The 104,940-nt window shown below is 36.9% G+C and overlaps 4 protein-coding genes and 6 long non-coding RNA genes across 21 annotated transcripts; 5 read left to right on the top strand and 5 right to left on the bottom strand.

Annotated features, from left to right (window-relative positions):
- Nucleotides 1–8,149: 8,149 nt before the first annotated feature.
- Nucleotides 8,150–8,557, top strand: LOC147487610 (uncharacterized). The gene has a single exon (XM_086574076.1). It carries the CDS (start codon nucleotides 8,150–8,152, stop codon nucleotides 8,555–8,557), a length of 408 nt encoding a protein of 135 aa, XP_086430202.1.
- A 5,465-nt stretch (nucleotides 8,558–14,022) lies between these two features.
- LOC147487607 (uncharacterized) lies at nucleotides 14,023–40,909 on the bottom strand. Of its 2 annotated transcripts, XM_086574994.1 has the most exons (7): nucleotides 40,173–40,270; nucleotides 39,996–40,092; nucleotides 33,045–33,245; nucleotides 32,796–32,891; nucleotides 32,296–32,728; nucleotides 31,999–32,055; nucleotides 14,023–14,227 (listed from the first exon to the last, which is right to left on the bottom strand). In XM_086574994.1, exons 3-5 carry the CDS (start codon nucleotides 33,121–33,123, stop codon nucleotides 32,352–32,354), a joined length of 552 nt encoding a protein of 183 aa, XP_086431120.1. In that variant the 5' UTR covers nucleotides 33,124–33,245; nucleotides 39,996–40,092; nucleotides 40,173–40,270; the 3' UTR covers nucleotides 14,023–14,227; nucleotides 31,999–32,055; nucleotides 32,296–32,351. The 2 variants fall into 2 exon arrangements, with proteins under 2 accessions (XP_086431120.1, XP_086431121.1); XM_086574995.1 differs by lacking the exons at nucleotides 33,045–33,245; nucleotides 39,996–40,092; nucleotides 40,173–40,270 and adding an exon at nucleotides 40,493–40,909.
- Nucleotides 27,371–28,361, top strand: LOC147487609 (uncharacterized). Its single transcript, XM_086574993.1, has 2 exons — nucleotides 27,371–27,960; nucleotides 28,048–28,361. The coding sequence occupies exons 1-2, from the start codon at nucleotides 27,405–27,407 to the stop codon at nucleotides 28,359–28,361; spliced, it is 870 nt and encodes a 289-aa protein (XP_086431119.1). The 5' UTR covers nucleotides 27,371–27,404.
- Nucleotides 29,762–30,619, top strand: LOC147487608 (uncharacterized). Its single transcript, XM_086574075.1, has one exon. The coding sequence runs from the start codon at nucleotides 29,762–29,764 to the stop codon at nucleotides 30,617–30,619; it is 858 nt and encodes a 285-aa protein (XP_086430201.1).
- Nucleotides 40,910–53,021: 12,112 nt separating the features above from the next.
- LOC147487606 (uncharacterized) lies at nucleotides 53,022–56,320 on the bottom strand. 3 transcript variants are annotated; one of them, XR_015202034.1, is made up of 4 exons: nucleotides 56,092–56,320; nucleotides 55,057–55,688; nucleotides 53,725–53,889; nucleotides 53,022–53,561 (listed from the first exon to the last, which is right to left on the bottom strand). It is a non-coding gene; the product is annotated as an uncharacterized LOC147487606 (long non-coding RNA). The 3 variants fall into 3 exon arrangements; XR_015202035.1 differs by having other exon boundaries at nucleotides 55,057–55,250; XR_015202033.1 differs by having other exon boundaries at nucleotides 55,057–56,320.
- Nucleotides 56,321–56,520: 200 nt separating this feature from the next.
- LOC147487605 (uncharacterized) lies at nucleotides 56,521–67,679 on the top strand. 3 transcript variants are annotated; one of them, XR_015202032.1, is made up of 7 exons: nucleotides 56,530–56,696; nucleotides 56,815–56,922; nucleotides 58,114–58,191; nucleotides 58,377–58,456; nucleotides 58,655–58,862; nucleotides 59,544–59,605; nucleotides 67,459–67,679. It is a non-coding gene; the product is annotated as an uncharacterized LOC147487605 (long non-coding RNA). The 3 variants fall into 3 exon arrangements; XR_015202031.1 differs by having other exon boundaries at nucleotides 59,541–59,605; XR_015202030.1 differs by lacking the exons at nucleotides 59,544–59,605; nucleotides 67,459–67,679 and having other exon boundaries at nucleotides 56,521–56,696; nucleotides 58,655–58,953.
- A 14,841-nt stretch (nucleotides 67,680–82,520) lies between these two features.
- LOC147487604 (uncharacterized) lies at nucleotides 82,521–87,023 on the top strand. Of its 7 annotated transcripts, none has more exons than XR_015202955.1 (6): nucleotides 82,521–82,722; nucleotides 82,825–82,896; nucleotides 83,571–83,628; nucleotides 85,107–85,158; nucleotides 86,276–86,361; nucleotides 86,809–87,023. It is a non-coding gene; the product is annotated as an uncharacterized LOC147487604 (long non-coding RNA). The 7 variants fall into 7 exon arrangements; XR_015202951.1 differs by having other exon boundaries at nucleotides 82,527–82,722; nucleotides 85,107–85,207; nucleotides 86,276–86,414; XR_015202949.1 differs by having other exon boundaries at nucleotides 82,532–82,722; nucleotides 85,107–85,207.
- Nucleotides 87,024–87,805: 782 nt separating this feature from the next.
- LOC147487603 (uncharacterized) lies at nucleotides 87,806–88,801 on the bottom strand. Its single transcript, XR_015203205.1, has 2 exons — nucleotides 88,164–88,801; nucleotides 87,806–88,035 (listed from the first exon to the last, which is right to left on the bottom strand). It is a non-coding gene; the product is annotated as an uncharacterized LOC147487603 (long non-coding RNA).
- Nucleotides 88,802–92,318: 3,517 nt separating this feature from the next.
- Nucleotides 92,319–93,430, bottom strand: LOC147487602 (uncharacterized). The gene is made up of 2 exons (XR_015202155.1): nucleotides 93,301–93,430; nucleotides 92,319–92,514 (listed from the first exon to the last, which is right to left on the bottom strand). It is a non-coding gene; the product is annotated as an uncharacterized LOC147487602 (long non-coding RNA).
- Nucleotides 93,431–93,629: 199 nt separating this feature from the next.
- LOC147487601 (uncharacterized) lies at nucleotides 93,630–94,076 on the bottom strand. Its single transcript, XR_015200736.1, has 3 exons — nucleotides 94,043–94,076; nucleotides 93,799–93,971; nucleotides 93,630–93,707 (listed from the first exon to the last, which is right to left on the bottom strand). It is a non-coding gene; the product is annotated as an uncharacterized LOC147487601 (long non-coding RNA).
- Between the last annotated feature and the right edge of the window lie 10,864 nt (nucleotides 94,077–104,940).

Below are 104,940 nucleotides of genomic sequence, written 5' to 3'. Positions count from 1 at the left end.
GAAATCCTTGGTTTGACATCAAATTCTTCAGTCCCCATCACCACTACATCCAAATTCTTCCCTTCCACTCGTTTATGAGATGTTTCAATGGTTTATAACAAAAGCCCTTTAACAATCATAGTAACATATATTGATAAAAAAAAAATGAATCATTCATCCCTTATAATTCCAATCAACTGAACCAACTAAAACTCCTCATAACTATTCTCCGGAGTCTTGTTGTCACGTGGAAAAGCCACACGAAGTAATTCGAGAAGTCCCGTAAAACTCTTGTCTGTCCACCCATGTGTAACCTTTAACCGAAAGAACTTGACAACAAATTTCAAAACTGTAAAGTCCTCATAATTAGGATATAAGGGACTCAAAGGCTCACGAAAATTATACTATATATAATTTTAGTTTGTTAATTATAGATCTGCAGTTGGCGAAGTTGAATAAAACAATTGTTGTCTACAACAATGGCTGTGTTTCTTCTCTTCTTTGTCGTTTCCCACTTGTACTATGATAAGAGCCCAAAATTGTAGTTTTAACCCTGTAACAGTCATACTTTTAGACCAATTATGTGAATAATAATTAAGAGTTAACACTAATTACGTGTTTTTATGCATTTCAGGCTTCAAAGTCCATTATGTGCAGAAATGTGCCACTTTAGTGAGATAAAGAAGCAAAGATCGGTTGCTAAGGAATTCTGTGATTAAAGGCCAAGATTGAAGAAGACAAAGCCTTTCTAAAGCCCGGTCAAAAGCTGAAAAGTCGACGCGAGCAGAAACAGCACACAAAGTCAGCAGAACTTCCGAAGGTTGTATCTTTGGACTCAGACTTCGGAATTGGGCCTACCTTATGTCAAAACGACCGGCTCGGAAAGATCTTTCCAATGGTCTAAGCCTTGACCCAATCAGAGGAGCAGAAATAGACGAAAAGTCTGTTGAAGCCAACTGCAGCTGAAGAGGCCTTTTTGGACTGAAAGAATTGGGTTTTGGGCCTGATTCTCTGGCCCAAAACATGGCTCCAAGCCCATGCACGATTTTTGGATCTAAATGTATAAAAACAAAAGCTTAGCTCTTTGTTAAGGGTAGATAGGGTAGATAGTTAATGGTAGCTAGTTAGACCTAAAACTATAGATAATTATAGATCTAGTTTTCAGTAGATGAATTAAGTTTAGTTCCATTTCAATTCTTGTTTTAGATTAAACTCTTAGAATCATTATTCTTAATTAGTTTGATTAATAAATTAGATAGTTTGTCAATTTCGATTCTTGTCATTTACAATTGTGTAGATCTAATTTCCCTTATTACGTAGATAGCTAGACTTAGATTAGTTAGATTATTAATTTAGTATTTGAATCATTGTTTTATTATTCATTAGATTGATAAAATAGTGTTCTCCATAAGTTAGTTTCATTTCCATTAATTGTTTAATTTCAATTCGCAGATTTAAGTAATTGTCATTATTAGTTTAATTCAAATTATTGCATTAGTAGTTTTGAATTGGGTTTAAACAAGCAAAGTTTCAATCTTTATATCATGTCTTGTGTGAATTCCATTGGGAATGATAGCGTGATGATTCTCGGCTAAACCTCCATTGAGGGGTTGAGAAACCTTGATGAAAGCTTGATTCGATTATCGTAGAAGTCGCCGTAATTTCCTTTCCACTCTAGAAATGATTAGTTCACCATGAGAATGAGTTTAATCGCTCACATACTAGTTATGAATTGGTATAAATGCCATGTGTAATTAGGGGATTAGGAGTAATCATATTGTTCTCGTGAAGCAGTTCAATTCGGATTACTGACGATTATTCGTTAGTTAGTAGGATTAAGTCGAAGTTAAGGTGGAATCAATCCCCTCTAACTCCTTATCATAGAATCAACGTAGTATTCCCATAGTTGTTCTAATAGTCGACTAGTTGCATCTTGTGGGTAGTTGCATCGTAGTCTAGTTGCCACTTCAGAAATCTCTCATTAGACTTTAGAGTTAAGAATACTTATAATGTAGAGAACACAAAGATGCGTAAGGACTAGGAGTGGAACGAATCACTCTACTCCACTATATCTCATAGGATTGAGAGTAGAAATCTTTGATAAAATATAGGCACATAATCTAGTTTTAGTTTACTTACATTTTGAGTTTCATCGTTCATTTCATAGGTAAACTATTCATTTTATCGTTTATCATACTACATTTTTTTACTACTTCCACAGTTCCACTATGACGCTATCTTATGCATCTGAGACCTGCATGCATCTTTTTTACTACTTCCACAATTCCATGTCCACAATTACTTGGAAGAAAGGAACTGTCTTGTGACTCAGCTTATTACCAGCAATCATAAACAAAGTGTTCGATGTTGATGATAAGGTTCAGTTTACTGAAAGTGATAAACAACAATATCACCATTCTGGTTTTTGACTCCCATCAGCTCCTAAATATTTTTACTTGATTCTTCGTCGCCAACCAATTCAAACTTTTGAACATGTTCTTTAGGTCTTAATATTTTTGTCCTGCTAATAATATACCCTTCTATTTGTTTCTTTGGCAAACCTATACTAGCAGTCTCATTAGGTACAATCAAGTAGCATTGTGTGAGGGTGAACGATGGGAAGTCCCTCACTTTGCATAGAGTTGAGAATTTTTTTAATTTGGTGTTATGTTAATGAAATATTCACAAAACTTTTTTTTAATACACGCATATCAGAAACAAACACTTTGCATCGCCAATAAATTTCATACGAAAAATGCAATAACCAATATACTAATTAAATGAAAGAAGCATCTTTTTTTTTATGGAAGATATAAACCTGTGAAATTGAAGCTTGTTCCGGCCAATAACAACCTGTATAGGGCATATCCATGACATGAGAGGTTAGTGGGGCAAGTGGGCCGATACGATATAGGAGAGACAAGACCTGCAGCAGGGGATCAGATCTGTGGAAACCTAACTGCATGGAAACCCGCCGCGACATGTGGGAAGACAGGGGACGCTAGATAGAAAAGAAATCAACGGACCACAAGAGGAGGTTAGAGAAAGAGAAAGATATATCAAGAAATAGAGGGGTGGAGAAAAAAGAAAATAAAAAGAAAAACGAGATAGAAAATAAAAAGAGAGAAGAGTAAGAACTTAAGACAAGTGATTTCATAGGTTGTAATAAGAGTAGATACATTTGGCGCCGTCTGTGGGGACTGAGAGAGAAAATGGCCACCGTAGTGAAAAGAGGAGTGGGAAGACCAAAGAAGGCAGCAGTTAGAGAGGTTGCAGAGGAAACAAGAGTGTTGAGGTTGAAGGGCTGGGGGAGGAAGAGGTGTCAGATGTGGCGGCAGACGCCACCGGGCTTCTTTAAGAGGAGATTGTTAGGTTGAAAAATGAGAATGACGAGCTAAGAAAGGAAAGGGAGACCACACAGGGGGAAATGGACAAAGCATATCACCAAGGCAGTGAAATGGAAGGGGATACTGAGGAACACCCACCACCGGGCGCGGAACAAACTACCGGTATCACACTGGAAATGGTACAGGCGATGATTGAGACGGATAGAGAAGTGAACCGTGTAGCAGAGAAAGCGAACCAGAGCGCTGCGCAGAAGGAGGTTGCAAGCCTCAGTAAGAATCCGCTGGCAGATTCGATATGGAACTCGGAAGTGCCTAAGAGGTTCTTCCAACCTAGATTTGAGAGGTATGATGGGAAAGGAGACCCGACTGATCACTTGCACCATTTTCGATAACAGATGTCGTTATGGTAGGAGAATAAGTATGATGGCCTTCGCTGCATGATGTTCCTCGCCAGTCTTAAGGGGGGAGCCTTAGATTGGTATTACAGGTTGGCTTCGCAGAGCATCAAAAGGTACGAAGAGTTGGAGCGCGCATTTGTTGACCACTTCATACATCAGAAAAGAAGGGTGGTTGATATCGCGGCTCTGTTCAACATAAAACAAAGGTCCGCGGAATCATTGAGAGAGTTTTTGTGTAGGTTCAAAGAGGAGACACTGCGAGTGGAAAACTTGGATGAACATACAGCGGTCATCACTTTCCAGCATAGCTTGAGGTCGGGAACTAGAGTTCACAAGTCGGTTTCCAAAATCGAAATCATTTCTTTGCATGTTTTGTATCAAAAAGTAGAAAAATATATACGATACGAGGATATAATGTAGAGGAATGCGAAGGAACAGAAGAAATCAAGGAAGGCAGTGTAGGTTGTTGACAGAGATGACTGAAAGGGAAAAAGTAGGGTAGAAGAAAGAGAGAGAGGAGTGTATAGAAGGGAGAGCCGAGGTCCGGAGAGGACGGGGGACCGAGGCAGAAGGGATATCTGAGAAAGGAAGTCATATCGCAAAATCGAACAGACTCCTCTCAATAGGCCCTTAGAGGAAATCTTGCCTCTAATTAAGGGGCAACAATATTTTGAGGGTCCACGGAGTACACCCGTGGAAGTAGAAGGGAAACCATTCTGCGCATATCATCAAATCAGGAATCATGCCACTAATGAATGTTACGCCTTGAAGTGGTTGGTGGAGAGAATGATCGAAAAGGGGATGCTCAGGGAGTTTGTCGTGGAGGTTTGTCAAGCTGAGAGGGTGCCAGCTCCAGCTAGAATTCTAGGTACCATCAATGTAATCTTCAGCGGAGAAACCCTGGGAAGAAATGCACACAAAGAAAAGATGAGAAAGACAGCGAGCCTACAACAGGTGAATGGGTGGTGAGCATACCGCGGTTAGTTCTCGAAACCGCAATAGATGAGGAAAGCATAATGTTCACCCCAAAAGACTTGGAGTCAGTAATTTCCCCGCACGAGGATGCATTGGTGATTACTATAGCGATGAGCAATTATTTGGTAAAGAGGGTGTTGATAGACTGCGGAAGTTTAGTGGACTTGTTGTTTAAGGGGGCCATGGAGGAGATGAACATCGGTAGAGATCAATTGAAAACTCTTCAATGGCAGTATGACAGAGCCCATGGGAGAATTGGTGTTACCAGTTACAGCAGGCCTGACAACGGTATTCACTAGATTTATGGTGGTGGATTCTAGTTCTCAGTATAATGCCATTCTAGGGAGAAGATGGATCCATGAAATGAAGGCCATTCCATCGACCTTTTACCAAGTGATCCGCTTCCCTATAAATTGGGGGACGTATGAGATAAGGGGGGATCAAGTGGCAGCACAAAACATTCATCAGGTTACGGTAAAGGGTATGGTCCGCGACACTAAAGGGGAGGGGTCGTCACACGAACCAGGATCAGCATAGCAATTACAAGAGGCGGTGGCAACAGAAGTGTACGAACCTTCGCCGGGACCTAAAACTTTGGATAAGCTGGAGGTAGTGAACCTTGAGGTAGGAGATGAGGAAAAGTGTACATCGGTTGGAGCTGACTTGCCAAAGGAATGGAAGTGTAAGCTGGTGCAGTTTTTAACATAAAATGCCGATATATTTGCCTGGGTAATTGATGATATCACGGGTTTGGACCCAGAGGATGCCTATCATCACTTGCATATGAATGAAGATGCTAAGCCGGTAAGACAAAGGATGAGAAGCATAAGGCCCAAATACGATGAAGGGATTCGCGAAGAGGTGATACGACTGAAGAGGGCGGGGATAATAAGGGAAGTTAAGTTCACGGAATGGTTGTCAAATGTGGTCGCGGTACCGAAAAAGAATGGCAAGGTTAGAATGTGTGTCGACTTCACAGATGTAAACAAGAAATGCCCGAAAGATTGTTACCCTATGCCCCGGGTGGATGAGTTAGTAGATAGAACGACATGTTTCAAGGTGTTTTCCTTCATGGATGCATCGATGGGATACAATCAGGTCGCAATGTTCGGGCCAGATCAGGAGAAAACTACCTTTGTGGTAAAGGGTGGTACCTATTGTTACACCAGGATGCCCTTCGGCTTAAAAAATGCGGGGGCTGCCTTTCAGCAGTTGGGAGAAAAGATGTTTGAAGGCAAGATTTGAAAGGGGATCAAAATATATATTGACAACATGGTGGAAAAAAGTATGACGGAAAAAGAACACTTAGAAGGCCTCCTTGAGACTTTTGGCATACTGCGCAAGCATAAGCTGAAACTCAACCCCGAGAAATGCTCATTTGGGGTAACGTCAGGGAAGTTTCTGGGCTACATAGTCACCCACCGCGGAATAGAGGCGAATCCGGAGAAGATTCGATCGTTGATTGCAATGTCGTCCCCGCAGAACGTAAAGGAAGTACAAAGGTAGCGGGAAGAGTCGCAACACTTAATAGGTTCATTTCCAAGTCGTCGGATAAATGTCGACCTATATATCGCTTGCTGAGAAAAACACCTGATTTCCATTGGACTGCGGAATGTGAGGGAGCCTTCCAGGAGTTGACAGATTATATAGGGAAAGCACCCTTGCTATCACGGCCGGAGCAGGGAGAAAAGTTGCACTTGTATCTGGGTGTTAGCGAGTACGCGATAAGTTAAGTTCTGGTGAGGGTGATCGACAAGATAGAAAAAGCCAGTTTACTTTCAAAGCAAAACCCTACTGGACGCAGAGACCCGGTACAGTAGGATTGAAAAGTATGCTTTGGCCTTGATATTTTTAGCTCTTAAGTTGAAGCCTTACTTTGAAGCTCATTCTGTGGTGGTAGTAACAAATTTGCCACTCAAGCAAGCGTTGAAGGCCGAGAAGTCAGGTAGGATGCTGATATGAGCGGTATTACTCAGTTCTTATTAGATTACATACCAAATAAGGACAGCAGAAAAGGCACAAGCCATGGCGGAGTTTCTGGCCAAATTTCCAGCAGAGGACCCCACTTGGGGAGAGGAAATGGTAATGGAATCTGAAGGGGAGGTTAGTCGCGATCCTTTGGATCCTTGGGATATTCGCAATGGGTGGAGAGTGTTCGCGGACGGTTCAGCTACTGATACAGGAAATGGAATTGGGGTCGTACTAGTGACTCCTGAGAACACTCGGATTGAGCTATCTATTAAACTGGGGTTCACGGCTTCAAATAATGAGTCTGAGTATAAAGAGCGGTGATAGCTGGATTATACTTGGCCAAAGATCTGGGGGTGAATGAGTTGTCTGTTTTCTCAGATTCCAATTTGGTAATTTGTCAGGTGAATGGAGGGTTTGCAGCTCGCTGCTCAAGGATGGCGAGATACCTTGAGGTTCTACAGCGAAAAGCAAGCAAGTTCGACAAAATAACTTTTGCCTACTTAGGCCGCGGAGAGAATAGACGCACCGATGCTTTGGCTTATGTGGCGGCAGTTTTTCCTGGTTCTGAGGGTCGGACTATTGAAGTTAGGGTTTTGAGCAAGCCAAGTACATCAGAGGAGGGTGGGGTTTGGCTCACCACTGAGAGGGATCAGGGTTGGATGGAACCAATAAAGACTTTCTTGAGGGGAGTAGAGATAGAAAATAAGCAGGAGAGGTGCAGAATAGAACAGCTGAGTCAGAGGTACACAATGCTGGGGGATGACCTATACAGGAGAAATTTTAGCGGACCATTGCTAAAATGTATAGGTCCGCAGTAGGCAAGAAGTTCTGGCTGAGGTACACGAAGGTGATTGCGGGAGTCATTCCGCTGGGCGAACAACTACCCACAGGTTGATATCATAGGGGTATTTCTGGCCCAATATGAAGAGAGATGCCATAGAGTACGCCAAGAAATGTGAGAAATGCCAAAGGTTTGCACCATTCATACATTCACTAGTTGAGCCCTTACATAATATGTTCAACCCTTGGCCGTTTGCCATGTGGGGACTGGATATTGTAGGGCTTCTACCCATGGCAAGTGGAAAAAGGAGATTTATGTTGGCCGCGACTGACTATTTTACCAAATGGGTGGAGGGTGTGGCTTTGCAACAGGTAAAGGAATAGAACGTGAAGAAGTTCTTATGGGAGAATATCATCTGTAGGTTTGGGCTGCCGCATACAGTCATCGTAGATAATGGAACTCAATTTACAGGGGGAAAAGTGCGAGAGTTTCTTTAGGCGTTTAGGGTGAAGCAGGGGTTCTCAACCCCCTACAATCTAGAGGGAAATGGACAAGCTGAGGCATCGAACAAAATCATAATGGATAATTTAAAGAGAAAATTGGAGGAGCGAAAAGGCGCGTGAGCGGATGAGTTGAATCATGTGTTATGGGCTTATCGTACTACATCGCGAACATCCACTAAGGAATCACCATTCGCAATGACATATGGAGTAGAGGCAGTCATACCAGTTGAGATGATAGTGTCCATGACTATGACACAGGCTGTGGAAACCGGAGTGAATGAGAGAATATTAGCTACTAATTTGCATTTGATTGAAGAAAGAAGAGAAATAACCCGCATTCAGTTGGAAGAGTACCATAGAACTTTACAGAGACAGTATAATAAACGGGTAAAGCCGCGATCTTTCAAGGTGGGTGGCTACGTGCTGAGGCGAGTTACCCCGGCCACCAAGAAGGAAAATGAAGGAAAGTTAGGTCCAAACTGGGAAGGACCTTACGTCATCAGGGAGAAAGGTAATTCTGGAACATATGGATTGCAGACTGCGACAGGGAACAAGATAGAGAAGCCGTGGAACATTAGGCTGTTGAAAAAGTTCCATGAGTAGTGTATGTTATCTAATCTTTCAAATATAGAGTATCGTAGTAACAGTTATGTGGATAGAGAAATGATGTTTCATGTTAAAGCTTATAGTGTGATAGCCACTCGGGTTGTAATACTAATTGTATCAGAAAAGAAAGTTGAGAAAATCAAACTTAAGGGCAAATTGAGTTGCCCCACCAGGCTTCACAGCCGCCCAAATAAAGTGGAGGGCGTTAGCCCTTTCGCGGACCACAGGTCCGAATCAAACATGGGGGGCAAATTAAGTTGTCCCATCAGGCTTCACAGCCGCCCAAACACAGTGGGGGGGACGAGCCCTTCGTGAACCACATGTCTGAATCAAACATGGGGGCAAATTGAGTTGCCCCATCAGGCTTCACAACTGCCCAAAGACAGCGGGGGGGACGAGCCCTTCGCGGACAACAGGTCCGAATCAAACATGGGGGCAAATTGAGTTGCCCCATTAGGCTTCACAGCCGCCCAAAGGCAGCGGGGGGGACTATCCCTTCACTGACCACAGGTCCGAATCAAACATTGGGGCAAATTAAGTTGCCCCATTAGGCTTCACAGCCGCCCAAAGGCAGCGGGGACGAGCCCTTCATGACCACGATCCGAATCAAACATGGGGCAAATTGAGTTGCCTCATCAGGCTTCACAGCCGCCCAAAGACAGCGGGGGGGACGAGCCCTTCGCGGACCACAGGTCCGAATCAAGCATGGGGGCGAATTGAGTTGCCCCATCAGGCTTTGCCGCCGCCCAAACATAGTGGGGGAAACGAGCCCTTCGCGGACAACAGGTCCGAATCAAACATGGGGGCAAATTGAGTTGCCCCATCAGGCTTCATAGCTGCCCAAAGACAGCGAGGGGGACAAGCCCTTCGCAGACCACAAGTCCGAATCAAGCATGGGGGCAAATTGAGTTGCCCCATCAGGCTTCACAGCCGCACAAAGATAGCGGAGTAGATAAGACCTTCGCGGACGGATCATTCAAATTGGGGGACAAATTGAACTGCACTAAACCTACTTCAAAGCTCAACATAAACCTCATAAGTAAATTCAATTGAAATTAGACCTGCTAAAGAAGTTATAATTGCACATTATGTGAAAATGGAACCAGGACAAACGAGTTTGATTGAGGACCTGCTGGGCATAACTAGAAATCCAGGCAAAAAAAAAATATACACAAATACAAAAGTACCATCATACAGAGTATGTGGGTTGCAAAAGTACAAAAATACAAAGGCACAAATACATTAAAACGATTTAGCAGCGTCACTGTTGTTCTTCGGTCGCGTCTTGTTGAGAGAAAACTTTATCCACATCCACAGCGGAAGCAGGATCATCATCCACAGAAATAGGTGAGGTAACCGCACTGGGAGTGGGTAGGGGTAGCACTGGTGTAGCAGCCTCAATTGGGGAGGTGACCGGAGTGGGAGCTGAGATTTGAGTTTCAAGTACTGGAGTCGGAGTTGGAAGAAGACGGCCGGCCGCAGTGAGTTCTTCAAGCTATTATTTAAGTTCACAGACAATCTTTTTCTCAGCTAGGCTTCAGAAGCGATCTGCAGCATCCTTCACAGCCTGGTCCACAGCATCCTGGATGGCGAGCTTATCCGCCTCCTTTTGGCTCTCCATTTTGGAAGCGACCCCTGCTACATAATCACGGTGCTTGTCTTCAGCTTGCTGGAGAGCTTTTTGGGCCTTCACAGCTACAATTCGAAGATCGTCCTGATCCTTCTCCAGTTTGGCATACCTGGCTTTCCAGCCGTTAGGCCCATGAATTTCCTGCTTCGCGACCTCCAGAGATTCTAGGGTGCTGGTGAGACCGCGCAACACATAGCCGACGTCCAAACTCAGCTGAAAATATAACTTGTTAAAAAGGTATATAAAAGAACGGATAGAGAAGATGGAAAGAGGCAACCCTTTTCCCAGCCATGGTAGATAGATGCTCTATGAGAGGCCAGTGAGCCAGAGTCACCGTAGGCTTGATCCTTGGGAAAATGAGAGTTGAAGAAAAGGGATGCTGCGACTGCAAGGTTCTCCAAGGCCGAGTCACGAATAGTAATATCGCGATCTCTAGCCTTGAACTAAGGTTGCCAGACGTCAGCCGCACCGGAAGATAGGGGCCCTGATGGGCGGGGGTCTTTCCCATGATGGCGCGTGGGAGCTAAGGGTCGCGCCTGTACAGCAGGGGGTTCAACGGGGTTTGGTGGCGTGGTCAGAGCCTTCTTTGCCGGGGGGCTCGTAGGCGCAACTTCGGTGGGCTCATCACTCTCTGAGCCACTGTCCCACAATTTTAGCTTGTTGGGGGCCATGGTAGCGGCAGGAGTAATAGAGGGATGATGAGCAAAATCGTCTTCGCAGTCCGCTAAAGCGGAATACGAAGAGGGGGTGGCGGTATCTGGGATAGCTAGGTGGGATTGAGCGGCGGATCGCCGAGCAACGGATTGGGAGTGGTATATTTTGGTGGTGTATTTGAAGGACTTGTGGGCCTTTCTCTTAGGGAGTGGGGAGGATTTGGGATGTCTTTCTTTGGGAGGTGGCGGGCGATATAGGGTCCTTGGTATTTACCAATGTTTTTCAACGAGGGATCGAGAAGAAGAGGGTTGTCTTTCTCTAGATCGATGCCGAGAACTTCACACTGGGCACTTCCCAAATCGTGGATTCTTTGAAAGATTTTGGATGAGATGCCGGTGTAAATTTGGGATCGCGAGTCGGGTCTCCAACTTGAATCAGAAAAGAAAGACAAATTAAAATCAAAGTTAGAAAGTAGCACTGCGAATCAAAAGATTTTATGTACCACGTTTAAGGAAACTGAGATTCCTTAGAGAAACTTTAGATGGAAGGTCCGTGGAGATAAAACTACCCGACACATACAAAGGATAGTAATGCCAGACCTTATCAGAAGTTGTGATGTGGAGGACAAAAGACTTCTTCTGCAGATGCGTACAGAAAGACTGGTACCCTATACTACCAAGTTTGGTGCTCTTTTTTATATAATAGTGAGCTATCATATCATGGAGTTGGATTTTTAGAGAATGGGTTTCATTGTAATGATTCACAGCATATAGGATACGCCAGAAGTTACCTATGCCTTGGCATGGTGGAATATTGAAGTGGTTGCATACCTCGACATCAAGAAGGGTTAATGGAAAGCGCAAGCCAGCCGCTATCTGGCCTACTTTAGCGATAAGACAACCTGGCCGCGACTTTACCAAATGAGGGAACTGGGTGACGCCAGGCACGTGCTCAAGTACCACGTCGGCCAAGATACCATAAGCAGCTTTAACTATATCTAAGTTAGGTCTACAGTGGTATGACGGTGGGGGAGGAAGAGTTGTTTTCCTTCCTGAAGTAGACGGTTCAGCGACAGGGCTGGCAGTGCCCGAGGCCAGGGATTCAGATCTAGCCGCAGTATAACCGCTAGATCTGGGAGTAGAGGACTCCGACCCAGTGGATCTAGTGGCTGAGGTGCTCACCGATTCAGACTCCGACATGACGGAATAAAATAAAGGGAGGAACACAACTGAAGTAACAATGGAGAGAACAAGATAAGAAGGGAAAAAGGGGGGAATAGTAACGCAAATGACTATAACCAAACAACAATTGATCGGGATAGAAAGGAGGGAGACAAACCTGAGATGCAAGGCAGCAAGGGGCAACAAAGCGAGGTGGAAGGAAGACTTGAACGAAGCTGGAAGATCCCATGAAAATGGAGAACAGTAAAGGGAAGTGGAAGAGGCTAGAAGATGAAATGAGAAATGAAATGTTAGAGTGGGGGTTTTGAGGGAAGAGAGAGGTTTGAGCGGGATTCTAAGAGACAGGGGCAAAAGGGTCATCTCCAGAGAAAAAGGACCAGGGGGAAGGTGACGCGTGGGTCCTCGAAAATCGGAAAGATAGGGTCGATACGCGTGCGCTTTGAACACGTGGGAATAATGACAGAGCATGTGCCAAGAAGGGAAATGGGATAAAAGAGTGGTTCTCGGTCCCGTTGCATGTCCGCTGACCATAAAAGGGGCCGCCGAATGTCAATAGAACCGAGAAGGACATCTGTATAGGGCATATCCATGACATGAGAGGTTAGTGGGGAAAGTGGGCCGATGTGATATAGGAGAGACAAGACCTGCAGCAGGGGATCGGATCTGCGAAAACCTAATTGCATGGAAACCACTGCGACATGTGGGAAGACAGGGGACGCTAGATAGAAAAGAAATCAACAGACCACAAGAGGAGGTTAGAGAAAGAGAAAGATATATAAAGAAATATAGGGGTGGATAAAAAAGAAAAAAAAGAAAAACGAGAGAGAAAATAAAAAGGGAGAAGAGTAAGAACTTAAGACAAGTGATTTCATAGGTTGTAATAAGAGTAGATACACAACCTCTAGCTACTAAAGAAAACAGAAGCATGAAATTGAAGATTGTTTCGGCCATTGATAACATTAGAGAGAGAAAGAGAGATGATTAAAAATTTGAACGCCTAGAACTGATAACAGAGAATTTGAGGGAGAAAATTTTATTTGAAGAGAGAGAGAGTACCTGATTTAGGAACAAAATTTCTTCAAAGTTCGTTCTTTTTCTCTAGATCTTCAGAGTTCGTTTTCTGATTCGATTAGAGAATGAAATGGGATTAGTGGGAGCGAGAGAGAGAGAGATACTTGGAAGGAATGAATCACCTCTTGGGTTCCGGTGCAACAGTGATTGGATGATTCATCCTTTAGCTAGGTTTTTTTTTTTTTTTTTTGGTAAAGGTCGGGGTGGGGTTTTGAGTTTTGACGAAAGGTTTTTTATTTCCTTGGTAATTAAGGTTTTGATGCGAACTGTTCCCAAAACTGGGCGTGACTTTGTTTTTTTTTTGTGTCGAATCTAAATCTATTATTGCACAGTGGGCAAAAATGCTCATATGTGTTTTCAGGAGGCCACATCAGCAGTATTTTCAAGTTGGTACACAAAATTAATTACAAATCAGAACAGTATTTTGATTTATTACAAATTGATCCTTGCTCTGAATTTCATTGGACGCAGGATGTTCTCGAGATTGTTTGGATGTTCTTGAGATACATATATTAAGAACAAACCAATTAGACGCCAATCACAATTTTGATTCGTGATAGAACTACGGAACATTAAAACAGATAAATTGATTCTAAAAACGAAACCCTTCACCTAATAAACTATGAATCCTAATAAAACAAAAACCTTCCGACCCTAACAATCAAACTTCCTAAATACCAACTTCAAGGACTTCAAACTTTAAGAACCCTCAACTCTTCAAACTTGAAAAGGCCTTAAACTCTTAGACTTAAAGAACTCTTTGAAAGAGCCTCATGCGTCTATCATCAAACTTGAAGCTTCAATTAGTTAATCAACAACTTCAATTACTCTTTCAGAGGTAAGGTACTTTATTCCTGTTGAAAAATAATACAGAAAAAATAGTTAAATTTACTAATTGACAGGTACAACATAGTTAGATTTACTAATTGACAAAAATAGTTAAATTTACTAATTGACAGGTACAACATAGTTAGATTTACTAATTGACAGGTACAACAGTATGCTTATTTTATTTATTTTCGATATTCTTTCATTCTTTTTGCAATATCTATTTGACAGCTACATAAAACTTACCTTTATAATGAATTCCATGATTGTTCTTTTCCACAAGCAACATAGTTCCATAAACTCCTGCACATAGGCAAAAAAAAAAAAAAAAAAAAAAAAAAAACCATTGTCATGTTGTACTCTGATTAAGTTAAGTGGGTTGGGTTGGGAATAACCCTTCCTAGAAAAATAACCAAAAAGAAAATACAAAAGAAGAACCCCAGACAGAAGACGAAGAATTGGAACAAAAAAACACTAAAAAAAAATAAGAAGAAGAAGAAAAGAAGAATAACAGAAGAATAAGAAGAAATAGTGAGGGTATGTTGGAAAATAAGTTAGGTGGGTTGGGTTGGGAATAACCCTTCCTAGAAAAATAACCAAAAAGAAAATACAGAAGAAGAACCCCAGACAGAAGACGAAGAATTAGAACAAAAAAAACACTAAAAAAAATAAAAAGAAGAGGAAACGAAGAATAACATAAGAAATAGTGAGGGTATGTTGGAAAATAACGGAACAAAAAAACACTAGAAAAAAAAATAAGAAGAAGAAGAAGAAAATAAGAAGAAAAGAAAAATAAGAAGAAATAGTGAGGGTAGTGATAAAATGTTGGAACCAACCTTTACTTTCAAGATGTTGGAAAATAACAATGATGATGTTGATTGTTGATTGTTGTTTATTGCTTCAGCTTCCCTTTCAACTTCAATGACTTCAAACTCTTTAACAGTCTCCAGACATATGTACTAAGTGATTCAACTTGCTTTTTCTCCCCGGATTCTCTAGCAACAACCAATGATAAAGCATTTTCCTTCTGCTGAATAATTACTTGAAGCCTTTTCATTTCTTTATTTGCTCCCACCAAATCTTCTATGTTTAGCTTAAGTGTCTTCTCTAATTTGGCTATTTTGTCCTCATATAAATGTGTTTGTCCCAATGTCTCCTCAAACTTATTCTTATCACAGAAACTAATTTCTCCTGCTGAATTGCTTGGTCTTTAAACGAGCTCAAATCCTGATAAATTTGATCAGCACGCTCTTTCTCTTCCAGCAAAGCTGATATCTTCCAAAGCTGATAAATAATAGTAGTTATTACCAAATAAAACCAAAAGACTGAAGACAGATAATACAATACGTACTTGAACAATCACTAATGTTTGCTTTACCAAGTTACAATTAGTAGAATTTGTGAAGATGCCCATGTCAGGGGAATTGGGAGCTAGGTTTAGAAGCTCTGTAAAAACAAGAAGAAGAACAGAAGTTAGAATGTGTAGTTATGCACAATACGTACTTGAACAATCACTAATGTTTGCTTTACCAAGTTACAATTAGTAGAATTTGTGAAGATGCCCATGTCAGGGGAATTGGGAGCTAGGTTTAGAAGCTCTATAAAAACAACAAGAAGAACAAAAGTTAGAATGTGTAGTTACGCAACAACAACAATAAGAGTAGTTAACAGCTGAAACTTTCCTAAAGTCATAGTGGTTATTACCAAGCAAAACCAAAAGACTGAAGACAGATAATGCAATACGTACTTGGACAATCACTGATGTTTGCATTAACCAAGTTACAAGCAGTAGGAAGTTGAAGGAGCTTAGCTTCCTGAAGGCCCATCTGCTTGAACGAACTGGCTCCATCATGAGCCTAATGGATTATAAAGCACAGACAAATTGGATTTTTTTTCCTTTATATCTTTCACAGTAGTGCAACACTCTTTTTCTCCTCAAAAGCACATGCAAATCAACAAAATAAACCTGTCAATACCTCCTCCTGAGGCGAAGGCATAGACTTATCAGGCTGCTCGAGAAAGTCTCCATCAGCCTGTCTTTCTTCCTTGCCACCCACCATGCCTATCAAAACCTTATTGGGATACTTTCCAATATAGCACCTGCATTAGCATAAACACTGATTCAATGAGCTCTTCTTTTATGTCGAGTTATATCTAGAAAGTTGAGTTGAGTGCAGTTCAGATGATATCGTGGGAATGAATATATAGCAGCCATATGCATCGCATAAAAAAGGGAATCAGAGGTAATTAAGAGTACAAAAAAAAAGTATTTCCCTTTTGATATACTCAAATGACTAGTTTTACCTACGAGATAAATCGATGAAACTTACCAACGCAAGTAAAACTAAACTTGATCTAATACTTGGTTTATCAAAGATTATTCTACTCTCAATTCTATGAGATATAGGGGAGTAGATAGAGTTCGCTCCACTCCTAGTGCTCTAAAGACGGATGTTTTCTAATCTAACTAGTCGCTTTTAAGTCTATGAGAGTTTTAATTAAGCGGAATTATACTACGATGCAACTACCCACAAGATGCAACTAGTCGGTTATCAGAATACTAAGGGAATGCTACGTTGATTCTATGATAAGGAGTTAGAGGGGGATTGATTCCACCATAACTCAACTTAATCCACTAACGACGAATCGTCGTAATCCGAATTGAACTGCATCGCAGAACAATTGGTTATTCCTAATCCCTAATTATACATGGCATTTCTACCAATTATAACTAGCATGTGAACAATTAAACCCATTCTCATGGTGAACTAATCATTTCTAGAGTGGAATAGAAAATACGAATAATCGAATCAAGCTTTCATCAAGGCTTCACAACCCCCTCTAATGGAGGTTTAGCCTTGAATCATTCCGCAATCATTTCCATTTATATTAAAACTAAACATAATATAAAGCATTGAAATTTATTTAATTTAACAATAATGAAATCTAATTAACAACTAAGCATTGAATAACAAGTAGTAAATGAAATTAGATCTAACAATTGTAATTGACAAATCGAAATTGAATCAAGAACAACTATTTTATTATCTAATTCAAGGGAGAACAATCATTCAATACTAAATTTAAAACAAGAATAAAACTAATTACTTTAATATAAAAACTAGATCTAGAACTAAGGTTTAATGGAGGCTAACTAATCTAATTTATTTTCTAACCTAACTATCTACCATTAACAATGAACTAAGCTTTTGTTCTTATACATTCAGATCCAAAAATCGTGCATGGGCTTGAGCCATGTTTTGGGCCGAGAATCGGGCCCAAAACCCAATTCTTTCAAATCGAAGGCCTTCAGCTTCAGCAGTTGACTTCCACAGACTTTTCGTCCACTTCTGCTCCTCTGATTGGGTCAAGGCTTGGACCATTGCAAAGCTCTTTCCGAGCCGGTCGTTTTGACATAAGGTAGGCCTCAATCCGAGGTCTGAGTCCAAAGATATGGCATTCGGAAGTTCTCACGACTTTTGCTCCTTTATCTCGCTAAAGTGGCACATTTCAAGCACATAATGGACTTTGAAGCCCTCTAAATGCATAAAACGCGCGTGTCGGTGTTAACTCTTACTTATTATTCACATAATTGGTCTAACAAAGATGATTATTAAGGGGTTAAAACTACAGTTTTGGGCTCTTATCAAACCACCCCCCAACAAAGATTTTGCTTGTCCTCAAGCAAAGATGAGAAATTAGAATAAGTGACCAAAAATGGAGTTCTACCTAATCTCGCTTTTTATTGAGTGCGATTGCATTGACCATATGCAACAGTAGGCTTAAACCACTAGGAATTCCTAGTGGACGAAGTTATAGCCTCGAGAGTTTTCCAAAGAAGGTACTCACAAACTTCATCTATACTTACAACGACTAAGAAAATAAAACTATTGTTTCCTTTATTCATGCTCAACTATCTATACATCTCTCTAGCAATTACATAAGAATAACCAGTCAAAACCCTAAGTTAATATATGCATAATAATCAATCATCTAAAATAAACATATATACAATGAGTAGTACTATCAAATGTTTAGCGGGGTTTGTTTCTCGAGAACTCGGAATAGCTGGCCCTTAAGTAGGTTCTCACAATAATAGTCAAGAAACAACACTCTGATTTTTCCACTCAAGTTTCGCTTACTCCAAAGGTACAGTGGGCACACTTTACCTTACAATCTCAATGACAACAAGGAAGCCTGGGTCGATCAAACACATCTCGCCACTTTACTATCACACTAACCTATTCCTAATTGAGCTAGAGGTCTTTATTAGGTGTTACGGAGATTAGAGATGGTTTAAGAAGGAAGGAAATGGATATTCAAAAGGACAAGTCCGAGATAATAGAGTCTTCAGATTATGTAACTTAGAGAAAACCTTGTTATTTTCTTTGCTTCTATACTTTGTTTCCATCCTTAGCCATATTTTTTTTTTTCTTTTCTTTGGCTTTTGACTCCTTTTTATTCTATTTTTTTGAGTTTTTATTTTATTTCTATTTTTCTTTTCTTTGGATGGAAACTTCTTTTCTTTATTTTCCAAGAACTAACAATTTTTGTTTACACAATGTGTTTTCTCTTCTTCTTTCTTCACTCATTCTATTCTCGGACTTATTCTAAATCGGGTAGGTTGATTTATTCTCTTTTTTTTTTTTTTTTTATTTTGTTTGTTTTGTAATGTAAAGGAATTGTGGTTTATGGAAGGCTAAAGAAAAGGCTCAGAGTGGCTTAATTAGCTGAAAATAATTCATAGGTTTGAATTTCTCGCTATATCGATCCAAAGAGCGGCCTAAATTCTCACTTAGGATATGGTTTAGTGATCAAGCAAGTGGACGCAGATTTTCTCTATCCGATTTTTACTTCTCCCTTGTGTCATTTCTCAAATGTTTCATTTCATATAAGGCTTTTAGGCTATATTCTCACAGATTTGTAGAATAAGTACTCTAGCCTAGATTTCAAAAATCGCTAACAATCATAGATACTCATGTAATATATTTATAGATAGATGTAAAGATTATTACCTATATATTAACCTAAGTTTCTAACAATTATTCTAATGCAAAAGCTACGTGAGACTTCTAGATTATTAAGAGCATAGAGAAAGAAAACAATACCAATATTCCTAAGTGTATAGCATAAACTTTTTATTTTTATTTTTAAGACAAATAATACGTAATGTACAACCTAATATGTGCTTAACATTTACATCGTGTTTCTATACCACCCCCAAACAATTTGGGAGAAGGGGGTTCATGAAACAATTCAATAGCACAATTAAATTATGTAACTAACTAATTTTTATAATTTTTAACATTTTATAAATAAAAGTGCGTAATTTACATCCTAAAAGTGTCTAATTTTTGCAAATGTTTCTATCCCACCCCCAAACAATCGAACGCTTTATCCTCAAAGTGTAAAGAGATAAGAAAAGAATTTACCATAGAAACGCGGCAAAATTGGCAGACTGCAATGTAAAATATTGTAACGATGATATGATAATATGAAGCACAATTAAACTCAAGCGTACTAACTAACACAAACTCTACCGAGTAAACATGACAGGCTTAGGGTGGCAACATGATTTGAAATGAATACTAAAATATGCCACCCCAAACAAAATTGGAAAACTCTTTTTAAGTTTGAAAATTTTGTTTGGCCTAAACTCCGTAAAAGTTGTTATTGTATCGAAAAAAATTGGGTCTTTTAAAGTCGATTCCCAAGACTTGCTAGATTACTATTTTTATAGCTTTAAACTTTTTACTTTTTATGAATTAGGTTTAATATAAAGGAAAACAATAAGCAAGAAAGACATAATTCACACCATAGAGAAACATGACTCAAAACCAAGAAAACATGCAAGAGTGGAAAACGTGAATTATGAGAAACGTGGACTCGGGATCCGGTACTTACAGCCCACACACTCCATAGGGAGGGCCGGTTACCTAAATGGTGCATTCACCAATATATGGAAATGAAAGGAAATGCACCAAACACAAAAATTGAGTCGTTTATAGTCATATACTCGAGACTTTATCTAAACATATGTATGAATATGCAGTTTATCATATACCAACAACCGAAATAGTTGTGGATCGTTCCATAAATAAATATCACAGAAAACATATCCAAACACAATCAAGCACCAAGATTTCCTACGACGCAGCCTAGTGGAATGAAAGCGAAGTCGGATAGACCTATAACATAACCGAGTAGGCACCTTATGTTTCATCTTTGAATGAGAGGGTGTCCTAGTGAATAAGTGTGGAAAAGTGAATGGTTGTGGAAGATATGGTGGATTGGAATAAGTTTTAGAGGGAAAGCATGGAAAAAATGAGGATGTGGGTTTAGCACAAAACTCATTCATGGTGTAGTTAGGGACTGTCTCAAGTCTAAAAATGAAGGTGTCTAGTGGTTTATCCTTGGGAAGTATTTGTTTAATAGGTGGATTTAAAAAATCATGAAGCACAGGAGAAACTAAAGGATCGAGTGCAAACTCGAGGTTCCTTTGAAAAGGTGGAGGGTGGGGAATATTGGTGAGGGAAGGTGAATGATTCTCAGCTAGAGCTCTCAAGTCCATATCATCGTAAATCTTGATATGTGCAAGACATTCCTCAATAGTTGGGTCAAAAGGATCACCGGATAGAGATTGAAAAATTCATCTTCCGGCCATAGCATCAAGGGATGAATGGTTGTTGGCAAGGGGACTCGCTGGTGGTAAAGAAGCGTCTGCAAAAGAGTTGCGTGAATTCTTCTTCGATTTCGCCTACTACCGTGGAGTCATTGTTAAAGTCGGAATTTCCGGCGAAAGGAATTTGTTAACTGTTTCTCCGAAACATGTTTTTGAAGTAATCTTGAGCTAAGCTCTCGATCATGCTAACCTCTCCATTTGCAGTGAATCGATATCGTGGTCCTCGCTTTGAAAACATTTACCTCAACGTAAAGATGGCCAAAGGACAAGGACATCGAACCATCGCGGGCAGTTTATAAAGCGCATTGGCAGAGCCAAGAAAGGACGCCCTAAAATGATAGGTACAGAGTCGTTAGTGACTTCGTGGTCGAGGATAACGGGTCGGTCGGGTAGTAAAATTTTGGACTTTAACCAAAGACGCTCTCAACCACACCCTTAGGATACTTAATAGACCCGGTCACTAATTGCAACGCCATTTTAGTAGGTTGCATCTCCTCTAGACCTATTTGTTTATACAAATAAAATGGGAGTAAGTTAACACTAGCCCCCGTGTCTAATAAATCGGGTCGTGTGAGAATCTCCTAAGGTGCATTGTACAATAGGGATCGACCGTGGTCCTTGACTTAACAATTCCATTATTTTCGATAAGCGTTGGGAATTGTTCCGCTTAAAAAAGCGTCTTTTGGTATATTGGTCTTACGCCTAGTAGTACACAACTCCTTAAGAAACTTAGCATGGTGTGGTAGCTTTTAATAGCTTCGAAAAGGGAAGGTTTATAGTTAGATTTTTGAAAACGTTCCTAATCTCCTCATAATTTGTATCCCTAGTTAACATGGCTAATTTTTGGGGAAACGGTGTTTTCTCTCTATAATTAGCATATGGATCAACAGGATGTTTAACCTTGGCTTTTTGTTTCTTAGGTTGTGGTTTAACTGGTACCTCTACAGTTGTAGGCTCTTCAGTTTCTATTTCGGTATCTAGTTCGATATCCGTTGTAGGGAGTACTGATGGGGTAACTATAGGCATAGTTACTTTGTTATCAACCACTCTTCCAGAACGGAGAGTGGTGATGGCATTTAGCTCACCTACGGTTGTAGTTTCCGTACTAGTATTACCGTTTATCTCAAAGGCTGTGTTTGCTGTTTTAGGATTAGGTATCGCTTGACCTGGAAACACACCTTTGGGTTGGGCTTTCTCTTGGGCTAACTGTTGGTTTAAATTATTAACGGATTGTAGAATGTGTTGGTTAGATTGAGCCATGGTTTGGAAAAGTTGTTGGCTCACTTGTATGAAGGTGTCAAGACGATCCGGTTGTGTGGGTGTAGTGGTCATGGGTGGTGTGACTTGTTGGTTATTTATGGGCGGATTGTGGTAGTTATTATTTACCGGAACGATACCTCTATTAGCATTATAATTATTATAACTATATTGACCTTGTGCTTGACCTTGTCGAGGTTGTGCTTGGTTGTTATAATTATTATAATTACCCTGACCCTGTCCTTGTTGTGGTGGAGCTTGGTTATAACTGTGTGTTGGCCTAACATATTGATTATTGTACCACGGGTGTGACTTGTTGGTTATTTCTCCAACCGAAGTTGGGATTTTGTCTCCAAGGGCTTAGGTTCACTATTAATGGAACAAGAATGTTCATAGGCTATAGACAGATTAAGTCGATGCTCAGGACTCCAACAGAAACTACATGGATTTGAATTTACATTCATGACGGGGATAGGCTTTTGTTGCACAGAAATAGCCTCTACCTTTTTTGTGAGGGATTCAATTAGAGTTTTAAGCTCAGGATCTGATTTAACCTCAAACATACTGGTAGCCTTAACTGTGGAGGAAGAACTAGCGAGCGGGAGTAATCGTCACTACCCCCCAATTATTATTACGCTTTTAGTCTGATCTTCCAAAAATTTGTAAGCCTCAGTAGGCTCCTTTACTTAGAAACTACCCCCATTCATTATGTCAAGGACTTCTTTATGGTGATGTTGAAGTCCTTTGAAAAGGCACGAACTAACGGTCTTTTGCTAGGTTATGGTGTGGACACTCTATAAGGAGATCGGTGAACGATTCCATGCCTCGAGAAAATGATTCATGAGGGTTCTGCCGGAAGAAATGAATCTTGGAAAGCATTTCATCCGTCTTTAGGGGTGGGTAAAATGTTCCATAAACAAATTGAACAAGTTTAGCCCACGAGTCCATTGCATTAGCGCCAAGCGCTTAACCAAGACGCCGCCTTTATCAGCTAAGGTGAAGGGGAATACCCTCGGTTTAATCTGTTCCGCACCAACGGTAGGATGATGGAATGTTGTAAGGACTTGTTCAATCCTACGCATGTGTTGGTAAGGTTTTTCATGGTCTAGACCATGGAAAACGGGTAACAAAAATATGTTTGGGGAATTCAAAAATCCCCGTTGGTCCGCTAGAACGATGCAAGATTTAGGGCTATCGCCAAAGCTTTATAAAAGTCGAGAGAGAGAGTCTCTCTTTTCACCATAATATCGGGTGTAGTGTGTGAAATTCTAGATAGGCGTGTTGTATTTATTTCTACGAAAAACAAGCCTGATTATACTAGAATTAAAACTCCTCTGACAGAAGATGCGAGGAGTGGAAGGAGTACCTGAATGCCTCCTTGCTACGCGTTTGAATAGCGTCTTGTTTACGCGTGTTCGGTGTATATAAGAGATTAGAACACTGAAAAACTTAACAACTCGGGTTCGAATCAAACCTGTGGAAATCCGGAAATTTCAGCTAAAGGCGCTCTATCTTGAAGCGCTGGCGCCAAGTAAATTCGAAGTTCCAAGAACTTAGCTGGTCGCCTCTCCTAGGCTGCGGCTGCGTAGTAGAAAAAGTTACAAGAAACTTAGCTGGTCGCGCTCTTCTTTGATGTGGCCAAAGATATTGATGAAATTCCAAGAACATAGCTGGTCGCGCTCTCATGGCCTTGCTGCCCCGCGGTATTTTTTTCGAATTTTTCGAAAAAACGAATAACCACGTATGAATCAAACAAGGGTGGGTGGGTGAAATGGGACTTAAAAATTACTAATTCTATTATGAAAACAATGCTAAAGTGCAACTAAGATGGCAGCGGCGCCATTTGATATACTCAAATGACTAGTTTTACCTACGAGATAAATCGATGAAACTTACCAACACAAGTAAAACTAAACTTGATCTAATACTTGGTTTATCAAAGATTATTCTACTCTCAATTCTATGAGATATAGGGGAGTAGATAGAGTTCGTTCCACTCCTAGTGCTCTAGCACGGATGTTTTCTAATCTAACTAGTCGTTTTTAAGTCTATGAGAGTTTTACGAAGGGAATTATACTACGATGCAACTACCCACAAGATGCAACTAGTCGGTTATCAGAATACTAAGGGAATGCTACGTTGATTCTATGATAAGGAGTTAGAGGGGGATTGATTCCACCATAACTCAACTTAATCCACTAACGATTTAATCGTCAGAATCCGAATTGAACGCATCGCAGAACAATTGGTTATTCCTAATCCCTAATTATACATGGCATTTCTACCAATTATAACTAGCATGTGAACAATTAAACCCATTCTCATGGTGAACTAATCATTTCTAGAGTGGAATAGAAAATACTGCGAATCTAATTCGATAATCGAATCAAGCTTTCATCAAGGCTTCACAACCCCTCTAATGGAGGTTTAGCCTTGAATCATTCCGCAATCATTTCCATTTATATTAAAACTAAACATAATATAAAGCATTGAAATTTATTTAATTTAACAATAATGAAATCTAATTAACAACTAAGCATTGAATAACAAGTAGTAAATGAAATTAGATCTAACAATTGTAATTGACAAATCGAAATTGAATCAAGAACAACTATTTTATTATCTAATTCAAGGGAGAACAATCATTCAATACTAAATTTAAAACAAGAATAAAACTAATTACTTTAATATAAAAAACTAGATCTAGAACTAAGGTTTAATGGAGGCTAACTAATCTAATTTATTTTCTAACCTAACTATCTACCATTAACAATGAACTAAGCTTTTGTTCTTATACATTCAGATCCAAAAATCGTGCATGGGCTTGGAGCCATGTTTTGGGCCAGAGAATCAGGCCCAAAACCCAATTCTTTCAGTCCAAAAAGGCCTCTTCAGCTGCAGTTGACTTCCCCAGACTTTTCGTCCACTTCTGCTCCTCTGATTGGGTCAAGGCTTAGACCATTGCAAAGCTCTTTCCGAGCCGGTCGTTTTGACATAAGGTAGGCCTCAATCCGAGGTCTGAGTCCAAAGATATGGCATTCGAAGTTCTCACGACTTTTGCTCCTTTATCTCGCTAAAGTGGCACATTTACGCACATAATGGACTTTGAAGCCCTAAATGCATAAAAACGCGTAATCGGTGTTAACTCTTACTTATTATTCACATAATTGGTCTAACAGTATGATTATTAAGGGGTTAAAACTACAGTTTTGGGCTCTTATCACCTTTCATAAACTAGATGCATTAACCCAAGGAAAGGAAAATAGCGAGCCAGAGAAGACCCATGAAAGTTTCAAGAGACACCATGAAATCTACACAGGTTCAATACTTCACTCAGATATGACGATCACACAAGGAATATAAACATGAAGAGGTAATGCGGTAGAGATGCACAACCTAATTAACAGTTCCAGTCACTCCAAGGGGATCAACAACATTAAAGACCTAGGAAAGAGTCGAGATATGAGTTGGGTGGTATGGTTTATTGAATATTAAATGTATACCCGCTATAATTCTTTCTATGTACAAGTAATGATCCATTCCTCAGAAATAAGATGCAAATGTTTTAATATAGGTGTTGAAAATGTCCCCATTCAACCAGATTATGTTTCCCAATGCAGGCATATCTCAAAAGACTGAAGACAGATAATACAATACGTACTTGAACAATCACTAATGTTTGCTTTAACCAAGTTACAATTAGTAGAATTTTGAAGATGCCCATGTCAGGGGAATTGGGAGCTAGGTTTAGAAGCTCTGTAAAAACAACAAGAAGAATAGAAGTTAGAATGTGTAGTTACGCAATAACAACAACAATAAGAGTAGTTAACAGCTGAAACTTTCCTAAAGTCATAGTGGTTATTACCAAGCAAAACCAAAAGACTGAAGACATATAATACAATACGTACTTGGACAATCACTGATGTTTGCATTAACTAAGTTACAAGCAGTAGGAAGTTGAAGGAGCTTAGCTTCCTAAAGGCCCATCTGCTTGAACGAACTGGCTCTATCATGAGCCTAATGGATTATCAAGCATAGACAAACTGGATTTTTGTCCTTTATATCTTTCACAATAGTGCAACACTCACCTATTTTGGAAAACTCACTTTTGCACTGTTCTGTTACTGAAGGTGAAGCATAGAATACTACTGACCCATGCATATAACAAAAAAGGAAAATAGCACTGACGTATTTTTTTCTATAGTCTCTGGAGGGATTAATAAGTTAGAAAATGCTAGGATTGCTCGCTATAACAGATGGAGAATTTTAGCATGAACAATAAATAACGCTAGATTTTTTTACGAAACCATTATTGTTAAATTAATATGTATTTCCAATAAAAACTAATCTAAATCATTTTCTATTAGTTGATTCACACTTTTTTATTATCTTGAAACCTATTTCTCACCAACATATACTTTTTTTTATGATGGTAGCACAATGTATGTTCAGCGAGGGACTGACACAACCGACAGATATAGAGATGACATTCTACAAAAGCTAATAAAAAATGTTTATTGTGGAGGTAAGATCAAGTTTTAACTTTCTGTGGTTTTTTCTTTCAACACTTTTTTTTCCACATATCTGACGACACTTTTTTTTCCCACATATCTGACGTATTTTTTTCTATACAGTCCCTGGAGAGATTAATAAGTTAGAAAATGCTAGGATTGCTCGCTATAACAGATGGAGAATTTTGGCACGAAAAAGAAATAACGGTAGATTTTTTTACATAACCATTATTGTTAAATTATTATGTATTTCCAATAAAAACTAATCTAAATCATTTTCTATTAGTTGATTCAATACGTCATAAAAGGATATCTACATCTAAAAGTACAACCGCTACTCGTAGACAAGAAGAGATCTGAAAGCATAGAAACATTGATAAAGAGCTAAATGCATATATTGATAGTAGAGGTAACAATATTATAAGCTAATTGTGAAACCTTTTCTATATTGGTATATATCTGTTAAACTTTTAATATTAAATATTTTAAAGTTTACTATTTTTTTTTAGGTGTGCATAACTTTGGACCACCTACTAGAGAGTGTTCTTATTGTGGAGAAATTGCGTGGGAGGGTGAAAGAAACAATAAGGGAAAATCAGCTTTTCCAACATTTTCCATTTGTTGTCAGAATGGAAAAGTTCAGCTACCACTTTTGGAGAAGGTGCCTACATTTTTAAGACAGCTTATGGACTTACAAGGAGGAAGGAGATCTTCACATTTTCGAAGGTGTATACGAACGCACAACTGCATGTTCCAATTTACTTTTGCAGGTGGAGAGATAGACAAAACATTAAACAATGGTGGGGGCCTTATGCCTTGAATTAGCGCCAGAATCATCATAAAATTGGTTCACTTCTACCAATTGAAACCACCCACCTAAGTTTGCTCAATTATATATCTATGACACTGAGAATGAAAGATGCAATAGAATGAAAGCTATACCTCCAGAAGAGGAAAGTGCAGATCCAACAATTGTTGTGGGTTAATCTGGATGTTTGATAAATACAATAAAGTTGTACAATCATTTAGAATGGCAAGAGACAGATTTAAAGAGGATGATATGGTACCAGTTCGTCTAAGACTTATTAATAATCGACAAAGTGATGGCAGACAATATAATTTGCCTACTTCAACTGAAGTAGCGACTTTGATTATGGGAGATGGATTTGATGTTACTGATTATAGAGATATAATTGTTGAAACACAAGGTGGTGGACTTGAAAGAATAAATGAGTTACATCCCAAATTTATGACCTTGCAGTATCCTATATTATTCCCACGTGGTGAAGATGGCTATAGACCTGGGATCCTATATAGGAGTAAAAGTCAAAGTGAAACTGAAGGGAATACAAGGAATACGGATACGAAAACAAGGAATATGGTTACCATGAGGGAATATTATGCATTCAGACTGCACAAAAGAATTAAAGAAGGTCCTACATTGTGGATTGGTGGGCGTCTTCGTCTATCGTTCATCGTAGACGGTTATACAAGTATGGAAGATCAGCGACTACATTGGTACCGTATGAACCAAGCAACAATCAGATCTGAATTGTACAGCAATTTGATGGATGCAGTAACAGCAGGTATTATAGTAAGAACAAATAAATAGCATTTACCTTAATTAATTTAAAACATTATAAAATTTTACCTAACTTCACTTCGAATTGCAGGTGATACATCAGCAGCATCAATTGGGAAGCATTTGATCCTTCCATCATCGTTTACAGGAGGTCCCAGATACATGGTGCAGACATATCAGGATGCCATTGCCATTTGTAGATGGGCTGGGCCACCTGATCTTTTTATAACAGCCACTTGCCATCCCAATTGGGATGAAATTAAAAGCTTTCTAGAACTAAACCCTGGCCTAAATCCGCATTACGTTCCAGACGTTGGTTGTAGAGCATTCAAGTTAAAATTGGAATGTATAATGAAAAAATTGCGCAAGGGAGAACATTTTGGTAGAGTAATTGCAGGTATGTAACCAAACACTGTAATCATAGTAATGTCTAAGAAAGTGTACCTGTTTAGATCAACTCATATTACTTGGATAGATTCTGTATAAAATGTTTTGAAAGTCAGCGTAGTCCTGAACAAAAAAGTAATCATGAATGATATGTTTATAAAAAAAAATCAATGTTTATTACTATAGACCTTATAAATATTGTATAACAAATTCCATGTTTTTGTTTTTGCTACATAACCATTGTTTACTAACAAATTCTATGTTTTATTCTTTTGTTAATATTGTATGTCATAGAATTTCAAAAGAGAGGATTGCCACATTCCCACATTTTGCTTTTTCTACATCCGGATGACAAGCCAAAAAATGGAACAGATATAGACAAACTAATATCAGCAGAATTGCCAGACAAAGAAGCAGACCCCTTGCTATATGAAACTATAGTCTGTACAATGATTCATGGACCGTGTGGAAACAAGAAAAGGGGTTCTTCGTGCATGAATGATAAGAAAAAAAATGTTCAAGACATTATCCAAAGGGTTTTCGCAAAGAAACAACATTTGATGAAAAAGGTTTTCTTTGTGTATCAAAGGAGAAACAACAAGCTTAACTGCCATGGTAGGTGATAAAACCCCGTTGAAATCGACAATGGATGGGTTGTTCCTTACAACCCAGCGCTTAGCAAAGAATTTCAGTGCCACATCAACGTTGAATATTGCAACCGCACACGAATGGTTAAATATTTGTTTAAGTATATAGCAAAAGGACAAGATAGGGCTACAGGCATCATTGAAGAAAATTTGAAATATGATGAGGATAAAAGAAAAACTATTCATGAAGTTGATGAAATCAAGCACTATCTAGATTGTCGTTATGTGTCTGGTTCAGAAGGAAGCTGGAGAATCTTCGAATTTGACATTCAATTCCGATATCCATCTGTTGAAAGGATGAGTTTCCATCTTGAGAATGATCAAAATATTATATTTCATGAAGGAAGCTAGAGAATCTTCAAATTTGAGATTCAATTCCAATATCCATCTGTTGAAAGGATGAGTTTCCATCTTGAGAATGATCAAAATATTATATTTCATGATAATGAAGATACCTTTGAAATTGTTGAAAAAGACAAATCAAAGAGGACTATGTTCACAGAGTGGATGCGCACTAATCAAGTTAATGAGAAAGGAAGACATTTGACGTATGTTGACTTTACATTATTATTTGTGTGGCACAAAGATGATAAGGTTTGTACAAAACTGTTTTCTAGCTTCTAAAATAGTTTTTTTTTTTATATTTGAACTATATTTTAGGCCTGATTTATTACAATCTGTTACTTTCTACAAGTCTGGACAGAAAGAGAACAGGGACTAAAGATTGGTAGAATATACTATGCACATCCAACACAAGGTGAAAGATTTTACATGCGTATGCTTCTAAATATAGTCAAGGGTGCCAAAAATTTTGAAGACATTAGAACAGTGAATGGTAAAACTCATCCAGATTACAAATCAGCATGTAGTGCACTAGGCCTACTACAAGATGACGGTGAATGGCATAAAGCAATTCAAGATGCAGAAAAGTGGTCTAATAGTAACTCATTGCGACAATTGTTTGTGACGCTTCTATTATTTTGTGAGGTATCAGATTCAGTTGAATTGTGGAATAAGAATTGGGACCTACTTTCAGACGATATACTTGGATTACAGCAAGTAAAACAAGGTAATGATAACCTGACCTTATCTCAAGAAGAGCTAAAAAAATTTACACTTTGTGAAGTTGAGATTCTAATGAATGAAAACGGTCGAACTCTAAAAGAATTTAGTTTTGATATTCCAAAACCAAATGCACTTGAGAACATACTGATACAAGAGGAGTTAAATTATGATTGTGCTACTCTCTCCACACAATTTGAGCAGCTTCATCTTGGATTGAATGTTGAACAGAGAGAAGTTTTTAATGTTGTCATGAATGTAGTTCAGGAAAATACTGGAGGTCTTTACTTTGTATATGGAAGTGGTGGTACAGGAAAGACTTATCTATGGAATACACTAATTGCAAGGCTGCGATCACAGAGGAAGATAGTACTTGTTGTGGCTTCATCAGGTGTAGCAGCACTTCTTTTACCAGGTGGACGGACTGCTCACTCAAGGTTTAAAATTCCAATTGAACAAGACCACTTCAGCACTTGCAATATTAGTAGAAACACCCACTTGGCATATTTGATTCAGAAAACTGATCTAATCATATGGGATGAAGCACCAATGAGTAAAAAAAAATGACTTTGAAGCTGTTGATGCCACTTTCAGAGACATAATGTCAGAGATCGATATAAGATTAAAGGACAAACCATTTGGAGGGGAAAACAATGGTTTTGGAGGTGACTTCAGACAAACATTGCCTGTTGTAGAGAAAGGATCAAGAGAAACAATTGTGTCTACTTCAATTAACAGGTCGTATTTATGGCGCCACTTCAGGATTTTTCGACTTACCATAAATATGCGTTTGCAAAACAAAGACTCTAGCAAATCAGATGCTGAATTCAACAAATGGATACTAGATATTGGTGATGGGAAACTTCCAAGTTGATCATTGTGTGAAGGTGAAGAACCTAACTGGGTGAAAATCCCAAAAGACCTTATAATTCATTCAGCAGGAGACGGTATAAATGAAATTGTGGAAACTATCTACACAGATTTTTCCAAAAAATATTCTGAAGCTTGCTACTTGAGAGATAGGTGCATTCTAACTCCTACAAATGAATCAGCTGACGAAATAAATTCATATGTTCTCTCTTTTGTTCCCGGCGAAATACATGAGTTCTTAAGTGCAGACACGTTATGTGTAGCAGATGCTGGGGTTGGAAATCAACACATTTTGTATCCGACTGAATTCCTAAACACTTTACAACTGGCCGGTATGGCCAATCATTCTTTACAACTAAAAGAAGGTGCTCCTATAATGCTTCTCAGAAACATAAACCAAAGCAAGGGACTATGCAATGGAACAAGACTTATTATCACTACATTGTCAGATATTGTGCTTGAAGCTATGATCATTACTGGAAGTAACATAGGAGATCGACACACCATCCCTCAAATTGTGATGAATTCTGATAAAAAAAAATGGCATTTTGTATTGCGACGTGTACAGTACCCAATAAAGCTTTGTTATTGCATGACAATTAACAAAAGCCAAGGACAGACGCTGACAAGTGTTGTAGTTTACCTAAGAAATTAGGTATTCTCACACGGACAACTATATGTGGCTATTTCACATGTAACTTCACGTGAAGGACTAAAGATACTATTAGACAATAGAGACAGTGATTTGTACGAGCATACAAAAAACATAGTCTATCCAGAAGTATTCAACAATCTCCCATGACAAAGAGAAACAGGTAAACAGTACAAACATAAAAGTTTTTATCGTATATTTAAAACTACGTACATGGATATAAATGACAAAAAATTTCTACATGCAAGTGCCTTCATGGATTTCAGGGCGAAGATGTTACCTATAGCATGCGGTCGTCAAGAATATATGAAGCATAGTTCTTATTTATTTGTTTTTAACGGTACAACAGTATGCTTATTTTATTTATTTTCGATATTCTTTCATTCTTTTTGCAATGTCTATTTGACAAGTACATAAAACTAACCTTTATAATGAATTCCATGATTGTTCTTTTCCACCAGCAACATAGTTCCATAAACGCCTGCACATAGGCAAAAAAAAAAAAAATCACCATTGTCGTGTTGTACTTTGATTAAGTTAGGTGGGTTGGGTTGGGAATAACCCTTCCTAGAAAAATAACTAAAAAGAAAATACAGAAGAAGAACCCCAGATAGAAGACGAAGAATTGGAACAAAAAAACACTGCAAAAAAAAAATAAGAAGAAGAAGAAAAGAAGAATAAGAAGAAATAGTGAGGGTAGTGATAAAATGTTGGAACCAACCTTTACTTTCAAGATGTTGGAAAATAACAATGATGATGTTGATTGTTGATTGTTGTTTATTGATTCAGCTTCCCTTTCAACTTCAATGACTTCAAACTCTTTAACAGTCTCCAGACATATGTACTAAGTGATTCAACTTGCTTTTTCTCCCCGGATTCTCTAGCAACAACCAATGATAAAGCATTTTCCTTCTGCTGAATAATTACTTGAAGCATTTTCATTTCTTTATTTGCTCCCTCCAAATCTTCTATGTTCAGCTTAAGTGTCTTCTCTAATTTGGCTATTTTGTCCTCATATAAATGTGTTTGCCCCAATGTCTCCTCAAACTTACTCTTTATCACAGAAACTAATTTCTCCTGCTGAATTGCTTGGTCTTTAAACGAGCTCAAATCCTGATAAATTTGATCAACACGCTCCTTCTCTTCCAGCAAAGCTGATAAATAATAGTAATTATTACCAAGCAAAACCAAAAGACTGAAGACAAATAATACAATACGTACTTGAACAATCATTGATGTTTGCTTTAACCAAGTTACAATTAGTAGAATTTGTGAAGATGCCCATGTCAGGGGAATTGGGAGCTAGGTTTAGAAGCTCTGTAAAAACAAGAAGAAGAACAAAAGTTAGAATGTGTAGTTACGCCAACAACAACAACAATAAGAGTAGTTAATAGCGGAAACTTTCCTAAAGTCATAGTGGTTATTACCAAGCAAACCCAAAAGACTGAAGACAGATAATACAATACGTACTTGGACAATCACTGATGTTTGCATTAATCAAGTTACAAGCAGTAGGAAGTTGAAGGAGCTTAGCTTCCTGAAGGCCCATCTACTTGAACGAATTGGCTCCATCATGAGCCTAATGGATTATCAAGCACAGACAAACTGGATTTTTGTCCTTTATATCTTTCACAGTAGTGCAACACTCTTTAGTAGGTGAATTTGCCTTCCCTGTAGCATAGCTTAAACAGTCACCTATTTTGGAAAACTCACTTTTGCACTGTTCTGTTACTAAAGGTGAAGCACAGAATACTACTAACCCATGCATATAATAAAAGGAAAATAGCACTAACGTATTTTTTTCTATAGTCTCTGGAGAGATTAATAAGTTAGAAAATGCTAGGACACGTGTTTCTATTCTGTTCTATTTCAGATAATGTGTCCACACTTGGCAATTTAACCAATCCTTTGGACCAAGGCCTAAATCCCAAATTCATAAAGGACCATAACATGGACCTTAACTCTAATATAATTCATTCATGGATGAAACAATCCCAGCTATGGGCTGGACTAAACACACAGTTTACCTAAGACTTTACACCGTATAAAACACTAAAGAGTCCCAGCCACCTAAATTTATTATTTGGATAAACCATGATTTGGATCCAATCCTATAACCAATAAAGAAGTACACTAAAACAATAACTTTACATCTTATAAAACACTCAAAGTAGCAATTATAAATATATCTATCAATCTTCATAATCGAGCAAAGAAAACAAAAATCTCATCTCAATACAACATCTTGGCCTCCATCAAGGTAATATTCAATTCATATATTGTATTTATTTTTTAGACAAAAAAATTTATTGATTCAACTACATATGCAATGGTTATGTAAATCTGTATAGAATAATTTATTTATACCTTCACTATAACTATTGACGTGTTTTCAATATTCTAATCTTTTATAAAATTTGTGACAAGGTTACAAACATGGCAATTCAGTACCATATGTTGAACACCATCAACCGTTCAAAAACTACTTGGAAATTAAAAGTTAGGGTCGTGTGTAAGTGGGATGATCTTTATTCTAAAAACCTAGCTATCAAACACAGAGAAGTCCTTCTTATGGACGAACAGGTTTGTGTTTAATTAGTACTAAATTTACTGTTTATTATTTAATTGTTGTTTATAAAAAAAATTTATATTGTATGTATTATACAGGGCAACCAAATTCAAGCTAAATATGGGTGAAATTAACAAAGACGTTTGAAAAGCATATGCAACCAGATGCACTATTACTTATTGAAAATTTTGACATTGGTGACAATTCACCTAAATACCGTGTTGCACCGAATGATTACAAACTCGAGTTCAATGACACTACTATAATCAAAGTTGTCACCAATCACGATGTGCAGATTCCTCAAAACCTATTTTCATTCACTTCTTTAGATGATATTGACTCAAACAAGGACAACATAGTCCTTACAGGTAATACGTTACATTAATCCTATATATTTTTTTTAACCAAAACAACTACGACAATAACTTTGTATACACTGCAGATGTCGTAGGACTACTACTGAAGGTTAAAGCAGTTGAAACATCAACCATAAGAGGAGGCAATACAAGGAAAAGACGAGATATAATCATGGCAGACACAACGTATAACAAATATATTATATATATTATGTTTCACAAGTTCAATTTTATTTTTATTTACACAGATTCTTACTCTTCATACTATTCAATGCAAAAACACTGTACTTAGAATCACATTGTGGGGTAGTATAATGGATCAGATTCCAACTGACTTCATTCATTCACCGGACAAAAATTATGTGTTAATAGTAACATCAACTTCAGTACAGAACTGGAAAGGTAATCATCTTCTTCTTTGTTTTCAAAATACTATTTCTTTGCATTCATGATAGTTAACTTTACCAAAATCGCAGGATATTTTCTCCAATCAACATTTGGAACAAAAATATATACAAACTTGCAAATAATTGAAGTTGAATCAATCATGGAAAAGTAACAAAATTTCATATTAATTGTATTCAATTTATTCAATTGTCTTTTTCTAAAAGTAATAACAATTTCCAAACATGCAGAGCGCAACAAATAAAAGAAGAAGCACAGGAAGAAGAAAAAAATGATTTAGAACAAATAAAAACAGGGGACGAGATACAAAGCTTAACTGACATCATAAATCAAGATAACCCTGTAAAGGTAATAACAACTACTTATCATCCTTCGCTAAACAATTTATATTATATAATATTGTTAATACAATTTATTTTGATTTTTCATAAATAGGAAAAGTCGTTCCTGTGCAGAGCAAAGGTTTCTAAGATTTTAAATGACGACATATTACCATGGTACTATAAAGCTTGCGAAAATTGTGTCAGTAAGCTTGAAGAAATCAACTCCAGGCTTTGGTGTCATAGATGTGAGAAATATCCAAAACATTCTAGAAGGTATGACTATGTAGGAAAATTATAAAACATGCCTATTCTAATCAATTAGGTGCTATTTTTATTTTTATTATTATTTTCTAATTTTTCACTTTTGAAAAATAGGTACAAATTAAAACTTGAGATCACAGATGATGAAAGTTACACAACCACAATTGCATTTGGAAATATAGGAAAAGTCATGATCAAACATTCGGAGGATGAACTCTATAAAATTGAAAAATAGGTAAAACATCTTTAATTAAAACAATATATTACAATTCTTTAAACAAACCACTAATTTATTTTTTGAATTATTTTAGAAAAATGGAAAAGAAATGGTTGAGAAGATATTGAAAAGCATTGTTGGAAAAAAAAAAAAAAAATTCGATTTTAGCATGAAAAAGAATCCAATAACAAAGAAACAATTATAACACAAAATCGTTTGTTCTTTTGTACGCATGTCCTGTGAGCAATGATAAAAAGGTATGTATATACATTAAATGTCGTTTCAAAATTTATACAAATGATTATTGCATAACAATTTTTGTTTTCAACACAACTGCAGGTATCAAATAAAATAGATCTTACAGATAAGGTACTAATCAGCATATCTAACGTCAATTAATTAAAAAATAAACATCAAAATTTCTAACACAATTGGAACATTTCTCTATGAATACAGGAAACAAACTCAGAGGTAGCTGCTATTGAAAAACCAACAACGGAAAACCGAAAAAAAATCTATGACAGAACCTCGGAAGAAACCCCTTATCCAAAAAAAAAAAAAAAGCGCAAGACTTTAGATCTCAAGGTAACCATTTATATATATTAAATGTCTTAGTAAATTTAATCTTTCAAAATAAAACAAATGGAAATCTAATTACTTTTTCTGTATTATTTTTCAACCGGACAATCACTTGGAATGAAGATAGTTTCTACTCAAAGAAGGAATATAACTAAATAGCCGAGTAGACATTAGGAATTAGTTACCATTGGATCATAAGTTATGTTAAGAGTTCATTTTGGTTGAATTAGTTATCATTGGATCATAAGCTACAATTTATTATTGTGTTTGTGTTGTTCATGCACGATGAACAAAAATAGGAATTCATTTTGAATGTATAATAAGTGATGCTACAATTTATTACTGTGTTTGTGACTTGGACTAGAATATGTATACACAGACCCTGTTGAAATCGACAATGGATGGGTTGTTCCTTACAACCCAATGCTTAAGAGTAAGAATTGGGGGAACAAAATCTATGAATAAGGCAAATCAGCACCTAAAAAGATTATTGGATCACCTCAACTTTAATATTTGTCTTGGTAACTTCTAACTCCAGTAATAACTCAATCTCATAGTTTTTCTAATAACTCAAACTTAAGACTCATAGTTTTTCTAATAACAATTAATAACAAGCATATTCTGACTAAGTATCTCAATGCAGAGAAATCTTACAATACAATTCTACGACTTTTAGGACGAATTGATTGAGCTCGAGAGAAAATGGAATAGGTTGTGCCACGGCTGCACCATTCAAGGCCTAGCCGGATACACTTTCGCCTCCATTATCATTCGATAACCAAAGCTGAAGCAACAAGAGCTAGAACTTCGCTTCACCTTACTCATGGTGGCCTCTTTGGATCACGTAACGAAAGACCTTCCCTCATCAAATTCAATCTCCTTTACATAATCCACACCAAGACGACCCGAAGTACGATTTTTGTGCTTAAATTTGGAAATCAACAAGCTCGCTCCAATGGATTCGGTTTTGGTAATGGAACTTCCAAAGACCACCTTAATGGCCCGACCACTGATTCCCTATTAAACAAAGAAAACAGGGGATGAAAACATCACCCTTGCTCTTGGCACTTCTCGTTTTTGGACAAAACAGGACTCAAGAGTCTTGAACAATCAATTGCAAGAGAATGTGCCTTGGCAATCGAGGCCACTCCTTTAATCATAGAAGCCTTACACAATTCAAAATAACTAAGAACACCGAGATCCGGTTCTTGATTGAGGGAGACGATTGGGTTGGAAAAAGGAGAACAAAGACAAGTAATTCGCGAGTCAATTTATGGGTCTATTGCCAATCACGTTGTCCATATGAACATGAGAAGAGGCAATCAGATCACACCATGGACTGAAATCCTTCTGACAGCATTAAGAAAGCAAGAAAGAAGTGTGGTTTTCATTGAAGAAATTGACAAGGATGATTCTATTCGCTGTGAGGGAAGGAAAAAACTATGCGACGTCAATGTAGTCCAAATGAAGCTCTTGGTGAAAGAGTCAGTAGATGCAAGAGTCCTTGAATATGATCATAAGAGAAAAGCCAATAGGATACTTCAAACACGGTTAAGAATCAAAGAACATGTGACAAAGGGGACACTTCAACCAAAAAGGTATTCTCTAGGCAATCAAGCTCCAACACCCTCGACTTGAACATATTAGCCGAGGAAGAGTACAATGAAGACGAAGAATTCAAATCAGTCCCATGATCTTCTTCAAGAAACCGTAACCCGATAGCAAATCCTTAAATGGTTTTCTATGCTTGATCAAACACCGATTTGTTTTCAACCAAAAGTCCACTCAGTTAAGCCAAATGACTGAGGACTTCATGTCTAAACTGAAACGTTCGTTCAAAGAGGTGTTTAGGAGTGAGAGCAAGGGTTGGTTTTCTATTGATCAGTTGGTATTAGAAGAGATTGTAAATGGGTGGGGGTTTTTTCTTGCAAGCTTCCTTGAAAACTGGCTGAAAGACATTTTTCAAACTAGCTTACAAATGGTTAAAAGAGGCGGGAAAGAGGGAAGTGTTAGACTCTCTCTTGGAGGTAAAGAAGATAGTGGTTTGGATACTGGGTATATGCGTACAAATCTCTTGGGGCAGAAATACACATCATTTTCATATAAACCCAGAAAATGATAAGTAGCAATTATATGGTTTAGACCCAACCACCTAAATTTATTATTTGGATAAACCAAAAAAAAACACAATCAATAACACACGCCCAAAAAAAGAAAGCACTGTGAGTAGAATGTTTCTAAATAACAAACACTGCAGACTTATGATTTGGATAAATTTATTCTATAGATATATAACCAATAAAGAAACACACTAAAACAATAACTTTACACCGTATAAAACACTCAAAGTAACAAGATTCTAAATAAACAAAAGACTTTAAGTTATAAATACTACATAATCAATCAATAACACAAACAACCTACAGACTTACATCTCTCATCTTCAACACCAAGGTACACTACTAATACACTTTTAAAGTTACATATAAATCTATTATTCTATGAATTCATGATTATTACTCTGTTCTAAATCTATTTATCACATACACATATTTAGTACTCTGAAATTTTTGTTCATATGTCAAATGAAAATATGAATTTTAAAATATAATATCACTTATTTGAATTGAACTACACCACTATCACATAGATTGATATCAATCATCATTAAACCTACAAACAATTACATGAGCATGATTTATCATCTTAATTCATAAGATAACATACTAATTTTCTTAAATTTTATATGCAACAATATGGATCACAATACAATCTTTCATATTTCAAGGAAAGCAATATTGAATCAAATTCTCATGGAAATCAATATTTATAAACCACCAATTTACACAACAAAAGTGAAGGGTGACAAATTTGGATCTACCGTAACAATAGATGTTCCTATTCTTAAAGGAATATTTAAAGAAAAATGTGACGAATATGATGAAGATGAAGATTCAACCCTACAAACATCCTATGGAACTCTTGAAGAAACACAAAATAAAGCCGAAAATGAAGCTGCACAAGCCGCTCTCACATCACTACATGAATGGTACAAATTCGAAGTCAAAGATTTCAACTTCATAGAACTTAAAGAAGCAAGGAGCAAAATCAATCATCTACGTCAGATTCATGAAGAAGCTACAAAGGAAATCAAACAACTTGAAGAAGCCAATGAACAATTTCATGAAATAAATCAAGGCCTACATGTTGATATCATGCACATTGGACAAGAAAATAGGGAATTGCGAACAACACTTGCTAATGTTGAAACAGAGAACAGAGAATTGCGAACATCAACATAAGTGATGATGAAGGCAAACAAATGGACGTGACAACTGGTGAAGATTCTGACATAATCAACATTAGTGATGATGAATAGAATAGAGTTACATGGAATTATCAGTTTTTTTAGGAGCTATCATTGGATTATAAATTGTGCAAAGTTTTATTAGGAATGTTCATGCATTTTCATTTGTTTAGAAGTTTTAGAACTTTCGATTAGTAGACTACTTATTGCCTTGATTTTGAATGATAAATGATAAAGTACAATTTATTTTACATAGACGCACTAACTATCTAGGTTACATTTGTTACATTAAAACTCAAGGTTCATTATTACCTCATTTCCATTAACAAACCTAGGTACAATTTCTTCATGCAGCCAAAGCCAATGTAAACAAATAATATCTCCAAAAAAAATGGACAACTTACCGTAAATTTGAGCGCCTTCTTTCCCTTAAAATGTGATGTCAACATTTGAAGAAAGCTCATTCTTATCAATACTTCCAACTGGCTCATCAATAATCATCTAAGAATGGAAAAATCCACTTTGGATTAAAAAACAAACATAATAGCTAGGCTATTAGGATACCATAGTTTCATTATTACCTCCTTTAAGCCTAGGTTCAGTTTCTTCATGCATCCAAGCCAATGGAATATACATATGTAGTAATAGTTTTCATATGAAAGAAGTGAAGGATGTTAACCGGGCTACTTTTGTTGAATTTGTGTAGATGCCCATGTCAGGGGAATTGGGAGCTAGGTTTAGAAGCTCTGTAAAAACAAGAAGAATAATAGAAGTTAGAATGTGTAGTTACGCAACAACAACAACAACAATAAGAGTAGTTAACAGCTAAAACTTTCCTAAAGTCATAGTGGTTATTACCAAGCAAAACCAAAAGACTGAAGACAGATAATACAATATGTACTTGGACAATCACTGATGTTTGCATTAACCAAGTTACAAGCAGTAGAATTTGTGAAGATGCCCATGTCAGGAGAATTGGGAGCTAGGTTTAGAAACTCTGTAAAAACAAGAAGAAGAACAGAAGTTAGAATGTGTAGTTATGCAACAACAACAACAACAATAAGAGTATTTAATAGCTGAAACTTTCCTAAAGTCATAGTGGTTATTTCTCCTTCATTGAGCACCTGATGTGGAAATCTTTCACAAAATCCCACCAGACCCAAGACCGGTTGCTCTCATTGCCAACTCTGTGCACACACAGCGGCCTTAAGTTCTCAACAACCACGTCCTTCCCTTCGTACCCCTGTCCAAAATCTTGCTCTGGATCAAGTGCACAGTACCTCCCATGGTTTATGCACTAAGGCCTCAGGACAATATCAAGTTATGTAGTATGGTGTGAACTGAGCGTAGCCATCTTTCTCAAGAATCTTTGCATGACCCTTGAAATTCTTAATGAAACTCATCTGCTCATCACAGCGAATGCCACACTCATCATTACAATTGGTCCAAAGTTAAAACTCAACCCCTTCATCTAGGTTGGGTACAGACTCCCCCCAATCCAATTTGATCATGACATCTTCACCTTTTTGCAATGCTTTTTTCAAACTATCTCCAAAGGAATGATCAATTAAAGCTGACGAGATCCCAATCTTCTCTATGTATCCTGCCACTGCGTCATTATTCTCCTCAAGTAGCCCAACCTAAGATATTATACAGCTGAGTCCTCCAACAAAATAACAAAGAAAAAGAAACAGAAAATCAAATCAAAACTGGAAACGACTTCGGAAAATCTGAAGGTTAGCCCATAACTTAATTCAAACCGTAAAGTATACCTCATTTTAGGCCGAGTAATTGAGTGAGAGAGCAACACATAACAAAGACACAAACAAAACAGTGACAAAGACTAACATCAAATGGAAAGATACCACTAAAGAACTGGAAAAAAAAAAAAAAAGAAGGGAAAAATCATTAACAAAAACTATTTAACAGATCCGATTAAATAAAATATAATTTGTGTACTGTAAAAGAAAAATATGAAAAGCAATATTTTAAAAATAAAATATATACAACAATTCAATAATAAAAAATAGAACAAAGAATAACTAAGAGTACTTAACTGGAATAAATCTTAAATGACTTCATAGTGAATAAGTTTGTCTTAACATTGATATCATTGATGAAGTGATGTATCTTTCGCTTTAAAATTTTGGAAAAATCAGCTGGAAACAGATTGAAATCAACAATATCTTTAGATATATATTATAGCTATACCCTCTTGGCTCTATTTTTCAAGACTTCATAGAGTTTCCAATTTTTTATAAACTCTAACACTAATTACCAAAAAAAAGGAATTCCAAATCATTAGATATATATTATAGCTATACCGTCACTAATCTATTTTTTGGAGCACTCACAGATCCAGACTCCAGTTTTTTCTAAATTCTATTATTAATTTCGAAAAAGTAAGATATAAATAAAGAAACAATTTCATCTAAAGTTTCAGAGAGTCTCCAACTTTTCCTAAATAATATAGCTAATTACGGAAAAAAATTGAGACAGACAACTAAATTGCTAAAAACAGTAGTTTCAACAAAAAACGGTTTTTCTAAAACTCTTACGCTACAAAAAATAGTTTCCACACTAATCTCAGATGAAGTTTAACATAACAAAGTTTCTTTCTAGAAAATGACAATGAATCTATGAAAGAACAAAGAAAAAAATAAATTGAGTTGCTTGAACATTTACCATACATGTGACTGAAAAAAAAGAAAAAAGTCAACGAATTATAAAATAAGTAACAGTATACACCCAAAACAAATAAAATTGTATTGTATGCACTATATATATGGGCCTAAAAAATAAATTTTGATCAATTTAATGTGTCATCCACTGTGGGATTTAGACATTTAGTCGTAGTTAAGAATTTCAAAAACCACAATTTCGGCCACAATAATTACAACATATTCCAATTACATTTATGAATTTTATAATTTCCAATTTTAGTGGAATAACGAGATTTAGTTAAAGCAGACGTTGACTTAAATAAATTATATAACTATGGATTTAGTTAAAGTGGAAGTTGGGCTTAAATAAATTATATATCAAACCAAAACAAATTACTATACATGTGGAAAATTAAATTATACAAAAAATAACATCACAAAATATATAATAGAAAATAAAATAAATAAATAAATAAATAACGGCAAACCAATAATGACAAATATTTTAAAATATATATAATACTACATGAAACTACCGTCAAAGAACAATTAACTGAAAACAGAAAACTAGATGCAAATACATCGAACGAACCTCAAATAATATTTAACGGGAAATCGAAAATTGGATGCACATGCAAGCATTAAACTAATCTTAAAAAGTAATTAATGCACAGTCAAAATATTGATAGAACTGCATTAAACTACCCTCAAAGAATAATTAACGTTGGATTATCGAAAAAATAATAATAATAATTAACATGAAATCAAAACTTGGATGCAAATACATCGAACTGACATCAAAAAATAATTGTGGGGAAATCAAAAACTGGATGCAAATGCATTCAATTAACCCTCAGAGATTAAATTAATGGAAAATCGGAAACTGAATGCAATTGTATTGAACTAACCTAAAAAAATTAACTATAAATTAAAAACATGATGCAAATGCAAGCGTAGAACTAATCTTAAAAAATAATTAACTGGAAATCGGAAACCATATGCAACTATAATACTACACTAAACTAATCTAAAAAAAATGCATATGCATTGAACTAACCTTAAGAAATAATTAATGGAAAATCGGAAATTGGATACAAATTCATTGAACTAACCTCAAACAATAATTAATGTGAAATCAGAAACTAGATGCAAATGCAACCTTATCAAATAATAAATGAGAAATCATAAACTGGATGCAAATGTATTAAACTAATCTCAAAGAATAATTAACGAAAAATTAGATGTTTGATGCAAATGCATTGAACTGATCTCAAAGAATAATTAACATAAAATTGGAAATTGGAATGCATTGAACTAATTGCAAAAAATAATTAACAAGAAATCAGAAACTGGATGCAATTGCATTGAAATAACTTCAAAAAATAAATAACATAAAATCAGAAATTGGATGCAAATGCATTGAACTAATCTCAAAATATAGTTGTGTTATATGTTGTGAGAATGTCTCGATAAGTATAGTTTTACATTTAAAACGGTGTTTTTATTATTATTTTTCGTATGATTGGAAACATCTTACTATTCAAGTAACTTCAAGTAGCTTATTAGATAATCTCACAAAACTTCAATCAAACATCCATTATTAAACAACAAAATGAAGTTGAAGGGTTTTATCAATGGTGAGTTTTTTTTTTTAGTGGAGAGTGATCAATATAAAATTTGTATATAATAGTTTTGCATATATAGTTGCATATATTTTTCAGAATAATTAATATGAGAGGACCTGTTCGTAGATAATCTTTGAAGATCCCACATAGTGAGTCAGATATAATTTAAAGAATAACTAACGGAAAATCGAGAACTGGATAATCTTTGATAATCCCATATAGTAAATCAAGCATAATTTATTTTTATGTCATGTTTGCAAGAACACTACAAGTGGATTAGTAGAAAGTTAGTATTACACACCACATTGGATAATTAAAAGAAAGTTGAAAACTAGATTCAAATACATTGAACTGAGCTCAAAGAGTAATTAACAGAAAATCGTAAACTTTATGCAAATGCAATAAACTAAACTCAAAAAGTAATTAATTAGAAATCAGAATCTAGATGCAACTGCATTAAGCTAACGTCAATAACTAACGGGAAATTAGAAATTGGATGCAAATCCTTGAAAAATATTTAACGAAAAATCGAAAACGGTATGCAAATACATCAAACAAACCTCGAATAATAATTAACGGGAAATCGAAAACTAGATACAAATGCATTAAACTAACCTAAAAAAATAATTAACATAAAATCAAAAACTGGATGCAACTGCATTGAACTAACCTCATAGAATAAATGGTGGGAAATCAGAAACTAGATGCAAATGCATTGAAATAACTTCAAATAATAGTTAACGGAAAATCAGAAACCGGGTGAAATTGCATCGAACTAACCTCAAAACATAAATAATTAAAAATCATAAACTAGATGCAGATGTATTGAACTAACCTCAAATAATTATTAATGACAAATTGGAACTGGATACAAATGCAATGAAATAATCTTAAAGACTAATTAACAAAACATCGAAGACTGGATGCAACTGCACTGAACTAACCTCAATGAATAATTAACGGAAAATTAAAAACTTGCTGCAAATGCATTGAACTAACCTAAAAGAACAATTAATGGGAAATCGAAAATTGGATATAACTGCATTGAACTAACCTCAAAGAATAATTAACTAGAAAATCGTAAACTGAATGCAACTGTATTAAACTAAAATCATAGATTAACTAACATGCTAGGAAATCATAAATTGGAAGCAATATCCTTGAAGAATGTTTAACGAAAAATCGGAAACTAGATGTTATGCATTGAAATAACCTAAAAAAATAATTAATTGGAAATCGAAAACCGGATGTAAGTGCATCGAACTACCCTCAAAGCATAAATAACCGGAAATTGGAAACTATATGTAAATGCATTAAACTAACCTCAAAAAATAATTAACGGGAAATCAGAAACTGGATGCAGATGTATTGAACTAACCTCAAAGAGTAATTATCAGGAAATTAAAATCTGGATGCAAATGCAATGAACTAATCTCAATAAATAATTAACAAAACATTGAAAACTATATGCAACTGCACTGAATTAACCTTAATGAATAACTAACGGGAAATCGTAAATTTGGTGCAACTGCACTAAACTAACCTCAAAAAATAATTAACGGAAATCAGAAACTTAATACAACTACATTGAATTAACCTCAAAGAATAATTAATGAGAAATCGGAAACTAGATGCAACTACATTGAACTAGCCTCAAAGAATAATTAACGTAAAATCGGAAACTTGATACAAATGCATTGAACTAACCCCGAAACATAGTTTTACATTAAATCGGAAAGTATAGTTTTACATTTTAAGTAGTATTTATTGTAATTCTTTTATTATGATTGGGAATGTTTTGCTATTCAAGTAGCTTCAATATCATCTTCGCCACATTGGGCATTCTCACAAAACTTCAATCAAACTTCAATTATTAAATCTAACAACAAAATTATGTTGATGGGTTTTATCAAGGTTTGGTGCTTTCTTTTTATAGAGAGTGGTGATATAAATTTGAATGAGTGATTAATATAATTTTCATATCTCATAGCTATGCATAGTCGCTAATATTTTTTAGAATAATTTAATATAACGACACCCGTTCGTAGGACGGGTTCGAAAGCTAGTATTATGCCAATATGCGAAACTAACCGATCTCAATCATAGAATTACACAAAATGAAGCAATAAGGAAACATTTCATCAAGTCAATCAAGTCAATTGAGCTTATCATAACATGTGTCAAGTGTCAACAAAAAGGACACGTAGTGTGTTCTAGAAATAAATTGGGCTTTTAAAAAATAAACAATGAAACCAAAAGGGCCGGGCTTTTGCAATTATCAACAAAAACTAGGATTTGGGCTTTCGTATCTAACAAACTACATTCAGGAGGCCACATTTGATAACAAATTGGGTTAAGACCAAGGCCCAAAATATCGATATCGATGAATATATCGGTGTACCCAAAAACCGATATATATCGGATATATCCATTTTTTTGGTGACCAGTCCAAACTATTTAAAATATCAAAAATATCGGAAATATAATATCGGAAATATCATAAATATATCGAAAATATATTGGAAATATCAGATTTATATTAAAAAATTGTCAAAAAGTCAACCGATATATATCGTATATATCGATTATATCGGCGATATAAAGTTTTATATCGAAAATTCATATATATATCGGGAAAAAAAGGGTTCTATATTCGGTGGATATATGTTGGAAATATCGATGTCGGTATACCAAAATACCAATATATATCAGCGATGTATCGAATATATCGGCGATATTTTGGTCCTTGGTTAAGACCACTATAGGCTTCAGTTGTAGAAATGGACGTTGGCTTTCACAAATTTATAGACCAAACCAAGTAAATTTATAGACTATGGTCATTTGGTTGTTCCTAAATGTCTTACATGGAAACTAATTGACTTAGTTGATATGGTTTTACAGCTTATGACAAGTGCACCTATACAACCTGGTCTAATGGAGGTTGTGCATTACTATAGGTATAATTTAATATGTATTGAAGTAATGAGTATGTTTCTTTGATGTTGGTAGATGTCTAGGACTACCTCGATCAACACAAGGTAGTAAGTGCACACAAGGACAAAGCATATTGGAGGTTTGCTTGGTGGTTGGATTGTTGAGTTATGCACATTGGTATGCTACTGTACTAAGCCAGAATGAGTCTTTGCTAGTGTATGATGAACACATTGCTACACAAAGCCCCAATTGATTGATGAGGCAGATAAAAAAAAAATATAAGAGAAGGTATCATCAATTTTGCTTCAGTAAAGTGGCATAGTGATATGAATCTTTTAACCATTTTGTTTGGTGATATACAACACACGGAAGCGTAATGTGCTTTAAACCCAAACGTTTAAAGCATACAATGAAACAATCCCGGCATGGCCGGGTGAAATGCTAGTTATTATAAAAGTTGGGGTGTCCATTTAAGAGAAAAAAAGGGGCTGAGGTGGCTTCCTAGGAGCATTCTACTGTTCAGTATTAATGGTCTTTGATTTGGAAACTACCCGACATAGCAATGTTCTTATAGGTTTTTTTTTTAAAAGATAAGTTAGGGTTAGGCTGACCCTCACCTGTATAAATCAACCAAGTCTTACATAGATCGTACCTATAGCATCCTCCTCTATGAGTCTATACAATTCTCTATCTAGGGGAGGAGTAAACTTTACTAAGTCATTACAGTCAGAAATCTTAAGCCCTGCAAGCAAATCTGCCGGCTTGTTAGCTTCCCTGAAAACATGCGCAAAAGAGCAGTAGCTGAATGTGGCAGCTAACTTTGATATCATGGCTTCCAAATTCGAACAAGTCCATGGTGGTTTTGCAATTTTTGTGATGATATTCACTGCTGTAAGGGAGTCAATTTCAACTTCCACCTTTTTATATCCTAATTCAGTGCATAGCTCGAGTCCAATCGCGATTGCTTTCAGCTCCTAATAGAGAACAGCTTGTACATCACCGCTTCCCGTATAGGCTGCTACCACCTCTCCTTGACTGTTCCTGATTATACCTCCATGGCCGGACCCCTCCGCCGTCAAAGCACCATCTGCGTTTAGCTTTACCCTGCCTTCCTCCGGAGGAAGCCACTTGCACTCTCGCCTCTTCCTTTCTCTGAACTTTACCCGAATTCCTAATGCCTAGCAAAGCTGTCTAGCTTCCAGCAAATCTTCAATCTCAGCTGCTTGCGTCTGAACATACCTCTTTGTTTCTCTGCTGATTTTCCTCAGGACTATTTTCGCTGGTCTCTCCCTACTCTTGAACCTTCTCCCATTCCTTTCTTTCCATATCCCATCAACTGCCGCACATATATAGACCTTATAAGTATTTGCCACGAAGCTGGATCCTCTACATAACCTCAGCAGCGATGACCACTCCCTATTTGAACTTCTAACATCCGTTATTGTGCCCGGGACTGATTTTATACCATCAAAGATCTCTCCATGAATATATCGCGATTCAAAGAAGAGATGATTTGAATATTCTCGACTTTGGTTGCACAAGCGGCGATGGGAGGAATTGAGGATTTTTGTGCACCAGCCTATCTTTGCGTTGATAAGCTATTAGAAAACAAATTTGCCGTCGTAAAGGAGTGTCTTGGGATAACCCATCCGCCCCACACAAGTCTCTGCCATCTAACTTTTACATCTTTTACCCTCGGGGCTTCATATGCACTTCTCGGCGTGAATTTCCCACTCGATGAGGTTTCCACACCACTTTCGATCTTGAACTAGATGCTTGTTGATTCGTGTACTCAAGATATCCTCTCGTAGTCTATTACATTGATATTCGTACCACTTCGTTCCAATCACCTTCGGTAAGAGTTGATCCACTGTGGCATTTAGTGGGAGCTGTATTTCAAAGAATCGTCGCTGCGCATTGAACAAAAGAGGGGCTACTATGACACCATAGATCGTGCCATACTAATGTATCTCTACCATTAGTGATCGAAGTAATGAATGAGCTCTCTCGCTTCTTTTTTTACGCTTTCTGTAAAATGTTCCGCCATGACCATGAGCAGCCTTATGGATCACATCGTCCACAAGTATTTATGGGCCAAAAGGTTCTTCCATACCCAAATAACCCAGATGCTACTTTCCTTCGCGCTACTTTGAAGACCAAACCACAAGAGGCTCCTTTGTTCCATACTTCCATATTCATGATCCCCGGACCCCTTCTTCCTTTGTCTTGCATGTGGTTCTTCGCTCGCTTGGTGCACACATCTCTTTGTATCGGTACCACTCCACGTAAAGGTCGCGACAAACTTTTTCAACTTGTTCAAGAACTGTTTTTGGCGTAATGAATGAATGTTGAAGCCCAATAAACATGTAGTGAGCCAAGCAATCGATAGTATGAGTTACAATCTACCGCATGAGATAGCGGTTTTGCTTTCCAATCCTTGATTCTCGCTTGTGACCTTATCTATCGCTGGTTGACATTCTCGATTCCAAGTCTAGCGATATATGAGAGGAAGTCCTAGGTATCTCACTGGAGGGGAGACGAGTTCAATACCTAGAATCCGAGCCAAAGCCAAACTATCCTGTTGTCTCATAGCACCAGTCATGATAGTGGTCTTCAAGGAATTTATCGTAGCCCAAGAGTGCTAAAAAGTACCCCAAACATTGTCTGAGTGCATATATGGAATCCACTTCCCCTTTACAGAAGATAAGTACATCATCCGCAAAAGCCAGATGCGTGAGTTGACTCCTTTTGCATTTAGAATGGAATTGGATCCGCTTATTTTCCACACTCTCTCTGATTAGGCAGCCAAGAACTTCCATTATTAGCACAAACAAATATGGAGATAGGGGATCTCCCCCGCCTTAACCTTCTACCTCCGGGAAAAACCTTCAGCTCCATTTATGAGGACGAATAAGAAGGTGTGCTAATGCATAATGAATCCATTTTTTCAGCTTGGGCGGAACCGAAATCTATCCATCATGTTCAAGATGGCCTGCCAACTCACCATATCGTAGGCCTTCCTTATGTCCAGTTTTATAGAGCATCTTGGAGTTCCATGTTTTCTATCATATCCTCTTAAAACTTCATGGGATAAAAGGATGTTATCCTCAGTATAGATCTCCCCGATGAACGGTGATTGTCGTGTACTAGCTCTGGTATCACCCTCTTCAATCTGTTGGTGATGACTTTTGAGACACATTTGTAAATCGTGTTACACAGAGCGATCGGCCTGAAATCTTCCACTTTAGCTGGCGAAGCCACTTTTGGAATCAGACATAGAAATGTAGCATTTGTTCCCCGGGGCATTTTGTTTGTTCTAAAGACATTTTTTATGGCATTCACAACATCCACCCCTACTGTATCCCAACAAAATTTGAAAAAGAATGGGTTATACCTATCTGGACCTGGCACCTTATTGTCATCCATCTCAAACAAGGATTCCCTGATCTCTGTGTCACTCACCTCAGCATCCAACATCGTTCTCATACCTGAGTCAACACTATCTCTGACATTCAGTTCCGTGAAAAAGTCGCTTTCACTCACCGGTGGCGCTGCAATACCCATCTGCTGCGTGAAGTACTTCACTATGCTCTGTGTAATTTCTGCCTGTCCATGCACTGTTTCACCCTTATCATTCGCTATTGCCCATATACCCTTCCTGGCTGCCTTTTCTTTCAATGAGTTAAAGAAAAAACTCGAACACCTATCCCCTTTTGTCATCCATTGAGCTTCAGCCTTCTGGTCCAAATCTATTGCTTCCGCTCTTGCAAGATCAATATATCTCTGCATTGCCTGTTTTTCACACCATCCCAGCCCCACATCCGATGGATTATTCTGTAGGTGGATCTGTGCATCACTTAACTGCTGCCTTGCGGTTATAACTCTCTCATGTAAATTTGAGAAGTTTCTCCTAGCCCAAGGTCTGATTTTCTCCTTTAGCATCTTGAGTTTGTGGATTAGAACATACATGGGATTAGCATATATACGTGTACCCCAAACTTCTTCTAGAATATTTTTAAACTCCGGTTGATAAACCCAAAAGTTGCAAAATCTAAAAGGAGTCGGGGACCGGCTAAAGTCATTCCATGTGAGCAGCATAGGGGAGTGGTCGGAAACTCCCTGAGGTAGGAATTCAGCCCCTGAATTAGGATATTTTTGCATCCACAAACTATTTACTAGACATCTATCTATTCTTGACATAATGCTAGCCGCACCCACAAATTTATTCCACCAAGTGTAAAAGAATCCACTAGCATTGATATCAGTTAACCCGGCATTCTGAAGACAAAGAATAAAGTCCTGGGCTTCTTTAGGATGCATAGGTGTGACCCCTGTTCTTTCATTCGCTGTTCTGATGTTATTAAAATCCCCCGCTACACACCAAGGTTTTGTGATTGAGCTCTGTAGCCTAATCACATCTTGCCACAAATCTAACCTCTCCTGAAAAGAATTGCTCGCATACACCACTGTAAGGAAAAACTCTTCCGCCTTTGGTAGAATTCAACCCCCGCAATGAATGAATTGCTTTCGATCATGTCTATCTTCTTTACCTTCACCACAAAAGGATCCCAAAGATACCCGATTCTCGCGACCCAACTTTCTCATAATTGTTTTCATGCTCCCATGTAGGACAGCAAATGCTTCTTATTCCATCATACTTCTCCTTTTTCACTTTTGTTTCGAGAATCCCAAACATACATAACTTCTTTTCAACTCTCACCTTATTTATTTCCTTTGCTTTCAAAAGATCATTCGCTCCTCTCACATTCCATACACAGATCGGACCTATCATTAGTGATGATTTTTTTTGTTCTTTGTTCCCTTGGGTCTCCCCCTCTTTTTACTTCCTTGCTGTTTTTTTCCACTGGCTGATTGGGTTTGTTTACCTTGGCTGCGAGTCACAACTCCACCTTGAGCAGGCGTTTGAGGTTCTGCAGACAATGGAATCAGATTTCTATCTTTGAAGTATTCCGTTTCTTCTTCAGATACTACTTCGTCAGACAGCTCCCCCAGCCTTGTGCTTTCACTGAATTTATTGAATTCATCCTGCTCCTCCTCATAGCACATCAAAGGGTTAAACCCTGTAACTATTTCAATACCTTGTGAGGTCTCCTCATAAGGCACTAAGGCATTGTCAAAATCCCCCACTTCCATCTCTGAATTAACCACCCTGTTGTCATATGTTACCACTCTAAACTGCTCCTGTTCATTTTCTATACCACTTGCCGACATCGTATCTCTCAGAACTTGCTCATTTTCATATTCTGCCCTTGTCTGAACTCCCTGATCCATCTCACAATCCTCATATCTGCTATCCCTATTCAAAACCCCACTAAGCTCAGTCTCTTTTACTGCTTCACCATGTTCAACTGCCTCTGTGCTCATAGATATCCCTCGCTTAGCTTAGCCCTCTTCTGTTTCTGTCTCAGACGACCTCGATTTTCACCACCTCCTCTATCACTGGCAGCATCACAACGCTTTGTTCAGTCTCAGATCCACTATCTGGGTTTCGTATTTCTCCTTCCTCACTGGCGTTGCTATTTGACAACTCCGCTCTATCTGCAGCTAGGGCGTCTGGGTTTTGCCTTGCTGCATCTTCAGCAACACTTGTGATCTCTACCCCTGTTTCAGTCCTTAGCGTGCTACTCTCAGGAATAGTGACCGAAATGTCCTCCATCACCTCCTTCTGTCGATCATTCTCCCCTATGTTACCTTTCCTCAAACACCCTGCAGTCTTATGACCGAACTTCCTACAGCAGTCACACATCTTGGGAATCCAGCCATATCCCACCCAAATCGTTCTAATGTTGGGAATCCAGCAACACTTCTTATAGGTTGTTTCTTGATTCCCATGCGGATTTGGATAATTACCCAAGCATTCCAAGTAAAACTGGGGATCTGGGTTGGTGTTTCCACCCCCATAATCATAAGACAAAAAGTAAAAGGAGCATTACAATTTTTACCTTCTCAGCAGAATAGAAAAGAACTTTAAGCAAATAAACCTCGCTGGACATTTCAAATGTACTTGTCGGAAAATATAGTCTTCTAAATGGCCAAAATCAGTTTCGCTTGAGGAACACGAAACTAAGCATTCTTTCAAAACCTTAAAAAGACAAAACACGAAAACAAATCAACTTACTGAGGTCGGCAATAAATGGGTAGTCTTCAGACCAAGACAAACTAAGAACAGAAAGTGCTAAATAGAAGACATACACAATTTTTGTCACGGCGAGTGTTATGACAAACTCTACAATATATGACCACCAAGCTACATCTGACAGTATTTCTAAACTGATCTGAAAAAAAAAACGAAATCACCTAGTTGGGCAGAGAAAACACTGCTCAACAACCATAACAGAAGGGAGTATCTCAATGTATAATCTACACCTTAATGTAACTTCATTTACATGTAGCGCGCAATCAGGCTTGAAGCAGGGGTTTCCATTTTTCAAGTGAGGCAGTTTTATTCCCCAAAAAGCAAAAATGAGACACCTGAAGAGGCTCACGGGAGCTCTACCAGCTTCCTTTTGAATTCTTCCACGTCCATGCCATATCTTTTTCTAGTTACCCTTTTGATAATCAGTTTCTTCAAAACTATGGCTCTCTTAAGCAAAACCTCCAGAAATGATAGGGCATCCGTACACATTCTTAGTTCTCCAATCTCAAAGATTTTCACATAATCAAATATGCTCTGCAATGGCATGTTGTCTATCCAATATTCTTCTTCCGTTTCTGGATTCATGTCAATCTATTAAGATGAAAAAAAAGACATGAAATAGCGCTCAATTGTTAATAACTAACTCAACTAAGGATGTACATGTACCTCAACCTGGTAACACAAAAAGAAATATACGATATTAGCGGAGATATACATTTCTTTTAAAACAATATACTCCAATCATGGTTAATACCTGATCAAGTCGTTCCCAGGCAAGAGTTTCTATGTGGGGGAATCTCCCGAGGAAATTAACTGCTGCATGGATATAAGAACCACTAAACCAATCACTCAACACCATGTATCTTAGATTATGAAAGTCGGGAAGCCTTCCAGAAAGTTCTGGAAAATCTGTTAAGATCTTACAACAGAAAAGGGGACAAAAGAAGGCCAATAATAAGTAAATATGATCAGTACGCAAGCGTATACTTGTTGATGAAAGAGACTTCAACATCATTGCTAGATTAGAATATTTACATGCTATTGACAACCAATTGTATGACTAACAAAAAACGAACTAAAAGGAACTGAATAATAAAACTGAAAATAAACAACTAGAATGGTCAGAAACAATTAATCTGCATTCTTAAGCATATGTTGCGCACCGCAGAGTGTTTTCAACATTAAGCTTATAGGTATTTCTTGATTGCAAGGTTCACCAAAATAAAAGTCGGTAAAACCTTTGGGCGATGATACCAAAGGTCTGGAGATCGAACCCCGCCAGCATCAAAGAGTTACAGACTTGCCAATCCAAAAAAAACAAACACACACACACACACTATGACAAAGTGCTAAACTCTATTTTTCTTTTCTTAATCTTTACAAACTTTCCTAGCCGTTCAACAATAACAATAAGAATGATGATTATGATGATGACGATGATCCCACTCTATCCAACTGAAACACATATCTTTAACAGAATGGAGGGAGAAAAGGAATCATTTTTCACAAACTCTTTGTTCGCACCAAACAGTCAAACACATAGGATTTGCCAAGTTTTAAAAAAAAATGATTTTTAACATCCATTTTGCACAACGTCTTTTGGATTGGGGTATGATAATAAACTCTTTGAATAACAAAGAATAAACCGTCAAATTGGGAGCTCATGTAAATAGGTTGTACATAATGGATGTGCTTGTTTGCATGCAAAAATTTCCATGCAAACTTGAGAGAATGGATTTGAAAAAGAACAGGGATGTTCCAAGGTTATATAGGTGTTGAAAATACAAGTAAAAAATTCAGTTTGGAAATGGTAGCAGATTTTTCTCCTAATTTGCGTCCTTTTTAGAGTGGAAACACCTACTAAGTACTAACTACACAACAACAAACACACTTTTATTCAAAACCTCTATAATCTAACTCAAGTTTACAGGGAAATCTTTACAAATAAACATGCACAATCAATATTGATTCCCGTGTTAGGAGAATGCTCTTGTTTTCTCCTCAACCAAATCTCAGCCAATGCCAAAAAGCTACGACATGGAAAACAAAATTATAATGAAAACTAAATAGCAGAAAACATACATACCTCAATAGATAAAGTATTCAGCGCGCATTAGAGAATGCGCATTAAAAATCCCACCCAGGACTTTAATAAAAAACTTGGCACACTCTTCTTTCCCCATTCGGTCGTTGTATCCATCCGTTTTTATATCAATGTTCGCACTAACGAAAGAGGATAGGTTCTCCAAACAACAATCCATATACACGGTACTCACATACCTGAATGATTTAAGATTTGGGTTACAGGTGCTAAATTTAAAAGAACCATTTTTATTAGTTCGCAAATAGATCAGTTCCAAATTCTCACGCAGAGGAGCAGATACAGTGAGGACCTTAATATGTTTAAGATTACATTCGTTCATGACCAAATTTTCCAAGACCAAGCAACTCAACACAAGCTCTCCATTGGAATTCACATTTGGAAGTTGAACTCTGTACAAATACAAACTTTGAATCCGCGCAGCTGTAGACATGGAATTTGGCAACTGCGTTTTTCGATAAAAAGTGAGCTTCATTTCCTTAATATTTGAAGTAAATAGGTTGTATGGCAATTCAAGAGGTTCATTAGGTTCTGACTCTACAATAAGTTTCTCAGCATGTCGCCCTACTGCCCCAATTATCCATGTTGAAATATGATTTCCATCAAGAGCCTCACGGCTGTTGAGATTAAACGTGTCTACATTAGAATCACTAAGCATCAAAACACGATCCAAAAAATTCATGAAGTGGATTAATTTATTTTACCTCCCTTTTCTAGGGAGGAAATCAAGATGGAAGTTCAGACTGGGAACCGATTTCCACAAATGCCTCCATCTTTTGAGAGAAGGCTAGTTTGAACAACGACTTTCATGTCCAAGAAAGAGAGAATGTGGTGGACTAGTGCATCTGGCAAAGCACTAAGTCTGTCAACTCAACGCTTATTAGATGACTTTGAGCTATTCATCTTCAAATAACTTAAAATTGCAGATATTGTTTTCTCTAGAAGGCCTCTGAATGCTTCAGAGGATAACAGTGGCAAAAGTTTGAATTCTTAATTGAGCCGCTGAATTAAAATCCATACCTGTTTTGCCCTTACACAATTAATGCTGACAATCTCTCTACTCTCTAGAAATCCATGCTTCCCTTAATCTCCAGAGATCAACTCTTCGTATTCCTCAGTATTGAAGTTATGGTGTGTTGGATTGGAATGTGAAGAAATGGGTGCTGATGATAGTTTTGCATGTTGGAGTTTGAGTCTTTGGGAGAGATAGTGGGACTGGCAGTCAACTGTGTAGTATAGAGCGGCAAATACACGAATCGGACCCCAAATTAGCGAACATACTATAGGGCGTGAAAGTTGACCCATGTTTTATTTCAAAACAGGACGTCTGACCCACTTGATGATATAAGCCAGAAAATGTGAATTTCCTACCCTGCTCTTTTTCTACCTTCTGGTTAATACCGTTTTACCCTTTTTCAAACGCAAATTACTTTCTTGACCATTTGTACTTCTTCCGACAGATAACCCATCTTCTTCTCTCTCAACTATTTTTCTGTACTTTTTTTACAGAAAGAAAACTTCATCTTCTTCTCCCTCTTCCACGTGCTCCAACTAATCTAAGAATATAATGGAGCACCTTCGAATCAAATAAATTTGTAAGATTCATTGAAGCTGCGACAAAAAAAGTGAACTTCTCTGTCTGTTTAACCCTCCTCTACTGCTCTGTTTCCTCAATTGATTGGATTTTAGATTTTTTTTTTTTTTTTTCCCATTTTTAAGAAATTTTCTTTTGTTTATATTTAGGAAGTTATTTTGTGAGCCACAAAAGGGGGAGAGGGATCTGCAACGTTGGATTAATTGTCTCAAACCATGAAAGCTTTTGAATCAGTAGAAAGAACTATTAATCAACAGGTTTGTCATTTTGGTTTGATATAGGTTATGTTAACTGATTTTAATTTGCCTTGAGTTTAATATTGAAGTTTTGTTTTGAATGTTGCATTTCGTTTTATTTGTATAGGTGTTGAAGACGATTTAGTGAATCCATCTAACTTGAACTAGAATTGATTTTTATCGGTGTTTAATTTCTTTAAGATAAGCGTAGGTACACTTCCCATCTCTGGAATTTCAGTCCTCTCTCTACAGATTAGAGATGCTAATGATATAATTTTTTTAAGAACTACAAATTTTGCATCAATGCCTATCTAATCATGAGTGAACATTGGGCACTTCGCAATTAATTAGTGTTAATCATCCACTATATATCTTATTAATCCTTTATGTCTACACATCATTGAATCAACGACAAAGCTCACATATTTTCATGGGTATGAAATTCTTTTATTTAAAACTATTTTCTTTTCTTTTGTTGTATAACTTTCATATGGCCTTGTGCAACAAAGAATTGTATCCATGTTTCAATGGAAGTAGTTTAGATATAAAGGATTTAAATGAAGTCTGGAGTTCTATGTTTCTAACATTTTAGTTTAATTTTAGAAGATGTACCTTGTAGCTGCTACAAGGTCGTCTGACGGGCCTGATTTCAAGCTTTTCATAAGCTATAATGCTATCATTTAGTTGTGTGTCTGTGTGTGAGTGTGCATGTTTGTCTGTGGATGTGGGTGTGGATGTGTTTCTCGGTATGGGTGTTAGAGTGTAGCCATGCAAACATAAGGGGTCATAAGTGAAATGTTTGGTCCTTAGAACCTTTTTACTCGCTTGCCATATATCCTAAACGTTGGTTGTTTGGTCCTCAGTAATGCTACAGCGTATCATGTACTGATTAATTGAAATTGAAGGTTTATTCTTCTAATTGTTTTCACTTATTCAAATGGGAACTTTTAAGTGTGGCTAAACTTTACATGAATATATTCTTTACATGTGTTGCACTATTAAAGCTTGTTACATATGTTTCTTATTCTTGGAATGTTATCTAGACTACTTAGTATTTGATGTACTGCCACTTGAATGGCAATATCAGTACATAGTGTGTATAGGTTGTAATTCTTTCCTGATGTTTCTGAGCTCCACCTAGAAGAGGAAGATTGTTTGATTACTCGGGGTTAATAGAATTTATTATTCTAAAGTAGTTTGTTTTTGGATCAGATTCTATAGCAGCTGATTTGTACATAGGTTTTTACACATGTGAGGCAATGCATGTAGACAAACCTTAAGACAAGAAAGGTGCGCCAAGTTTTCTTGCTTACTGTGGTATTCTCCAATTTTAATGGCCGTTCTTTAATTTACTTGTCTCTTTTTTTTATCACTGATTCTTGATGGTTTCGGTACATTCCTTTGTAATTTTTGTTTTCTTTAGATCATCTCTAGTTGCCTTTTGAAAACTCTGCCATATGCTTCATGTTTATTAGGTGACAACTGGAAGTCATCTCTTTTAGAAACCTGCAGGCAATCAAGGGATAACTTGTGCCTACAACATCTATTTCAAGAGGTAAATATATACTAGTAGCACTTGCAACAATATTTCATTTCCACTCTACAAATGATCGAGTTTTTTTTTTGTTATGGCGGTGAATTTAATTTGGTGCTCCTTTTTAGTGAAGATGCATGGTAGCATAAGGCAAAGCAATACTTTATGATTTTTTGTCTTCCTATTCCAGATGGTTTGTAATACAATCTGTTTTGACAGAGTGAGTTACACAAGTGGTTATCTAGATGAATCTGAACTAGGGTTAAATATGAAGCTTTGAATCAAAGATCATCAGGGAAGGTCTCATACTTATCAATGTTCTTATTGTTTATAGAATGAGAGTGCTTTGTTAGTGTTATTCTGTATTCAAAGTTTCCCAAGAATTCGAGAGGGCTTTGGATGGGGAATGAGAAACATCTTGAAAAAGGTTGAAATGCTTGTATTGTTTGATTTTGTTTCAACTTCTTAGATGTTATATCTATAAATTCAAGAGCGAACCATTCTATATATATATATAAGCTTTCTCTTAAACGGACATGTTCGTGGAACAGCTTATATAGTGTCTTGAACAACTTATATATAGTGTCTTTAACAACTTTTTAATTTACGCTTATTAACTTGTTCGTAGGCAGCTTATATATGACACTATATAAGCTGTGCAAGACGCTATATAAGCTGCTCAAGACACTATATAACATGCCAATAAACGGACAATCCGTTTAAGAGAAAGCCTGAGTATATGTCTTCCAAATGTTATTTCTCATATTATCAGGGCAGTAAGTATCTTATAAGGTCATGCACTCATGCACGTGCCTTCTCTTAAACGGACATGTCCACTGACGAGCATGTTCCTGGAATGCTTATATAGTGTCTTGGAACGCTTATATAGTGTCGTTCAAAACTTTTAATTTATGGCTTATTAACTCGTTTAACGGATGACACCATATAAGCTTCCGATGACACTATATAAGCTTTCGAAGAACATGTCCGCCAATGGATATATCCATTTAAGAGAATTCCTCCTGCACTCATGTATGGACCTTGTATTGTTTTTTAGTAGTGTTTTCATGTATAAGAAGTTTATATTGACTTGGTCTTTCCCCAGAAGAGAGAAGAAAGAAGTGGTTGTCTCCACATGATTGGCTAGTCCCCCGACTATGAATTTGGATGGTATTTTTTTACTTTATGAAATTGAATATTTGTGTCATTGTATTTGCTATCAGTGGATCCATAAGCTCAAAATGGAAAGAGCGCTCACTAGTTGAGAGGTTGATGGTTTGAATCCATCTGGCTTAGATTTCATAAGCAATGATGGTTATAATCTCATATGCAATGATGTTGCAATGGATGAAACTACCGCCCACATTTTATTGTAGAATCATAAAACAACAGTAGAACTGTATATCAGTAATTAATGGTCGAAAAGTCTATATAATGTCACTGTAGATATTGCATGTGGATAAGAATATTACATTGACAAGATAGTATAGAAACTTTTTTTTTTTTTTTTTGGTGCAAATCATACTATTTTATATATATCAATCTTAAACAACCCACCCTCACACCCATAAAGGAACACAATTTGTATCAACCATACAATTTGGAAGATCAGAGTTACCTAGCTGCTGATAGGCCCAAGCAGCTAGGGAATCTGCATCCCCATTGAAAGTTCGACTAATCCATTTAAACTCTACAGAGCTACTAACAGGTACTAGCGAGGTAATATGGTTTGTCATGGTTTCCCATTCCCATCGACATAGATGCCCTTGTAGTGATCTGATCACCTCTTGGTTATCGCCTATACACACAAAATGTGGCTTCCCAAGCTTCCTTGCCAGCAAAACCGCCGCTTCAACCGGTTCCTTCCATTTCGGATCACCGCTCCCTCTGTAGCTCTAAATCTTCGGCCAAATTGCCTGGCATCGCTTCCTTCATCGTCTCTTGCTTCACTCCGCCCCATCCCAATTCCACGTGAAAAGATGCATCAAAGCTTATTATAATACTATCATTTGGAATAATGGGAAAAAAAAGATCCTCAAAGCTATGTTCAAGTTTATCCGAGCTAAGGTTAGGGGTGAGATGTTCTTCTCTCGAAGGCACGGTAGCTCTTTGTCCGCGCTTTGTTTCTTTTTTCCACGAGAATTCTTTCTCTGTTGGCTTTCTGTTCTCAAATTTGAGCTCATTTAAAGATTCCATATGTGATATAGAATAAAAGCCATGTGTATCCCAAATCCCGGTAGCTTGATCTTTTGCCTTCTTTATCAGCTCCACAAGATCATCATTATCCAATCTCGTCTTAGAGGAAGATCTTTGTGTTGTCCTTAGCCCTAGAATAGAGGCGCACCACCGCAGTTCTTGTCCATTCACAAGTGAAGAAAAGATGCTCAGCTGTTTCCAGCTCCCTTAAGCAAAAAGGACATGATAAATCCCCTTTTATCTTTCTTTCTGCCAGAATGTCTCCCATTGGAAGCATATGCATGTATAGCTTCCATAGGAACATCTGAATAAAAGTTGGTAGTGGGGATTTCCACACCTGGGTGAGGGAGTGGGGGTTGCAGCTAGAGCTTTGTCCCAACCCATCCTCAGGTTTAAGGAACCTATATGCTGATTTAGCAGTTAGGTGCCCAAACTTGTCCCCATTCCACTTCATCTTGTCAGCCAAAGCTTGCTCAGGTCTAACTTTGATAGACAGGATGTGGTTGCTCAAGTAAGAATCAAAATGATTCCTTATCTTAGTCTCATCCCACCCACTTTTATCACTTAGGAACAGCTCAGAGACCACCTTGTTCTGCAAACTAGGGTTTTCCACCCCCAATTCTTCCAGGGTTACTGGTTTATTCTTACATTTTAGCCATGGGTCTTTGAGCAGAGAAGTTGTTTCCCCATTCCCAATCCCCCATATTAAGCCCCCACTAATGGCATTGAAGGCTTTGTGTATGCCTTTCCAAAAGTAGGAGGCTTTGTCAGGGGTTTTGTCTACATCTCCAATCCAGTTCTTCCCATATATGCTGAACAAGGTCCTTGTCCATAAGGAAGAAACATCTGTGGCAGCCTTCCATGGAAGCTTTGCAAGGATAGCCATATTCATGTCCCTGGCCTTCCTTAGCCCCAATCCTCCAACTTGTTTTGGTTGACAGATAGAGTCCCACCCTTTGGTGTGGACACTTTTTGTTTGTTCCTTCCCAGACCACCAGAATTCCCTACATGCTCTGTCTATCTTATTGCAAGTAGCCACAGGGAGCAGATAAGTTGACATAGCATATAGGGGTATGGTCTGAGCCACTGCTTGGATAAGAGTTGTTCTCCCACTTGGGATAACACCTTAGCTTTCCACCTTTTTATCTTAGTATGGATCTTGTCTACCGGTGTAGTCAAAGTCCTCGACTTTTTCCTTGATAGCATAATAGGCACTCCCGGATATTTCTCTTTTGGAGAAATTTCGATTTTCCAAAACCTCTTGAGTTTCATCTTATGTCTATAGTTGACATTCCCTCTTGAAGAATACACTAGACTTTTCATAATTTATTTTTTGCCACTGAAAGACAAGTAATCATCCGAATTTTCTTGATTACCACCACTCTACCACATTTGCTTTAGTGAAGAGGATCAAGTCATCTGCATATAGCGGATGAGTGAGAGCGGGAGAGTGTCTTTTGATTTTATCCCATGTACCTGCCCTCTTGTTCAAAATTTTTGGCCACCATTCTAGATAAAGCTTCGAGACCAAAATGAACAAATATGGGGATATGGGGTCCCCTTGCCTAACTCCCCTTTCAGGGATGAACTTCTCCAGAGGGGACCCATTGAGCATGACTTGGAATGAGACAGTAGAGACACATTGGTATATCATATGTCTCCATTTCTCATTGAACCCAAGTTTTTCAAAGATTTTGTCAACAAAGCCCCATTCCACCCTGTCATAGGCCTTGGCCATGTCAAGCTTAAGAGCAATCCAACCCTCTCTCTTAGATTTCATGTTTTTCATGTTGTGAAAAACCTCACAAGCAAGGCCAACATTATCCCCAATGCTTCTGCCCTTGATAAAAGCCCCTTGGAATGGGGATATGATATTGTTAATCGGACCTTTTCGTCACGTTAGCAAGAATTTTGGAGATAATCTTGTACCCAAAGTTACTGAGACTAATAGGCCTGAATTTAGAAGCATGGTCTGGGTTAGCAACCTTAGGGATCAAAGCTATAAAGGTTTCATTTACCTCTGGGTTCAGGGATCCCAGATTAAAGAATTCCTGAACAAAACCAACCACAGTTGGCCCTATGGTATCCCAGCACTTCTGATAAAAAATGCCTTGGAACCCATCAGTCGGGGGGACTTTAGGCTCCCCATCTTTTTGACCACGTGACCCAAATCTCCTCGAGTAGGAATAGCGGTGAGCCTTTCATTTTCGATAGGGGTAACACAAGGTTGAAACAAATTAAGGATGTCCTCATTTGTTTCGGGTTGATCGAGGTGAAAATCTCCTTAAAGTATTGATTAAGAGGTTCCCACCTCTGTTCTTCCTTCTGCCATTCCCCTCATTATTCCTTATCTTTTCTATATTATTTTTCCTTCTTACGTATATGGTGGATAAGTGAAAGAACTTTGTATTTTTCCCACCATCTTTAAGCCGGTATTAGATGACTTTTGTTTCCAAAAGTCTTCTTCTTTAATATACCAATCCTGGAGCTCCTCTTTAAGCTTCTTAGCTTTGGTATAGGGTTCCTATCTTTGAAAGGCTTGGACGAGCGAATTGAGCTTATCTTGGGTAGCCTTTATATTAGTGAAAATATTCCCAAAAACATGCTTATTCCAAAGGTGAGATCTTTCCTAGTCCTCCTCATCCTATTAATAAAGGTTCTCGGGGAATATCGGCAGATCGAGTTCCAAGCTTTCTCGATAACAGCCAAGCATCCCTCATTTTGAGCCACATATCAAAAAACTTAAAGGGTCTAGGCGACTTTTTCAAACTTTATTTGCCGGTTATAAACAGAGAAATATGGTCAGAGGTAGCATTGGCCCAGGTCCTGATCTGGGCATTAGGGAAAGAAGCAAGCCACTCAGGTGTAGCCAAGGCTCGATCAAGCCTTTCCAAAATATGATCTTGAATCCTCCTATTGTTGCTCCAAGTGTATTTAGGACCCTTGAACCCTAAATCCACCAGCCCCAGATCAGTAATTAGGCCATTGAACTCCTCCATGCTTTTAGTGATTTTACTTCTTCCCCCTATTTTCTCATCTAGACTAGCAATGGCATTAAAATCCCCAAACAGGATCCAAGGTCCTGGGATCAAAGGGGCTAAACCCCTTAGCTCGTTCCACACTTTATTCCTATTGTGTGCAATAGGTTCCCCATACACAAAGGAAAAAAACCAAGGCTCCTTATGGAAATAATTGACAATTTTACCTGTAATTTGGTGTCGTGAAGCTCCAAGAATTTCTAGATCAACTCCTTCTCTCCACAAGGCGCGGACCTCCACTCCTTCCTAAGCGCGGGAACGACAAAAAAGACCCACTCATCTTGGGTTGTTTACTCGGTTTCTTTATTCCTTCTTGACTTGCTTTAGTTTCGGACAAAACACATTATATCAACTTGAACTTCCCCTAACAGGTCCTTTGGTTGTTGAACCGCCCGTGGTGGTACCTATCCCCGGCAATTCGGGCTTGGATCGTCATGGAGACAGAGGCGTGAGGGGCGACCACCGCGAGCCCCGAGGGAGAAAGTGGACGACCACCGTTTATGTTATCCTCACTTCCCTTTCTTCAGTAGTCTTGCTTATGGGTCGCTCCCTCCACAACTAGAGCCTTCCCATCGTGTTACGATCTTTGGCTTTTACGTAATGCGGACTCTTTCGAAAGCACCGTAGAATCATCCATAGCCGGAGGTATTGGTTGGTCATCAAACGCGTCACATTAGATCCTCTAGGCCGACCATATCTTGGGCCTCATAATTAACAACTTCTTGATCTGGGTATTCTAGTCCAGCCTCGAACCTCAAATCTTCCTTCATCTCTTCAGAATCTTATGTATCCACCTCCTCATCCGAAGTCGACTCGGATCTTCTTCATTTGTTGCGGTATTCCGCTCGAGGAGGTATTCATGCTCTCCTCCTCAGTCCCCCTCGTTCACTTTGGGATTCACTTTCGACCACTGGAGATTGGAACAATTGGCGTTCCCATTGGGATGAGTCTATCTCCTTCCCCTCTATTTCTCATTTGATCTGCTTGTAACTTTGCCCTTTTTGATCTCTTCACCGCCTCTAGAATGCTCCTTCTCCGCCATTTATACTTTCCCCCCCGACCATGGGTTGATAAATTTCTATTGCTAGACTTCCTTTTCTTTTATTTCCAGTATTTCTTACTCCATTAGACTCCTCTTCCTTCTCTTCCAGCTCTGTGATCGCATTTAAACTGATATGTAGCCTCCTCTTTTGCTTTATTCCTCGAGATGCCTTTGTCTTGAAACCTCGTCCACGCGTCGCTTTGCTTTGGAATAGAATTACGCTTTTCTGCTCCGCGCCGCGGCGGATATCTCCTCTTTCTCGGTGGATCTCCTTGGTTTTGCTGAACTTTTCCTTGGAACTCGCTGATTGTAGGTGTTGTGGTGGGTTTTGAGGGCGGCGTATCCTACTACCTTCATCATGCTTGACTTGACTAGATTGCGCTCCAAGTTGGACACATTGATTCTCGGTCTCGATCTTATCTTGTGTTGCATTCTCTCTCCCACCTTCTTCCCTATTTAAAGCGGTTGCTCTTATGTCCCTACCATTCGTTTTGTTAATGTAACCCATCTTATTTTGTGGCCTTTCAAACACCACCAGCTGGCCTCTGCCTCTTTTTTCCCCAGGCCCCAACAAATCTATCTCGCCTTTCTCTGGCCCATGTCCTTTGGGCCTAGCTATCCTTTCTATCTGAGGGGGAGGTGGGGGTCCGAAATCTTTGAATTCTATCCGTTGTAATAACATCCACCGTGTCGCGCTAGCGTTGTGATTTCCAGTCCTGTTTTCCTCCTCGGCTCTTTTCTTGAGTATTGGCCGTTTTTGTCTCTATTAGCTTCAATTTTTTCGGCGTGGCGATTATGCCATCTATCTTGTCTAGCTCTCGGCCCGTACCGCTTTTCCTCCGATTGCCGGAGGCGGGGCATTTCTTCCACTCTTAGCTTGCGGCTCTCCTACTATGACTACCCTTTGTTTCCCGGTAAATGCTATGCCATTGAAGAATTGTGGGGCTTTAGGATGGGATGAGAAAAAGGTTTGATGGCTTTCTTTGGGGTTCCTCCGTTTTTGATATATCATATCTATATTGTGCCCTAATCGGGCAGTTATATTGGTCGTGTCCTATGATGCAGCAGTATAGCGAAGATTTCAAGCTTCTCATACTTGAATCGACTATCGGTATCCCCCTGTTTCCAATTTGATGTTACGCTCCTTTGTTAGACGTTCTTTAATGTCCATTTCTATCTTTACTCTGGCAACAGGCTGGTTAAATTCTGGCGGGCATGATAGATCGACTTCACATACTTCCCCAAGTTCTGCGCCAATCTTCCGTACATTTGCCTGATTTATGCGTACCTTTGGAAGATCCCAGATTTGTACCCAAAACTTAACAAAATCAAAATTATAATCCTCCATCCGGTGACTTCCCCTCCACTCCTTAATTGATAGGATGTATCCATATATGTTCCATGGCCCGTTTTCCAGTACATGTGATCGTTCTTTTTCTTCTTCAAACATAATTTGGATATGATCTCTATCCACCATTTCCAAGCAGATTTCATACTTTGTTTGCCATAATCTATGCATTCGCGCACTTAAATCTTCTAGTCGTATTTTGTGCCCTCCATATATCTTACCCACAAGAGTGAAGCGGTCCATTTACTTGGTGCGGACCATTTATGCAATCCAATTCAATCACCCTTTGTGCTTTCTTCCTGAAGAATAGATTAAACATGTTCTGCTGAATCTCCTCTATTCTCTTGTTTCCTTCCAGAAGCATGTCTGTGTCCTGGTGTTGTTCCACGCTAGATTCCATAGTTGCTTTCCCAAGCTGATAAAGTGAGGTGAAGAAACAAGGATCAGGGGTTCTCCTGCTTCCTATGTGAGAAGTGAGAAAAAAAGGCCGGCTAATAGATTACACGCTGTAGATTAGATGACAGAGAAGAGATTAAGAAAGAGAAGCTCTGTTTTCGCCCACAGGAGAGGCTCTAGGATGCAGTACCAAGTAATGGATTTTGTTGGACTTGTATTATGTAGCCTTCTTCACCCATAGATTCCACTATTTCTATCTAATTTTGTTTCATCCATTTCATGAACGGCGAAATCCATTATTAAGTACAAATTTCAGTCACGTATTGAGGAGATTTAACGTAGTTTCCAATACAAATGTTAGGCACATACTGAGGAGATTCTACAAGGATGGTTTCTAGCACCCTTGAAATATCAATACTCTACGAACATCACAACCAACTAGTTTAGTGTCGTTTTAGTCAACTCATTTGCAACCAAAATAATACGGCAACACTATAAGAAAACACATACCAAAACCGTGGGAAAAACTTTTTTCCCCATAGACTTGGACCGTCGCACGATTGTGGCTTTTTGTGCGTGGTAATGGTTCGTCCACAGTCATGACCGTCGGCAAAAGGTCATTTTTTCCTACGATTTTGGGCCGTGGGAAAAGTCAGTTTTTCCTACAATTTTGGTCCGTGGGATTTGCAGTTTTTTGCTACGGCTATAAACTGTGGCAGAGTTTAGTTTTTTTTTTTTTTTGTTTCTTAGGTCTTTTCACTTGCAATCAATAGAGACCTCTACCAATCACCTAACAAAGCTTTCATAACCATCTTATACCTCAAAATCACCATTTCTATTCATCCTCATCATCCCGAAAGATATAGAAGGGAGCTTTATAAAGCAAATGCTTGAATTTAGCTAGTAATAGATCTTAGTTGCTTGACTACAAATTAACCAATTCTAAGAACAAATAATATCTTGATTTGATTTTTGACAAATTTCTTTTGTTTCTCTTTCCCAGTTGATTGTGAAGAAAGCCTAATTGCTCCCTAATACCTCAGTCTCTGCTTAAGCATTAGGCCAAGCCACTATCCTCAAGACGAACCACTAGTTGGTTAACATACAAGATATGGATTGATTTTCTTTTGAATTAAGATGTATTCTTTTATTGGATTTGAATGTGTTAATGGAATTTGTGTTTATGAATGCTGTTTTGAAATGAAATGGATTATTCTTTATTCAGACTAGGCTTTCTCTTAAACGGAATGTCCGTTAATGGACATGTTATATAGTGTCTTGAGAAGCTTATATAGTATATATAAACTGCCCACGAACAAGTTAATAAGCGTAAATGAAAATGATGTTCAAGACATTATATAAGCTGCCCTGTGAACATGTTCGTTTAAGAGAAAACCTGATATTCAGATAACTTATATTAGATGTATTCAGTAGTCTATGTTTGTTTAGAGTTAAAGTGCAGGCCAAATTCATTGTGGAATCTTATTATTCTATTTCGTTGCATCCACATCCACAAGACAATATGGAAGCCTAGTAAGACACCATATAAGGTTATGCCAATAACGAATACAAAACCAACTAGTGGGCTTTGTTGAACTTGTCTCATGTAGCCTCCTTTACCTATAGATTCTACTATTTCTATCATATTGTGTGTTTCACTCCATTTCTAAAGGGTGGTCAATTATTTAGTTGACCTTTCAAGAAACGAAAGAAAACAAGTATGATAGAAGTTTTAGACTATGGATGAACAAGGCTACATGAGACCCCCCAACTAGCAGTTGGTAAAATCTTTAGGTGATGATACCAGAGTTATGGGCCCCCTCGAACCCTGCTTGCATCAAAGAGTTACTGGTCTCATTTAAAATCAGGTTTACCAAAAAAACAAAAAAAACAAAAAAAAAAAAAACTAACTACATGAGAGTATGAGACCTTACAACCAAAGTGAGAGTGCACTCGAGTTTAGTTTCGATAGATGTTTCAACATAAAACTTTAAGGACTTGATGCGCATCTTGTTGCATGCTTGTCTTAATTATTTGTAAAATTTATTATCAATAAAATTTCCACTTGATTAAAAAAAAAAAAACCTACATGAGAGTATGAGACCCTAGCTATGACCAAAGTGAGGGCACACTCGAGTTTAGTTTCGATACATGTTTCAACATATATACACAGTTATGCAGGCTTTCTCTTAAATGGACATGTTCATGGGGCATCTTATATAGTGTCTTGAAACAGTTTATATAGTGCCTTTAACAACTTTTTAATATACACTTATATATAACACTATATAAGTTGTGAAAGACACTATATAAGATTCTCAATTAAGACACTATATAACATGTCCATAAACAGACGACCGTATAAGAGAAAGCCTGCAGAGTTATATAGTATTTTGATAGATGTGGGTACATGCGAAGCACCCGAATTTAGTCTCCGTACACCTCAAAAGCATGACACTTTCATGGTTGGTTTCATTTAGGGCTGCTATAACACCCCGTGTTTTTATACGTATTTTTTCTATTTAATTAATTAATTTAATTGTTTATTTTAAAATTAAATTCCGGATTGGACTTTCGGGATCGTGGGGCTGGTTTTGGGCCCGAAGTGCGTGTTGGGCTTGGGTTTTGGACCCAAGTATATAAACACTTTTCTAGAAAATAGGGTTAGGAAGATAATATAATATATTAAAAATGGAAGCAGAGAGAAGGTTTTTCTTTGGAGCATTGGGAGCCTTGACGAATCGGGCTAGGAGGATTCGTCGAGTATTCGCAATTGAGTAGCTATTTGGCTATTTCACGGATTTGTAGTTTACCTACATCATTATCTTGTTTTAGTTTTATCTTTGTCATTATCGTATTGGAATTAGTGCCATTGTGTTATTAAATTTTCTTAAATTCGGATTTTGAATTTAACTATTAAACCTGTCGAAACTCCTACTTTGGGTCATTAATGGCGGCTAAAGCCTCAAAGCAATAAATCTTTCTCTCAGATTGAAATCTTTTGCGATCTTTGTGGTGGTATGGGAATAGTGTGGGATTTGTGGGGTCGATGATAGTGGAAGATTATACAATCGCTCATTCATGGCTAAAAGCCAAACAGAGAAATCGTATAGATAATTTTTCTTGTTAGTTAAATTATTGTGTATTGTGACTTGGATGGGGGTGGTTAGTCGATTGGAGGGCGATGAAGCTTTGAGGGAGGCTTTAATGGCTTGTAAATGCATTCTTGTCATCTTGTGGTTGCAAACTTTGTAATTTAGTTGGTTTGGTTTTATTTGGTTTGAAAAGGTTGGGTTGGTTATTGTTTGATTGAGTGTTGAAGAGTGGTGGGGTTTTGCCGAATTGAGCTTGGAACAAGCTCTAATGGTGTAAAAATTTAGATCTAGGTTGATGAATATATGGGGATTGAATGATTTGAGGTTTTGTATTTATTAAAGTGGTTTGGTTTTCCAAATGAGTCAAACCGATGGGATGGAGAGGAGATGATGGTGGCGTGAGATTTTTGGTGGTGGTGGAGTCTTTGGAGGAAAGAGATGACACTGTTCATCTTAGTTGGGCCTTTTGTTGGGCCTTTGTTAGTTTAGATTGTTTTGGGCGGTTTAGTTAGTTTGTGTTGGGCCCATTTCTATTTTAAGTTGTTGGGCGAAATGTTTTATTGGCTTGGCGAAATTTCATTGGTAGTTGGGCGAAATTTGATTAAATTTTCCGACCACATTAGTGTGTTGGGCGGTTTTGTTTTTAAGTTTGGACCGGTTCTATTAAGTTTAGTTTGGGCCCGGTTTAAGTAAGTTTTGGGACCGGTTCTAATATTAGTCTATGGGCCCGTTTTTTTGTATTTTTGGACCAACCACTTAACTTGTTTTGGGCCCGTTTCTAATATTGCTTGGGCGGTCCATATAATTTAATATAGATTCAATTGGGTCGGGTAGAATAAATAAGTGGGCTTTTAGACTTTTCGGGTTCTAAGGTTTGGGCTTGGCGGTTAGGTCGAACCATTACCTTAGTCACGAGCAGTGAACCATGCACCTTTTGACCTTAGCCATGAACCATGGCTATGACTCTGAACTGTCAAACACCGAAACGCCCGGTTTTTGACTTTGACTAGAACGGTTTGACTTTGACCATCGACCGTTGACTTTGACCTTTGACCATGGGCGGTTGACTTTCACCTTTGACTTTGACTTGGGCGGTTTGACTTTGTCGGTTTGACTTTGACTTGGGCGGTTTGACTTTGTCGGTTTGACTTTGACTAGATGGTTTGACTTTGACCATGACATGTTGAGTTTGACCTTGACCATGAAGGTGTTGACCTTTGACCGTTGACCGTTGACTTTGGTGTTGGCCAGTTGACTTTGACCGTTGGTTGTGAATGTTGACTTTTCGATTTTCATATGTTTGTTTATATGGATATATATATGATAATAAAATCTTCTTGTCGGATATTGTATAACTTGGTTGGTAAATTATCTAATTTAGATTTTGGCGTGAGTAGTGTGTAAAAGCATATTGGGCTTTGATTGTGGGTATGGATTGTTTAATTGTACTCGTTTTATGTGTATATTATATGGACACATATATAGTAATAAAATCTTTGTGGAAGCTTGTATAACTTTGGTTGTCATTTATCTAAGAAAGATTTGACCTTGATGATTGGGTATTTTTGTTAAACAAGAGAAAGTAAGTTACGTGCGTGTTAACTTTTTAACACAAAAAAGCCGATCGTTTGGATACACAATGGAAAAGAGTTGTTCCATTCGAAGATATCCCGTCGAAATCAATTTCTTTGAAATTAGGATTTTGACCGTTTTCAACCTAAATTTTCTTTTAGATGGGCTAAGGTTGGGACTTGAGTTCTACATGAAAAAGTATATCTAAATACCTTAGTTTCTAAATAATTAAGTTACATGTCATTTGGATGAATGTAGGAAAAACCTTAGCATTGATTATGTGGTGATAAGAACTACTGAAGGCTTGATTCCAATCTTGAAAGATTTGGATCATGAAGGCGACTTTGAGCAAAAAGTCGACCACTACACTATATCTACAATATATATATTAGTTTGTGTGATAACTATGTGATTGTGTTAGAAAGTACTGTTGTTTTGATACTACATAAATATATATGTGTGAGATAGAAGTTGTATATGAATATAGACTTTAGTATATGTAGATATGTTTTGGACATTAGTGTGTGTGGACTTGAATTTTGGGTTAATGAACTATTTGTTTACAATATTGTATATATGAGTGTGGTTATGTAAATTGTATTTGTTTGATTATAAGTCTGTTTACATTAAATGATATTTAAGTGCTTGATTTGCCTTGACGCGCGAAAGTGACTCTTTGCATGTGTGGTCTATTTTGACATGAGTAATGCTAGTATAATTATAAGTGATAATAATGTTTTAATGTGTCGCCCACATCTTTAGAACTCTCCACGCCTCAGGATTTGGTAATGAAAAGAAATGTTTATGACTTGTGATGTCATGTGATAGATGGGTATTCATTGAATGTGCCATGAATGACCCGGGTATTCATTGAATGTGCCATGAATGACCCAATCGTTTGGACTGCCCTATAGAGGAACTAAGGTATTCGCCTTGCGGGTTGGTCGTATTCCTTGAATGTACGGGAATGTAGGTTTGGGTATTCCTTGAATGTGGCGGGAATGACTCAGGGCATTTATTGAATGTGCCATGAATGGCGGATTAGTGTTATGATGGGTATTCCTTGAATGTGGCGGGAATGACCCAAGGTATTCATTGAATGTGCCATGAATGACCTGATATTTTTGTTATGCCCAAAAGAGGCTTTGTGATTATGTGTATGGAAAGCCCAGAGATGGTTGTGACTCATGAGATTCTGAGTTTACAAGATGAAAGTATGTTTCCCCGGAGCGATATCCCGCTTGGGGCGTATGTCTTGTAGTGGTACTTTCGGTGTGAGTGAAAGCGGGATATGTGTGATTTGGCAAATGTGTGTAGTGCAAATCGTCGTGGAGTAGGAACTAAAAGGTTGAATGTGTCTTTGAATAAATGAGTCAACGAGATAAGTAATAAGCAAAAGTAAAATATTGATTTTACGTGTGATGGAGTTATTAAATATGATGTATATATTTTCTTATGATAAATGTTTACGTGGTTTGTATGAGTTGATACTCACAAGGGATGAATGTACTCCTTGGTTGTGACTTTTCCTCGTTCTCATAAGTAGACGAGTGATACTAAAGTAAAAGTATATGAATTGTGTGATGTTATGGATGTGAAGTGTGACTGTGAATAGTATTAGTAAATGGTTGTGATTTCTATGTGACTATGAATTTACTATAACTTGATATGTTATTACGAAAATATTAATGACTTGTGATAGTCGAGATCTATGGTTATGTCTGCTTGAAAACTTTATGGCGTAATGATGTCATATGAATGACTACCATTTGATGAAGGTATTATGATAAGTGGTATTCCCGAATATCTTGGGGACGAACCGGGTTATATCAATTAGACTTAAATGTCTTAAATGAGGTTGGGTCATGAATAGAATTTTGATTAGTTGAGATAAATCAATTTATTGTGATGTCTAACTCTGTTTTGCGGGGGGGTAGGATCTATTAATCTTTTCTCGGGGGCGTAAATATCCTACCCTAAGGCGGCGTGTGTCGGCTTAAAAGGTAAGGTATACCAAACTCATATTTAATTAGGTTATCATATGTGCAGTTAATAAATGAAATGTAAGTGATATTGTATTGTGAGTTATTTTGGAAAGTGGGAATGGCGAGTAATATTATATGAGATTCTTGGAATTTGTATGTTGGGGGTGAAATCTTACTTGGGAAGAAACTACCGCGCCGTTTTTGGAAAAGCGGAACTATATTGTCTTCAAGTTGAAATTGTTTGTAATGTTATATTATTCATTTGAAAGATTATTATATATATATTTTGTTGTTAGTCTACTCATACCAAAGAAATTCAATTTCTTTGACCCATGTTTGCTTTGTTTTGCAGCGTGGGTGTGTTCTTAGGAACATAGATGGTGGAGTCACGATGGATGAAGACCGTGACTTGGATTTGCTCTTGGAGTCTTACGGTTTAAGTTTTTTGAAAGTGTATGGTTTTGAATTGAAACAAAGGTAATAGAGTTGGTTAGTAAAAATTTTATTTGTAAATGAAGCGTTGTTCTTTTCGGTTTTAATTTGATCTCAGATTTTAAATATTGTAGTTGATAATATGTTAGTGGGTTTTGTTTCACCACAGGGTTTCGGATGATTGAATATCGGTTTAATTTTTAAAATTTGGGGTGTGACATTTTGGTATCGAGCTTAGGTTAGCCTAGAATGAGAAGGTCTAGTGATCCTCGGTTAATGGTAATGGGTGGTAAGAGTGTTTTTGTGTTAAGTTTTCGATGTTGTTTTCATGTTTGTTTTGTTCTCATTTTGGATTTTGGTCTTATACATTGTTTTAAAGGGTGGTGCATCTCATTATGTGGTTTGTATCTACGTATGTCTACATGTAAGATTATACGATATTGTATACGTGTATTCCTTTTAAGGTGTGTATACTTGGGGTATACACTTATATATTTTTTTTAATATTTGTTTACAATGACCTTTGGGTGCAAGCTATAAATAACATGTTTAATTAATTTTGATGACATGTTTTAGATTATTTCTTGAAGCTTAGTGGTTGGGATATAATCCATTAACTTTAGAGCTTTTGAAGATTTATTGTTTGGCGTAGTGTTTGCTTGGTTGATCTACTCTACCTTGAATCTGGGGCGAGATCCTTTTAAGGTGTGTATATTATAACACCCGTGTTTTATCACGTATTTTTTCTATTTAATTAATTAATTTAATTGTTTATTTTAAAAATAAAATCGGATTGATTGACTCGGGATACATGGGCTGGTTTTGGGCCGAGTGCATGTTGGGCTTGGGTTTTGGGACCCAAGTATATAAACACTTTTTCTAGAAAATAGGGTTAGGAAGATAATATAATATATTAAAAATGGAGAGAGAAGAGGTTTTCGTTTTGTTTGAGCATTGGGTATGACGAATCCGGGCTAGAGGATTAGATGAGTCGCTGTTCATCTGAGTGAGTAGCTATTTGGCTATTTCACGGATTTGTAGTTTACCTACATCATTATATCTTGTTTTAGTTTTTATCTTTGTTCATTATCGTATTGGAATTAAATGCCATTGTGTTATTAAATTTTCTTAAATTCGGATTTTGAATTTAACTATTAAACTGTCGAAACTCCTAATGGTCATTAATGGCGGCTAAAGCCTCAAAGCAATAAATCTTTCTCTATTGAAATCTTTGCGATCTTGTGGTGGTATGGGAATAGTGTGGGATTAGGTGTGGGTTGATGATAGTGGAAGATTATACATTTGTTCATGTTTGGGCGAGGTAAAAGCCAAACAGAGAAATCGTTATAGATAGATAATTTTTCTTGTTAGTTAAATTATTGTGTATTGTGACTTGGATGGGGGTGGTTAGTCGATTGGAGGGGCGATGAAGCTTTGAGGGAGGCTTTAATGGCCGTAGCAACGCCATTCTTGTCATCTTGTGGTTGCAAACTTTGTAATTTAGTTGGTTTGGTTTTCTTTGGTTTGAGAAAGGTTAGGTTGGTTATTGTTTGATTGAGTGTTGAAGAGTGGTGGGGGTTGCCGAATTGAGCTTGGAACAAGCTCTAATGGTGGCCGAAAATTTAGATCTAGGTTGATGAATATATGGGGATTGAATGATTTGAGGTTTTGTATTTATTAAAGTGGTTTGGTTTTTTTCAAATGGAGTCAAACCGGCTTGATGGAGAGGTGAGATGGTGGCGTGCGTGGGGCTGGCGGGTGGTGGAGCTTTCTTGGAGGAAGAAGATGACCTGTTCATCTTAGTTGGGCCTTTGTTGGGCCTTTGTTAGTTTAGATTGTTTTGGGCGGTTTAGTTAGTTTGTGTTGGGCCCATTTCTATTTTAAGTTGTTGGGCGAAATGTTTTTCTTGGCTTGGCGAAATTTGATGGTAGTTGGGCGAAATTTGGTTAAATTTTTCGGACCACATTAGTGTGTTGGGCCTTTTCTATTTTGTTTTAAGTTTGGACCCGGTTAATTATTAAGTTTAGTTTGGGCCCGGTTTAAGTAAGTTTTGGGACCGGTTCTAATATTAGTCTATGGGCCCGTTTCATTTGTATTTTTGGGACCGAACCACTTAAACTTTTTTGGGCCCGTTCTAATATTGCTTGGGCGACCCATATAATTTAATATAGATTCAATTGGGTCGTTAGAATAAATAAGTGGGCTTTTAGACTTTTAAGGGTTCTAAGGTTTGGGCTTGGCGGTTAGGTCCGAACCATTACCTTAGTCCACGAGCAGTGAACCAACCACCTTTGACCTTAGCCATGAACCATGGCTATGACTCTGAACCTCGCCAACACCTGAAACGCCGGTTTTTGACTTTGACTAGAACGGTTTGACTTTGACCATCGACCGTTGACTTTGACCTTTGACCATGGGCGGTTGACTTTCACCTTTGACTTTGACTTGGGCGGTTTGACTTTGTCGGTTTGACTTTGACTTGGACGGTTTGACTTTGTCGGTTTGACTTTGACTAGGGCCAGTTTGACTTTGACCATGACATGTTGAGTTTGACCTTGACCATGAAGGTGTTGACCTTTGAGATTGGCCGATTGACTTTGACCGCGGACCGTTGACTTTGACCGTTGGAATGTTGACTTTTCCATTTTTCATATGTTTGTTTATATGGATATATATATAGTAATAAAAAATCTTGTCGGATATTGTATAACTTGGTTGGTAAATTATCTAATTTAGATTTTGGCGTGAGTAGTGTGTAAAAAAAGCATATTGGGCTTTGATTGTGGGTATGGATTGTTTAATTGTACTACGTTTATGTGTATATTATATGGACACATATAGTAATAAAATCTTTGTGGAAGCTTGTATAACTTTGGTTGTCATTTATCTAAGAAAGATTTGACCTTGATGATTGGGTATTTTTGTTAAACAAGAGAAAGTAAGTTATGTGTGTCGACTTTTTTACACAAAAAAAGCTTGATGCATTTGATACAATGGAAAGAGTTGTTCCATTCGAAGATATCCCGTCGAAATCGATTTCTTTGAAATTAGGATTTTGACCGTTTTCAACCTAAATTTTCTTTTAGATGGGCTAAGGTTGGGACTTGAGTTCTACATGAAAAAGTATATCTAAATACCTTAGTTTCTAAATAATTAAGTTACATGTCATTTGGATGAATGTAGGAAAAACCTTAGCATTGATTATGTGGTGATAAGAACTCATTCTGAAGGCTTGATTCCAATCTTGAAAGATTTGGATCGTGAAAATTTTGAGCAAAAGTCACGACCACTACACTATATCTACAATATATATATTAGTTTGTGTGATAACTATGTGATTGTGTTAGAAAATCTTGTTGTTTTGATACTACATAAATATATATGTGTGTGAGATAGAAGTTGTATATGAATATAGACTTTAGTATATGTAGATATGTTTTGGACATTAGTGTGTGTGGACTTGAATTTTGGGTTAATGAACTATTTGTTTACAATATTGTATATATGAGTGTGGTTATGTAAATTGTATTTGTTTGATTATAAGTCCGTTTACATTAAATGATATTTAAGTGCTTGATTTGCCTTGACGCCATTGAAAGTGACTCTTTGCATGTGTAGTCTATTTTGACATGAGTAATGCTAGTATAATTATAAGTGATAATAATGTTTTAATGTGTAAGCCCACATCTTTAGAACTCTCCACGCCTCGAGATTTGGTAATGAAAAGAAATGTTTATGACTTGTGATGTCATGTGATAGATGGGTATTCATTGAATGTGCCATGAATGACCGGGTATTCATTGAATGTGCCATGAATGACCCAATCGTTTGGACTTGGCCCATATAGAGGAACTAAGGTATTAGCCTTGCGGTTGGGTCGTATTCCTTGAATGTCTGGGAATGTAGGTTTGGGTATTCCTTGAATGTGGCGGGGAATGACTCGGGGCATTTATTGAATGTGCCATGAATGGCCCGTAGTGTTATGATGGGTATTCCTTGAATGTGGCGGGAATGACCCAAGGTATTCATTGAATGTGCCATGAATGACTGATATTTTGTTATGCCCAAAAGAGGCTTTGTGATTATGTGTATGGAAAGCCCGAGAGATGGTGGTTGTGACTCACAAGTTCTGAGTTTACAAGATGAAAGTATGTTTCTGGAGGCGATATCCCGCTTGGGGCGTATGTCTTGTAGTGGTACTTTCGGTGTGAGTGAGGCACGGATATGTGTGATTTGGCAAATGTGTGTAGTGCAAATCGTGGAGTAGGAACTAAAAGGTTGAAGCTGTGTCTTTGAATAAATGAGTCAATGAGATAAAGTAATAAGCAAAGTAAAATATTGATTTTACGTGTGATGGAGTTATTGCATATGATGTATATATTTTCTTATGATAAATGTTTACGTGGTTTGTATGAGTTGATACTCACAAGGGATGAATGTACTCCTTGGTTGTGACTTTTCCTCGTTCTCATAAGTAGGCGAGTGATACTAAAAGTAAAAGTATATGAATTGTGTGATGTTATGGATGTGAAGTGTGACTGTGAATAGTATTAGTAAATGGTTGTGATTTCTATGTGACTATGAATTTACTATAACTTGATATGTTATTACGAAAATATTAATGACTTGTGATAGTCTGAGATCTATGGTTATGTGTACTTGAAACTTTATGGCGTAATGATGTCATATGAATGACTACCCTTGATGAAGGTATTATGATAAGTGGTATTCCCCGAATATGCGGGACGAACCAGGTTATATCAATTAGACTTAAATGTCTTAAATGAGGTTGGGTCATGAATAGAATTTTGATTGGCTGAGATAAATCAATTTATTGTGATGTCTAACTCTGTTTTGCAGGAGGGTAGGATCTATTAATCTTTTCTGCAGGGACGTAAATATCCTACCCTAAGACGACGTGTCGGCTTAAAGGTAAGGTATACCAAACTCATATTTAATTAGGTTATCATATGTGCAGTTAATAAATGAAATGTAAGTGGTATTGTATTGTGAGTTATTTTGGAAAGTGGGAATGACGAGTAATATTATATGAGATTCTTGGAATTTGTATGTTGGGGGTGAAATCTTACTTGGGAAGAAACTACACGCGCCGTTTTGGAAAAACGGAACTATATTGTCTTCAAGTTGAAATTGTTTGTAATGTTATATTATTCATTTGAAAGATTATTATATATATATTTTGTTGTTAGTCTACTCATACCAAAGCAAATTCAATTTCTTGACCCATGTTTGCTTTGTTTTGCAGCGTGGGTGTGTTCTTAGGAACATAGATGGTGGAGTCACGATGGATGAAGACAAGCGTGACTTGGATTTGCTCTTGGAGTCTTACGGTTTAAGTTTTTGAAAGTGTATGGTTTTGAATTGAAACAAAAAGGTAATAATAGAGTTGGTTAGTAAAAATTTTATTTGTAAATGAAGCGTTGTTCTTTCAGTTTTAATTTGATCTCAGATTTTAAATATTGTAGTTGATAATATGTTAGTGGGTTTTGTTTCACCCTGGGTTTCCAGATGATTGAATATCAGTTTTAATTTTTCTGGAAATTTGGGGTGTGACAGCTGCAAACGGATAGGTTTGGATTCTGATATACCTGTATCCGAATTCGAAAATTTATACTACTATCCAAATCCGATGGATATCGAGAATAGTATCCGAATCGGATAACGGATAATATCCGATCCGAAAATTAATATTACTTAAAATTTATTATTTTATTTGAATTGTTTAATTTATTTTATCATTATAAAATATTATATATTTATACATAATTTGTCATTATTTTACTTCATTAGTTTATGATTTATATAAATATTTTATACTACAAATAATTAGGGGTGCCAACGGGTCGGTTTTAGGTCGGGTTTTAGTGGTTTTGGTTTGGGTTTTACTATTTGCGGTTCTATCGGTTTCGGTTCTCAACAGTTTTAGTATGAGAATTATAAAACCCAACCCAAAACCATCGAAACCCACGGTTTTTTATCGGTTTCGGTTCTAATTCGGGTCTATATTATTTATTATGATTATTAAACAATTTCAATCATTTAAACACTAAAACTTGTTTTTATTTTTATTTTTTTTCTTTTCCTACATGATAATATTTTATGTATAATTAGTGATGTATCAACAATCATATTTACATCAATCTATGAACATATATCAATCATAAACGTTAAAATATTTACCATTCATGTGATAATTTCAAACTTTAATTTGATATAGAAATTAAAATAAGCAAATATCTAACCCCAAAAATTTGATTTTTTTTACGTGCATACACATATATTTGTTTACTTGTATTAACTCGATCGTGTACACGTGCAATCACATATATTTGTTACCTTGATATATTTTACGTGTATACACATATATTTGTACACGTGTATTAACTCGCATCTTAAATCGAACATGCAAGTACATATGTCTTACAATTACATCTCATCACTAATTTTTAACATGAACAATATATATTGGTTTATAATAAGTGTGTGTACCACAATATATCAAGGGCGCATGTGTATCATATTTAAATATACACGTGCATAAGTTAATAAATATAAAATATATTAGTTAATTCATAATATACACGTTGACATTATTATTAACATATGATACACTTGTTTAACGTATTGTTATAAAATATACATTTAACAACACACATTCTCTATCATGCTATATATATTTAATAGACTTTTACACGTAAAAAACATATTTTATTTTATAATGTATGAGTTTGATTATCTTATATGTAATATAATACTAAATTTTATATATCAAAATCATAATAATCAGTTCCGGTTTCGGGTACCCACTGGTTTTTTACTATTCTATTCTACGGTTTCGGTTATTTATCGGTTTGGTTCTTAATGACCCATTTTAAATTGGTCTAACTTTTTAAGACCCAAAATCGAAACATTCGGTTTCGGTTCCGGGTAATCGGGTACCCATTGGCACCCCTACAAATAATGAAGAAAATTAACAATTAACAATAATATCCGAAACCATTTCGAATATTAACAATTAACAAGTAACAATAATTTTGGATAGGATCGGATATTATCGGATGCAGATATGGTAGTATCCGAAACCATTTCGGACACAAAACATTATCCAAATTCGAATCTGATATCCAAAATTTTCGGATAATATCCAATTTTTCGGATTCGAATATTTGGATATCCACTTGCACCCTTAGTTTCATTGGGTCAAACTTGCCCAATTTCAATATACATGTTTTCACTCGAGTTTAAAACTCATTTATATTACAAAAAAATTACAAAGATCTACAAACTCAAAGTCCCACTACTTTGAAATTAGAATATAATAACCAGTCTATTAATAATCATTGATAAGTATGTCCAACAATTTAAAATACATATCCACAATCTAATAAACTGAAGTACATAGAGACTCATACTTGTATTTCAAAGTTACTACAGTTAAAATGCACAAGCTAGACACATTTTGGAATGAGTTTTCACTAATATCAATATGTTCTTTTTTGTACTCAAACCTTACTAAAATTATATTTAACATTGAAGAGCATAAAGACAAATAAGAGTTTGGAATAAGTTTTTACTAACGTCAACCTATTTTTCATTAGGTTAGTGCCTAGGTGCTCATTATTCTTCTTGGCGGCTAGGTTAAATGGGGAGTTGTGAGTTGTGAGATAGAAACAATTAGGTTTACAAGTTTTTATGATGATATAAAACAAGTTATTAGACGTACCCATACAGTAAGTGATAAATTACAAAGGACAATGTTATTTTAAGGTATTTGTTACTGTCGGACCCCAATTTGTGTTCGGCGGACTCCTAAAAAAAACGATTATTACAAGTGTGTCATTGGTTTCAAAAAATCCAAAAAAAAAAAACAATTATTACAAGTATGTCATTGATTCCCAAAAATTGAATTCGAAACCCCAAACTTAAACGACCGGGCTGGATCGTTTGGATTTAAGTCCCCAACGACTTGGCCACACCGTTTGGGACTTAGTCCAAACGACACGCCACACCGTTTGGACTTAGTCCAAACGACCCGACCATACCGGGTCAAGAGCCCAAAAAGCGAACTTTTTGAATTTTTTTCAAAGTTCAAATCCCAAACGACATGCCCACACCGTGCGGGATCGAGTCCAAAACGATGTGGCCATGTCGTTTTGGGATTTGACTTATAAAAAATGGCCACACCGTTTGACTTAGAAAAATCTCCAACGATATGGCCACACCGTTTGGACTAAGTCCTCAACGATATGGTCACACCGTTTGGACTTAGTTCAAAACGATGTGGCCATGTCATTTAAGGATTTGAACTTTGAAAAAAATTCAAAGTTACGTTTTTTGGGCTCTTGACCCGGTGTGTCGGTCGTTTGGACTAAGTCCCAAACGGTGTGGGCAAGTCGTTTGGGATTTAGTCGAAACGACCTGGCCTAGTCGCTTAAGTTTGGGGTTTCAATTCAATTTTTTGGGGACCAATGACATACTTGTAATAATTTTTTTTTTTAGATTTTTTAAAACCAATGGTATACTTGTAATAATTGTATTTTTTTTGGGAGTCCGCCCAACACAAATTGGGGTCCCGCAGTAATAGAATCCTATTTTAATTGAAAATATTTAACAATGAATTGGACAATATAGTATGTGCATTTATAGTGAATAGTGAAACTATCACTACTAAAAAAAGTAGGTTTTATATCGGTTACAAAAATTCCTTTGTATCAGTAATAAAACCGATATAAGATTTTTCATATCGGTTAATATTTGTTTATATTGGTAATAATTTTGACACATCGTTTACATTGTAACTGATATGTTTAGTGGTACTTTTTATATCACAAAGTTCTGACTAATCTAAATATAGTCCGTTACATGTAATATCGTTTCCTGTTTAGCGATATGAAAATATTTCGGTCAATTCCTAAAATTTGACAAACTGATATAAAGATTGGAATGATATTTGACTTCAGTCGAAAAAATAAGCGGGACAATTTTGAAGCAAAAATTGAACTGAAAAGTCGATGACTGTTCTCCCAACTCACAAACAGTCAAACACCAAAGAGAAAAAGACCCCCCAAGCCTATATAGCTTTGCAAGTTTGCTGGGTGATGAATCCCCCATTTTGATGTCTTCATCAATGTCCTAATTTCTCACATATGGGAGACGAATCAGGTAACCCTAAGCTTCTTCTTTCTCCTCTATGTATTTGTACGTTTTCTATATCGAGTTAAATTCTAGTCAAACTTTAACAAGTTAGGGTTTTTATTCTTTCAGATTCGTTGGTTTCTAGGTAAACCTTAGCAAATTGGTTGTTTTTTTCAAAGCAGCAGCTAAACTGAATTGAAGGTTTGTTTATTATTTTTCCATTTAGTTGATGTTTGATTGGGTGACTCAATATTGTAGGGAATTTGTTTGTTGAAATTCATCTGGGAACATATTATTCTTGTCCGTTTCTTTGTTTCTTTGAGTTTGGTTCATGACCTGATTTCGTTGGTGGTTGTATTGGTTCACTTTGCTTCCTTCGTTTTTCGACTCGGCGTTAAAAAGTTTCAATTGGGTTTAGTATGGCAAACAATTTTGCAACTGAATTCTCTATGTCTTTATTATTTGAAATTGGTACACGGTGGGTACAAGAGTTGTGAAGTTCTGAAAGTCTTGTAGTGTTTAGTTTAATATGGTTTTATGTGGTTTGCTTGTGTTTAATAAAATTGAATTTGAGCGGGCATAGAATCTGGTTCGAGATGTTAGTAGTTCAGTTTTGTTGTGGTTTATTGGCATGGGAACAAGTGATCTAGTTTGAGTTGGTTAGTACTCGATAGATTTCTTGTTGTCGCAATAAGTTGATTGTATCCTTTTCTTGGTGTCTAGCTGAGGTTTGCTAAGTTTTTGGAGCTCATGAAATTGTAATTGGGATGTAGTGGCATGTTAGTAGTGATGGTGGAGGGTTTTGTGCAAATTGCCTTTTTTTTTGTTGTTGATTTGATAGACTGATTTCTAATGATGTGCTGAATTTGGGTTAGGGGTTGATGCTAGGCTTTTGTGTGATGGAAAGACTGCGGGTATAATAACCGAACTCAGGTTTGATACTAACAGAAAAATATTTGTTTTGTTTTTTAACCTCAATTCCCTATAATTTCATTGTTTGTTCTGATTTTTATGAAATTGAAATGGGGGGTTCTTCTAGTTTAACAATTGGAACACTCCACATTTTTTTTGGTTGTGCGACTATGGTTAGATTATACAGCTTCTATATAAGGATTGTATGTGTTAAGAATTAAGGATTGGGAGTTGTGACTCGTGGGAATTACTGGAACAATAACTCGAGTAAAGCCAACTCAATATATGAGAAAAGGTTTTTGTGGTTGCACTTTTAAATTAGAAACATGGAAATAAATAAGGAGAAAAAAAATATGGTAATCTTGTTGAATTGGTTGGATCTCACAAAGACCTATAGATTCCATTTTTCAAGTAATGGTTTGCTATCAAAGCACATATGTTTTTTTGTTTTGTCAAAGATGTATCATGTATATAAATCAGCTTGGGTTGAGGTCAAGTGACCATGGCTGTTGCAGGATTAAAAACTGAAGAAAATAATATGGTTAAAAAAAAAAAAAAAAAAAAAAAAAAAAAAAAAAGATCCTACGTCATGATCTACCCTGTGCTAGTGTGTCGTGCTTTGATTGGATAAATCACATAAATAATGTAAAGTAGAAAACTTCGGGAAACTAAAGAAAACAAAGAACAAGTCAAATAGGGGAGGTTTGCTACTCCAAATAAGCATATTTTCTTTTCACCTTGAAATACATGAGTGTTTGTTAGTTTCTATTTTATAATATTAAAATGTGAAGTTAGAATTCCTGTAATCGGAAAAAGCTCCCAACGAACAATTGTGGTGGTTGTGAACTATCCACCAAGCTAAGATGGAGGCTTGGATGCTACTGTCAATGCCATTTTTTCATTGTACGTAGTTTGCCGGAGCGGTAGCAAACTGGTTATATGTAGCTTCTCTTTGCTAAGTCCTAAATCTGATTTCTAAGCCCTACTTCCCATTATTATGAAATTGCTTAGCCGCTTAGGAGGTTTATTTCCCTAGCCTGCACTTGTATTGTGTTCAGTGGTAGAAAAATTTTTGCTTAAAAAACTGTTTCCTTGATAATATGTTGCTTGAAAATGATTTTGAGACCTAGTTCTAAACAGGCTTTCTCTTAAACGGTTATATAGCATCTTGAGTAGCTTATATAGTGTCTTTCATAACTTATATAGTGTCGTCCGTTAAATAATTAATAAGCGTAAATTAAAAAGCTATTCAAGACACTATATAAGCTGCCTATGAATATGTAATGGATATGTCCATTTAAGAGAAATCATGTAATTCTAAAACATCTTGTAGCATACATTTTTTTTTATTAGGGAAGAGTACTTCAAGTGAAAATTGTTTAAATGATGATGGTTTATCTCTTTCAACAGGGAGAAGTCTTACTATAGTATGTTTTGGCCTAGTTTATTGGAGTTTCTCTCCAAATATTATATTTACTGATTGAGAATGGCATTTGTAGGTCAATTCATTCTTCCAGTTAAATTAACAATAAACGATCAAGAAAGAAGAAAGTAGGTTCAAAATTCTGAAATGGACCTCTTAGTCTTTGGTAGTCAAATGGTATTGTTATTGTTTTTTTATTATCTCAAAGTTAGTTTAGAATTTACATTAATATATTTTGTTTCCCTGTTAATAACACCGGCCTGCACTTATAATGTGTTCAGTGGTAGGAAACTTTTTGCTTAAAAAAATTGTTTCCTTGATAATGTGTTGGTTGAAAATGATTTTGAGATCTAGTTCTAAACAGGCTTTCCCTTAAACGGTTATATAGCGTCTTGAGTAGCTTATATAATGTCTTTCACAACTTATATAGTGTCGTCCGTTAAACAGTTAATAAGCATAAATTAAAAAGATGTTCAAGACACTATATAAGCTACCCACGAACATATAACGGACATGTCCGTTTAAGAGAAACGCATGTAGTTCTAAAACATCTTGTAGTATACATTTTTTTATTAGGGAAGAGTACTTCAAGTGAAAATTGTTTAAATGATGATGGCTTATCTCTTTCAACATACACTTGCTAAACTTAAAGAGGAAGAGGGTTTTCTGCTTCTTGTGATAAATTCCAAACAAATGGTGTTTGAGAATTTTAGTAAGATGTAAGTGATCCTCTGCTGGATGTGATAAGCTAACTTTCTAAAGGCAAAACTAGGTTTGTTTTCATGTCATCATGTTATTGATTTTTTGATGTTTAGCCTTTGTATTTCTTCTTTATTGTTTTGTTGTTAGTTGATAATTTAGGCCATGAGCTTTGCATTGTTTAGCATTGACTTGTTCAGTTCACAATCTATTGGGTTTTTTTTTTCTTCTTAATTTATTCGTTCCAGAATGAGACCTAGTTCTAAACAAGCTTTCTCTTAAACGATTATATAGCGTCTTGAGTAGCTTATATAATGTCTTTCACAAGTCACAACTTATATAGTGTCGTAAATTAAACAATTAATAAACATAAATTAAAAAGTTGTTCAAGACACTATATAAGCTACCCACGAATATGTAATGGACATGTCTGTTTAAGAGAAAGCATGTAGTTCTAAAACATCTTGTAGTATACGTTTTTTTTATTAGGGAAGAGTACTTCAAGTGAAAATTGTTTAAATGATGATGGTTTATCTCTTTTTACAGACACTTGCTGAACTTAAAGAGGAAGATGGTTTTCTTATTCTTGTGATAAATTCCAAACAAATGGTGTTTGGGAATTTTAGTAAGATGTAAGTGATCCTCTGTTGGATGTGATAAGCTAGCTTCCTAAAGGCAAAACTAGGTTTGTTTTCATGTCATCATGTTATTGATTTTTTGATGTTTAGCTTTTGTATTTCTTTCTTTATTGTTTTTTTGTTAGTTGATAATTTAGGCCACGAGCTTTGCATTGTTTAGCATTAACTTGTTCAGTTCATAATTTATGAGGGATTTTTTTTTCTTCTTAATTTATTCGTTCAAGAATGAAACCGAGTTTTAACTTTCAAAAGTTCATTTTAAACTTTTGACTATGGGCAGAATATTGTTTTCCTTACTCTAAAAGGTTGGGAACTTAATTGTGGCAATGGTGTTTGTGCATCTATGTCCTTAAGTTTGACTTGGTAAAAATACTTTAACATGTATTGTTTAACTTTTTATTTTATTTTATTTAATTATGTGTTGTTTATTTGTTGTACCAGATTAGCTGATCGATTGTGGCAGATGAATAAAGAAAACTTGGATAGATGTTCAAATCGGGAGATTGTAAAATCTAGTTTTGCTGAATGTCTATATTTAATTGATTGCAGTGAAGGTTATGTGATATGATGAATTGTCAAAGACTAATTGTTTGGATGCTTCAAGTACGTTTATACTCGATGATAATGGTTAATGAAGTATAGTTTGTTATGATTCATATATTGCTAGTTGATATGGTGTTTTTATTGTTATCTATATAAAATTCATTGAATAGAATTTTCCAAATTAAAAAGATTGTAATGATTTTTAAAATGTGCTTGCTATCTAGGTATGAAAGCTTTAACAAAGTGACAAACGATAACGAATTTGTTACTGAAATCCAATCTAAGTACAATAGTTACAGAGAAAGGGGTAGTCTTTGTGACACCCTTGCACGGATGCATGTTAGTTGAAGTTGTACCTAATTGCAAGTTTTCATGTGATAATGAAGAATTAGTATAAAGGGTATGAGAATCTAAAGGCGCATGGAGAAAGTCACCTCTATCTCGTCACCACTTTGATTATCCTCTTGCGTCGAATTTCATACGAACATGTGCATGAAGAAAGTCACCTCTATCCCGCTGTCACCACTTTGATTATCATCTTGCATCGAATTTCATACGAACCCATTTGTGTAATCATACATAACACAATAGACAATTGTTTAATCTTGGGAAGGGCTAAACCTGATGCCAATGCCAATGCCAATGTTGTTTTTTGAAAGCTTATATAATGTCGTAGAACTCTTATACTATCATCGAAAGAGTAAAACTATTTAAAAAAAAAAAAATCCTTATATGACGTTGTGGTCGTAGAAAGCTTACATAATATCATCGAAAGAGCAAATACATTATTTTTTGAAAGCTTATATAATTTCGTGGAAAACTTATTTAGTATCTCCATAAACACAAAGATACAATTTTTTTGAAAGCTCATAGTTTCTCCGAAAGCAACAAACAATTAAAAGAAGTTATACATGACCAAGTACATTGTCATATCATCCACCAAATCCAATCTACAGAATACTACGTAGTAAACTCAGATTTCACACTTTACATTCTATCAAGATTATTTTGTACAAAACATTACATTCTTAGTTAACAGAGACACTAAGCACCCATTTCCGTAGTGAGAGAACGGAATTGTTGTCTTCTCAAGGCCTGAGCAAAGATAATTGAATAAGTATTTACCTGCAAGATGTGAAGGAGTGGAAATCTTTAATATGTTGGCAAATAGAGAATGTGGTAATAAACTAAGAAAATCCAAAAGAAGGGATTACAAAATAACTTGTACACCAAAGGCGAATGCAAACCCATACCTTAAAGAGAAAGCCATCAACTAATTGAAACAGAGACATCAAATGGATGGGAATAACATGCGACAAAGATGAAACAATACTCATCAACTATGAAAGCTCGAACAAAGTGACAAACGACAATGAAGTTGTTATTGAAATCCAATCCATGTAATAGTTATAAAGAAAGGAGTATATATAGTCTTTGTGAAACGGATGCAAGCTAGTTGAAGTTGTACCTAATTGTAAGTTTTCATGTGATAATGAAGAATTAGTATAAAAAGTAAAATATAGTTATAGAAAAGAATATCAATATGAGAATCTTAAGACGCATGAAGAAAAGCCAGGAAAAGTCACCTCTATGGCTCTATCTTATCACCACTTTGATTATTATACTGATTAGTTATATATTGTCATCAATAAAAGAGGTCAATGGAACATAAAAAGAGAATATTGTAGTGCGGGACAGGATGGTTTGCCGCGCTTTTGTATTTTAAAAGTTTAGAGCAGGGAATAAACTAATAGAGTACAAAAGCAATTGTAGGTATGCAATATCCGAAAAAATTAAATCAACAAAGCTAATAATTGTCATTGAAGATAGTAAAAGCAAATACAAATGTGTCAATTTCATGAGTGATGACTATAGAGCCAAAGAGAAACTACTCAAGTATATTAGGTTCTACATACAACATGGAAAAAAGTAATAGGAAACGAATCTACGGCTGAAAATAACAAAATAATAGTTCTAGAAATGAAGAAGCTAGGCGGCTGAAAGTTTAGCCTATCCTCTCACGGAAAACATGTGCTTACTTTTGTTTTCGATGGATCCCCAGTATGGATTCTTATGAATCAGTAATTGCAATATACATGGTGATGTATACGAAGGCGGAAGCAATTTTGAATCAATAACACTAATGAATAAAATTGATAAACACCCAAAAACTAGGGTTTCAAAGGGAAAACGAATTTTCTTAATTCAATCTCTTGATTAAACAATCCAAAAACAACCAACCTAACAATGAAGGCCTAGATGCCTTTATATAAGAAAACAACTACTAAACCTAATTGGAAACGAAATAGGAAACTATCTTAAATCCTATTCCTAATTGAATTAGGAAACCAAATAAAATAGAAACTACTAATTATTAATTAATATATGCTCATGCATCATACTCCCCCGCTTGAAAGAACTCATCCTTGAGATTAAGAAGAAGAAAAGAGAGAACGTTGTGGCAGACCTTGAACAGTAGATGTAGGAGGAAGTGGAGGCAATACAACCTGTTGGCCCTGAAAAATGAAAGAATAGGTGCTGGCAGCGCCATTATAAGTTGTCTCTGTCATATTTCCATGGTCGGCCCAATAATAGATGGCAAACAGTAGTCATAGGAATCACAGTCAAACTTCATATATATAAAGGGAGCCAATGGAGAAAGGAACCAAGCAACGACGAGTAACCTCAATTGAACTACTCTTGCTCAAACCTTGTATATTGTATGGTTCTGGAAGCGGTTCAGTCTTCAATTGTAGCTTATCAACCATTTCTTGTGAGACAAGATTATCACTAAGACCACTATCAATAATTACATTGCAAAGTTTGCCTCCTGCAATACAACAAGCTTCAAAAATGGCAAAACGACGTCATGAAAGTTTATCAGTAGAAGATGTAACCAAGGATCGATGGATCATCAAAGCAGGAACACCAGAATCAGGAGGTGTAACAACCACAGACTGAGTCATACAATGCTGCGATTGTGTAGCACCCATCTCACAATGATCATCATGGACTAATGCCACTCTCTTTAACTGTGGACAATCACTTTTCTTATGTCCAACTTTGCCGCACTCAAAACATGTAGCCTCAAAAGTGCTTCTGGGAACAGAAACTAGATGTGGTGTAGCTATAGAAACAGAAGATTTACGCAATTCTTTAGCCTCAAGAGCATATTTGATAGCGTCAGACATATCAAAAATATCTTTAAATGCCAAACTTTTTGTATTGATTCGGCTTCTGTTCCATAGTCTCAGATAAATCAGCCCTGGTGGCCAATAAAAGAAACACCTCGATATACTCAGTCACACTCTTAAGCTTTTGTTTTAAATTTTGGAGGCGCATAAATAAATCCCTCTCATAATCATGAGGAATAAATTCTCTTTGTAGCTCTCGACGCATCTTATCCCAAGTGGTAATTTTATTGTAACCCAATTTAGCACGAGTCAATTGAAGTTCATCCCACCAAACAAGTGCATAGCCCGTTAATTTAGTCGCAACTAATTTAACACACTTAGGGTACTCCAAAATTTTATAATAAAAAACCTTTTCAATCTTATTTAACCAGTCAACAAAAGCATCAGCCTGTAATTTTCCATCAAATTCAGGCACATCCAATTTAATATCACCCATCTGATTCTTCTCTAAAATGCGCAATAAACGATTAATTTCAAAAGTACTTGCGGTGTGCTGAAAATTTCGATGCCTTGGATTTCTCCGATTTCTCCCATTGCGACGAGGTGGTGATGGACTAGATGAGAAGTTTGAAGGATCAGGTGGATCAAAATCAGGAGCAATGCGGTTAGGCTGTCGTTGATTTCTTCATGGAGAACTTGGTGGTAAAGTTCGTTGACCACGGGCTATGGGAGCACCCTGGTGGCGTCTAAAATTCTGGTGCGCGTGACCATTAGGATTGGGCCTAAAAGCATGTTGTTCTCAGCCTTGGGCCTGGTCTGCATGAGCCCACGGTTGAAAATTAGGTGCTATACATAAGTAGAACATGGTCCTGGTCCAGTGCTAGGAGCATATTGGCCTTGGTCGATCAGTAGAAGCCCAATGTGAGGTTTCAATGTCATGAGCAGAAATAGAAGGAAGAGTTCTTCTTCTCCGACGAACTGGTTGTTGAAGATGAGCTGCCAGGGGTGCAAAAACTTGATTTGTGGGGTAAGCATGCTGATTTTCTAGGCGACCTCCTTGATTTCATTGATGGTGGTGGTTGCCAACTTGAGTTGGAGGAACCAGGTGCGGAACTTGGCTGTGATGATTTCTTCTATCATCTCCTTGGTTGTGGTGGGGAGTTTGAATTCCACGAATTGGAGAAGGTGGGTTTGATATGCTATGATTGTGGGGGTCTGCAGCAGCCACCCATTGAGCAATACGATGTTCAGTATCGCTGAAAACTATTGGTGAATGTGGTCTAGAAGGTGCGTGGCTACATTGGCGAGGTGCTGGAGGGTCGCGTACATCGACATCGAACCGGAAATATGCAAACTGTGATCACTAAGGGCATCATCTTCTTCCCTTGGCACGAGTTGCGCTTCAACAGTTGCGGTACGATGATAATTAGGTACGAGTTTCGACAACATCTCCTTAATCTCTCGCAATTCCATCTTGCTACCTTGTAGTTCTTCTTCTACATGGTTTAGTCGTGTATTTACTGCTGGTGGTCATCCACGTCCTCTTTGTTGAGTGTCCATGACGAGCAAACCAAGAAAAACCTAAAAATATGATACCAATTTAATATATACGAAGGCGGAAGCAACTTCGAATCAATAACACCAATGAATAAAATTGATAAACACCCAAAAACTAGGGTTTCAAAGGGAAAACGAATTTCCTTAATTCCATCTCTTGATTAAACAATCAAAAAACAACCAACCTAACAATGAAGGCCTAGATGTCTTTATATAAGAAAACAACTACTAAATCTAATTCACTACACCATAACAGGCTATTTGCAACGGCAAAAAACCGTTGCGAATAATTTTCGCAACGCTTTTTAAGCGTTGCAAATAGGGCGTCGGTAAAGTGTTGGAAATATTTGCAACGGTTAAAAAGCGTTGCAAACCAAATTTTCCAACGGTTATTAACCGTTGCAGAGTGACAATTACTAACGGTTAAAAAGCGTTGCAAACCAAATTTTCCAACGGTTATTAACCGTTGCAGAGTGACTATTACTAACGGTTAAAAAGCGTTGCGTAGTTTGATTTGTAACGATTATTGATGATGCTTTAATATTTATTTTTTGCTTTGCAACGGTTTACAACCGTTACTAATGTGTTGATATTGTAAAAAAAATTATTTTTATTTTTTTCTTGCCCTAAACCTGCACCTCGTGGTTTCATATAGAAGCAAAGAAAATTACCAATACTTTTTCATACCATTTGATAAGTAAAATAAACACAAACAAACGCCTGAAAAAACATATTATATTCATTGAATCATATATATAACTTCAAAAGAGTTTTGAGGGTTACAAATTCAGATTTACTAAGAGTTACAAATTTCTATACGATTTTCCAAGCAATTCCGAATCTTCAAAATGCAATAACAAGCATTAGTGACGATGGCTTCACTCAATATAAATCCTAGTGCCGCTCCGCCCATCTAATTCCAAAAAAATCACAAAACAAATAATGAACTCAGAAAAACAATCATACTAATTAAATTCATGCAATTAATTAAATACTTGATATTAATTACTTGACCACTTCCCTCCCCAAAAATAGACCATTTGTTGTCTACTCCCATATCTCGACGACATAAACAATGATTACATAAAATCAGTGCATAAAAAGAAAACCAACGGTGCTTTTTACATTCAAACATAACTTCTCATAAGTCATATCTAGCCAAAAGAAAGACTTAACCATTGAATATCACCAAATAACCAACGGTGATTAGTATTTGAAGGAATAATTAGTGTTGATGCAAATGAAGAATAAACTTTTCTATAAATCACCATATTTATATTATATTTTGATACACGACTTTAAACTACCGATGTGGGACTATTTATCTCAACACACCCCCTCATGTGTGACGAGACTTGACCCTAAAACATGGACTTTTATTCTAATGTGTGACATGGAGCATTTAGCAAATATAGCCTGCTCTCATACCATACAAACTTTGGAGCAGCCAACTGAAAACCGATTGGAAATGAGTGGAAACGCCCCAGGATTTATACCAACTGTTTATCTCACAACAGTTTGAAATGGAAGTTCTAAAATTCTTGTCATATACAGCAAAACAGGACGTAACTTCCAATATTTCTTGAAGTATTCAAATGTATCGGGGCATAACTTATATAAGCAAAGCAAATAGACTCGTACTAAGAGAAATTTAACAAAGTAATTATAATAATGAAAAAAAAGGGTGAGAAAGAGAGACCTTGAACTAGCGGTCCGTTGTTCCGCAATAACTTTCCTCCTACTTCGACGCCAAAAAGTGTTGGCAATATTGGGTTCACTATGTGATAAACTGCTTCAGTGAAAAGAGATTAAGTTACGGTCTTGATAACATGTTTGTACAAGCAAAATGAAGAGCATAAATTGCCATCAAGAGGTTTAAAATAAAAGACTTGAATGACCAATAGCTTTTTGGTTTGCAACAAAGGGTCGTGTCATTTATATAAATTTCAGTAAGGTACTACGTCCATAAGCATTACCATGCAAATGATAAAACAACATAAATTTCTTACCCCGCCAGCATTTCGGCTCGAGTTTGTGTGAAAACTATTAATCAACATAGCGGTGGCTGTCCCATCAGTATGTAAGCTTGTAATCCATAACCATCACCTGTAACATAATAAAAACACACAAAGATGTAATAGTGACGATCAAATGTCATAGCATATGAAAGCATCACAAGATATATATATATATATACCTTACGAAGCGGAACAAGGCTAAACAAGCCAAGAAAACTAACAACAAACATGAACCCAATCATCCACCCTAACCCCGAATTCTTAACATCCTCAATCCGATTACCCGGATAACCAGGACCAATTAATTTATAAGCCTTGTCATCCATAGCAATCATATACGATCCAAATCCCCCTATAACACAAAAAAGCTCATCATCAACTACCAAACCATCAATATAACTAAATAAATGAAAGCTTACTTACCACTAAACGCTAACCCATAACAAGCAACAACACAAGTCTGAATAACGATTCTCTTTGTCCGGTAAAAGGCTTAACAGAAAAACCAAACTTGGATAAAAACTAGTCCATGACTTGACAAGAAAGAAACCAAGTAATCCAAAGAAGAACATTGAGTGAAGGTATAACACCAACAAGTGAGATTTAATTTATGTGTTATGACACAAAATAATGTTCCTAATAGTGCACTTGCTAGTAACCCTCGATTGTTATATGTTCTTTCCATGTTGGGATTTCAACGGCTGTGATGTTCTCGGATGATGGGACAAGTAACGGTTCGGATATTTCTTATTGGAACTTAAACCAAGAAAAAATGGTCCAGTCCAAACCATTGTCCCTAACTCAGAAACTCCCAGTAAGAACAATGTAAAACCATAGTGATCTCCTACTACGCACTACATACAAATGAAAATCGTAAGATTTAATGCACTTAACCGCTCGGACGATGGAGCAGAGTAAATGAGAGCGAGAATAATCACGCATATATGCTTGTACGAATCTGCACTTAACAAAGTGTCTTCTTGGTTGTCGAAAGTATATGGCCACGTTCCTTTAAAGATCAATTGCAGATCCCCGTGGTAGCTTGACGTCACCGTTAAATAGAGAAGTGAACCTATAATTAAAGCATCAAATTACAGATTAGTCAAACAAATTGAAGAAGAAAAATTAGGAAAGTTTGCGCCTCAATCAGAATGTATTTGCTCACTATCCCGTTAAGAAATACTTGAAATGCACTAGTAGATAGTAGAGAAGATGATCAATCAAGAAGAGAGATGCAAATGAAAGGCTGATTAGGATGTGACGCATTAGGACAGATCCGAGGGGCAATATACGAAAAGAACAAGGCAAGCCACCAACTCTAAGTCCAACAACACCGTGAGAAAACAAAAACTTCGAGAGACGAAATTAAGAAATAACCTTAACGATATATAGTTTAAGGGTAGGATACTAGAAAACTTGGACTTATATATGTAAGTAGGTTCCATTTAGAATTACATTTCATACAATCTACCTTAGATGATGAGCTAAGGGCTGAGTTTTTGTATAAGAAGAAATAAAATTACAGACAACTCTAATACTTTGAATGAGCATTCCAACTTAAAAAATTTCAAAATCTCTATCCTTGCCGAAAAAGTCGCGGAATTCACCAGTTCTGTCTTCATTGAATTTCTTTTGCCATTGGGCGATTCTCTGAATGAAAATGAATTTCTTCCATAACATTTTACTTTATTGGTTTTCGAACCGGCTTATCATCACCTATACCGCAAATAAGGCCACCAAAAGAATCTCCTTGAACGAAAAGTCTTGTAATGAAATTTGAAATAAAACGTAAATAGAACGACCCGATTGAATTTCTTCAATTGAAAGATTCCTAGAAATAAATGTGAGACTACATGAACCAAATGATGATTAGTTGTGATATATTCTAATCCGCGTAATATCTTACCGTAGGTGGTAGTGCCATGTACATGTGTTTTGTATGGAATCCAATCAACCATGACTCGCATGGGGTAAAAGAACCAATCAATCACTAATTACTTGTACAAATGAAAAATGAGAGATGAAGACACCTTTGCCACACAGAGAAAAGGAAGCAGTCCAAATAATTCTAGAGGTAAAGGACTAAAGGGTACTCCATCTATGTATACAAGCACATATTTTTCTTCTTTTTCTCTCTAGTTCTTATTGTGATGAATGAGGGTCATCACATGTGTTTTTCATGCTTGTATTTGACAAGTCGAGAATCATGATAACTTGCCAAACCAAGAGAACTCTTCAATAATCAATCTCCATAATGGACCTTATACAATCAATCCTACCCGCAAAAATGAGAAGGTGATGTAGGATACAGAGCATACCTTAAAAGAGCAACTTTACTTAGGGAGCAGTGGTTTTCGCCATCCTCACGATACGATGACTAGCCTAGAAAAGAACAGGGAACCAAGGTATTAGTTCCAGATATTTTAACATATAACCATTTATCCTCGAGAAAGATAAAGCTAAGTTTCTCACATCCTCATTTGCTCCTGCCGCCATATTTATAAAGGATGAATCCTTCGACCTGAAATTAGAACATAGACTCGTTAGGGACAAGTAACTTACTGGAAGGGAAGTAGAAAATCTATCTCGAAGGCCGAACTTGACACTAATACAACGCACCAACGGAAGGGAGATTAGAATAAGAAATATTGCTTAAAATTACAAGTATGCAGCTAGCATGATGCACATTTTACATGTCTTTTTACCTTACGAAAAATAAAACATTTTGAACCATAAAGACTTGTCCACGTAACCATTTTTCCATTAACACTAATCCACTCAACCCGCCTCAAAAGCACCCAAAAAGATCGAAGCAAATGTGATAATTAATACCAACTCCAAAATTGCAGCTACTACACCTAGCCGGGCTTAAGGTATGGTTTCTCACGCGATTCTGAAATTAAGAAGAGAACATCAGCCACATGCTCTCGAAATGTAACGTGCTACATAACTGTGGCGTGCTATTTGACTTCTTGAAAGTTCAACCAGTTCTCTCTCAAGGTATAATCAATGTCCCTAAACTTCAAATTTCATTCAAAGCAGCTATGGAATTCAAAGAAGCAAGCCTAATGTCCCAAATATGGAAGTCAAGAAATCGATGCTAGTTTGATGACAAGATGATGAAAAAAGCAACATCAAGAAGGAAGTCATTAAAGAACTAAAAGCTGGAGGGAAGATTGCAAATGGGTTCATGTTCAACACAGTTGATGACTTGAGTATCCCCACTCACTAAATATCAAAGGTAGAGCACGACCCTCAAACAACATCAAAGAAGTCAGCTGGATACCGCCAAACTATGGTTTTGTGAAAGCTAATACCGATGGATCATCTGTTGGAAACCCAGGACTTGGAGGTGCAGGAATTATTTTCCGAGACCACAATGCTCAAGTGATAGGAGTGAAAGCCTACGGCCTAGGAATCACTACAAATTTTGATGCGGAATGCTATGCTTTAGTGTTAGCAGTAGAACTAGCAGTATTAAATGGATGGGTGAACTTGTGGCTAGAAAGTGACTCCATAGCAGCTACCCTAGCCTTCACTAGCGCCAAAATTCCATGGGTTCTCAAAGCACGATGGCTATGAGCAACTCAAAGACCATCACAATGGAGAATCTCACACATCTATCATGAAGCAAATTTTGGAGCGGATGTTGTAGCAAAAATGGGAACAACTTTGAGTCAAGGCCAAGGACTTTGGAGCACTTCAAGACCTCCCTTTTAAAATGCATAGAAAGTCCTTGCAGGATATACTACAATTTTAACTAGGAAATGCTTGTAATTGATCACGAAATCCTTGAGTTGTAAACTATATCATTAATTGATGTAACATTTTTTATTATATTAATAATATATCCCTACTTGCATGCCAAAAATAAATCATGAACCTATATAACCCCAATCAAAAAATCAAATGGAAAGCTAGCAATCAACAAAGTTTCAAACTTCATACTTATTAAACCGAAAAAAAAAATCAGCTCGCGGAAAACGCATATGGCGTGCTTATCGGCTTGAAACCTTGGAACTAATCAACAAAGTTGAAAAATCTACCTGTTAACATTCCTTGAAAATCACAAGAAAATCATATCTATACATATTGTATATACAAGAAAATTACAGTTCTACAGAATAATAACATTACTAGAAAAATTACCGAAAGCCTTGAGCTTCTCTTTAAGATAGAAAGAAGCCTCGCTTCTTGAACTCATGGAAGGAAGGTGTGCCCATGTTGTTATCATTTTTGATCGACGTGTCGAAGAACGAGCTAGTTAGTCAGGTATGATCCAAGGTAGAGAATTATCACAAACACTAAAATTGTGTGAGAACTGAAAAGGGTGCTTAACTAAGTCGACTTACCGAGAAATCTAACAATCCTTTTTACTTGTCTTTTCCCCACAAATGCTTCATATTGCTGTGACACCATATCCTAACAGAGCTCTTGGTCTTGCAAGGCTGGAACCCACCAAATTAGTTTCTATACAATACCTACTTGATAACCGCAACATCATTGATCTTGTTCCCTCCATTGACTTACAACAACACGAACGAGCTGCCAAAGCTTGTTCACAATCCATATACTAGTAATAGATATAGAAACGACTATTCCAATCTTTGAGCTACAACAACCATCGCCAAAAAAAATTTTGAAACAAAAATAAATATGGAAATAGAAACAAACAATCACACAAGATCTAGATTCAAACTTTCAAGCAAGAGGGCTAGTAACTTCAAATTAAGTGTTCTATGAACCGATATACAAAACAGGAGAATACATTCAACTTAATACAAAAGCATCGGTATACACAAAAATATGCAAAAGCATTGGTATCAAACAACTTCTGGAAATTAGCAAATTAAAAGTACCTTCTTGGTGGCTTAGACAATTTAACAAATAAAAATCAGACGAAAATACACAAACTTGAAGCTTTAAAATTATTAACTAACTAAATTTTATGTTTTGAAGAGAGAGAGAGAGAGAGAGAGAGAGAGAGAGAGAGAGAGAGCTTACAACTTCACGAAGCTCACAAGCTCTTGCTTTGTGTTCCTTGCGTAGCTCAATGGCTTGTTAGAAGCCACCTCTTTTTTCTCTCACTTTCCACTAGTGTCTCCGGGCTGTGTTAGTGAAAATAACGAGCCTTTAATGGGAAAAAAATGAGCTTAATAGGGAAAAGGCAAAGGAGAGTGAGAATGAAAACTAGCCCCACCACCTAAGCGGCGAAGTTCTAGAACTACCTCTACGGTCGTGTATTTACTACACCAAAACCCGCCCCTATTTTAGCTTAGGTCAAGATATCTGACGGCCTTATGCCATATCTGACGGTTTTTACAGTTCTAAATTAAGGACGGTCATGACAAATCCTAAGCTATTGTCATTTTTAGCAATTCGGTGTAGTGACCATTAAATTAAAACAACCGATCAAGGTTACATACTAAATAAGTACTAACAACCACATATATGAAAGAAGTCCGAGATGAGAAGGAAAGCATCTTGATTTTCCAGACAAAATCATTACAAAAGAACCCATGTAAGAGAAGTATGATTTTGAAGAGGATCAGTAGGGATTCGGTCATGCAATTGTAAACTCTGCAAATCCAAACGAAAAAAGGAAAGTAAAAGCAAAACCGATACCCTCTTTGTACCTTTTTCAAGACCATCAAGGCATCAAGGCATTTGCAAGGAACCCGATGATCGGGTTCGTTTGTTACATGTCACGTTCTATAGTAACAAAAAGAAAATGGGAATTGAACATAAAACAAAAAGAGAAAATAAAACACTCTTTAGTAAAAGATCATATATATATCATTCAAACACGTACAAGTACAATAGGATTTGGTCTGTTAAACCATACTTCCATCATGACCAAATCTAAAAGGAATCTCACTTACCCATCTCTTCTAAAAGCTAAATAAACAAGCTTTCTATGACAAAAACTTTAAGAATATATATGAGAGAGAAGAATCATAAAGTACCTTTTTTTCTATTTTTTTTTCAATCAAACAAGCTTAGCTTATTATCTCAAAGAAAGAGAGAGTGACTCACGTGTTTGATCTTGAACTGATGATCAATCCATTTCTTATCAGATTCAGATGAACAAGAGAGATGGTAGTGGCGAGAGAAGTCTGCTTGTTTGTTTGTTGATAAGGTATGCACAACTCTATTCAATTTTTTTTTTTTTTTATTGTTTGCCATTATCCGTGAAGAATTGAACAAATCAAAAAATTGAATAACAAATTAGAACTTTAAAGTTTTGAAGAAAGAAAGACAAACCTGGTTAATCCACCAAAAATTAGTATTGCGGCGGTGATGAATTAGTTTTGAGGAGTGCGAAAATTAGTTTTGAGGAGTGAATGATTTTAGGGATCTTGAAACGCGGCGGTGAGAGAGAGAGAGAGAGAAGAGAAAGAAAGTTATGTTTTCTATTTCAAAATTTTTCGTTTATCTCTTTCGCGAAATTTCAAGCTTTTAATTTGTAACACTTTTCCAACGCTTTTTAAGCGTTAGCAATTAATTCCGGAAATTCATCCAAATAAAGCAACGCTTTACAACATTGCCAACGCTTATTTAACGTTGGAAACTTACTAACGGTAAATAACCGTTGCAAATCAAAAAAGGTACGTGTTGCGAATATCCTATTATGGTGTAGTGATTGGAAACCAAATAGGAAACTATCCTAAATCCTATTCCTAATTGAATTGGGAAACCAAATAAAATAGAAACTACTAATTATTAATTAACTCATGCATCACATGGGCCTATATGTAGGAACTATGTCATACCACTTAAATATCAAATTCTACTAATACAAAACCTTGAAATTGATAACACCTCTCTAAGCCTTCATAGTTATACAACATTGTCCAAAGTCCAAACAGATTAATATACGGGATACTCACAAAATTGGTTTAAAGTTGCAAGAGTTTAAGTTATTAGGGATTTAATCAATAACAAAGAATTGCAAAATGAAAATACTTTTTCAAAAAATAATAATAATAAAGAAAATAATAACAACAAAAGAAAAAAGAATGTATACAAAGAAAGAAAAGATACATTCTCCAAAAAAATATTCACCACTTAGAAACCATGGTAATGTTTAGCACATAAAATATAAGCAAAAAGCTCTAGAAATATTAGGCACAAAAACAATGAACACGTCAAAAGTTCAGATGAGACGGATTAAACAAAAGTTTAGATTTTTTACTTGATTAAACAAAATTGGAAAAAGAAAACCGAGAAGAGAGAAATTACTTTAAGCATTTTTAAGCGTTTGAGGAGCATCAGAAGCTCCAAAGATGGATTTTCCATCCCCATGATCAGTAAATAAGAGAAAATAATCTAAAAAAGAAAAGAATCAAAGTGATCAATTTAAGAATTCAATCTGAAAAAAATGAATTACAAAAAAAAGATAAATAAAGGAGAGATCGACCGAACCTAGTGTCTCTGAGAGAGAGCGCCATCTCGCTTTGGAGCGGCAGGGAAGAAGAATGGGAGATAGTAAAACGATGTTGGTTTTTAGGGTACCGATATTTTAGAGTTAATAAGATCAAGGACTAGATGGACATTTTATATTGGAAAAAGTGGGCTATAAATTTGGGTCTGAAACTCAAAATGACGTCCTAAACTGGTATAAAACATTAGAGGTCCGATTCTGAACCAATTTAGGAATCGGGTCCGGTTTGGTAAGTTGCCTGTACTTCAGGGTCTAAAAACTCATCGAGTTGACTCGGGACTCGACTGAATGGGATTTCGAGGTAATTCGTTGGTAAAACTCGAAATGACAAACTCAATGAAATTTCGAGTTGAGTCGAGTTTTTGGACAATGCGTTTGCCTCGGATTCCAAACTGGTTGACGTGAGCCCACCAAAACCAAACTCGACCCATTAGTCAAAAGTACAAAACCAAAACCGACTCGAAATAGGGTTGTATGGTCAAAATGCCTGCATTACCTCAGAAAACCAATAGCATTTCCTAGTTGTATGTATTGGTTTTCTGTTCTGAACTTCTGATTGTGTCAATGTGTCATTGTTGTCATGTTGTGCTTCATTTTCCCTTGCGTATTGCTTACAAAGGTAGCTCCTATTTTCTGGCATCCCTTATCAAAATAATATGGCAATTTGGGAATCCATTGGGATAGGACTGCTTACAGTCGGGTAGTGCAGATGACTTTTTCTAGATGAGGGACAGATTGAGGACGCTCCTTGTTTCTTACGGGGCTGAAAGTATTACTAGCTAGAACCTTCACAAAGAAAATAAAATCAAAAGATACTCTTATACTGCAGTCTGAAGAAACAATAAGATCAGAAAATATTAGCAACCCAAAAACTTCCATGTATGGCAAATGTGTCATCTTCTGACGCTTGAGACAGACACTTCAGAGAAGTGCTATGTGCAAGGTCTTGAGAGCTTAATGGTGTATAGGCCTAAGAGAGCACAATTAAACACCGAAACCTTTTACAAGGGCTGTGAAAATTGTTCCATCAGCGTTCAACATGTTAGGTTAATACACTATACACCCTATAACACGTTGAACAAACCACATAACACAACACAACATGCAGCAGCATAGAAAATCTATCCAAATAAATGGAAAGAAAAGTGTTCTAAATGGCCAAAATCAGTTTGGCTTGAGGAACAAGAAACTGAGCATTCTTTCATAGGGAACTCGCTAGGTAGATTCTACTGAAGCAGGAACCCGTACGTGCAACTCAAGAGGCATTCAAACTCGATTCATAGCCCCAATGATTCAGTTGTGTAAATGGATCCCACAAATGTTGAAATAATCAGCCCAACACAGATGGCTTCATGAATACCATTGGTGTTGGTCATAGTGGTGAGGAGCTCAAGTGCTTTACTGGTAGTGGAGGAATGCAGTCTGTGCCGTTCCAAGAGCTCAAAGCCATCAAAGTACGTCTGCAGGGATGTCTACAGATGTACAAACAAGTTGAACTGGACCTCAGATTCTCCAAGGGCAGTTCAAATCCCCAACAATATGGAAAACCCCCTTTGGTACTGTCCGGACCAAGTCAAAGCTAATCAGATTCAAGTAATATTTTGTATATCTTTCTTTCTCACATGTCTAGGTAGTAAAGAGATTAATGGCCTTCTATACTTTGGCCCGCCTCTAAATTTTGATTTACATGTAAATGTAGAGGATAATGCCTCTAACAAAACCTATGTAAGATTCTGTTGATTAATGAAAAGGTAGGGATCTGTCTAACCCTAGCCTAATTCTCTAAAAAAAAAACTTCATGGAGGTCGGTAATAATGAGGAATAGTCTTTGGATCAAGACAAAATAAGAACAGATGTATGGTTCTCAATAGAAGATGTAGTGATGTACACAATTTTTGTCACACGAGTGTCACGACAAAGTCTGAAGTAAATGACCACAAAGCTACATGCCACACACTATTTCTAAACTGACACGCAAAATAAAAAAGAAATCACCTGGTTGGCACTGCTCAATAACCATAACAGAAAACGTGTATCCCAAATTCCCAATGTATAATATACACAGCAACATATCTTCACTTAGATCACGCAGAAGCAAGCCAGCAAGGACTTCCACTTTTCCAGTGATGCAATTTTATTCGAATAACAAAAATGATACACCTGAAGAGGCTCGGGGGAGCTCCACTAACTTCCTTTTGAATTCTTTCACTTCCATGTTATTTGATGGGTACATACTTTTCCTTTTGATAATCAATTTCTTCAAAACTATGGCTCTCTTAAGCAAAACCTCCCTAAATGTGTTATGTGTGCATTGATAGTTAGTGGCTTAGTGGTACTATATTTAAGTGCCTTAGTGGATTATTATTTAGTGGGTTTGGTAATGGATTAGTGTCCTACTTAGTTATAGGTAGTTATTATTGTAATCTCTATTTAAGAAGCAAGTTGAAAGAATAACGTATGCAAAAAGATTATTAAGTTAGTTTGCACTTATGTGTGGATTAGGAGGTCAAAGGCTCCTCAATAAGCCATACTATTATGTGATTGTATCAAAATGTTAGTTCATCCGTTCGCATTTTTACACATCTAATCTAAAAGACTATCAGATAATCAAATATGCTTTGCAATGGCTTGCTATCTGTAAAGGTGTGATGTAGCTTTCCCTTACAAACAGTCGATGGGGGACTGGAATAGGTTTTTGGATGGACCGAGTTCGTCTTGAGAGCGAACTGCCTACGTATCTTACTTTTGGTTTTTTGTGGGGGAGAGTAGAATCAGGTCTGACGTAGTTCATAAGAGAGGTATTTATAGACCTTGAGAGTGCATCCTTGCCCACCACGTGTAAAGGGTGTCCCAAACGAGGGGTGGAGATCAGGATAGCATGTGAGAACTGTCCTCATAGGTCTGGCCAGAATGATGTGGAGTGGCGGTCGTACAAGTAGCTTGGCGGCGTGACGGACCGAAGAGGTCGACGGTCAAGATATGTGCAAGTACACCTTTAGTCATGATTGCTTCTGTAAGGGGTATTTGAGTCACTTTCCTAGCGTAGTTCGCGTGATACTGCGACCTGTCTGTATTGTTCTATTAGCTCATGGATGCGACCTGGATCCATAGGTCGATGTGTCATTTCCACCATGTTATGCGCGTGGTGGATAGAGAATATCACTCCCCTACACAACCCCCTCTCAGTAGGTTGTGAAAACGACCTGCTGAGAGAGATCGGTCGCGCGCGTGGAGCATGCTAGAGGTGGAAATTTCCAGCGATCTGTGAGGAGCGGCTCGTGTTAACCATGTGAGCTTGTGGGTGCAAACGTTTGACGCGTGTTCAGCACGTGACAGGATCTAAGCAGTTGCAGAGAAAAAACGTGCCGCCCCATTTTTTCGGGATGTGGTTGGAAGTCGTAGGCAGCTAGGGCTGGGGTGTAATCATGATGCCTTGGAAACTGGAGGGGCGGTTGCTCAAAAATTTCGCTGGCTCTTTTGAAACTTCATTTGGCTGCTTCGTCTGGAAGAAACTACTTCATTACCGCATCATCCTTCAGGTTAGTTCTTTGCCATTGTTGAACTTCTGCTTCTTGTTTCGTGCTTTGCCTCTGTTCTAGGGTCGTTAGGATACCCTGTTAGTTACTAGTGGCTAGACCTGTTAGGGTTAGAAGAAAAATGTCTGACTCCGATGACACGCGATCTAATGAGGTTCGTGAAGTTTCTCTTGGCTGGGATGACGAAGAGGAAGAGAAAGATGAGTCTGTGTGTGGGGTGGTTGAGGGTGATGATGAAGATGATGCGGTTGAGGGGCTAGTAGTGAGGAAGATGTGGCTCGGTTCAAGTCAGAGCTCGCTGAAGCTAGCACTTCAGTCACCAGCGAGGTCATCGTCGAAAT

This window comes from Coptis chinensis, chromosome 7 (assembly GCF_015680905.1).
Source record: "Coptis chinensis isolate HL-2020 chromosome 7, ASM1568090v1, whole genome shotgun sequence".
In the NCBI taxonomy this organism is placed as follows: domain Eukaryota; kingdom Viridiplantae; phylum Streptophyta; class Magnoliopsida; order Ranunculales; family Ranunculaceae; genus Coptis; species Coptis chinensis.
The sequence above is the reverse complement of the archived record's forward strand: the minus strand, read 5'-3'. Positions and strand labels throughout refer to the sequence as shown.

Excerpts from the sequence above, each read along its gene's own strand:
- LOC147487609 (XM_086574993.1), top strand. The coding sequence starts at position 27,405 with ATGGCAAGAGACAGATTTAAAGAGGATGATATGGTACCAGTTCGTCTA. Across the intron at positions 27,961-28,047 it reads GATGGATGCAGTAACAGCAG|GTGATACATCAGCAGCATCA; the intron begins GTATTATAGTAA and ends TTCGAATTGCAG.
- LOC147487610 (XM_086574076.1), top strand. The coding sequence starts at position 8,150 with ATGACATATGGAGTAGAGGCAGTCATACCAGTTGAGATGATAGTGTCC.
- LOC147487607 (XM_086574994.1), bottom strand. The coding sequence starts at position 33,123 with ATGGGCCTTCAGGAAGCTAAGCTCCTTCAACTTCCTACTGCTTGTAAC. Across the intron at positions 32,892-33,044 it reads AAACATCAGTGATTGTCCAA|AGCTTCTAAACCTAGCTCCC; the intron begins GTACGTATTGTA and ends TTGTTTTTACAG. Across the intron at positions 32,729-32,795 it reads AAACATCAATGATTGTTCAA|CTTTGCTGGAAGAGAAGGAG; the intron begins GTACGTATTGTA and ends ATTATTTATCAG.
- LOC147487608 (XM_086574075.1), top strand. The coding sequence starts at position 29,762 with ATGCGTATGCTTCTAAATATAGTCAAGGGTGCCAAAAATTTTGAAGAC.